Source organism: Amphiprion ocellaris, chromosome 19 (genome assembly GCF_022539595.1).
Source record: "Amphiprion ocellaris isolate individual 3 ecotype Okinawa chromosome 19, ASM2253959v1, whole genome shotgun sequence".
Classification (NCBI taxonomy): domain Eukaryota; kingdom Metazoa; phylum Chordata; class Actinopteri; family Pomacentridae; genus Amphiprion; species Amphiprion ocellaris.
Genome location: NC_072784.1, coordinates 18,720,301 through 18,864,479, shown reverse-complemented (window position 1 = coordinate 18,864,479; position 144,179 = coordinate 18,720,301). Strand labels below are relative to the sequence as shown.

Here is a 144,179-nt window from a genome sequence, read left to right as displayed (position 1 = left end):
CAAAATAACAAATAAAGGTTGAAAAATTGGGAAATGTATTGTTTCTTTTTTTTTCTTCTGTTGGCCGGCATCCATGTCGTGAGGATGGGAGAATAAATTTTGTGCTACTCTTGTTTAATGGCATCATTTGTCACTGCTTACTTTGTTTTCTGTCACTGCTGTCAATTCACTTTTGTTTACACTGTAGAAGTATCTGGTGAATTTTAGGCCCTAAAGCTTCTTTTGATTTAATAATATGTGCAAGATTTTGCTTTAATACATCCATTCAAATGCTTTTTAGTTTCTATTTATTTTTAGTTTTTGTTCCCGGTTTCTCAGACTATTTGCTTATATTTCCACTACAAAAAAAAAAAACTTTAAGTTTAGGCATTTCATTTACGTGGTTAGGTTTAGGAAAAGATCCCACTGGATTAAATACACCCATGCAAATGCTAAATGCAAAGCTCCAGTTGTTTTCTATGCTGTTACAGCCGGGTAGCCCCTATAAAACGAGAATTTACAATTTTACACCCTTTTTGTGTCAATAATTCATTTTGCTCTGTTGGCCAGTGTTGCCTTTACACATTTTGAATGACGCTGGGCTGCTGATTGGCCAGTCTCAACACATACTGGATGAACTGAAATGACACTCCCATGCAGTCATGCTTCCCAGTGGATGACTTCTAATGACTTGGTCTCATTGCACTCCAGGAAAAAAAAAAAAAAGCTTTCATTTTATCTCAGGTATTTCATCTCAAGTTGCACCATATAAGTTTAACTGTGGTACAAAATGAAACACAGCTTGGAAACTATTCCCTTGTTGAACTGCATTCAGGATACAAATATGTGTCTTTAGCCCCGGGTGCTTCATGTCACGAACAATGAAAGTCGTTTGGAAAAAAGTAGAAAACCCTGACAGGTACAACACACCAATACACCTGAGACAATCTGGCCACAAACCAGACACCGTTATTCATTTCTACTTTCCAGAGTCTTCCTGCATTACGCAATCATTGGGGATTTAACTGGCACATTGTCTTAATCTACAACTGTGTCATGTCTGCATGTTGGCCCCATAATCACATTAAGACAACAACAGAGGGAAGAATCTGCTTTAATAAATCAAAACATGCTACAGAGGCAGAGTGATAAAATAAGCAATTATCACTGTCATGTTGCTCGTTGAGCTTTACTGTCGCCTCTCAGTGTGAACGCTCAATATTGATATCTCTATCTACCTTGATCCTAATTATGCTCAGAATAATGGCTTGCTGACACATGAAAAGGATGGCCTTGTGGGAGCAGGAGACTAAACATAGTCTTCAGGAGCTTTCATTATGATCTATTGGGGGCCTATAATTTACCACTAAAGTTTGTGGGCTATTGTTGTTCAAGGAGACAGAAGTGCGTAGTTATTTACAGACCCTAGGCTTTTTTTTTTTTTTTCCTAAACGTGCTCCACTGGCATTCATTTGCTTTGTAATATCTTTTTTTATTATTTGCTCTGTGCTTTGGCAACAAATCCCAAATGGGAAAATATGTGTGGTGAAAGTGAAAGGAACACAGTTTCTCGCTGTTAGTAAGTACTATCAAGGTGCCTTTGAGCAACACATACATAGATCTGAAGCTGCTGACAGAAGGTGAGCACTGTGGCAGAACTGGCACAAGAAAGTAGATAAACTAACATGAAATCCAACTAAATCACAGCGGAAAATTTGGGTTATGTCAAGAAATATTTGGACTCTGCTACATTATTTGTCACTGCCCTGAAATGACTGTTCATGTACTTTTAAACTGAGAACTTTATGTTCCCTTCATTCACGCTTTCAGTTTGATTAATTCACTAACAGATCACTAAATAATCCTGTCACTGTCCATCTGCCAAAATCCAGATGGGAGGAACTCTAATGAGTTGATCAACATGTTGACACACTCATAATTCAGTATAAGGGCTGTTAGCAGCTCATGAAGAAGACTGAAGACACTACTGAAGAGTGAAAATAAAGAGTTTTCAGATAAAAAATAATAAGACAAATTCTTAAAAATGACTCATGAACTCATCATCAAATGCAGTTAAAACATCCTTTCTGTTGAAAAGATTGACAGAATACTATTTATTGACTTTATAAGTTCACTGCTGACACTAAAAATTGTAATTCAGAGTCTTTGTAATATTACAGTTCCAGAAATTTATCATAAAGCATCAGATTTCTATCAATAAAACACAACAGATTAAATAATGTATTATCAGTAACTGCAGCACAAGGAAGCAATTTATGTTGCCTTTTTTTAACCTTTAAGTCATAGCATCGTGTATATATATATGTAGTGAGCAGCATTTATGTTTACTTCTCTGCTCCCCTCACTGCTGAAATCAAACCCTTGTCACCATGATGCATTTGTCAGCTCCCACCTATTCCAGCTTCAAACATCTGAGTCACTGAGTGAATCCAAATAACATCACTTCACTCAGCGACATGCAGAGCTTTAAATGTAAAAAAAAAAAAAAAAAAAAAAAACAAGTCACAGCATCTATTCCCACATTGCTGAACCTGCTAAAGCCAGATATGTACAGCGTCTGGATCCACATTTTTAATTATTTCTGACAGCTACCTATAACTTTCTGTTCCTCTTTACCGTTGCTGATTGTCTAAATATAGTTTCATTAGGTTTTTTTTCTTCCTCTGCATATTAAACTATGTAGCAGAATATTAATAGATGTATCTGCAATTGACACAAAGGATTTGGTCTCTTTGAAGCACGGTTAGTCAGCTCATCACGCTTTGAAGACTCATATCAAAGTGATAATCGCCAGACTTTGCAGTCTTTGTCCTGAGTTGCCTTTCAGCATTTAAATGCTCGTGTTTGTTGAAGTATTTGTAATTGAGATAACTGGTTACTTTTAAACCTGGGTGTCTTTGTTATTTTGTGGACCAGTTTATGTCTCCAGGGCATGCATGAAGCTAAATAATTACAATGGCATGGTCATAGACCCATTGGAGAAAGACCTGTAAAATGCATGGTGGAAATGGTGGATTTCTACACACAGTTTACATCAGACTAAACATCTGGAAGCACCTAAATCTGAAACTTTTCCTGTTATATTTACAGCTACCTCTCTTGCAGTTCCTAGAACATTAACTTTACTTCGAAAAACTCCAAATTCCTTTCATAAAAATGTTAAAAAATGCAAAAAAGTCCCCATTTGTCAGCTGAGATAAGCTTCAGACCCCATGTGAGCCTCCACAGGATAAGGCTGGTGTATAGTTAATGGATGTGAGGACGGACTTGAACGTCGGTTTCATTCCGATGACACCCCCTTCAAACTTTTCGTCTGTCCTTATTATTGGTTAATTGCTACCATCTGTCAATGTAGAGAAAGCTGTGACTGAAGCCAAAATTTAAAGAAAAAACAGCTGAAAACTAACAAAAATGCGGAAAGCTATGAAGTGGCTCGTTGCACTCACTTAGCCCTAATTTTAACTCTCATCAGTGACTGGGGTGCAGAAGGTATATTTATTGTCACAGGTGCATTATTCTGTCATTCCACATTTTCATGACTTTGTCAATCATTTATATCTTGTTGATGATAAATGATTGCTTTCTGTTTCAGTTTTAATTGCTGCTTTTGAAAAAACACCAACGTGCTGAGGTTCAGAGGGGACACAGTTGAAAGCATCCAATTTTGCTTTTAATAGATGAAACCATTTACTGAATTCATGTTAGCTGCACAGTGGTTGGTGGTTAGCAGTTTAGCCTTGCAGCTAGAAGATACCTGGTTCGAGTCCCCGCCTTCCTGAGATCTTTCTGCATGGAGTTTGCATATCCTTCCTGTGTATGTGTGGGTTTTCTCCGGGATCTCCAGCTTCCTCCCACAGTCCAAAATCAGGCTGAGGTTAATTGGTAAGTCTAAATTGTTTGTAGATGTGAATGCGAGTGTGCTTGTTTGTCTGTATATGTAGGACTGTGATAGATTGGTGACCTGTCCAGTGTGTCCCCTGCCTTCACCCTAAGTCAGCTGGGATAGACTCCAGCCCCCCCACAACCCTAATGAGGACTGAACGGTGTATAGATGATGATGGATGGATGTTTGTAGTGGGACCTAATTTAAAGTACCACACACATCATGGTCATTTTAAAGTAGATGACCCTTAAATACTGCTCTACCTGAAGTAACATGAGCTTCAAAGTCAGAAACACAACACTCAATCTCACTTAACCTGTAAATTAAACGTTTATATTCGATTACACAACGTAAGACTAAAATGGTGTCTTGCATAAGACTGACATGTAGTCAGAGCATGAGGACATGGTGTGAGTGTAGGAAAAAAAAAGCACAAATGTAGTCATTTTTATAGCTGCAGAAGGAGGGAGTGAGAAGAAGGGTTATACGAGGAGAAAGACTGTTTCTCAGAGCTTCAAGATGTGTCAAATCCAGAATCTATCTGAAAAAAAATCGCTTTGCATGACATCAGTGTTGCTGCTTTTATGCAACAATGGCAAATGGATCAACACTGGCCATAACTGGCATTCCTGAAATTTTGAGACATAAACATATAACACAAATAATGTTTAATTAAAATGACTGAAATGATATCAGATTCAAAGGACAGTAAATCAAAGGAGGTAGAAAGGCTTTTAAATATTAATGCAGATTCTGCTTGGGATAAAAGCTGCAATTTGTACTGAAGGAAAGCACCTATTTTCTTGTTACATAATATGCAAATTAACTGGAACTTTCCAAAAATAACTATCATCCTTTTTTTTCAGATGGCATTAATTACATAAGTAGTAAGACTTGGAGAATAAAGTGGTTGACATTTGCAATGTTTGCTTATTATAGGATCTCCAAGAACTCTATTGTCAGTAGTCTGTAAAGGCTTGAATGAATTGCAGTTTGAAACACAACAAAAAAACTACCTGAAGCATTTGTAGACTTTATTACGTTCTTTCATTAAAAACAGCCAAAATCTGTAAAAATCACATTGTAAACAACAGAAGTAAGGAAAATATTTTTAGTTCAATTTTACTTTTAAGACTCCAGCTCCAAGTCAATACAATGACAGGATTGTTCCAATGCTCCTTATAGATTCTGCATGTTCTACTTGATCAATTCTGTTCCCGCAGGACTCTATTTCAGAGGTCTCGAGCTGAATACTTTGGGTTACAATCACACTTTCGATTCAGTTCCTAGGAGCCACACTTGACTGGAAACGGCGTGTTGGGCTTCAGATTTGCAGCTGTCTGATAAGCAGTTTGCAGAACTAATAAGAGCAGAACAGCTTTGTTAACAGTTGTCTGGGGAGGAGCAACATTCACCTCTTATTTCATCAGACCTCTGATTGCAGGGATTAATTAACTCTGCAGTCCTGACATGTGTCTCAGAAGAGCGTTTCCACTTTGACGTGGGAATTCTCTGATACAGATTTACTGTAGCCTAATTGGTTTTGGCAAGATTACATTTTTAACTGGCATCAAGCAACACATTTTTTTGAAAGGCTAAAAATGCTGAAACGGCACGCTGCGACGTTGCTCTGCATGGGTTATGAACCTGCCACTCAAAGTGTGCATTCCACTAATGCATGGGCAGGAAACTTTACAGGATGTGTACCTACAACTTTACAAGAAGTTTTAAATGCTACTCTGCTTACTTCACCTCAGCTTGGATGGTGGCTGGACCTGAAGTTGGACGGACTGGCAACAGTTTCCCGGCAAAAAAGAAAAATGCATGTCACAGTTAATAATAAATTATTTAAACCAGCATGTTTATGGTATAGCTTTACTGTCAAGAGCTGATAATTACTACTGGACAATGCTATACCTATTGTCTGCCTATGTTATGTAATTTCTCAACTGCAAAACAGGCTATTTCAACCTACAAAGGTAAGCCATCCCTCCGGTTTATGTCGCTGACACTGATTTTAAGCTTTAGATATATTTGCTGCTATACAGGTTAATTCTGAACTTTAAGATTGCACACTCCTGTAAATACTGTACCCTGTAAACCCACCAAACATCCAAAGTAAGAACAAAGGTGGCACAATTAAATGCTGAGACTCCTGGAAGCTTTTGGGTCCCATGTCTGTGAAGCAGCCCCAACTTTACAACCCTAATGAAACACTTCGCCTCCTCAGGCCTCTGCCCTACTTTTAGAGCACTTAAGACAGTCGCATCTCGGTCCCATGTACTATTTTTACCTGGTAGTGGAGCAGTTCAATCAGCTAGAGTAACATTAATGAAATGCATGACATAGCTGAAATGTACAGCTTCAACTGTCCAGGGCAGCGGCACAAAATCCAAGACATGAGGGAGGCAAATCTTTGACATATAGGTGGGACTGGTCTGGAACTGGTCCAGTATCAGCTTATTGCAGACATACTGCATTGGTGTATAGGTCAAGATGAGTAATAAGAAACTGCACTACGGAAATGTCAAGTGGTTTAAGGTAATTTGGAAAGAGCATCAATATTACATGACTTACGTTGTGTCTCAGTGTGTACCTTGGTCATGATTCTTGATGAACAAACAAATAGGTCTGTATCAAGGCTGCATATAAAATGTTTCAGATAATATAACAAGAAAAGCACTCAGAGAGCACAGTACTCCACCAAGAATGTTCATTCCCTGACCTTGCGCTGAACACAGGCATGTATTATACATGTGTAAGTTTTGTACGGATATCGACTCGCGTATGTAGCGAGCAGCGGGAATTGATGGGACTCGGAAACACCCCCACAATTTAATTAATTGTTCCTTGTATCATTTCCAATAAGTCAGCAGCAGTTGATTTGTAGGCAGCTGACGTAGCGTTCATTTGTTGTCATAGTTACATTGACGCCATGCCCCTATCTCAATGGCAAATGTTGAATAAATTTGTGGATCCAGACTATAAGCCACATCATTGCCAAAATCGAATCACTTGGTCCTTGTGTCATTTCTGACCTTTCCTAAAAATTTCATCCAAATCTGTTAGTCGGTTTTTGAGTAATGTTGTGAATAGAAGGAAGGAAGGAAGGAAGGAAGGAAAGAAGGCTTCACGTATGTCGATCGTCACATAACTCTGCCGCGTTCCTTGGCGGAGTAAATATATAGCTATCAGATTCTTCAGTATCAAATCCAGGACTGGTGGGGTTATGGTTTGGAGAGCTAGTTCCATTTTCAATGAAGTTGGTAAATTCCCACTTTGTTCCGCTTTCATACCACTGCCTCTATCTGTGCAATTTCTGGACACTAAACATGGTAAACAGGTTTGAATAAGTGCATTAGATACCAGACCCAAAGCCCCAATCACAGCCAAACAATTTAAAGTCACCAGATAAGGATGAAACAAGGCACAGAGCTCATTTAGACCAACAGTAAAACATTAATAACACTACACTGAATCCAGTATCAAATCCCATTTTCAAATTCAAAACTAATCCACATACGTTTAATGTTTATTTACAAGTAACTGAAGTCATAAATACCTTCAACTCAAAGATTCCTTTTAAATCTGCAATCAAAGAACACTACTACTACTTTTCAGTTGCTAACTTAATCAACATGCATTATTTAATGTAGTCAAATGAATTCTTAGAACCTGCAGACTGAAAACAAAATGAGCAGCAGAGGGTTTGATTGCTGACTGTTGATTGATGCTGATTGTGCTGATAGACAGAAACAAACATAATTTTTACAGGTGATTTTTTTTTAAACTTGATTGGTTCAGAACCATGAGGTGAATGAGCTCAAAATATTGAATTCATAATCATTAAAAAAAAGCATCTGGGATTCTCAAGGATTTCACACGCAGCGAATCATAGTGATGTTACGGAGTGATGTGTCTTTTATCTCAGAAACATGTGGCAAAGTATACTACCGTTTGAAAGTTTGGGATCACTTAGAAATGTTCTTATTTTTGAAAGAAAAGCATTTTTTTCAATGAAGATGACATTAAATTAATCAGAAATACAGTCTAGACATTGTTAATGTGGGAAATGACTATTCTAGCTAGAAACTACTAATTTTTAATGGAATATCTCCATAGAGGTACAGAGGAACATTTCCAGCAACCATCACTCCTGTGTTCTAATGCTACATTGTGTTAGCTAATTGTGCTGAAAGGCTAATTGATGATTAGAAAACCTTTGTGGAATTATGTTAGCACATGTATAAAAGTGCGAGTTTTCATGGAAAACATGAAATTGTCTGGGTGACCCCAAACTTTTAAACAGTGGTGTATATTTTAGAGAAAGCATTCCTCTTTCCTATTAAAATGAGAAGAGATTAGAGATGCATCATCATTACATAAAAATAAATGCGGCAGGTTTTACAAGCAAGTTGAATTAGTTTTCCTATTTGACTGAAAGAATGTGTGGATTTTGAAAAGCTTTTATTTTTATGTCTGCTCTTGCCATCATAATAGCAGTAGGCATAATAACATGTTAATTCCACTACAGGGGAGACTTGATGTTCTTTGCATTTAGATTGAAAGAATATGTGCATTTATCAGTATGAGCATCAGCCAAAATGAGTTGGAAAGTACCTGCATTTTAGGAAAAATCCAATATAGTGCATCCCTAGGAGAGATACATTGGTCAATAAGAGGTTCATTAGAAGCATAGCTTAGCAAATATGGATATTTCGTATCTGAAATTGACTCTCACTCCAGCAGAATGTCAAAAAATAAATACACACAGAAAAAAGCAGAACTGTCTCGACTGAAATCTCAGTACATACGATTACTCCATACAATATTTTGGTGTCTTAGAAGCCTTAAAACTCATGCATAAATAGTTAAAACTATCCTTTCTAGACGGATACTCATCCTGTCAGCAGTACCTGTGGCAACACACCCACACCACAGTGCTATCTTTGGTTCGAATGCCCACTACAGGATGTTTCTGCATTTGCCAAGACAGGACATCGTCACACCTTTTTATCCTGGCCTCAAATCAACCTTTGTGACAGTTTCACGCTTTCTCTGTCCGAGGATGACCCCGAGGGTGCAGGAATGGTAAAAAAAAGAAAAAATGAATTCAAAACCTGCCACAAAATCTACAGAGATAAGGGGTAAAGAGGTCATGTAGTTTCATGTAACCACAAAAGTTTGGCTACCCAGTGGAAGGACATATCTGACAGTACATGTCTGTGCTGTGGCTGGTGAGCAGACAGGATCGAGTGGATCTCCCTCGGGGCTGCCACTCTCTGCTGTCTGCCGAGAGGATGAGGCACAGGATGAAGCCTCTCTGCACGGCACCCCTGGGAACCGGGCTTGTGAATGGCATGTCACAAGCAGTGAGCACCCAGCATCAGGCTTGGTTTGCTCCGTTATATATATATTCCAGCTGAGGCTTTAATGAGCCCATTTCAGTTCCATCAGGCAAAAGGAAAACACATTTTGCTTTTGTTTTCTTACATTTCCCCATCTGCCAAGAACAAATCCTCTGGACCAGTTTGAACACCTTTCAAGCCAGAATGTTTAGCATATTAGTGCAATTATCCACAATTTCTGCAGTTTTAAACAAATTAAAGTTTTCAGGATAAGGATATCAAGTACATGCAGTTGTTGATATTTATATAATATCTTCAAGCAATAATTCCTTCCAATACAATTATTCAATTATGGTGACCTGGGCTTGAATAAACAGCAGAAAATGGATGCATTAACCAATAAAAAAATGTAGATTTTTGCCAAAATTGACACTTGCCCATTATGACTAAGTGAACTTCCGAGCTACTCAGACTGGCAGGTCTGATGGTGTTGAATCAAATAAGGATATCAAGGGACAACATACAAAAAAATGACAATATTGAAATTAAATCTAAGATTTCTACTCCCTTTAAAGGTCTTTTTTAGAGAAAGAGAACAGAAATGAACCCCTATAATCCTGCAAATGCGGCAAAACAAACTGCAATCCCTACTACTACTCATTAGAGAGCAAAGACATTAAAATCTACAACTCAATTGCTTTATAAGAATAGATCTGAAAAATAAAGCCAGTCAGTCCCTAAAGCCCAATCCAGTCTTCACCTATGGCCCAATTAGAGGAGTTGTAGTGACAAGTCAAGCATTACCGGCCAACGAGATCTGGACTCTTGTTTATCTCTTATTTCAATTGTAGAAACCGCATTAGAATTCCTTCGTCGGCATGCTATTAATAAGTGCCAAAACAGCGTAAGCCGCATTGCCAATATATGTTCAATTAGGATTACCCAGAGACACAATTGATTGGGAGTGTGGAGTTCAAGTCTTCATGAAGCTTGTCAAACTGCACAAACTTCCACGCAGCTTTAAAAGGGCTCGGATTTGCAATTAACTAAAGCAACAGCGAGGAGCACAATGCACCTACCCCAGCCACCCCCGCCCCAAAGCCTTCCCATTATTTTAACAAGCACAACAACATATTGTATGTTAATAGATTTCCTCCCAGGCCTCTAGAGCTCGCCCTGCCTGTTGTCAGTCTCCTTGATTAACAGGAACACAATTAGAATATCCTGGCTCTGTTTAACATTAGTATTCCTGGTGTACAGTGTAATTCACCTACATGGTCTTATAGGTGTCACGCAGATCTGCTACCCGGCTGTTTCATCTTCAGGGAGCATCTCCATCTGACCTCCAATGACCATCATACTTAAACCTTTTGTTGTGTTAATTTGAGATGTGATTACATCTCAAGTTTCGCCCTTAGCCTTTTCAAATGCAGGTAGAATTGTAAATAAGTCGCACCGTTGGTGCAGAAATCAAAGAAAAAGATGCTCCCTATATTTAATTTTGACTCAGAAGGATCACAAAAGGTAGAGACATGTAACATCTCATCATGAAAAGCTTTTATACAAAGTTTGCATCCTAATTTAAAATTTAAAAATGGGGTAAACTCATTATGTTTCCTTGCAACATAGAAGTCTGCAGATTTGTACAGAGAAAATGCCACACTGGTCTAACAATGTGTGTTGGCTGATAAGCACAAATGCTGAAGGTGCACTGTAAAAAAATAAAAATTTAAAAAATATTTTAAAAATATTCTAACATTCAAAAACTGGGAAAATACTGCAAAAATATTTGTTAAATATTTTCCATATTAATTTTAGCTCTTTCAAATAGGTAAAACAGTGTACTTTGACAGAATTACTGTTTGTGAAAATACACATTTTCGATGTGGACATTATTTACAGTTTTGGCCTGGTTTTCTCTGTTGTTGTTGTTTTGTTTTTTCAACAATTTGCAAGTAAATTAATATTTTGTTTGTGATTTAAAATGTAAATAAAAAATGAAAAAAAAATGTTTACAATCTAGACTGAAGAATGTTAACAACCACAGCAGCAACAGACAACACTTTTTCCAGCAGCTAACATCGCCATGACGACGACGACAGAGAAATGAGCCATGTTAAACCACACTCGTCTGAGGCCAGGATCACAGAAGAATCTTTACAGTCACTAACCATTTATTGATCTGTAGAAAATTTTCAAGTCAGTTTCTTGTTTTCACAACACAAAGTACAGGCTTCATCCAGACTGACTTGCTGCTCAGGATCCGAAGATCCAGACTCTTGGGAGCCCTGCCTTAAACATATAATAACACAAACAATAATAATAACATACCAATATTGTAACGTGTCATTATAATACTGTTAGCATGTTCATGTAGTATTTAGCTGACATCTCCCTTGTGGGAAAGAGCAGTTTTCTGTCTTTTTTTAAAACTAAAATGCTCCTCTCAGTACACATAGTTAAAAAGATAAAAGAATATTAAACAACATAGCAGAAGCTTCCTACTACAAACAAATGGGCTACCGATAAACTGTATATTATGCATTTTAATGTGGCCCAGGGGTAGCGTTTTAGTGTGAGTTAATGTGCTTATCTCATATGAATCTCTCTGTCTTAGCTTTTCATCATAGGAATTCCAAACGTTTCCAGCATAATGCACATTCTTACTTTTATGTTACAGAAGCAGAGCCATCAAATCTGTCCCTGTTGCTGCCATCAAAGAGACAGGCTTGCCATCAGATTTAAATAAACCCAAAGATCAATACTGGTACCAACGTGAAAAATCCACTCGGGTTCTAATCAAAAGCGTTTTCAAGTCGTTAATCAAGCAAAGCTGTGAAAATTCATTAGTTCCAGCTTCTCAAACATGAGGTATTATCGGTATTATTCTGCATTTTATACCACTAAAAAGTGAATTTCTTTGAGTTTTGAACAGGCTAATGTCACTCGTGTTTGATATTTCATAAATTCAACGATTAATCAGCTGATCAGAACCTGGAAAATGAAAATAATCATTCCCTGCAGGTGTAGGTATGTTTTTCTTTTTACAGTACCGACCTGTATGGATTTGCTGACAGTGATTCAGATCACTTCATTTAACCCACTTCACCTTGAGAATGGTGAAGGCACTTTCATTATTTCACCTCTTTTTTTAATTTTTTTTCCTGTTAAACTAATGTTGTTGTAAAATCTGAAGTTACTGCATGAATTGTTCAAATAAAGGCCCGTTGTAAAATGTGATGAAGACACGAACTGCTGTTGGTCGTAATTCAGCCGATCCTGCTTCTATCCCCACTCCTCCGCAGACATCCCACACAGTTATCAGGCACTATGAATAATCTATTCAGAGCACTCTACCAGTGTGATAATATGTTGGAGGGACCTGCCTGTTAATGATACACTTGTGATGCTGTGTATAGAAGGTTTACAGACGCTGAAAAGAACACTGTTTGGTCGTCTGAAATTCTGCTTTCCAGTTCAGGTGTCCCTGACCAGAGCCTCTTGCATTTCTTTAGAAATGACATATTGCATTGTTAATGTTTAACACTGAGGGACTAAATACAAAAGCCCACCATTAACTAGGTTTAGATACAGGAGATACAATTTTCTCCACTTTATTTTTTCCCCCATGAGAATGAAGTCCTCCTACACATCTATGGAACTGAGATGGGCGCAAATATGACTGCAGATTTGTGCGAGAGCTGATTATAATGTACTTTTTTTCATGGAAAACACATTTCATGCCTCACACAGTTGATAGAGCTGTGTATAATATTTCAGGCACCTTTATTTCATTTTTCAATGGTCATGTCAGTGCAATTTAAATGTGCAATAAATGAATTGAGCTGAGCTACATAACTGAATCAAACTGCAGACAAAATATTGACATAACATCCACATTTTGAGCTGATGTGACAAACTTGTTAGCAAACAGCAATCAGTATTTTTACAAGAATAATGGGTGTGATGATTACGCATAATTGTGAGAACAGGTCACAGAGAATTATCACTTCAGTCTGCAGTTACAGTACAGAGCATTCTAACAAGGTCGACAACTGTATTGTTTTGGTTCCCCCTCAACACTTCAATCAATGTAATTCCCAGTAGCAACAGGCAACTGTTTTCTCCAGGAAGAGCTCGAACCAATCTATTGTTTTCAATAGCCTGCCCCCCTTGAAAATCAATGCTCTGATGCATCATTTGATCCCTGATTTGACTGATGAGAGAAGCTGAGTTTACTGGCTTAGTTTTCCTCTTAAAGTGAATGTACTGACGAATACCATATTTTTCTATAATGGTAAAAGCCTGCACTTCTGCAAGGCGACAGGATTGGTTCTTTAGGTTTGTCATGTATGAAATGCCTGAAGTCTGAATCTGAGTTTTTGAAACTGTGAAAAAGTGGCGATGCTCCACTGCTTCTTTTTGCCCACAATATGTCTTCTAGCATGTAACACCATGTAAACATGCTAACAATGTGATTTCTTTTACATTTTAGTGTTGTAATCAGTCAGTCAGCCTATTTATAGGGTTACAGTAGTCACTGTGCTGTTTGGTGACATGGTGTGTACCACACTAAACATGGACCAGAGGAAGCCAAGGAGAGAGTTGTCTCAGGAGATTAGAAAGAAAATTATAGACAAGCATGTTAAAGGTAAAGGCTATAAGACCATCTCCAAGCAGCTTGATGTTCCTGTGACTACAGTTGCACATATTATTCAGAAATTTAAGATCCATGGGACTGTAGCCAACCTCCCTGGACGTGGCCACAGGAGGAAAATTGATGACAAATGGAAGAGACGGATAATACGAATGGTAACAAAAGAGCCCAGAACAACCTCTAAAGACATTAAAGGTGAACTCCAAGGTCAAGGTACATCAGAGTCAGATCACACCATCCGTCGTTGTTTGAACCAAAGTGGACTTAATGGGAGACGACCAAGGAGGACACCATTGTTGAAAACAAATCATAAAAAAGCCAGACTGGAATTTGCCAAACTGCATGTTGACAAGCCACAAAGCTTCTGGGAGAATGTCCTATGGACAGATGAGATAAAACTGGAACTTTTTGGCAAGACACATCAGCTCTATGTTCTTGCCGTGTTCATTGCCATAAAATAAAGGAAATAAAGGCCAAGTTCATGCAAGATTACTGCCTCCCTCAAGACAAGTTGGAATAAAGACACTTAACCTAAAACCAGAGATCTACAGCAAAGGTGACAAAGGTGAAACTGCTAACTCTGAGCAAGTGCAACTTTCACCACATATTTCACAGCAGGCAATGTGTTTATGCCTAATCAATAAGATGATGATAAAAATGAGGCTGTAACGGTTAGTTTATACAGAAACACATGTGTGCTGCCTGGCTCATTACTCCAACAAATCTATCTGGCAGCCAGACATGAAAAAAGGAACAAATTTCAAATTCACACAGCAAACAGCTAAACCTGATTCTACCAACAAAATTGTGATTCTGAGGCAGTTCTAGTACACAACCTGCATCAAAAACAAAGTTAGCAACTACCTGATGAACATACTGGAGCGTTAAGAAAGTAGAGCACTATTTCTTTTCCTCAGAAGTCAATAGAGACCAAAACAGAGTAAATATTCGACTCAAATTTATCAGACAAACAGAATCACGACCGATAATAATGTTGCTGAGTTCATAATTAACTCTATGTGATATGTTGGATTGATGTTTTCAGTTGGTCGTGCTGCCCCCTAGTAGCCAATAAATGAATAAAAGAATGATTTTTAATGCAGGTTTCAGATTGTCTTGTTATTAAAAAGTTGCTTTGCAGGTAGCAGGACTGTTTTGTTTAAACAGACTAATAATGTATGAAATTCATTCAGTGATCCAACCTTTATTTAAACTCAGTAAGCTACGGAGATCTGTTGACACACAAATAAGAAGCTTGTTATGTTGCCAAAAAAAATAAAATGAGTAAAGAAACAAAGAATAATTAGGGCAATTTAAAGTTAAGATAACTAAAACAAGAGCAGCTAGATGCAAAATAAGATGAAATTAAAAGTTAAAAACCCCATGGATAAAAATGAGTCACGCTTTAGATTGTTCTACATGTTTTACAGATGCACAGTGACTAAGAAAAAGTCAGTACCAGCAAACTGCATTTGACTCTTTTGTAGGACACAATTAGGGCTTTATAAGTAAGCAACAACATTAACCGTAAAGCTAAATGTCATCACTTAAGACATACACAGTTTTCATTTATGGTTTATCAAAGTATCGCTGAAATGTTGCTCTAAAAATTTTGCCTTTGAGTGATTCCGGAGAGACTGCAGATCTCTAATGGCTCTCAGTTTCACCTTGATCATCTCGTCTCTGTCAGTCTACAGCTCCAGACTGCTGTGATTTCAACCTTGTAAATTTCCCTGCTTTTGATTTACCAAGCCGAGTACCACTTTGTCATCAAGCTTAAAGCGACTGCTTATGACTTTAATGAGCCGAGTTCATTCCAATTATGTAAACATCAGAAGCAGCTAACAAAGCAGCAGGCTCCATTCAGATTAAAGGAAATAATACGACCTCGACAGGCTTCTATTTCAGTGTTTATCCCATTACACTTTAAAGTGTCTTAATAATCTGATGGCTTTCTGAAGTGAAAAGGTGAAGGTGTTTATTTGCTTCTTTTTCCCCCTCTCTCACAGTGTCAGCAGCTTCTTATTTCCTCTGCTAGAATTACTGTTGAATTGGAAACCTACAGGTTTTAGGAATATTATGCACCCCTGAGAGACAGCACATTTTGAATTGTAAGGATCTAACTACCGAACAATGAGGAGATAATGCAGTTTGTGTACCGCCTCAATCCTCAAAAAAAAAAAAAAAAATCAGTTTGTTCTCACTCGAAGCACAACCTGCTCCAAAGTATCAACATGCTCTTCTTTTATTTGACAAATTGCAAAATGTGCAGTATGTCAATTTTGCAAAAAAGGAGCTCCATTCTTTCACTTTACCAAAATAGAGAGTTGGGGGGGATTTCTGAATAGTTTACATTGTATGTTTCTCTCTGCCAGTAATCCTCTGGAGGACACCTAACATCCCTGCATGCAATCCAATCAATACTTTCCATTTAGACGATGAATGGATTTAGTTAAATGAGCCTTCGGGGTTTCTCAGTACAACTCAATCATTTATCTAAATGGTTAAACAGCTTACTGATACCTGTTGTCATTTTGCTGCAGTAAGCTGAAAACATTAGGACAAAGAAAGAAAAAGAAGCATCTGTTTCTTACTGTAATCCTCCCTGCATGAATATAAATGCTAATTTTTTTTAGATTATTAAATAATGTCAAACATCTGTGGACGTTACATTGTGCACAAACATTCCACAACCAGCTGAGGGGATTTTCTCTGATGTTCGAATCCTTTGACAAGATTTACAAGACTGTCAAAGACCCATCATCTCTGACGAATCGTACGCAGTTTCAGCCACAATGTGCCGTAGTTGTTTTTCTGATTTGAATTGAAAAGCATGAAGGTTTAACAGGAGACACTGCGCTAGATAGAACACAGATTTAATTCGGTTTTACGTTTTTTTTCCCCTCACAAAAGCAAACAGACGTCACACTTTTCACTGCACCTGCAGCTGATGCGTTGCCTCCAATTGCTCTCCTCTTTTCAACCACTCTGGGTGTCTAAATGCAGCAATTAGCCAAAGTCATTTACATCCCAGGGCTCTTATATCAGGCTTTTCTCATCTGATCACTTTTGTATTTCTGAATTGCACTCTTAAGGTAACATAGGAAGTGCATTTAAGCACAATTTCTTCTGTTAAACATCCTCCGAGTATTTAATGTGTTTGTTCTCCTCACTAAGTCATCAACAATCGGTTGAGAAAGAAAAAAAAAAGTGACACAGGCCCGTTTTGTTCAGTTCACAGAAAAAACGTTTAACATCTCAGAGGGATGGAACAAGCCCCGTAATTCCGATGTGTTGGAGCTGCAGCAACCAGACGTTTAGCTTTGAGCTTGCAATTTTTGCCGAACTGTGCAGGAATCCCATCAAGAATTACAGAAATATGACAGGCAGCAACCTCGAGAGATTATAGTCGATTCTCTGCCAGGATGCTTGAAGGATTTTTTTTCCCCCCACTGAGAGAACTTGCTCAGCTTTGTGGTAAATTAAAAGGAAACTTGAAATTAAACATTTCTCCAACAAAACAAGCTAAAATGCAAATTAACAGTTAAATGTCACACAACAGGTGGTTCCTTTTTTTCCATCACCTCCACCCGTGTTTGTCATTGATCCAGCAGGGGAACAATGATGTTGCGTAATTATGACATTTTATTCAAAAAAGACCCTGGACTGTGAACGCACCACACCACAGCCGTTGGATGAAACAAAAAACGTACAGAACTCCATCTAAACCAACATTTGTTCACACCGTTTCCTCGGATAAGACACTTTTCTTCTTTTATTACTTCTGTACCATGTTTTCTATTTGATTCTTTTTCAATTTCTTATCATGCAGAATGCAGAATGTGGACATATTATCCTTTCAATAACCGACATTTACTGGTTGTGGTTTTGTGTAATATATTTGCTGCTTCTCAGTGTTAAAACTCCTAACTTTTGGGTTCTGGGTCAAAACCCTCAATCAAATATCTAACAAATAACAACAATATTATCCATTAACAAACCTACTATGGTCACAGAAAACCAGGGATGCTTATATTTCCTTCTTTCCATCTTCATCACAGAAGACACAAGCAATCATGCATCACTTTCTGCTAGAAATTTCACAAATCCTGCATGTATCTCTGTCCAGGTTGTCCCCTGCCTTCACCCTAAGTCAGCTGGGATTGACTCCAGCCCTCCCGTGACTCTAATGAGGATTAAGCAGTATATAGATGATGGATGGATGGATGGAAGTTTGAACCACATGTGTGATATTAAACAAAAACAATCTGCTCGACCGCAGTGAAACAGTTGGTCACCCTGTAAATTACAATTCAGTAAATGCAGCTAATGCACAGTTAATGAGGAGGCCATAATAAATAATGTAACAATCCCAAGATATTATCATATCTGCAGGAAACCACTACATCTTTAATGCCATCGGAAATCGAGCAAAACTAGCATATTTGCATGTTCATGTGAAAGTGTGTCAACATTTATTATGACACAAAAACACAAAGAAACTGACGAATTGTGCTTAAACTTCAATAAAATACTTTGGAAAAACATCAACCACTTGTGAAAATGTTACACTTTCAGATTCAAATCAGCAGCCCTGATGTCACTTTTACAACTTTTACTGTGGAGCTTCAATGAATATGAAAGAGGAAGTTATAAACCTTTTTGTAAAGCAGCAAATGCTTTGTTATAAAGGACTTTTGCATGTTTTGCATTTGAAAAAAATGAATGTTTTTTGTCTGATAGGAATGAGTAATGCACAATGCTTGTTTCACACTACAACAAACAGGAGTTACAGGGGCAAACTAATAAAAGGACTGTTTATCTTCCAACGGACATGTGTTATTTGAATTTAGGCAATTAATATGGCTCAAATTTCCAGACAAAGCATAGAAAACTGCTGCAGGACACACTGTTTTACTTTGCTTATTGCTTATTGTGTGGCAATTATGGAAATAAATCCTTCAGGCTGTTGTGTTTTCTGAAGCTCGACTGTATATTCCTGCTGGATCTATGAGTGATAGTTCCTTTAGTCCGATGTAACAGCAAATTAAAAGATGCTTTATGCCTGAAAGAAATGTCTTTAGATCACATAAAAATTTAGTTCATTAATAATGTTTGGATGCGTGCCTTTTCTTTGTTTTTTTTTAATATTTCTTCAGTGTCAACACATTTACATAATAAGACGATTTCCAGCAGCAAAAAAAGAATTCAACAATTATGTGTCAGACAGATAATGTGGTTGTTTTCGCAGTTTGTTTTTCCAGTAAATTCTCAAATATCTCACTGAAATTCCCCGACAAATCAACTTAAAGATGAAAGCAAAACACTGTCTGCTACTTCGACATTATCCAAACTTCTGATACTCTCCTTGGGTTATTCTCACTGTATGCTGATAACAATGTTCAAAGCTACAAATGGAGCAATTTCTCCCACTCCTCCAATCCTACGCCGATGATGAAAGCACAAAGATGGCTTCATTCAAGAGAACTCTGCATAAATCGGTATTTACATTTACAGTACCCTGTGCTCTGCGCTGTTATTAGCTTGTCAAACTTGGTCGGAATGGAAAAGATCCATGTGCAAATTGGATGTTTAATGAGTGTGGAGGATGTGCAATATAAGAGATGGAGAATTTATTGCATACATAAGACTTCCAGTTGTACATTGTGCACTATTCATGGATAGAAACAGGGTCAAATAAATGTGTCAAGAGCCTCGAACAAAATAGTCATTACAGAAAATTCCAAGACGAAGAATGACTGAATGCTTCTGCTCATCCCAGCCTCTCTTTTAATTATTTAGTCCTCCATAAACACGATATATCTGCCCCCATTCACTCAGCAGTGTCTCTGTATTGTACTTACCAAATGACATAATACGTAGCTGAAATGATTGGTGGTTAATCGATTGTCAACGGAGAGAAGATGAATTAATAAGCAACGATGTTGATAATTGTCTCAGGACGACTTGACTAATTGCATTAGTTGCGTTAGTGTTTGTGTCTACCTACCCAGAGACTGCAGATAGGAATTAGCTAGTAATTAAATCTGGAGCCACGCATCTCTTCTGCTCGTCTGAGATTAATGGTTTTGTACAAATGAATGTCATGACTAATCAGATATATGTTCAGCAATTTTTCATCACAAATGCAGTAAATGGACTGTCTCCAGCCTCCCAAATGTAAAGATGTTGTTGGATGTCTTAATATTTTGTGACAGCAAACTGAGTGTCTAAATCAAAAGTTAGACAAATTAATTCCTACAAGTCAACAGAGGCCATGGAAAGTTATGATGGGGATTTTTCACTGTTCTCTGACCAAACAGTGACCCAATATATGGAGAAAATAATCAGCGAATGTAAGAAGAATGACAGAAACAACAAGAAAGTTACTCAGAAAGTGCAGTACTCCGCAAGGCTGCTCAGTCGTTGCGTCATTTCCGACAGGTGCAATCTTGAAAAAATTTGTGGCAGAAATCACGGCACTATAGAATGTGGCCATTTAATATAGATGTACCCACAAACAAAATGATTTGCAGTGAGCACAAGGTGTCTGTTATGCATGTGTACGTTATGTATGGATACCGAATCACACGACCTAAATATGCAGCGGCGGGAATTGATGGAACTCGGAAACACCCCCACGATTTAATCAATTGTTTCTTGTATCATTTCCAATGGATAAGTCCCAATAAGTCCACAGCAGTCAATTTGTAGTAGTAGTATTGTCAACAGGCAGCTGACGTAGTGTTCACTTGTAGTCATGGTCACAGTGACGCCGTACCGCTATCTCGCAATGATACAGAAATGTTTAACAAATCTGTGGATCCAGACTAAAAGCTGCATCACTGCCAAAATCTAATCAGTTGGTCCTTGTGCCATTTCTGACCTTCCCTGAAAATTTCATCCAAATCCGTTGGTCCGTTTTTGAGTTGTTTTAATGTTGCTAACAGACAGACAAACAGATGGACAGACAAACAGACAAACGTATGCCGATCGTCACATAACTCAGTTTTTCCTTGGTGGAGTAACAAGTAACAATTATTAGATGCAGATTTATACTGAACCCTTCAAAGGTTTAAAGAGATAGAGAAGATGAAAGAATGAATTTACATAACTATAGTGCATATAGGGAAATATTAGCTCTTAACAGTAGTTCTATTAGACAATTTACACAAGATGGATTAATTAGGTGAATTCAGAGTACTGTGTTGACATTTGGCAGGCAGTAAAAGCAAATCTTTCCCCAGTAGTGCATTAAATATGGAGCTCCACACCAAGCTACCGAACATCACAACACTATGAATAATTGTTAATTTATGTCAAGATCATAGCCTTAAAGCAGAAATTTCCCCTTATGAAATGCTAATTAGCAGAGATAGTCAGCAGAATCCTGTCAGTACATGACTGAAAAGGAGTTTAACAGTGTAGCTGCAATGGAAGACAGTTATCACACAGCTATTTCTATAAATCCAGGTTATTCGGTCTCAGACGCTAGCAAAAAATGCAGGAAATGTGAGATTTTTCTACTTTTAAACTTGACATAGTGTTTAAAAGTTGTGAAGGAGTATGCAGTGTCTCATAACATGGGCTGCAGCAACTGGAGCAAAGGAAAACACTTAGTTTTGTGTGGAAAGGGGATGTGAAGCTTCACAGTTCACTTCATTACCTGTTTATTTACATATGATGTTTTAAGATGACTGCAGCGTTACCAGCTACTGTGCCACATTCTAGTATAATCTGTGCATGAACTCTAAATCGTGTTTTTAACAGCACTTGCACCTGCTAGTGAACTTAACCATTTTTGCTTTTGGATTTGTCAAATGTAAATTATGATTGTTGTATTCAAATTTAATTGATAAGCAGTGACAGTCCACATGGAGTTTTTTTTTTTTTTTTTTACCCAGATAGCTGAGATAATGTTACAAAGACCTCCATATGGCCCAGACAAGTAAAGCAACTGTCACATAAACCAGTTGAATGTTTCTCTAATTCTTGATAGTATTTGAAGTCTCTGGGGGGGACAAAATAAATCTCAGTGCCTAATTTGTAAACACAGGTAATGCTGAGTTAACCAGGAAGGCAAACAATAGGATGATTACAAGACAACTACGACTCTTAAAGCCAAAGTCCTCACTCAGGAAGCCCGTGAACAACAACAGCAACAACAAACACTGAACACGTGTTTTTGAATAATGTTGCTAACAGACAGACAAACTGACAGACAAACTCATGGACAAATGCACGCCAATCGTCACATAAGTCCACCAAGGCTCCGCCTCCTTGGCAGAGAAATACATCCATGAAAGCATCATCATGCTCATATTAAACAACAGAACTTAGCAGCAAGCAGACAAACACACTGCGGCAAACACTTCGACACACAACACAGGTGTAAATACAACCAACAGCTAATGGTAAACTCTTAACATCACTTTTTAAATGACACTCAAAACCTCAATTTCATTCTTGTAGAGCACCAAAAACTGTTTATGCAAACACAAGTTTGTTTGCATAAACAGGAAGCACATACTAACCTTAACTTTGCTGAGGTGAAGCAGAAACAGTGCGGTGAGGTTCAAAGTTTTCCGGGTTTTTTTTTTCCATGAAATGAAAGTTTGAGGCCCACAGTTAATCCAAAAAACAGCATGGAGTTTGATATTTAGTCTCCTTTAGAAGCTGGCTGTGTGCAGGTTAGCCTGAAATGCCACATGTGCAGCAGCAGGGAAGGCCTTGGCATCTTAAACATCCTGACTTCCAGGAACAAGGGTGAGTTGGGTGAGTGTTAACCTGGGCAAGGAGCAGGTCACATGTGTGCACCAACAGGTACCTGTCTGAACTGCAGGCTTCACATTGACACCAGGATTAGCACAAAGTGATGCTAAAAGTCAAGTGTTTGGTTCACAAAAGAAAAACAACACATGTATTGAACAGAAAAAGCTTGCAATAATGGTGAACTTCGTTTTTTGGGGCGTTAAATATATGCAGTATAAAATTAGAAGCATGTATAATAAGAATTACAGAGTAGGAATTTTACATGTCATCTCTTTAATTACTTTTAATCCATTTAAGAGTTAATCTGCAGTTTGCTTTAAGGCTTACAACTTCTTTTTAGAGAGAATATTAAAATTGTAGAACATACTACGTTTTTGGGGGCTTATTTTCAGGAGCAGGTCAGTTTTAAAGGGGTGTGTGAAGTGGTAGAAACCTGGTTAATTATTTTAGACTTTAACGTTTTCCTAAAACGCTTGATGTCCCTCTTTCTGGGGAATTTCTCTTTTCACCTCATTTTACAGTGAATTAATGGATTTAAAGCTATTATCACTAAATATTAGCATGTGTTTTTTGTGAAATTTAAAAAGTGGTGCTCTTCTTACATTAACTTCTCCTGACACAGTCTAATCATCCCTAAAAGACTATTATTTACTGCATATCGAGCGAATCACCGTTTCATTTCACACCTCTTTAATTGTGGCGCAAATTAGCCAATAACTAAATGTCTCACAATGGAGGCCCAGATGCTTTGTGAGGCACTTTGTGAACTTCTTGTTATGGTGCAAATAAATCTCTGGGATTATTGGATTTAGTGTAAAAGCTAAAACTCTGAATAAAAAGGAGCTGCGGCCTGCATGAGACAGCAAGAACTGGAACAGCAGACCCAGAGCATAACATGCCCATTACATTTACTGTAATGACTGTACATGGCAGTTATTTAAATCTATCTCTGTAATATGAGAATCAATGCCTCATCCAGTCATAAACCTCAGCAGAAACCATATAAAGGAGGAGAATTACTTTGCGTAGTATAATGAGATTATTGCGCAGCGGATGAGTTACAGGTTTCATAACTTTATTGAACAAGCTGCGAATCCGCAATCCGAAAATAGCTGATAATGAACCTAGGAGTGTGTTTTTCATGCTGTCTGTTGCTGCTGTGACTCTTTAAACCAACACCACCTGAAAACTCTGAAAATTTAGACAGTCAAGATAATGTATGGGTCATTCCAGAATTGGAGGACATTTTATGTCCCACCCAACAAATTTCAAATAATCCATGTACAAAATACTAAAACATGCAGTTGTTGTGTGAATGTACTTGTCCTGAGAACAAATCTAAAAAAAAGAGAGAGAAAAGAATGTTTGGAAATATTTTTTAAAATACCAAATAAGTCTGGAGTTCCCCCTAAAATGCAATTTTTCTCTTGTCCCACCCCTCTGATGACCAAATTGAATCTCAAATAAAAGAGTTAAAATGAAATTTAAATCTTCTTTTTTTTTGGTAGCCTGTCTCTTGCAATCATGGGGGAAAATGTTTTAATCAACATGGAACATGTATGGAACATGTGTCCCACAACAACCCTGTTAGCATCAGCTTTTAAGCTGGCAGAAGAAGAAGAAAACAATGAATCACATGATACACTGGAATGAACATCGTCAAACAGTTTTCCAAAAGAATGGGTCGAGTAAAGACATGTCCTCTCTTTTATTTTTCATATTTCCATACCATTGTCAGCCTTGATTGAATGTCTCACTCATACAACCCTGTTATGCATATTATCAGGATGAGACAAATTAGTTTTACTTTTTTCTTAAGTTTTTTTTACATCAGTAAGTTTGTCCTCTTGGTCAGCAGTAACAGCTAGCTAAGTATGTAGCTTCTACTGCTGAGAAAAATGTTAACATTAGCATGGATTAGCAACCCTGTTACTGTGATTAGAGTAAGGTTAGCAAACAACAAATAAAACCAAACTTTTACCATTGATGTGTAAGCTGAGTCAGGCCAATCAAGCCTTTAATAGTTTATTGTCTATTATTGTTGAATATGTAGCAGAAAATTGTAAAAAAGAAGGTTTATTTGTCTAAAATTTGAAACCCAAATGTCCTCCAATTCCAGAATGACCCATATAGTGAGGCCATAATATTATTGTTGATATGCAGCATAGATTTCATTTGTTATTTGCAATGTGCATTGTAAAAATGCCTGCACCAAAATCTAAACTTGCATTAACTGATGTTTTTTGGTCACTTGGGGATGTGTGAATGCAGCTTTGATAGACTATCACTCCACAGAGACAAAATTATGAGCAAACAGCAGCTCATTTACACATATCCACATGGGTTTCTATATGATCTATATAGGCCTGATTTAAGTCTCCATCAACTCCTGAGGGAAATATCTGCCTCCACTGTGCTCACCAGCTAGTTTCTATCGTGTCCTGTCTGCTGTTTGCTGGTGGGCAGGTGGGCAGTAAGCTACAGAACTTTTATTTTCTTACAGTGTCTTTGTTTAACAGCTGCAACATCTAACATCTGGTGCCAAAAGCAGTAAAGTTGGGGGATGTGCAATCAAATCAGTGTTAAAAGATGCTAAAATTGCAGTCAGGTCACAAACAGCTGTGATTCTAACACTACATGCATCCTTTTACCTTGCATATTTTGTCCTTTGCTCATGTAAAAACATTAGTTTTCCAATTTGAATATGAGATAAATGGATAGCAATTTTAAGCATATGCATGGTGGAATCTACCTGTACTATTTTACAGTCGGTGCGGCAGATACATGGGACAGGTGTTGTCAGACTGCTGATCTGACTTACATGTTTCATGCCCGTGGCTGTGCCCAAGGACAGTTTGTACTTTGAAGCGTAGCTGTCAATCAGCTAGTTCCAGTCCTGCTTCAGATCTAACACTTGTAAAGCCTGTAAAGCCATGTCTCGCAAAAATTACACACCCATGCAGTTAAACTGGATTCTCAATGACCTCTTCAGGAAACATGTTTTCTGGCAGAATGTGTGTGTTTTGGATATATCAAATACATGCATGATTTGATGTTGTTTATTTATTGCCTTATTGTCTTTCCTTTTCAGCCAACCCATCATATAGAGTATTTCTCATCACCCTGGTAACCCAGAAGCCAAGCTGTGCTTTTTTTTTTTAAACGTAACCACATAGTTTGTTACCTAAACCTAGAGCAGCGAATAAAAACACAACCTATGTCTAAAAATTAATGGTCTGACACAGGATGAAAGTCTTGCAGCTGACTAATTCCTCCATCTACCGTCCTGATGCGGCCTTCGTGGTTCTTTCAAAATAAGAGCCTTTCCTACCACATCACACCTACATCTTACCTTTTGGTGAGCAAATGTCTCTTTTAAAACAAAATAACATTTCAAAACTTAGATGAGAATACAGTTCAGTTATGGGACCCTTTAAAGGCTGAAACAAGCTGAAGTATCAAAATGCATGAATGCAGGTGACAGGTGAAACTTAAATGTTACAGCTGATAGAAATCCATCTACCCCATTACTGCTTCCATAGTGGGCAACTGCTGCTCACATTACTATTTCCATGTGAGCTGTCAAAAACGTGATTCAGCACTTGTAAAATTGGAAAAAACTGAGTAATATACAAATCAATCATACAAAAATGTATTACCAATTATATAGACATATCAGGGAAAACTGCTGGGTTTCTATTGCTTTATTCTTTCCTACACAAAAACTGATTTTCTGAGCTTAGATAATAATAGCTGTCTTCAATAAAAGATTAGCAGAAATGTCTCGGGGGCAGACTTCAGCTTTCTCGCAAGAAATGCAATTAAAGAGATGCACAAAATTGTTCAACCAGAGTAGATTTGTTTATGTCTCCCCCCTGGTTTAAAGCCGACCTGCCGATGATGGGCTACTCATCCGTTGTCGCTGTGATTGTGCATCCGGTTTTGATGATGGAGAATAAGCTCATTTCAATTTTGTCATGGGTAATGTCACCTGAGTTTGCGCCGCTGAATCTCAACAAAACGTCCGTCATAGTTTCCGCATAAATCATCCCTGACAGGGTATTTAAAAACAGATGCACATTAACATCTTAAATGCAAAGTCACACGCCTCCTTGGCGGTGCACTGACTTGAGTTTGGCACCGGCAGACCCTGCGTTTGGCACCAGATGATCACTTCTATCTCTTTCTTCTACTTCTATCAGTGTCCACAATTACAATGATTAATAGTGACATCTCATTCCATTTTTTTTTTTTCATAACTTGCAATTGCTTTCTGAGCAACAATGTAAACAGTAAACATCACAAAACAAGATGGACAGCAGTGTTTTGTGTGTGTGTCTGTGTGTTCATAACATCCCAGGTGGTCTCATTGCTGATGAGAAACAACTTTCTACATGCGACATGACTCACTCATTTGGCTGAACACACTGAATCGGGATATCATTGAACGCCGATGCATCACTGGCACCGAGACAGATTTGCCTGCTTCATGAAAGGACGAGAAACTGTGTCCAAGAATAATCAATTAGCTCGCTCTGCTGCTTCTACCTCTAAATCATGTTGAGTGGCTTGGAGACTTACTGGTGTCCTGCAAGGAAAAGAAGAAACAGTTCTTGTGATATTCTCATTTCATATCACCGCTTCTGATGGATAACCAATATCATTTGCTTCTTCTCCCGTTGAGAAGATGCAGCTATTTCCAGTCCAGCTGACGGTTTTATTGGAATCTGCCACTGAAGACAGCGAGAGGAAGCTGAATGGAGAGTTTGATGAGAAGAACAATCAGGCTCGATCTCCCTATAAATGACTCATATTGGGGTTTCAGCTGTACACAGATTACATCAAAAGTGTTGTAATATACAGTATATGGGTCATTCATGAACTGGAGGACATTTGGGTTTCAAAATTTTAGAAAAATGAACCTTTTTTTATAGTCTTCTGCTACATATTCATCAATAATAGGTAATAATCTGTCAAAGGCTTGATTGGCTCAGCTTGCACATAAAGGGTACCATTTTTATTCCATGTTTTATTTGTTGTTTGCTAACTCTAATCACAGTAACAGGGTTGCTAATCCATGCTAATGTTAGATTTTTCTCAGCAGTAGAAGCTAGATATTTAGCTGTCTGTTACTGCTGACCAAGAGGACAAACTTATTGATGTAAAAAAAAAAAAGTCAAGAAAAAAGTAAAAAGAATGTGTCTTATCCTGATAATATGCATAATATGGTTGCATGGGGTAGAGTGAGACATTCAATCAAGGCTGACAATGTTATGAAAATATGAAAAATAAAAGAGAGGACATAGGTTTGCTTTATCCATTCTTTTGGAAAACTGTTAGATGATGTTAATTCCAGCATTTCATGTGATTCAATGTTTTTTTCCCATGGTAAAAAGGTTATGCTAACAATGTTGTGTGCGTGTTGTGGGACATACATTCCATGCATGATAATTATTTGTTGAAATGTTATGTTAATTTAAAATAATGTTCCCACTATTACCAGAGACATCAATGAAAAAAATAATACCAAAAAAGGAGATTTGAATTTCATTTTAACTGTTGCCCCCTGGTCATCAGGGGGCATTTGGCATTTTAAGGGGCACTCCAGACTGATTTGGTATTTTAAAAAATATTTTGAAACATTCTTTTCTCCTATTTTTTTTTTTTTTTTTTTTTTTTTTTTTTTTTTTTTAGTTTTGGTGTCAGGTCAAGTACATTCACACAACAACTGCATATTTTGTTATTTTGTACATGGATTGTTTGAATTTTGATTGGTGGGACCTAAAATGTCCTCCAATTCTGAAATGGTCCTTATGCATCAGGGTCATTTGATGTTAATACCAAGAGACCAGGATCTGTGTCCTGCTTGGCATCAATAATGAACAAAAAGGGACAGAGCTGCACAGTTCTTTTAAACCACAATGGCATCCACTTTGTTCCAGTTTGAAATACAGCCACAACATCTAAACCACCTGCCTGCTTTTTCTTGTCGCTGCCATCAAATTAGCACTAGCCCACCGGAGCATAAACATGGAGCCTCTGGGGGTATTCTGTGGTGTCTGACATCGGGATGTTGGCTTTGGGTCCGGTGGTTTGTGGGGTGGGGCCTCTACGGATTAGGCTTGTTCCAGGACACGACTTGTACACTGTTCTGCTGCCATCATGGTGTGGACACGTCAAAGTAACATCTGCATGAGTATTGAAGGTTTCCCAGCCAAATATTGCATTATAATAAGATGATCAGTGCTACTCCCTTCACCTGTCAGTGCTTTTTAATGAATAATTGAATGGATTATCATGATCATATTCATGGAGCAATGCAAAAGGCTCCAGAAAAATCATCACCCAGAAAAAAAAGGTGAACCAGGTTCAATCTATTACCCTCCCGATTGTTATCACCAAAGACAAAATAGAAAAGACAAACAGTGATAACTGTTTTAACACAGTTAATGGTAAAATCCTGCCTGTGAGTATCGTTGTGCAGCGTCTGATAACACATTAATCTGTTGTAAGTCTGTTTTCATTGTCGCACCGGTAACTTAAACATCACATCCCCAACACACGAGGTTGCATTTATTTATTTTTTGGCTTTATTTGAGAGGTTAGTGAAGAGGCAGACAGGAAAGTAGGGAGAATGGGGGAACCAGAGCCACACTTTTCCTTTGGTGATTGTTCTTAAATAGTTAGCCACAATGATAATCATAACTATAACCAAATGTTTTTGTTGTTTTCACCGAGTCATTCCAACTCAAATCATCACATTTTTAGAACAATGTCTGCGCAAGCAATTTCTGATTTGCCTAGGTTTTTATAGCACAAATATGTGCAATAGATAATATTTATAAAGATATGGAAGATTGATCAAACACTTTCTGAGATTTAAAAAAAATGAAATGAAAAATTTCCCGTCGACTCTGTTTGAGCTCGTTTTATAGGCTGTTTGAACAACAATATCTCAGGAACTATTATTTCTCATCATGTCATTGATTCAGAATCTGCAATTTTGGACAAATAATATCTGATTTTGGGTGAGATATGCCGAAATATGACCAAAAAATGGAAAGTCCCATCTTTGAGTAGATAATAATAAAAAAAATATAATGCTGAAGTCAATTAGGGATATTTTCTAAACCATATGTAGTTGCATGTCACAGTATATACAATAAAATACATTTCAAAAAAAACACATACAGAATACTTTTAATTATGAAATATCTGATCAAGGGCTGCACGGTGGCCTTGCAGCTAGAAAATCCCCGGTTCCTGTCCCAGCCTTCTCAGGATCTTTTTTGCGTGGGTTTTCTCTGGGTTGTACGGCTTTGGACTGTGGGATCACAGTCCAAAAATATGCTGAGATTAGGTGATCATTCTAAATTGCCCATAGGTGTGAATGTGAGTGTGATTGTCTACCTCTATATGTAGCCCTGTGACAGACTGGTGGCCTGTCCAGGGTGTCCCCTGCCTTCACCTTAAGTCAGCTGGGATAGACTCCAGTCCTCCTGCAACCCTAATGAGGATTGAATATTTGATCACAAAAATGAAAAAAGCAAGTTATTTTAAGTGAACTTTCGTAACTGATTCTGCAGGTATGACAAGTTGTATCACAAAAATGAAAATATATAGCCTGATCCAAGCATATTATATTTCAAAAGTATTCTATTTGTTTTTCTTTATATTTTTGTGACAAGTGGTTCAGGAAAAATCACTAGCTGACATGTGCATTATCAGCTTTTTTGTTAATATCGGCTCAAAGATGGTACTCTTTTTTCATATTTCAACTCATTCATAATCCAAGACTGTTTGATCTACTCGTCAAGGATTTCAAATTCTGAATTAATGGCATGATGAGACATAACAGAAAAAAAGTCAGACTTTTATCTTCCTGAGATATTGCCATTCAAACATAACCTCGAATTTCAATGTGATAGAAAAATGTGTTGGAAGTGGGTCAACGGGCAATTTTTTTCTAGAAACTACCTCAGAAAGTGCTTGATACATCAATCTCAAATTTTATGGATGCCATTTTAAATATTTATAGTTCATGATCAAAAAAAAAGTCAAAGATGCTCTTGCAGAAAGCCCCTTAACCTTAAACTTTCAGTTAAAATCGACATGTTTTTTTTTAGCACCTCGCCACTTCCAACCAATCAAATTAATTTGACAATCAAGCTCATTGTTACACTAATTTACTGTTGGAAGGTCAAACAGTTCACAGATGCTGAAGTGGCCTTTATATAAAGCTGTTTACTGCAATACTGCAATGGCCTTTAAAAACCCCGATGTAAAAACACCCTGTAGTGGTTTGTTGTTTCGTCCTACTGAGCTATGACTCATGCTGGCAGCTGGCCTGTAAGAACAGGAGCAGCACAGCTGTGAATGCTCATATACTTGTATGTGGCTGGTTTAATGAAGGCAGAGATACAGTTAATGTGTGTGCAAGTGAAAACACTGAGAAAAGGGTGAAGATGAACATTTTAGTTTCACTTTTTACCCAGCACTTCCACTTTTGTTTCTCTTCGGTATTTTTTTCGCCTGCTGCTATTAGCGTTGTTTTCCTGAATTAAATGAGAGGCAAATGTGGCATTATTGACTGAAAAGTCCCATTTCAACACAACGGCGGTGGAACAATTGTGTTATCACCATGACTGCAAGCTGTATAAAGTTTCACTCCTGAGTAATAAAGCTTCAAATTAATCAGGCAAATCGTGTTGTTGTGTTTTGCTATCAGTGGCCCGGGCTGCAATGTTTCATCAACACACGGCGAGCCAATACTTTGCCGCTTTCCAGGAATGAGCAGCCACTGTTTGGAAACAGTTTCTTCACATCCTGAATGAGGGATTGAATAGGGCTTTAGCAGAGTTCTCCACAATGTAACATAAATTGAAGCTGCAGGTTCCAGGGGATTCTCGCTTCCTCATTCCTGCCTCAATTGGTCACATCTGATGAAAACACGAGCAGAGACAATTCTTTAGGCAGGCTGAGGATGCATCATCGTCCTCAACCCTGTTAACAATACATGACTGAAATACACAAATGTGTGAAGCTGACAAATAGTACTGTTGTTTCTTTGTTGCAGCATAAAGAATAGAAAGGATTGTTAATATAATATAGTATGTATTAACATTTGAAACAGGTCGGGGTATGTTTTTTAATGCAAATATAACATTAAAGGACTGCAGACTCTTATCAGTAATAGCGTTCTAGTCTGGAGAAGCTCCTTCATCAACAAATGGATTGAAGTATTACAGTTTCATATATAGTTGAGATGATAAAATTTGATGTACCATTTCAAACAAGCCAACGGAAAAAGAGTTTCCATGCTATAAATAAGCTGTCACTCTACTACTATACTGGACGAATTCTGCCTTTCTCTCTATTGCAATAGATTAAAATTTCTATGACAAGGCCCCCTGGACCAGAACATCTTCTGAAAGGGACTGCTAACATTTCTTTCAGAAAGTCAATCAAACTTTGATGAAAAGACATTGCTGAATGCAAACGGATGCAAAATGACTACAAAGAGCTGCCAAACAACGAGAAAGAGAGGCAGAATGACAGCAAGGAGATGCAAAATGACCTTAAAGAGATGCCAAACAATGAGAAAAAGATGTAAAATGACCTTAAAGAGATGCCAAACAATGAGAAAGAGATGTAAAATGACCTTAAAGAGATGCCAAACAATGAGATAGAGATGCAAAAGGGCTACAAAGAGATGCTAAACAACGAGAAAGAGATGCAGAATGACCTAAGAGATGCCAAACAACGACAAAGCGATGCAAAACAACTACACGAGGATGCAAAATGACTACAAAGAGATGCCAAACAATGAGAATGAGATGCGTAATGACAGCAAGGAGATGCCAAATGACCTAAAAGAGATGCCAAGCAATGAGAAAGAAATGCAAAATGACCTTAAAGGCATTCCAAACTATGAGAATGAGATGTAAAATGGCTACAAAGAGATGCCAAACAATGAGAAAGAGATGCAAAATTACTACAAAGATATGCAAAATGACTACAAGAAGATGCAAAATCATGTCAGATACCACACAACAAGAAAAAGGTGCCAGTGAATACAAAGACATGTTGAACAACTAGAAAGAGATGCAAAATGACCTAAAAGAGATACCTAACAAAGAGAAACAGATGCAGAATGACTGCAAGGAGATCCAAAATGACCTAAAAGAAGTTGGAAAATGACTTGAGAGATATACCAAACAACAAGAAAGACATGTAAATGGATACAAAGAGATGTCAAACAACCAGAAAAAGATGCAAAATGACCTAAAAGAGACACCAAACAATGAGAAAGAGATGCAGAATGACTACAAGAGGCAAACTGATCACAAAGAGATGCCAAACAACCCCACACAGATGCCAAATGTCCAAAAAAGAGACGCAAAGTTAATACACAAGATACAACTGCGAGCTTTGCTCTAGTATCTGAAGGGTGGTGAGTCTTTTACGTATTTTCCCATATCAAGTTCTGCCACAGCTACCCATCTAAACTTCTGGAGAGCCACGTCATAAATGAAATGCATCAGTAAGTAGCAGCAGCTTTATATTTTGGCCAGCTGTAATAATGTTCTGATGTGAAACGGCTCAGTAACTAGGAAGCCTGTCAAAAGGTAAAATCAATGCTTCTTATTTATGGAACATCAATAGTATGGATGATCTGTCTACAACTTGCTCCTTTGATTAACTCACTTCATTCGGATCTACTCTCATGGGCTTGTTTCAGTCCCCACTTCAATCAATGCTCCCTCAGTTTGTTAAACAGTCACATGATCCCATGTTGTATTTTTAGCAGCTGCAACATAATCATTTATTGCATTGCTGTGCTCATTCTAGATTATGCGGTAAAGTCCTTGTGTCTGCTATAAAATGTAAAAACAGAAGTGTCAGGGATTAGTATACATCATAACATGGATTGTGTTTTTTCTGCTGTCAGACTTCATATTACTTCGTGATTTTCTTTCATGTATCAGTATCTTTTAATTTATTTCAAAGCTTTAACACTGTATTCCTGCTCCCACGTCTTAGCACATGATTCTGTTTGGTCTTTGTAGTCGGCCGACGAGCTCCACGCCGAAAAGACGAGAAATAAAGCAAGACAATTACTTTGACAAGCTCTCTTCATTAAAAAGAAAGTCCACCCTCATTCAGAATTGAGACATGTTATTCCCACGACTTTCAGACTGACCTCGCTTCATAATGATCCAGTTCCTCTGTGCGAACGTAGACTCGCTCTTCTGTCTGATAGCCGAAACAACAGAGCCACAAATCTCACGAGGACTGTTAAGCTGCTGCATTGACAGTGATTGTCAGTAACAGTTAATGTGATAGATGGATGCAGCCTGAGAGGCTGCTAGGAAAGGCTTGCGGTTAATAATTTCCATCCAACAATAACTTCCACACTTTTTACTCCCAGATCTGTAGCCATATTTTAACAAAATCGGCTTTTATATATATATATATAAAGTTGAAATAAACTAGCTCACACATGACATAAAAGTCTGATTTACCAGCAGTGCAAATGGATTAAACTTTTTTAGCTCAACATCAGTGTTGTGGTCTCCAGCAGCGAGCCATCAAGCTCGTTGGAAAAAGCTGACAATAAACCGGCACTGATCATTTATCCAGCCAGACAAACACATGGCCTTTCTCAGCAGAGGTCAAAATTTTTTGCTTCATTAGTCATTTTTTGTTTTCATTAATTCACACTCACATCGCTCCTGTTGAGAAAAACAGCCAATTGTTCCACATGAACACCGGCAAAAGGCAGCGAATACTGTTTTTCTTTCTCTTTTCTTTTCTTTGTCCTGACACAGGCGATTTAACACAAACATGATTCAAAAGAAAAGCAGATGAAGTGCTGCGCTGCGTTCAACGACTGATAAACAGCTTTTGGTGGATGTTAACACAACAAAGTGGCCAAAGATACTGAAGATACTGCTGTTGTTATTTGGGGTTACATTTTGACTGACTCTGTGGGTTAAACTGCAACTTGTTCCAAAAAATTTCAATTGAAGTGTTTAAATATTGGCATAATTTGGCTACTGTTAATAAAAGACGATGTGAAGCCATGTTTTGAGGCTGTACTAACAACATTAAGCAAACATATTGATTCTTGAATCAAAATTCTTCTCAAACTGATGGAAATGTAATTTTGTACATATTTAATGATGAACCAGATATTGGAGAAATTAGGATTCTGACCTAATTTTGATGATTTAGAAACTTAAGAGATGACTAAATTTATTGCAATTGCTCTGAAAAGGAACATAAGTATATTTGCCAAACTGATTCCACTCAAAACCACTCAAACTCATGTTGTCGTGGAAACAAACAAAAGCAGCATTCATCATCTGGGAACCATGAATATCTGCGCGATTCTCTCAAATGCAAAGTTATTTCTCTAAATATGTGAACACGCATATTTTAGACATGAAAACGTGTTAAAAGTGTGTGAACTGTCCATTAAACTGAACCTTCTCCTTCTTAAAAAGAGTCCCAGGTTTCAGCTGGAATGAAGATTTCTGTAACTACGAGGCTTTAAAAACAAACACAAAAATAGTCACATTTTGCAGTGATACAGTATGAAACCCTTCAAATCAAATTAAGTTCAATATTCAGCTGAAACAGACAGGAAACTAAGTTGCCCTCTTGAGTCGTCTGTTCCTCACAAAGCTTTAAACTCTCCATTGTGAAGTCAGAGATCTAGTGTGAATGTATCTAATATATTTTATCAATTACTAGTACATTATTTAGTGTAAAACGCCAGTTGGAAGTTTTCAGGATTCAAAGTGACCCTCAAACTCATTTCCAGGTCTGATTATCAGTTTAAAACTAAAAGATGAACCTGAGAAATACAGCAAATTATCACATCTGATGAAGTAAAATGAGATCAAATCTGGCAAATTGCTTGATAAATTACTTAAACTATCTAAAGTGTCTGATCAGAAGTCTCTCTAAATGTTTCTGGGTCTAATTTGGAGCAGACAGTGTTGTTCTAACTGATCGAAAACCTAATAATACCCCATCTATAATAAACTGTATCATCCTTAATGGGTGCTTCCAGGTTGAATGTTTGACAGGAAAACATGTTTCCGTGTCTAAAATATGAAGCTATAAAATGCCTAATTTCCATCCAGCTTCCATTCTTGCAGTGATTCCACAAAGCTAAAACCAAAAAGCAGTATCTGCCCTTTGTCTATGTAGTTACTGCACTCTGGCTTTGTGTTGCTGCCAGGCTACAGTTACTGCAGTCTGGCTTTGTAATCTGTGTGCTGTAGAGCTCGTCACCTCTCTGATTGCACTCTCTGCCAAAAGGAAGACAGCTAAAGTCAGAGTTCTACTCCAATTGAAAACTAGGTGGGAGATAGATGAGGCGAGTCTCACCTTAAACTGCAGCTAGTTATTGAGTTTCCTTTACCTCGAAATGAAGAAATTCGGTTTTGAGATTTTGATCATTTAGCTTGCGATTCCATTTAATTCAAAAAGGTGCAAGTAAATCAATTCCAAAGGATTTTTAAAAATTGCTAAAGTCATACTAAATAGTAGCTATGAACACTGAATGGCAATTAAAACAAAGTTATGCTTCATAAACAAATGAGTGAAGAAAGCTGAGAAGAGATTATTTGTTAGTTGATAATCCAGAGTCTGCAAGTTTTCAGTATTTTGGCTTCAAGTGAAAGGAATTTTGGGGTAAAATACCAGCCAAAAAATACATAACCTAAAATGAACGCATTCAAATCTGAGCTGACTGACAGACAGACATCCAGAGCTGTGCCATTTCCACAGAAGAAGAAAAAGCAATTTTCATTCAGCAGCAACAGTGTTATGTTTAATTTATACAGGTGTGATTAATATTCATTGTGTCATATCTATACGGCAGAGCAGCTGGACTAAGAAATCAGTATTAATTATGAATAAAATGCAGGTATTCTGATGCATCACATGGAATGGCCACAATGTCACAGCCGACCACTCCTATGAATAATTAATCCTCTTAAAAAGCAGACTGTACACTAAACCTTGAGCACCTACACCTGCTGCACAGAGCCGCCAAATGAGAGAGCAGGAAATTGTATCACAGAGTTGTTCGTCAAGTCCGAATATTTTCTCCAGGAGATCAACCAGCTCCTGCCGCCTTCGAGTCAAAGTGGGAATAATCATTTGTGGTCACACTGCAAGTTAGAAGCAATGATTATACAGTGATCTGACTTTAGGAGGGAATATTATGAGCATCCTGCACCTAATGCTGTAAACACAAGTCCAACTTATGAAAGCTGCAAGAGATTTCAAACTTTTTTACATATGTTTAAGGAAGCAGATTTTTTTATATATATATATAATTTGAGCTTTAAGCAAGGTTATTATGAATCCTGGCAAATGAACATTGCAGCACAATTACATTAAATCCAGCAAAGAAATCAACATAACCGGAAGGAATGAGGAGAATACCAGCATCAAAGCCAGAAATTTAAAGGAACCAAATCCCTGGAAAACTATATATTTTATCATTTGCATGTGCTGATTTCAGGCACAATGATTCATAGTGGATACAGTGTTATTTACATGGCAGCAAATAAAACGTGACTCATCTCAGGGCGCTTTACATAATAAGGTCGAGACAATATTAAAAGGGAGAAGCCCAGCAGTTCCCCCATGAGCAAGCACTTGGCGGCTGTTGGGAGGAAAAACTCCCTTTTAACAGGAAGAAACCTCCAGCAGAACCAGACTCAGGGTGTGAAGCCATCTGCCTCGATCGGTTGGAGCGAAGAGGAGGAGGGAAAGGGGGAGGAGAGGGGAAAAGATGAGTAATGAGGGGACTGGTGTAACTGTAAATCTGAAATATGCAGCCCAAGACTCGGAGATACCTGCAGGAAAGCAGAGGGAGGGACGATACGAAGCTAATAACATGCAATAAAGGCATACAAATGAAAGGAGAGTGTAAAGACAGAAGAGGATAGGAGATGTGCTCGGTGCATCACGGGAAGTTTGCATCAGCTTGGCCCTATAGCAGCATGATTAACTGATGTTTCGTGGTCACCTTAGCCACCCCCAACAATGCTCTTTATCAAAAACGGAAAGTTTAAAGTCAAATCTTGAGAATAGAGAGTGCATCTGCCTCCTAAATTCAAACAGGAAGCTGGTTCCGTTCACACAAACATGAGCCGAGACAAGGACGGAGCGACCCGTAGAGTTATTGTGGTGATAAGAGATCATATAATTTTGGCTGCCTTGACAATGGTGATTTTTCACTATTAAGTTCCATTAGTTGTAGTTTGAGACTTTATCAAGGAAAATTATCCTGCATAATTTTTCCATCACAGCGTGTGAAAAATGGTGGTGAGGTGGGCTGTTGCAGGTTTTAAAGTTGGAGGAGCGGAGAAAGTCGCATAAAGGGTGGAAAGCCTTTTGTAGGACTATAATATAGTGTGGAAATGAAATCTGCTGTAGAGATTAACAGCATACAAGCTCATTCAAGTATCCTACTGTCAAGCATATTTGCACTATTTGGACTGTTGTTCCTCATTTGCACTGTTTTGAATATTCTGCACTATATCTGCCACTTTATCTCATGGTCACATTCACATTTCACTCACTTCTGCTTTTCTTGGTACTAAGTTGTTGCTTAATTACTCCGCCAAGGAATGCGATAGAGTTATATGACGACTAGCGTACGTCTGTCTGTCTGTGTGCAACATTACTTTAAACTGGAACAACAGATTTGGATGAAATTTTCAGGGAAGGTCAGAAATGACACAAGGACCACCTCATTAGATTTTGGCAGTGATGCGGCTTATAGTCTGGATCCACGGATGTGTTAAGTATTTTCATATCATTGTGAGATAGCGGCACGGCGTCACTGTAACTATGACAACAAGTGACCACTACGTCAGCTGCCTGCTGACGCTCACATGATTGCAATCCTACTGTAAATCCATTGTTGCAGACTTGTCGGGACTTATCTATTGGAAATGATACAAGGAACAACTGATTAAATTGTGGGGGTGTTTCCGAGTTCCATCAGTTCCGCTACATAATTAGGTCTTGCGATTCAGTACCCGTACATAACATACACATGCAGAACACACACCTGCACTCAACCCAAGGTAATTTTTTATTAAAGATTTCATCCGTTGGAAATGATACAATGACTGAGCAGCCCTGGCGGAGTACGGCGCTCTCTCAGTGCTTTTCTTATTCTAGTTTTGCTCCCTTTATTCTTAGTTTACCTGATTTTTGCTTTCTAGTTTTTAATTCCCTTAGTTTTTGCCTCTTTAAATCTTTTTTAATTTTGTCTATTATATTTCTAAATTCACATTATATTTTTTATCTCAGAACCTGTTTTGTGTACAGTGTTTATTTAATGTCGACTGTTCCACGAAGAGAGAGTAAGGTAATTTCAGTCCTTGGTATGTCATGTACATATTGAAGAGTTGACAATAAAGCTGACTTTGACTTGACTTCTACTTTGATTAAAGTATGCTTTTAATGGCAGTACAAATCTTGATTTTTCAAAATCTCTTCCTCAACTTCAACGAAAAAGACTGACTTTCTTGCTCTTTCCTGCATCAGTCCTACAGCATTATGTTACCACCTACATGCATACATACTGTACATGCAATAATTGCTTTTCACAAAGTGGAAATAGTCTTACAGTCTCATTGAAGCACCTCCATGTAGGACTGGTTCAGCAGAGGGGCTAAACTAACAATGGCTCATCAATAATTAACATTCAAGGCCATTCATAACCTCGCCCCCCATGTCTGTCTGACCTCCTTCATGTTCCTACACCCTCCTGCTCCATCAGATCCTCCTCTTCTATTCACCTGTCCATCCCCTCTACCCATCTCACCACCATGGGGAGCAGAGCATTCAGTCGCTCTGCTCCCCGTCTCTGGAATTCACTGCCACCCCAACTGAGAAACATGGACTCATTCCTCCATTTCAAATCACAACTCAAAACACATCTGTTCAAACCTGCATATTCCATCTGATGCAAACTGCCCTGTCTCTATTGTTTTTGCTGTTTTTAATGTGCATTGTGTTTATATGGAAATGCTTGTTTGTATGGTATCCTTGAGTGCCAAGAAAAGCACTTTCAAATAAAATATATTCTTATTATTAATAGTGTGTTTTGAATAGTTCAACCACATTTTGTTGATTCCCTTCATTCCCGTGAGTTACATGACACTGTGCCATTCTCCGTGTCAAGAGGCTGGAACTGGAAATCCATTAGCCTGAGTGAACCCGTGTTTAAATGACCTGTGAACATCATCAGGATGCTGTATAATTAGAGAGGTGGTCACATGAGAGTTAAAAACACTGTGCATCACCTTGTGTAACAGAGTCAATTATATAGTGGCAATGTGTATAAAAAGGTATATAAGTGATAAGTAGTGTTTTAATTACACAAACTTCATGGTAACAGTTATAGCCTAACATGCTACATGTCCACATTTGACACACGGTATGTTTGAGATTGAGTTTCTGTCCTCCTTCATCCACTTCTGTTGGTGTTGCCACTATAAAAAACTGGGTCATTCCACGTCAATTCACCAAACAAATAAAAATAATATATTATTGATCTGTTTTTTTTTTGTTAGTAAGTAAAATGTGTATAAAATCTGTGGTCACAAGTAACATTAGTTTTTGAGTTAAACATTATTTAAAAGGGGTGGGGTAATGTTCATTTTGCGCCATTTTCTTCAGTCTGTGGAGAAGTGTTTGAAGTGCGATGGCTTGAGAAATATTGTAGCACCGGACTCCACATTTTTAAAACTCCGATTGGTGCCAATCACAGGGGGAAAAATCAGCCTGTTTGGGTAAAAAATAAAGGTTTTATGATTTGGTGGAATATTGGAATAGAAAAAAAAACTAATTTACACCATGATATAACTGGTTTGTATTATACTACCAAAGCAAGGTTGCACCATTGAATATCATACGTAGATATCAATGAGCCTCCAGCTACATTATTTCTCAAGTTATGGCACATCAAACTTTCTTTAAGGATTTTAAACTCAAAAACTGTTGCTACCTACACAAAAAAAAATTTGTCAAATTGAAGAGGGTCAGGCGTGGGACGTTTGGTGAATTGAGGCGGAATGACCCAGCTGTCTCTGGCCTTCACCTCACCCCTTTTTACTGATATATTCCATTTGAGAGGTGAGCAATACCGTGGAAAGAGAAATGTTTAACCTTGCAGATAAATCCAATTAGGAAATGCATTGGTTAACTTTAACTCACTGTGTAGCATGCTAACATATTTCTGTTTAATTTTATTTGTGCGGGGGTCAAGTTTGTGACCATAATTAACCGGATGATTCTCTGGCAGAATAAACAGAGACCTTGTGTTCACAACACAACACAAACAACTCAAACAGCCAGTTACACAGGCATCCCTTAAATTGGGTTGAAATTTTACATTAAATGCTGGCTGATGTTTGCTTGCTTTTCTGATATTTCAGTAATATAAAGCACCAAATCGATACATCTCAGACACTGATGTGATTACTATTTAAATCTGTAAACAGGATAACTCTATTATGACATGAGTGCAGCATCAGCACAACGGCTGAAAGAAAGCAGAAGGAAACATCAGGGCTTGTTTTCTCTGAAGTTAAAAATGCACCTCAACACCTCGAAATGAACATCTTGTATCTTGTTTGAATGTGACAGTTTTTGGTTTGTGGGGATTTCGTGTGCTATAGCAACACTTTGTGCAACTGCTCCACAGGTTAAAAAGTGTAAAGGGTTAAAACATGTCGATACAAGACAGCTACACCGGTCAGCCAGAGCATTATGACTACTGACAGGTGAAGGGAATAACATTGATCATCTTGTTATAATGCAATGTTCTGCTGGGAAACCTTCAGTCCTGACATTCATGTGGATGTTTGACATGTACCTCCCACCTAAACATTGCAAGTCAACAGAAGTGGCAACAGCAGTCCTTGATGCCAGTTGCCACCCTCAGCAGGACAATTGCACCCTGACACACCGCAAAAACTGCTCAGGAGTGGTCCGAGGAACACGACAGAGCTGAGGTGTTCACCCGGGTTCTACACTCCCCACATCCAAATCTAATTGAGCATCTGTGGGATGTGCCCAGAAAAGCCTGATCTAGGTACGTTCCACCCTGGAACCCACAGGACCCATAGAATTCACTGCCACCATCCTGGTGCCACAAAACATATGAAGAACATATGTCCGTCTACCAAGCTCAATGCGGTACATACATACACACACATATATATGTATATATAAATAAATGTAGATGGTTTTAAAAAGATTTCAAAGGATAAATATTCATAGTTTGTAATATAGTACATGTACAGGCATTAAAAACATCATAAAAAAATATGCTTTATAACTCTGATGGCAAAACTCCAGAATGTCATTTTGTCTGCATCAAGAAATAATCTCATCACATAAATACCCCCCAAACCATAAAGTTTCTAATGATAATATACTTCTTTTACTGTGTGGGCCTTCAGGTATTCCAGGTGAGCAACACATTCAGCAAAGCACCATAATACAGAAAGTTGCACAAATCAATTCTGCAGAACAATTCTGCACAAAAGTAAGTAACAAATACTCCAAACAGACATCATGCCTCTTAAAAAAGGTAGATCTTTGTGTGCAGTGCAGTTGATGGATACGATTCTCCCACACAAAGGAAGTGGAGGAGCCGCTCACAGCTGTAGACAATGTGAAACAGACTGTGGGTGGCAGTGAAACACCTCAACAAAGCTGGAATATTACATTTTAGAGATAACATTTTGAAGTTTCTAAGTTTTTTTTTTTCTCCAAAGTTGCAGTTTGAGTCATGCAGAACATCATTTTGTGTCAGCATAAAATGGGTGTTTATGCTAATGTTTTTGTGCATGAGCTGCAAAAACAGTATATTTTGGAGGAAGTACACGCTTTATAACATTAACATAGATTTGCGATAAAGTTTCAGGGGGAAAAAAGAGGAGTTTTTCTAAATCACAAGTCAACGGCTTTGCCTCTTCGCTATCAAAAATAACAGATGTAGTTATGTCCAAAACAATATTCACCTGTGGCTTTCCTCTTCTCTCACTCCTATCTCAGCAACCTTGGCCCAGTAAGACTACAGTGTGATGCAGCAACAAGCTCAAAATCCCAGGAGGTTCTCTTTCAGATTCTCTATTCTATTATTTTCCTGGACTTTTGCTCTTTCATTCCTCCTTCATTTCCCTGAAACCAAAGGACCATAGCAAGAGTTGTTCATTCATTTATTCATTTACCAGTGGGCTGAGGAAAAATGGATGATAGAGCAATTCTGACACAAAATCAGAACAATAAAATGGGAAACAAAGGGACTTTCGTCCTGCAGGGGAAGGCGAGTGTTGTCACAAAGGAGAAGGTTTTTCTCCTTTTTTTGAAAACGGCTCCTGCTGAGGCTCTCCTGCACCTGAGAAGAAATGAAAAAGGAGAAGAAGGCAGTGGCGAAAAGATTATTTTCGTAAAAATAAAGCCCATGCAGCAAGAAAAGATGAAGCCACCATATGGCGAGGCAGTGGGGAGAGGCTGTGCAGAAGGACGGGGACGGATATAGAGAGTTAATGGGACTCAGCTGCTGCACGTCGTCTCATCAGGCCGCCCCTCACCTCTCTACGCCTCCTGACCGGCAACCTGGCTCGGCCTTGGTCGCCACATGCATCCATCTTTTAGTCGACCTGTTTCTTTGCTCATTTCCATACCTTTTGTGTTGCTGTGTTTGATTATGGGCGCCTCCTGTTTATTACAAAGCTGTAAAATAAAGACATAAAATAGTCCGTAGCATCCGTATAAGTGAATAATTGTGATGAGATTCTTCTATAGTTCACTTCAAAGCCTTTTTCCTGTGGCAATAAGGCAAAACAAGAAACATCTCAGAGCAACCGCTGTGCACATGCAGAATATCTTCTTAAATCCCAGTTGACTATTTTCCATGGAGACTTTAATTTTTGCACTGCTGCAGAGAATAATACGAATAAAATGGTTAAAAATTAATGAAAAATATCTAAATAATGAGCTGGATTGTCAAGTTTTTTTTTTTTTTATCAGTATAAGAATGATCTGAATGTGCAATAGGAAATGTCCTGTATGTGTGGTACGTCGTGTTTTTCTTTCCTTTCCTTTTTAGACTTTGCTTGTCTTTTTCAAATAATATTTTTATAGTTAGTTTTAGAAGCATTTTTCTTATTTATTCATTTGTATAAACCTCACATTGATGCACTTTGATGCACACAAAAGGGTGTACATAGAATTCCATTGTACATGTACAATGACAAGAAAGATATTCTATTCTATTCATGTTTGTATTTATAGTTTGCAGTATTTCAACAGTGACACTGATGATCCACAGCATCCTAAAACTGAACAGTCCTTCAATTTAACACAAGATCGTTGCAAATTATATGAATATTTCAAATCGCAGCGTGATTCATCCGAACGTCGCACCTATAACAACTGTAATTCAGCCCTCTTGCATAACAATGAGGGCATGTTTTTGACATTCACTCTACATTCATCAACCTCCTGCTGCTCTCCACTCACAGAGAATGCTAGATGCCTTGCCAAAAGTGTTGTCTTCCTCTCCTGCTGGTAGAATGACAACTCCCCCAATAGGTGAAGTTTTGCACCTTCCAGGAATGAGACAAGTCAACCAGAACAACCAGTAGAACACCGCGGGAAACCCACAGACAGCTCGTCCGATCTGTTTTGTTTTGGGGGTTTTTTCAGTGCGCTGAAGAAAAACAAAACCCAACACAGCGCCTCCGGTTGTACAAAGCAGCTCTCAGTACAGTGCTGACATGAACCCAAGGGGCAGCTACTGTACAACCATGTCAACTCCTGCCTTCAGCATCTTTAGAAAGATTAATGAGCGAGCCCACTCCAAAAGACTCCCTTGCTTCATCTCTCATTTTCTAAGTAATCCGGTGGGGTTTTTGTCATTACCTGAGATACTAAGTGGGTGAATTTTTACTTCAAAGTCTTGGATCTGATAAACATACTAAATTTATATAATAACAGCTTAGCAGACTTACATAAGCCGCAGCACAAGGATAATTTTCCGCATCAAATTAAGAGATATCGACTTGCTGAAGGAGAGAATGTGTATTTATAAATAATAAAATTTGGTTTATTTATCACAGTTATTTTTTTTTATTGCATTTCTTTCATCTTCATGCAAATCAGCCATTTTAACATTTCCTACATTTAAAAAACAGATAAATTTTACTTCCTCTGTCTGGTATATGAAGAGTTATATGAAGTAAGATGTCATACAATTAGCCATCCCACCATCTGTCTTCTGCCCAGCCTTCAATCCCAGTAGCATTTTTTCATTTGTCTATCCACCAGCAAGCAGATTGGCCTTGGGATCCCCAGAAGATAGCTCCCTCCACCTGTCCCATGACAAGGTAATTAAATGGAAAACAAAATTAAAACTTAGATTCGAATACTTAAAGTGGGGAAATATTGCCCTGCATGTACAGTTTCCTCCCCTGAAACGATGATTCACCAAAAGCCTTGCATAAGCTTTCTTTGCTTTTGTTGTTGACTGTGAATAGACACAAAAATAATTTAGTTCTTACACGGCAAGGTGGGAAAAAAATGCCCCCTGAAGCACACGGAGGAACAACAGAAGTAGAATGAAGATAAAATTCTTGCAGCTCTGTCAAACCAAGGAAAGTTTATTTGTACGGACGAAAATCACAAACTATGCCTCAAAGAAACGGCATTGGGGAGTAACTGTGGCCCATAGGGATTTGAAGACACTGAGGATGTAGATCTTTGTTGCATGACAATCCTGCTAACTCTCCATCACGTCTCTACTATTCACCATAAGAATAAATAGAAAATTACTTTGAAGTCCAGTCATTGAATAAACCCCTTGAAAGTCAGCTGCATCTATCAAAATTACATATTTACAAGTTTTTGTTCCATTAAAATAACACCCTCCTGCCTAAAAATGAGCTCACAATGGAAAATTGTAATATTTTTTGAACTGAAAAGAAGAATATTGATGCTAATGATGAAATAGATGGGTTTGGCTGCTTAGGTTTGTCTGAATCTGTGTTTTTGACATCGAGACACTGCAGATTCAAGAGGGAAACACTCAGATATGGTATTGACTTCTTATTTCATGCATATAAAAACACCATATACACATGGAAAATTGTACTTTTGTTCAAAATAAAAGAAAGAATAACTTTTATATGATGTAGTAGATGGGTCTGGCTGCTTAGGACTGTGACATATGAAATCCTTATCATCTGAATCTGTGTTTTTGACGTCAAGACACTGCAGTTTCGAGGTGGAAACACTCAGATATGGCATTGACTTATTTCATGCATATAAAAACACCATATGCATTTGGTAAAAAGGTAAAAACTTGATTCTTCACCAGAGGAAATCTTTAAAAATATCGTATGACTAGATTATTATTTTTTTAATAAAAGAAAAGACTCTTACCTATGTAAACCGCCTAAGAACCAACATTTCATACAGATTTGTTTGAGAGAAGATTTAAAGAAGAGAAACGTGGAATGTCATCAGTGCTGCTTGGAATCTCAACGTGAGGCTGCATTTTCCTGCTGAATAAAGAGATGGAAAGGCTACGGCGGCAGCACTCAGATCAGTGAGCAGCACTGTGGGGTTTCAGGTTAAGATTTCTTCAAAGGTCAACCATAACTAACCCGTGTATGAAAGGGATCATCTGATGTCATGTTATTTCTAGTTTGAAAAGAAAAGCTTGTGGTCCTTTTTAATGTCCGACATCTTGTCCACATTTGCCTGAAAAAGTTGAAGCATCATACTGACTTAAGATGAGCTGGATTATCAGTCCGACATATGGGTTTTCTTTTGTTTTTAGTGTAAATTAAGCAAAATTGGATTTAAAAAACAGTAATTTATGATGCAACAGATATTGTTTGGATTCTAGGCATGGAGGTTTGCACAGCTTGTCCTCTTTCATCTGTGTAAAATACAACTGTGAGAGAATAAAGACAGAATCCGGCGTTTTTACCTCCTTGACCCTGAGTCGATAATCGCCTTAGATCTTTTCACTGGCTCCTCCATCATTTGTCCCTGTACCAAAGGCCAGCTTATTCTGTGATGACGACTGTTACAGACTTAGACCTTCACAGCAAAGCATACATTACTGGTAACTCGGCACAGTCCTTGTTCAGATGAGCCTCTTGCTTAAAGCCAACTTTTTAAAGTCTACAGTCGACCCTGAACCGTCATCGCCTTCCTTTTTTATTGCCCAACTGTGAAAGCTTGTAAATGATGTAAAGCGATTAGATGTGGAGAGTGACTTCACAGGGGAAAAGAGCGGGGAAATCAAATTTATACATACTCATTAGCTGCTTCATGGCAAACTCGTGATATTAAGATCTAACCGTTTCAGATGCTTGAAGTGTTTGCGAAGACCGATAAGTGGTCGTCGGTCTTCAAAGGATAGCTGACGGTAATAATGAAACATTATTATTCATGAGCTCCAGTGGGTTTAAAGCTAGACTTGTGTCTAAGGGCTTAGTTTTTTGCTGTTTTTTTTTTACTTTAAAAGCTGCCACTATTGGGCATAATGCTTCATCAACTCAGACCCTTCAGAGTTTAAGTGTTGCAGTTATCAATGAGGAGAAAAAGCAGTGTGGGGACGAGTATGCGAAAGCGAATAAGACATAGATACTTTTGTCCAGCCTCCTCTATCTCATTTTGTACCACACATTAGTTTAAGCCTTAGACACGCAAGTGATTCGACCCCACACTCTGCCATAAGTGTCAAAAATGACCCGTGTAAGAATCAATCTGGGTTTTGTTTGGGGTTTTTTGTCATTTTGGTTAAGAATAATCATTTGTATTATTGTTTGTATGATATTTTTGTTCACACAAAAATGATTTCATGTTTGCAATATGTTTATTTTTCTCTTTATAACAGATTTTGAACATTTTGATAACTGAAAAAGAAGATTACACAGAACAGCATAGAAAAATGCCTGCATTTTGTTGACATTTTTTCAGTCGTTCCCTCCAGCTGTTGCTGCTTTCCATCCCTCCAACTTTGTCAACTCTTGTATGATATTGTCAGTGATAAAGCGCTTGGGATAGTAATACAAATATTATAATTTCTTAAAAAGACAAAAAGTAACTTAAAAATTTTAATGGAATGATACAAAAAACATGTTTTGAGGAATAGTTGAAATATGAAATGATAAAAACTTTCCATTACAAAGATATTGCAAGAAAATGACCTCACCGGGTCATTTTTCACCCACTTATGCATCTAAGGGCTAAAAAAAAAGGTTGAAGAGCTTTTTTTCTGCAGCCATTTCTGTTTCTACCCAGTAAATGTCACTAGAAATGACGATGCAAAATGTTGCACCTGAAAGCAACCTATACTTTTTTTTAAATCCCCGCATCATAACCAACTTTCACCTTTTTTGCAATAACATTCCTGCATTTGTTTTGTTTCAAAGATGCAACTGAGGCAACATGGCTGCAATATCATGTCAGAATATTTCAACTCTCACATTTTCCTAGAAACCCAGTTGTTTACCAGGAAATGACCATTATGTTAAATGGCTTGCCAAAACACTGGCATAATAAACTGAAAGTGGTACCAATAAAAAGACTTCCAGTCGTCATACAGTCCTGATATTTGAGAATTTTTTTTTTCTTCTGTGAAGATGGTATGAAATTATCATCATAATAGTAGTCATTACTTTGTGTCAGTGAATGCCTGCTTGGCTCAGACTGCTAACATTCAGGGACAGGCTGGGGAAATGATGAATGTTGTCAGACGAGCAATTCATTTTGGTAACTCAGGTCAGCCAAGGGAATGAATGGCACGATGGTTAGAAATGATATTACCATTTCTTTAATTTCCTGTCAATTTGAGACTTCCACTGCGTTAATATGAGAGACAATGTTTGTTTTTATTAGCAAGAGGGAGTGAAAAATTCAAAAAGGAAATGTTCCTCCTTTTACAAAATGTACCAAGTTTGACTACATCTTATCAGCATCATTTGCTAGTTTGCATCTGAATAGTGACATTTTCCCCAAATTACTCCAAAAAGTCCAGCAGACATGCACCTTTTTATAAAAACATGCACGAGGTGGAACAAATCAATTCAGGTTTCAGACCATTCGAGGACTTTCCTAATTTGATGTCTTCTGCAGGCCTCTGACACCATAGCAAATAATATCAGAGCAGGCAGCTATTAAGAACTCAGTCATGTCAACGCAATTTTAGCCATAATAACATGTAAGAGAGAAAAGAAAAATGTTGCTCCAAGACTGTGTTAATGCACAGAAATGATCAAGTATCACTTGATTAGGGTGAGACTAAGTGGCAGCTAATTATACTCAGTTTGACCATACACACTATATCTTACACACAATATGACAAAAATGGCTGGGATTTGAGTTTCTTGGCCATCTTTAGTTTAAATATGTTGATATTTACATACATAAGCTGTCATACAAAGAGATACACCGCCCGTCCAAAAAAAAGGCACACACCCTAATATTTTTTTGGACCACCTTTAGCTCTGAGAACGGCACACATTCGCCATGGCATCATTTCGATAAGCTTCTGCAAAATCACAGCTTTTATTTTTTGTCAAGAGTTACATTAATTTTCTACCAAGATCTTGTATTGATGATGGGAGAGTCGAACCGCTGCGCAAAGTCATCTCCAGCACATCTCAAAGATTTTCAATGGGGCTGAGGTCTGGACTCTGTAGAGGCCAATCCATGTGTGAAAATGATGTCTCAAGCTCCCTGATCCACTCATTCTCAATGTGAGCCCCATGAATCCTGTCATCGTCAACTTGGAACGTGAACATGCCATCAGAGAAGAAAAACTCCACTGATGGAAAGGCCTGGTCATTCAGTATATTCAGGTAGTCAGCTGACCTCATTCTTTGGGAACATAATGTTGCTGAACCTGACCAACCCCAGATCATAACTCTAACCCCCACAGACTTGTAGGTTCCTAGACACGATGAGTGCATCACTTCATCCTCCTCTCTTCTTACCCTGATGCTCCCATCACTTTGGAACAGGGTAAATCTGGACTCATCAGACCACATGACCTTCTTTCATTGCTCCAGAGTCCGATCTTTATGCTACCAAGCAAACTGAAGCCTTTTTTTCTGATTAGCCTCACTGATCAGTGGTTTTCTTAGAGCTACACAGCGGTTTAGTCCCAATTTCTTGAGTTCCCTTCGCATTGTGCGTGTAGAAATGCTCTTACTTTCACCATTAAACACAGCCGAGAGTTCGACTGTTGATTTTCTACAATTATCTAAGAGTTTGTTCCGACCACATTTGTTCCTCAAAGACGATGGTTCACCACTATCTCAGCAGGCTTTAATAACGTGTTGCACGGTTCTTAACCCGATTTTAGTAGTATCAGAAATCTCCTTAGTTGTTTTCTTTGCTTGATGCAGTCCAATAATTTCACCCGTTTGAAACAGATGAGCATGCTTTCCATGACCACAGGATACGTCTTCCAACATGGTTGTTTAAGAAATGAGAAGCTTCTCACTGCATCAGCTAGGGTTAAATATGTTGTTGCAGCTGAAACATATTAATCACTGCAGGAATTATACCATGGAAGGCTCTTTCCTATTTGCTTAGTTAAATCCAAGTGGCGACTTTTTTTTTGGACAGGCAGTGTATATGCATGTGTTAATTCTGATTTTTGATTCAAATCCATGCAAATTTATTCAGGTTAGATTACATCAGACCTGAATTCAAAATTTGTTGTTTTTTTCTCTCTCTCTTAATTTACTAATATTTACATTTGAACCTGCAGCTGGCCGGAGGAAAATGAATTAACCTGTGAATGAATCATCATTCATCCCGAGTCCCGGTGCTCAGCTCCAATGGAATTTACATAAATCCCACAGTAATTTTGGAATAATTTAAATCTAAATAGCAAAGGGCTGAATAATCAACAAGTAATGAGAAGTAAAATTGGTCATCTGTTCACATCTTTCACTATCAGCTTCATCAACAGGCATGGCTGCTCCCTTTCATTCCAAACAATCATCTTTAGAGGTCAGTCCCCTTTCAGTGCAGTTAATTTCACCAAGAGGCATGAATGTTTCAGTTTGTACTGTATTACTCATCACTCTTGAGACAGAGAGGCCAAATAGCAGCCTTATTAATTTATTCATGTGAGCCGTCTCCTCCTTTTTCTGCATAAATGCAAATTTCGGCTTGATTAGCCTTTTAATTTTCATTTCATGCAATGATCAGACATTAAAAATTAATTTAGCAATGATCTGATTTCAATAACAATGACAATTTATCAGTTAATTAAAAGAGTGCATTTTCAAACTGAATTAAAAACCTCCAATTATGGTGTAAGAAACGTGCATTCAGCTGGAAAAGGTAAAATTAAAGAAGGAAATATTTGTGCTGCACGTGGAACCCTGGAATTTGTCAGCATTTGACATCCTGAAAGTTTTTTTAAATTGTACAGCATCAATAAGTTAAGCCACCCTGTCCATTATGTAGTAAGCTGTGACCTTATTGGTGAATTATTAGCAATTATTAAACTAGTTTTACAGAATGTTCTTTGCATCCAAAACAATATTGGAGCATCTCAGGAGTTCTTTACCTACTAAGAACTGCAAGTGGTTTACATTGGCTAAACTATTGATCATTGATTAAAGCCTCTGTCAATCAAAATGGCATATTTAGAAGCTGTTTTCCCAGAACGATGATGCCTTCCTCCCTTAAAATGGCGTAGACACAACTCTACACTGTTGGTTCCTCCTGAATATGCAAATCGATGAGATCCTTGCCTCTATTTAATCCACTCCCTGCTGCAGCTCAGGCACCCCAGCTCACTTACAAATGGAAAACTACTCTGCACTTCACAACAGCAAGTTACAATATTGGAGTGAGTCACAATGAATTTTCAAACCAGAAACTGATTCTGAAGAAGAAGAATGATACACAAAGTTCCATCATGGAAGCTGACAGGATTGGTTCTCAGGTTTGTGATGTATGAAACCCAGGAAGTGGGAATGAGTGTTTTTAAGACCGTCATTGGTCCTCTGCAGTTACAGGGTAGTGTTGCATTCTGGCATATAAAAACATCATATTAACATGGTAATAAGGTACCAGAGTGTCTTAAGGACACTAATGGCATTTTTTTTTAAATGCTGTCATTCCAATTCAGAATTTAAAAAAAAAAAAAAAAAAAAAAAAAATATATATATATATATATATATATATATATATATATATATATATAAAAAAAAAAAAAAATATATATATATATATATATATATATATATATACATATAAAAGCCTATAGTTGCAAAAATCACCCACAACTGAACCACAATTGTAAAGGAAAATGATTTTCTGATGATTGAAAGATGAATTCTATGCTCTAACTTGATGTTTCGAACTAGAAGCTGTACTTAACATCCACCTCTAGGTTTTTACTCTAAGTCTAGGTCTTTTAATCACATAACCAGATATTTGTCCCCATAGTTGTTAATGTTCTCCACTGATAATTCAACCGTCAACATTCTCATCCAGGCTGCAGAAGTGGCCGAGCTGTGCCTGTTTTGAAAAAGAAAGAGGAACATTTTCCTTCAGAAACAAGGACGACTGGATTAAACCCTTCCCACTTAGAAACCCTGTGCACGGTTGCATTTTGTTTGTTATTCAGTTATTTGTACATGGCAGAGCTCTAGTGGCCTGAGGGTAAAGATGCCAACCTTGAACAGCAGCATCCCTGGTGCATGTCCAGCTGGAGATCGTTGCTGTAAGTCATTCCCCTTCTCCTGCTGTCATTATAATGGAAGGATGAAGTGTCCAAACTGAAAAAGTTAGTTTTACAAAAAATATAGTAAGAGGGAAAATCCTGATATGCATGTCGCTAAAATTTTTGCACAACGCTCTGGGTGGATGAAGTCATTGAACTACAAGTCAAAGAAGACCAGTATGTACATAGTAGATCATGTTTGCAATGTCTGTACTGAAAATGAGATGTCTGTGACACTATATGTATGCTTATAAAATGTCTTTTTATTCTTAATCAGCAGTGGTGCAACATCAAAAATCACAGGTTCAAATGCAATAAATAGAATTTTCTTCATTTAAAAAATATTTGCCCAGGAAACGGACATGTTTCTACTGTCAGACAGCAGAGCCCAACAACACTTGTGAGCGTGCCAAGCCTCAGTATCATCCCACTTCCCATTAGTCATACTGTATGTGACTCTTATGTATTAGTTTTTTTTCCCTTCGTAAGCTCTCAATGAGAGAATGATTACATATTTCTACATGGCTGGCAGTGCAAATTATTAGCACAAGCACCAGTGGTAAATTACTTTTTGGAACAAAGCAAATACCAAACCGAGTGTGTAGAACAAACACTTGGGGCAAACAATAACTTCAGAGAAAACACAGCATCGGGCTCTTGAGGAATATCACACTGATGCTCGCATAGGTCTACATATTACTGATTCGCTGCTGCTACTGTGTTAAGTTTGCAGGGATAAAAATCAGCATCACAGTGTTTAATGTGTGTGTGCCTGGAGCAGTGGGGTTCACCGATGCCTCAACAGTGCCACCTTTTGATCAAAGGCATTCAGTGAAGCTCTTCATCAGAAAGCCAGCAGATATTAGAGAAATTAAAGGCATCACTTCATTGGCTTTCTGTACATCGTAGCGAGGAAGTATCTCTCAGCTGAGTCCTTCCTGCTTGCTTGCGGCTTTAAAGTCCGAACGCCGCCGAACACGCTCGAGAGTTTCTCCTGGAGTCTCCGAGTCAGGATCCCGTCCCAGTATTTACAAAGCAGAGAACCCTGAGGCTGTAAAACCTTCTCGGCCAAGTCTATCAAAGACAGACACATTGTGATGAGTTTCTCGTGGTCCATGTCTCGGAAACCGCTGGCGTTGGGAGCCATGTCGCTCAGCATGACGTGAGCCTGGCGGTTGGGGAGCAGCTCCAGCAGCTTGGCGTGCGTGGACGGGTCTGTGACATCCTGGCTGGACAGGAAGTGGGCGCCGTCCAGTGGCGGGATGTACAGCAGATCAATGCCGACAACAGTACCACGTGGTAACGCCGGATCTGGGATAATGAGGAAGATGACCACACTGATTACAAGCTGTTTGAAGGTATTTCTGTTACTTTTAGGCTTCACATGACCGACCAATGTGGCTACAATCAGTGGAGGAACAGTTGCAGACAAAGAAAATCTGTCTTTTGAAGCAAGTCTGTCCCCTTCCTATACCCCAGAGTGTGTCCTATTCTGTTCACACATCCTACATATTTAATGTGATTAATGATAAAGTGGGAGATGTTAATTTTAGAGATATCTCCAAAAGGAAGGTGGTTTAAATAAGTTTGACTAAATTCAGGTGGCCAATAGAGCAAACAGCCAAACTCTGAAGCTGCATATTACCTGAATTAATTACTGGATTCACGGATTGCCCTCTTAAATATGCTTTCAGTGTTAAATTGAAGTTAATATTTACATCGTCTACAAGTATTTGCCCATTTTTTAGCCAAAACTATTCATATTTTAGCCAGCCAAAGTGTTTCAAGTTTTCTTTAGTGAATTTTCTCTTTCTAAGCAGTATCAGAATGAAGTAGGACTGAACAACTAATCGATTCTAAATTAAAATCGCAATTTCAAACAATGCAATTACCAAATGCACTGTGTCTGACCCAAACTGCTGTGTTAATGTTTTCAGATTCCTGTCATCCTCTGTTTGATAGTCAAACATTTAATGGTATCTCACATATTCGTGCTCCATCACAGGTTTGAAATCCTTGACACAGTCGATATTCATTTATCAAAATGCAATATCTGTCACAAGAATCACAATTTGATATTTTTTTCCCTGAAATCATTCATCCCCTGGCATGCAGTGCCATCCTGTGTAGACTTTAAAGGTTCTTCAGCTTTGTAATCCATCACAATCAATAGCACATCTGCTTCTATTTTTGTCAAACTTACGTATTTGCTGTGTGATAATGCAGAGCAGATTTTTCCTGTCAATGCACATTTACAACTGCATCACTAAGCTATGACAATCTAACTTTGACAAGTAGAAAAACTGACATGATGGATGTTCAGATAAATTAAAACTTTTGTATTATACAGTGTGCAAAAAAAATGAATAAAAATACACACACATTTTTTTAAAAAAATCTGACACAGTAGGCTTTTAAAATCCAGGTATTAAAAAATAGTATTTGAATTACTACTGTAAGACTACAGTATAAAAAACATGTGGCATGAAGTGTAATAGCTACTGCATACACAGACTTTACACAATATTTATTATAAGGCTTCCTGAGTTGTTCCCTGTGTTTTCTATGCTGAGGGATAATCAGAAGACTGAACAGCAAACGCGTTTCATAATTACAGAAACTCGTAAAAATGAATTACCTGCTAATTACCTGCTAGTTATCATGTTTTTACTATAGAAACTATTAGTCATCCAATATTATAACGTGATAATAAAAAATGTCAATACATTTACTACTTGGGCTAGCAAGGATAGCCATAGACAAACAAAAGTCATGGCAATTAAAAATAAATCATATATTTCAACTGTAGAAATGAGTAAAAGTTGTCAATAATGTTAACATTGTCTATAACAGTTGTGTAGATGCCACTGGTTTATTTATAAACGGAACGTTACACAATTTCTCCCATTAATCAACCACTTATTTCAGCATCATTTACCCTTTTCCTCAAGGGATGAGTGTAAACGTGCAGAATATTCTGGAATAAAACTAAAAAGTCCCTCTCTGGTCATTGATAACTCCCAAAACTCATCTTCATGTATCAAAGTTATATATTTCGAAGGGTTTTTTTTCATGACAATAATAATCCCCTCCCCTAGATGCAATGCTTGCTCCCTCTAAAATGTGCAGATCTGAAAAGTTCCAGTCTGTATTATCACCCACCTCTGCACACTTGTTGCAGCTCGAGCACACCAGCTCACCTACAACTCTGCCCCAATGTTACAAAGCTACTCTGCAGCACAGAATGGAAAACTACTATTCAACCATACATGTTCAAAACCAATTCTGAAGAAGAAGAATGATACAGAAAGCTCCATCCTGCAAGCTGACAGGATTGATTCCTCAGGTTTGTTACACATAAAACCCCAGAAATCTGAATCCGTGTTTGTGAGATTGTCATCAGTGCACTGCAGTTTTAACATGGAAATGCTCAGCCATGGCATTGCCTGCTTATTTCACTCATTATGTCTCCTGGTATATAAAAAAAAACACATATGGGCACATTAACAAGGTGGAAAACTTGATTTTTGCTGAAAGCAATCATTAAAATGCAACAGCTGCAATGTGGCATTTACTAAGATTAACAAAAAAAAGCAAATTTTCCTCTCAAATGAACTAATTGATTGAACTTTTTGGTAAACTAGTAGCCTGATATTCTAATCATGGAAACACAGTAGCCTAGTTTATGCCTGGAATTAAGAAAGTGGACAAAATAAAAGAAAAATATAACATCTGATATAACATCAAAACCTGAATCATGCCCTCCCTGACTCACAGTTTTAATATAATCACAAACTTTAGCTTTAGTATATACATTATGTACATAATTATGCCTTTATATTCTTTATATAACTATATCCCCTGTGTGCTCTGCCCTCATCTCTTCTTTCTGTATATTCTGTATGTTTAATATGCTTTTGGTTTCTTGGATTTCCCTCGGGATCAATGCATTTGTTTACTTCTAATTTCCTTTCTGTTTATCTATCTGTTTCTTGTTATTTAGTTTACAGTTTACATTTTGTACTTATTTTATTTTTATTTATGATTTTTTGACACTATTTCTTGGCATCCACTTAGACACAAACAGTTACCTCCGGGATGAATAAAGTTGATCTTATCTATAACGTACTTCCCTACCACCTTTACACTTAAACTGGCTCTGCCTAGTGTTAAACAGTCTGTCTGGTGCTGGTATTTTGTGCAGCCACCTGTTCTCTCACCTGTCCCGGCTGAGTTGACCCTCTGGACGGCCACCTGGCTCCAGGCTCCGGGTGCAGCCCCACAGTCCACCACACTGAATCCGGGCTGCAGCAGTCTGAACTTGTCATCTATCTCCAGCAGCTTGAAGGCGCTTCTGCACCGGAAGTTCTGTGCGTGAGAGGCTTTGACGTACGGGTCTCTGAGCTGCCGAAGCACCCAGCGCTGCTCTGCCGCAGTTTTACGCTTCTTCAGCAAACACGCGGCTGAGTGGAAACATCTCCTCTGAACACAGGACAGCGACATTGTTTTCACTGCGCAGGGTCACGTGTGCAGCAGCGGTAACTGCGCTTGCGTGAAAATACAACTTCCTATTGGTCAAACCGTGTAACACCTATATGGATTCCCTTTACTGCAAAACACTGACACAAAGTAGTTCCTACATAGCACTGTCATGTGTCCTGTAGCTCAATATCAATAAGCTCAGAACATTTTAAACACGGTATTTGTTTTTATGCATTTATCACATCCCATCGAGACAACAGCAATGGAATCATTTTCTATTAAGAGCATGGGATTTTGGAAAAACGGAGGCAAAAAATTACGTCTGATTTGCTTTAAATCACTTAAGAATTAAAGTTCTGTACTTTCTGCTGCTCCCTTAAAAACCCACATTTCTTCGGGTAATATTTGTCTTATTCTGTTATTCTTAATAAAGAAATTTTATTAATTTATGTATTTGCATAACTGCTAACTATAAGTTTTTTTTAAGCAGTTTTCTACCAACAATATTTAGAGTCATATTATGTTTTCCTCTCTGGAAATAATTAATTTTCTGTTTTTGAATCCTATCTTGTCTTTTTTTTAAATTTGTTTCCTGTATTTTCTAATTATTCCTGTCTAATAACATGAATCTTGCAAGTAATTTGGAACGGTTCTTGTTCTTCTTCGTCTTATTATTATTATTATTCCTAGTATTAGTAGTAGTAGTAATAGTAGTAGTAGTAGTTGTTGTTGTATCATTCTTTCTTCCTAGGTATTTATTCTTACACTCAAAGAAAAAAACAAGACTAACATCTCAAGAGTCTCGCATAGAATTATCTGACTGCAACTCATTATTCTACTCTTGAGAGGGGAAATGCTCTGGAGGGGGTTTGCATTTCTTCAAACCAATCACATTTGTGTTTGGCGGGGATAGGAACAGGATGCATCAAAGGTGATTATTCACAGTATTGATGAGGGAATTGTTTGATAGAATATTTGCATGCAGGGAGGCAAGCACTGCCAGTAAAATGGACGGCTTACTGCTTCATTGCACAGTCTAAACCTGAAGAAAACTTGAAACCTTCAGTATGCCTGAAGGTTGCTGTCAACATAAAAATCAATGCGGATCTCTCAACGTTGATTCAATCTGACTTTGCTGTCTGATGCATTTGGGATTACCATGACCTGGATGACTGAGAATCTACAAAGACATATTATTGTCATTGTTATTATTATCCATCCATCTATCCATCCATTATCTATACACCCCTTAATCCTCAGGTCGTGGGGGGATTGGAGTCTATCTCAGCTGACTTAAGATGAAGGCAGGGGACACCCTGGACAGTCAGCAGCTTATCGCAGGGCTACACATAGAGACAAACAAACACATTCACATTCCCACTTATGGAAAATTTAGAATCACCAGTTACCTGAGCATGGTTTTGGACTGTGGGAGGAAGCCGGAGTACCTGGAAAAAAGCCACGCTGCATAGGAAAACTCCACACAGAAATATCCCAGGCCAGGACACGAACCAGGGATCTTCTTGCTGTGAGAGCAACTGTGCCACCATTATTATTATTATTATTATTATTATTATTATTATTGTTGTTGTTGTTGTTGTTATCATTATTATTATTATTATTATTATTATTATTATTATTATTATTATTATTATTATTATTATTATTATTATTATTATTATCAGTAGTAGTAGTAGTAGTAGTAGTACAGAAAAATGTCACAATATAATTCATATATTTGGCACGGGTTTGCCACATGACGCATTATATAATAAAATATTTACAAATAATAAAAAAAATCTTATTATACACTGATATAAAACTACGTTTGCTTTTTTTAATTTACGCTGTAGATTATCTTGAATGAACACGTGTTGCAGTTTCTACTCGGACATATTTTAAGGTAACATCCGATCTAACATCTAAATGATGGCGCTCCTGAACTGTACGCGACGTTAATCTGACTCATCCAATCTGTTACGTATCAGCGCATCATGTGACGCCATCTGCAGAGGTTCACGCGGGAATCGTCCACTGTGAAGTGACAACAGCGCCTTTCTTCTTCGCCCATTATTTGCACTTTAATTTCCCTTTTTTTCTCCACAAGTCGCAGCTGCGGTGAGGCAGGTAATGATGTCCACGCACAGATGACTGTCAGCTGATCGTGCAGCTGGTGTTGTTGAAGCCGTACACGTGTTTGCATTGTGTTGATATTAGGTGCTGCCAGGGTGAGATGCTGAGCTCCAAGCTGCTGACTCTGGTGCTGGTGGTGCAGCCGAGCAGGGTGCTGCTGGGCATGAAGAAGAGGGGCTTTGGGGTTGGGAGGTGGAACGGCTTTGGGGGCAAAGTTCAGCCTGGAGAAACCATTGAGGATGCTGCCAGGAGGTAAACACAGTTGCTTTATTGTATTGTTAAGTTAAAGTGGGTTTCTGAGCCATATGATGGGATAAGATGACTGTAAATCAGGGGCTACATTTAGCCCAGTTTGATCTCTAGTGAGCTGGACCAGTAAAACTGTTTTAAGTTCAGCGAGGTCAAGAGAGTAAGAGGAGACAGACACAGAAAGACACACTATAGACTCACATGACTTAGGTTGCGTGTCAGGTTTACTGACGTCAGGAGAAGTGACACCAACAGAGCAGCAGCACTTGCAAGCAACACCAGCATCAGTTCTGAGGATTCTCTCTGCCCTTCAGGTACATATTTTAGTTGGGAGAGGGGTCAGATTTAGATTACAGACCAGTATGGAGACAACTTGTCTGCTTAGCCACATCAGAACACACAATATCTAATCTTGACCCGAGCAGAGAGTCCTGCTGGCATATCTTCCTCCTACAGTGTCCGCCTGTCAGAAGATAATTTGGGATGACGTCAGCTAACAGCTGGAAGGAAATACCTTACAAAAGGGAAAGAGTAATTTTTCCTTCACAAAAATCAGAGCATAATAACCTCTAAATAACGACAACTCCAAAAGCCAAAAGTTCCCCTTTGTTTTAGTGTAAAAAAAAAAAAAAAAAAAAGCACATTCTGAAAATGTTCACACTTAATGAACTACCTTTTTGTGAAACATTATGAAAAACCTCTTAAGAAAAATAAGTGCAATTTCAACAATATTATTCCTCAGTTTATCATTAACTGTTACAAATTACAGATCTTAGTGTATTTACAAAGGCACAAAATCTTTAGTCACAGGTATCTGGAACTGAGCAATATAGTATTTTACTTTATGATCAAAACAAGTTGTCAAGATCGAGAAATTAGTTTAAATTTACATTCATTTCCACATGTGTATAGTAATCTTGACCACCTGAAGTCACACATTGTACAAACTAAAGTGGGAACTATTAAGGAACAAAGTTAAGTTATCCCCCTACTTTGTAAATTGATACAATTTATACATAGAAAATACATTAAAATTTTGACAATATAGTGGAGAAATTTAAAATAGAAGTTATGTTTATTGAAAATTGCAGTTAATAGCATCTCTGTCATTTTTACAATTTGCCAAATCATCCCACGGGCCGCATTGGGCCCTCTGGCGGGCCGATTTTGGCCAGTGGGTCGTATGTTTGACACCCCTGGTTTAAACTCTGCTAAAGTGCTTTATCATTGTGAACAAGGACGAAACCAAAAGCCTCGTTTAAGGTTCCCATGATGCCTTCAAGTGACACTTTGATGTCATGCAATGGTGATGCTAGGTCACAGTTTAATACCCAAACTGTTGCAATGAACCCTTTGTTTCCCAATATTACAACTGAAGCCATGTAATTCCGCCGCCACCTTTGGTAACCCGTACTTGTTCAGCGTGCAGAAGCCAGAAAACATCCACAGCCATGCAAAAATGTGTAATGCTTTATCCAGGGCTGCAAATGAATCAATTCAAAACCAGAAAAAACTACGCCAATAGCACTACACAGCTTGAAATGCCTAATAACTAACAGCACAGAAAACCTCGAAGGAAAGCTAAAAACTGTAGGTGAATGAAAACCATTTGTATTTCTAAGGGGCATGGGGTTTCCCTGTAATTAAGCAGTATAACTAAAAAAGAGAGCATTGCTGAGGCAATATTATCAGCTGAGCATCCTAATTTACTCCTGACAGTGCAGCAGCATGGAGCGGTATACCACCACACAGTTTAACTAACAGAACCACAGGCCAGAGTAGTTTTTTTCCCAAATCTGAATGAAAACAAACCACAAAAGCAATACAGATTCCTTATATACAGCATTTGCGTAAAAAAAACCCACAACAAACATTCTTAGCTTTCAGATGTGTTTCTAAAAGATTTTAAAATAACTTGTAGAAAGTAAAGTTGAGAGAAGATTTAACTGATCTCACAGTCTATTTATCAGCTCCTCTTATCACATAAAAGCACTGCATGACATTATTTCATGACGTTATTAAATGTCCACACACCACAGACTGTTACAGGCAGTGATAAGATATTTTGGAAAAGCTCAGGGCAGGAGAGAAAAAGTATTTCAATAAATGAAATTAGTGTTGAGATTGGACAATGTGATCAGTCATCAGCAGGAAATTTGTTCCAAAGCTAAAGGAAGGAAGTGCTGGAGGCAATCAGGAACATTCCCAAGCTGTTTTCTCTCAAACATGAAGAGGGACCGACTTTGTGTGCAGGATGTTGGAATGCTAAATAAATCAGTGAGAGCTCAAGATTGCTAGTTACACTCGGTTCTTTCTGCCGTCCATGTTTTTCTGCAAATACAGATACTGATATTTGGCATAAGCCACCTTCCAGTCCTCATCTGGATACATTCAAATGACATTTATTGCTCCTAATTCATTTGTACATTTATAATTCCGTGAATATGCAAATGTTTCGTGATTTCTCCAACATTAGTGAAGTATATTGTCAATGTATGTGCAATGGCAGCTACAAATAACAAGACACCTTATGAGCAAAAGGCAAATAACAGAGCATAAAATAAAGTCTGATGCTGATGCAGAAACGATAAAACCTGCAGCCCCAGTGCATCGTTTCTGCTCTAAAAGGTCTACAAATGTGTTTTCTACTTAAAAATCCCTGTTTTTCTGGAATCTCAGAGTATTTTTGATCATCTTGAGTAAATTATGTTTCTTGCATTTTGAGAACACTTTTAATAAAGATAAAAACTGTTTAAATTCTGTGATTGCAGCTCCCTAAATGTGAATATTTTCTGTTTTCTTTCCTCCTCTGTGACATCAAACTGAAGATCTTTGGACTAAACAAGACATTTTAAAAAAACTAAATTTAACTAAATGAAAAAAACTAACAGCAGATTGCAGGTCTAATAAGTTTAATAGCTGAAAGCTGATTAAAGTGAGCAATTAAATCAATTTTTGCAATAATAGATAATCAAAATAACGCACCTGGAGTCAATGAATCTGCAGTAAAAAGGATTATACAATTAGTTGTTAACTTTTTAAATTAATCGCTTAATCAGTTTGAGAATAAAATGTTTAGATCCTGTGTCTGTGATGATAATAAAAGAGTAAAAGTTTAAGAAAAGTTGGTCCGGATCACCTTATTTAGATGAAATATGAAGGAAACAGAAGAAGTTGTGATTTGCAGTAATAATAATCAAAATTATGCACCTGGAGTCAATGAATCTGCAGCAGAGTTGCAATGATTAATCCATTTTCCATATCACACTTGTTGCCTTGTGGACCATTTTCACCTAAAGACCTGGAATGAAATGAAATATTTTGTGCATTTATTGCTCTGTACAGCGATGCCCAAGCATTGATCATTCAACATCAGAACACTGGAGTGAATGGAAATGATCTGTGAGTTGTGATTCCATTGGTTTGTTAGATTGATGATGAAGCTAAAGCCAAGACTCATCAGATAAACTTGCTATACTGGTGAGCAAAACCTAAAATAAGACTTTGAAGTGTGTTTTGAATGGGATTTTTTTTAGCACAAATTAGAAAATAAAGTACTCCAGCAGTGTTTTACTTGTAACTGATTTGCTTCTGTTCCTTGAGGATGACAGTAAATAAGGATAGAAGACAGCAAACCTTTTTCACAGCAGCTGCTTTGACATTAAATAGTAGATAAACACAGGTGTTTAGGTACAGATCCTTCATTAAAGTGATTCAGAACAGCTGTGTTTACCTTCTGTTTCAATGCCAAATGGCTGATGTGAAAAAGTCTGTAACAAAGGAACCAGGCATTAACATTATTGATTTAACAGTAGGACTTAAAACATGAAGCACATCACAGTGGAAGGAAGAGATATTGGCGATTAGCTGGCAATCACGTTGAATCATCATGTATTTCCTGTTCTGATATTCCTACCTAAATGCAGCTTTCCACAGCACTTAAACCAACAGCTGGGCACACTAGCTTTTATCCAGAGCTTTCACTTGCATCCTACTGCCCTCCTCACCTTCATAAAAATGCTTTTTGCATAAGGGTCAATCAGTTTTGTTGTAAAACCCAAAATGGACAGTGTGTCCTCGAAACAGATATCATTACTTTACCATTTTTAGTTCCTTTTAGTGTCTGCGTGAAGTGCGCTGTGAGCTTATTTTTACAGTACACAACATCAAAGATTCATTTGCCGTTTCTTTTTTCCTTTTAGAGAGCTTCTGGAGGAAAGTGGCCTCACGGTGGATGTGCTCGAGAAGATTGGAAATATCAAATTTGAGTTTGTCGGAGAAACTGAACTACTCGATGTCCATGTTTTCAGAGCTGATGCCTACAACGGAGAACCGACAGAATCAGAAGGTATGGATGGTGGTGTGCAATACTGAAGAGTGTGAAAGTGAGAGAAGCAGCTATGTACCAGCAGATATCCAGCATAAAGCTAAAACACAGTAGAAGCCTTTAACTATAGTCTGCAAAATCTTATAAATTTAGATTTTACACAACTGCAGCTAGAGAGCAACACTGTCATCTTTTACTGGTAATCACTTTTAATATCACAAATGACTAGTTTTAGGACAGTTACTTTCATAAGAGAAGTGTCACTTGTTGCCAGGATAGAAACATTCTTGCACTCTGGCTTCAAGAGGAACTTGATATTTTTGTTGTACATAATTCCAAGTAACTGGCTTATAATACTATTCCATGTAATCTTCCAGATTATTTTTTTCACTTTTGGTTCCTCCACTAACCTTGACTTCCTTTTATATTATCTCAGTGCCAGGCTAGCAGACTCTGCCTGTTTTATGGTTATCATCCTCCAAGTTTAGATAATATGGCCCTCTGAGATGAGACTTTGGTTCACAGTCCGTCTAGTTTATGTTTATAAACAGTAAAATAAAATAAAATGTTCATTCTAAGCGGCAGCTGAAGTATATTAAGCCTTTACCTAAGTAAAAGTAGTCTTGCGAGACTATTAAGATAATTCATCATAATAATTCAGCAAAATGGACTTAAAAATATCAAACGTTGAAGTAGTGATTATGCAGGACAATGGTTTGATGCTGGTTTTTATTACTCCACCAAGGAATGGTGGAGTTATGTGACGATCGGCGTCCATTTGTACATCTGTCTGTTTGTCTGTCTGTCTATCTGTCTGTGCGCAACAATATTCAAAAATGGGAAAGCGGATTTGGATGACATTTTCAAGGAAGGTCAGAAATGACACAAGGACCAACTGAACTCAACTAATTGAGCCCAAAATGCCTTTTTTTATTCACATAAAGAAAATCACTTGAAGGATTCAGTTCAATGAAGTAAATGTAAAGCAGGGAAAGAATGACGTAATAAAGGAATAAAATTGTTACTGTTATCTAATAATTCTACAGTGATATAGTATATTTACTTAGTTAAAGTGCCATAAAAAAGCATTGGATACCTTCCTGATTTCTTTGTGTTAGATCTTCAGTTTAACAATAAAAGGCAATTTAAACACGGAAAACTAATTTTGAATAATAACTTCATGTATTGAAGCAAAAAGATTATACAATATCTAAAGCACCAATATGAAAAAGTAACGTAGAAGCTGATTGTGCCACCTTCTGCAGCCACCAAACAGCTGAGATAACTGGAGATCAGCTTCTGAAATCGCTGTGGTGGGATTCTGACATAACTCTTCTTTGCAACTACTTTCTTGCAGTCGTATTGGAGAGTTTGGAAGCATGAACAGCTCCTTTCAGGTCCTAAGAATCCCAATGGGGTTAAGGTCTGGACATTGACTAGGCCAGTCCATTTTATTCCTCTTAATCCATTCAGAAGTGGACTTATGCTTGGCATCATGGTCTTGCTGCATAACCCAGCTGCACCAGAGCTTCAGCTCACAGACTGATATCCTGACGTTCCCCTGCAGGATTTTCTGTCGGAGAGCAGAAATCGCGTTTGCCTCAGTTATGTGAAGATGCCCCGAGGCAGCAAAACATCCCCACAACATTACACTGCCAGCTCCATGCTTGACCGTGGGGATAATGTTCTTTTGGTGGAGTTCTGTCCTCTAAACAGTTCAGCTTTCGACTCGTAAGCCCATAAAACTTTCTCCCAAAAGTTTTGAGGGTGATTGAGGACTGTTAACGAGCCTTAATGTTTGTCTTGGTTAGCAGTGGTTTTCACCTCGTCACACTCCCGTGACTGCCATTTCTACCCGGTGTCTTTCAGACTGGAGTCTGCCTTTAATGAGTTCAGAGCAGCCTGCAGGGCTTTACGTGTTTTCCTTGGATCTTTATTGACCTCCTGGATGAGTCATTGCCGTGATTTTGGAGGAATTTTGGAAGGTCTGAAACTTCTGCTGAACATTCACTATTGTTTCACGTAATAATAATAAACTTTATTTGTTTTGCATCTTTTGGACAATCAACATTAGGATCATCAGCATGGTTATAGAATGAACATGAAAAATAATGAAATGCAGTTATTAATGTAACCTAAAACCATATATAAAACTCACTTTGATAATAACAACAAGATTTAAAAAAAAGGTAAAATGTGAATAGATAGGATGCATAACAAATATAGTCTCCTCCATTTGTAGATAATGTGTTTCACTGTGAAGCAGTGGAGTCCCAGAGCCTTAGAAGTACCTTGCCTACATAATGTAATTTGACTTTTTTTGACAAGGATTTACCAAAAAAAACTGAGTGCTACAAAGTCATTTCAGTTAATTGAAAATATAAATAGTAAAAAAAATAAAAAGTGATTGTGTAAGTAGTCATCCCCTTCAAGTCAGTAGTAGATTTACCTCTGGCTGCAATTACAGCATTGCAGCTGTGTGGACAGGTCTCAACCAGCCTTGCACGTCTGGACACTGCAATTTTACCCCATTATCCTTTGCAAAACTCCTCCAGCTGCATTGGGATCCTGAGTGAACAACCACAAATTCTCATTTGGATTGAGGTCTGGGCTCTGATTTGATCACTCCGCTTCATTAATTTTACTCTACTTTTCCAAGTCTTCCATGGTCTGCTACCATGAAGCATCCCCAATTCCTGATGCTGCCACCACCATGCTTCAAACTGAGGATGGTGTGTTTGCGGTGATGTGCAGTGTTTTGTGTCTGGCACACACCATGTCTAGTGTGACGGCCAAAAACCTCAACTCTTGATCTCATCAGACTCAAGAACCTTCTGTTTGGCGTCAGAGTCTCTCACATGCTTTCTGGTGAACTCTAGTCGAAATTTAATAGAAGCCTTTTTCAACAGCTGCCTTCTCTTTGCCACTCTCACACAAAGCTTTGACTGGAGAAGAACAAGGTAGCGATTGTTGTATGGACAGATGACTTTATATTACAATGCCTTTAGACACATTCACTGCACTCAGATGATTCTTATTTGACTAATTGTGTGACTTCTAGCACCAATTGACTGCATCTGTGTTCATTTAGGTGATTCACTTAAACAATTACTCATTTTATAATTAATATATTAAATTTTTTTTTCCTTCCTTTTTGTAGATTCTTTTCAAAAATCCCCAAATAAAGTAATCATGATATATTGTTGAAAAGCAATAAGAGGGGAAAAACTTCAAGGGAAGTGAAAACGTTTTAGAGGTACTACAGCTTTGTATACTGATGTATTTCAGTCACCCTCTTCCTCTTCTGGAATTTCTTTTGATTATTTACATATTTTGGCTTAGTCTGCTACTAGTGAAACCTTTCAGCCAAATTCATGCTTCTGTTTCCTCATTTTGCCTTTGTTTTGTGTTTGATTTTACGTGATCTGACATAGTTCAGTCACAGATACACACATAAACAGACAAAATCAAGATGTTATTGAATACTTATCCTCAACACTGTGCTTTCCACCATTGCTTCCAAGTACAGTGACTAAAACACAGACATGTCTGTGGGCAAGAAGAGTGTATTAGCGAAAGGCAAGAATCTATAGGTGTGCTCTCGGTGGTACAGTTTAAAAGACTATAAATAAGCAAAGGGGACCAGAGGCCCTCAGCAGGAAGAATCTGATCTGTGTTTCCTTAGAATTTAGCGAAGGTCAAGTGGGTGAAGTCCAGAGATGCACATCAAACCACTGCCCTTGGCACAGTCTGACATCAGCAGTGAACTTAAGAGTCTGGAGGGTAAAAGAAGTCCAACAGACAAGAGGTTACGAGATAAGTGGAAGAAATAAACTTAAGTGAAATGTGGTAAAGTTAGAGAAAACTGCATGATTTCACAATAAAAGCACCTCATGACTAAAAGTCATCTGAATGAATCAGGGGTTTAATGAAGTATAAGGTTTGTTCATTTAGAAGCAATCTGGAAAAGTGATCAAATCTGAAAACTACTTTAATACTCCACCAAGGAACCGCAGAGTTATGTGACGATCGGTATACGTTTGTCCGTCTGTTAGCAAGATTACTCAAAAATGGAATAATGGATTTGGATGACATTTTCAAGAAAGGTCAGAAATGTCACAAGGACCACCTGATTAGATTTTGGCAGTGATGCAGCTTGTCGTCTGGATCCACGGATTTGTTAAAGATTTCTGTGTCATTGTGAGATAGCAGCACGGCATCACTGTAATTATGACACAAAGTGAAAACTACCCCAGCTGCTTCCTGACAATCATATGATTGCGATCCTACTACAAATTGACCGCTGTGGATGTATTAGGACTTATCCGTCAGAAATAATACAAGAAACAATTGATTTAAATTAGAGGGGGGTTTCTGAGTCCCATCAATTCCCACCGCCCGCTACATATTTAGGTCACGCGATTCGGTATCTGTACATAACATACACATGCATAACACGCCTGTGCTCAGTGCAAAGTCATTTTGTTTGTGAGTACATCTATATTAAATGGCCACATTGTATGGTGCCGTGATTTCTGACATGAATTTTTTCAAGATTTCAGCCGTCGGAAATGATACGGCTGAGCAGCCTTGGCGGAGTACTGCACTCTGAGTGCTTTTCTTGTTTCTCATTTTACGCATAGCACAGGATTGTCAAAGTTACAGAATTTGAGACACAGTTTTCATTAAAGTCACAAGTGTTATTCGTCACTATAATGATTCCTCCTCCACATACATAAATCCTGTCAACTCAACCATCCTCTGTCTGTATTCTAATTTTCAGCCAACTTCTTCGATCTGAGTTGGGCGAATCAAATAGAGAACTTAATAGGAAAATACAAAAAGTTGTTTTTGTAAGAAAATTATGTACGGATTTCATCACAGAATTTTTAGTGACAATAACTTCCAATGTACAGATGGAGTGTTACTTTAAGACAGACTTCACCAACTCAAACCTGGGGGTGTTCTTTAAAACATCCATTTAAAATAACCTTATTTTTCTTTGCAGACAACAGATAAGATAAAGCAGAAAAGGCAGTTGAAGGAGTTTTATCTGTAATAATAATAATGTCTGCCACCTACATACCAGTGTGTAAAGCAGCATATGCTGATTTAAAAATATTTCCTGCCATGCACCGGACATTGATTTGGACAGCTCAAAAGTGGCACAGAAACAACATCGATAGGACAGATGATATCTCAAGGCAGACGATAAAAAAAGCTCTTTCATTCTCCGGAGGTCGACTAATTATTTTTTCTTTTGTTTTCTAGAAATGCGGCCTCAGTGGTTTGAATGTGACAAAATTCCCTTCAGTCAGATGTGGCCTGATGATATCATGTGGTTCCCTCTGCTGCTTCAGAAGAAGAAATTTGTTGGATACTTCAAGTTTCAGGGTCACGATGTGATTCTCAGCCACAAACTGGAGGAGGTGGAGGGGTTCTGATGAGAAATAATCTGGCTGTTACTGATGGCAATTATGTCTGGGACCAAAACAAAAATGTTCAGCCTGCTAAGATTTGATGGTAATTACTGGAGAAAACAAGCCACTGTTAGTGCTCTTTGTGGGAGTTGAATGAGAACCTGTTTGGTTGGAGCATTTACATGTTATATGACTAATTCTTCTTTTAATGGTTTTCAAGCCAATCAAAGCAGCAATATACTGAAAGGAATGTCAATTTTGTCATTTTATTTTTAGAATAACTGATTTAAGACAATTCAGCAGACTTCTTCCATGGAATATGTACAGTATTTACATTTCTGATTTCATTGGGTTTCGTATTCTGTGCACCTTAAACTTCATCCCCAAATCAAGATGTTTGCCAAATGTGTTGCATACTGTATGTACAGTATTAAAGTTTTTTTTTTTCATAAAATACATGTGCACATATCCTGATTTGTTTATTGACATCATTCATGTCAGCACAGACATTTCAGTGTTTTTGAGATGAAACCTATTGGTGACAATTCATGAGCCTGAGTGTCCCTTTTATTTATTTTTAATCAGAAAGTATAATGTTCCTTAAATTGTATGTCTGTTGTGTACAAATGTACATAAATATCTAACTGTATATGGAAAAGGAATTCAACAATATCCAGATTGTGTATGTCCTGAAGATGAATTCCTTTTTCTGTGGAGTGATACGGCCTAGATTCCTTTATACAAGTTAAAACATGATGAATAATTCATTTCTAAATTGGAGCCATGTAGGAATCCTGTTGAGTTTACAGGAGTGCATGTAGGGGAATTTCTATTTTTTATCTTTGGCAATAATCAATAGCTTATGGTGTTACAGTGCCACAGTTTATAATATTGTCAATAAATCCCAAATCTCTGCCTTTTGTACTATTGTACAGTTTGTAGCTTATAAAATTATACAGGGAGTCTTGCAAAACAATTGAAGCAGAGATATTGCTTCGCATGAAAGTAAACAGAAGTAGCACAAGTGTCGATAACAAATATAAAGTATGCTGCTACACGTCTTCATAAACTAGAATCTGTATAAAAAATACATTGGTCTAAAGTTATTCAGTACGTAAAACCGTGATAAATGGAGATTCAAAATAATCCCCTCCTTTAATAAAGTCAAACTTTTTTTTACCTCAGTTTGTTTCAACTATATTAGTGTGTAAAACTTTTTTTTTTTTACAAGTTATGAACAGGTGCTTTAGCAAATGAGTTGGAATGTATAAATATACAATCACCCCTGTATCCCTTGTAAAACAGCACATTAGAGGGTTTTCCAGCCTTTTGCAAAAGTAGATTCTGAAATGGACACCGCTTACCCATCAAGCAGAGCGGAAAATGACAGATTTACAAACCCTGTGTCCCTCGCAGGTGATATTGTTGATGATCGAACCCAAAACTTGATAAGCAACATATTAAAAATTCTCTTACTGAACCGAATGAACACTGTGTAATAGAAGGGAAAGTTGTTCATTGTGCAATTTTTTTTTTTTTTTTTTTTTTTTTTGCTTTAGCTCACAGAGCTTTTTATTTTTCAGTTTGTGATCTTCATCAGTGGCAGTGATTCTCTTCATCTCATAGGCATTTAGGCTTCAGATGGGGGGCTTCAATCCGTTATTTCCACCAAAGAGACACCCGAGCTTTGGCTGCAGTTCATTCCACACGTCTCCCATCTGGAAACAACGAAAGAAAGTCATGTATCTTCTGTTTATATAGACAGAGGTTCCATAAACAAATCCTGAAATACAGAAAATAGAAAATATATTCTCCCTCATTGGAAGTTTCCCCCTTTTATTGCTTTTTAACATTGAATTATATCCAATTTGATTTGGCTTTTGTGACAAGAATTCATAGAAAACTACTGCTACTGTCAAGTCAAAGTCAAAACCGATTAAAAATATAAATGGCTGCATAAGTATTCACCCCCTTCAAAGTGACTCATCTAATTCAACACAGGTGCAGTCAACTGGTACTACGAATCACGCAATTAGTGAAATGGAGATCATCTGAGTGCAGTGAATGTGTCTCAAGTAGGGGTTTTATGAAGACACCTGCATCTGGGAGGTCCAGTCACTATTTAATCAGTACTCCTGGATATAACTACACCATGAGGACTAAAAAAAAAAAACACTCCAAGCTAGTCCATGAAAAGGTTCTTGAAATGTACAAGTCAGGGGATGGATACAAAAGGATGTCTGAGTCACTGAGTAGTGTTTGGAGAACAGTTAAATCCATCATTAAGAAACTGAAGCAAAAAGCATGCATAAATCTGCCTAGAGCAGACCGTTCTTAAAAACTGAGCATCCATGCAAGAAAGAGACTAATGAGGGAGGCCACCAAGACACCAAGATTATTGCCTGGTTTCTTCATGAGTGAAAGCTTTCAGGTAGAGTGGCAAAGAGAACGCCCACAGTTTTGAAAGGCTCATATTAAGTCTTGACTAGAGTTCACCAGACGGCATTCTAACATCAACTGGAAGAAGATTCTTTAGTAAGACTAAAATTTTGCTTTTTAGTCAGTAGACTAGATGCTGTGTTTGGCAGATCAAACACTACATCACAAACACACCATCAGTACCCTGAAGCATGGTGGTGGCAGCATCATGATGTGGGGATGCTTCTCAGCAGCAGGCCCTAGAGAGCGTGTAAAGCTAGAGGGTAAAATCCACCCATCCATTACCTATACATCGCTTAATCCTCATTAGGGTCATGGGGGAGCTGCAGTCTATCCCAGCTGACGTAGGGTGAAGGCAGGGGACACCCTGGACAGGTCACCAGTCTATCACAAAAACAATCACATTCGCATTGACACCTACCATCAATTTAGAGTTATCAATTAACCTCAGCATGTTTTTTTGGACTGTGGGAGGAATCCAGAGTACCCAGAGAAAACGAACGCATGCACATGGAGAACATGCAAACTCCATGCAGAAAGATCCTGGGAAGGCTGGGATGCGAACCGAGGATCTTCTAGCTGTGAGGCAAACTGTGCAGCCCAGAGGGTAAAATGAATGCTGTAAAGGACGGGGAAGTCCTGGAGGATAACCTGATGTAGTCTGCAAGAGAGCTGCGACTTGGGAGAAGATTTGTTTTCCAGCAAGACAGTGACTTAAAGCAAACAGCCAAAGCTCCACAGAAATGGTTTATAGAAAACAAGGTGAATGTTCTGGAGAGGCCAAGTTAGAGCCCAGACCTAAATACCTAAGAATTTGTGGCTGGACTTGAAAATGGCTGTTTATTCATGGTCCCTGTGCAACCTGACAGTTTTGCAAAGAAAAACAGAGGAAAATGGCGTGGTTCAGATGTGCAAGGCTGACTGAGACATATCCACACAGTCTCAATGTTGTAATTATGGCGCTTCTGCTAAATAACAACTTGAAGTGGGTGAATACTTATGAAGTCACTTATTTTAGAATTTTAATTATTTGACATCATTTTGTAGCAATCTTTTATCACTTTGACTTTTCTTTTTAGTAAATTATTGTTGAAAAAGACATTAAATTGACTGATTTAATATTTAAAAGCAATAAAAGAGGAAAACTTTAGCTCATAACACAAATATAATAACCAAGACACTGATTTCTAGCTTCATAATCCCCCGAAAAGAGAAACATATCAGCAAAAAGTTGGCAAGTACTTCGAGAGCCACAGAAACCTTGTCAAAATGTTGGTATGTTGGGATTTCAGGGGAAAAGAATTCAATCAGAAAAAGGTATGTAACCAAAGAACTATACCCTGGACTGTGTGCTGTACTTCATTTTAAAATAGAAAAAAAGTATATGAGATATTCACTTTCTCATGTGATGTGAAATGTAAGCCGGCTCAAATCCTGGATGAAAAGATTATCCGTTCAGTGATACCATCCATCATTATCGGTTGTTTTGTTGGAGTTTAAAAGCCAATTTAAAACCGATTTGACCCTCCAGGAGAGGTGCTGTGTCGATGGAGAGGCGGGTCTGTAGAGAAATTATTTCCAGACAAGCGGTCTCACCTCTTTGTGTCCTTGGACCTGGGAGTTAACGAAAGCCCCGAGAATGTGTGAAGTGATTGGAAGGTAGGTGAAGATGAGCTGTGTCTCTTGATGAAGGCAGAACAGGGAGAAGTAGTTACGCAGCTCCATGGTCTGGATGGCATTTTCTTGCTATTATCGGAATACAAAAAATAAAAAAAATACAACATGACATTCTAAAAAAGAAACACTTTATATGGCAAATGCCTCTTCAAATCTTATTCTTGAAAATAATTACGAAACAGTGCTAAAATAACAACAACAGAGATTCGATGAAGCTGATGAAGCTCAGCTTGCATTGCCAAAACAAGAAGCCTATAAATCAGTAAACTACGTTTTAATTGGCCGAACATATGATTTAAAATGGAACTATTGTTTAATGCTGTTTACTTCGCTCTCATATCAACACTGGTGTCTTTTCCCTAAAATTAAAACACAAAGCATCTTCTGTCATGCAAATAAATGGCAGTTACAAGATTCTGCAGACAGTAAAAAACAAGTTAGAGAACATTAAAGTCACATGTATACTGTTTCCACCATCTTGTTTTTAGCCACACTACTGGTCAAGTCATTGAGTTCACCACTTCAGTCCTCACTGAAATCTGACAGATGGATCGTGTTCCCCAGAGGATGAACCTTACTGACATTGGAGATCCCCTAGGTTTCCCTCCAGCAATGCTATGAAATCTGTGTTTTTTTAATGAAATGTCTAAATAACTATTTAAGGGACTGATAAGACAGTTGACACACATTTTCATGTCGATCCACAGGATAAATGACAATTTATGTGATAATCTTTGCATTTTTCATCTAGCGTCATCAACAGTTCAAAATTCCAGTGATCCAATCATTTTGTTTTTGACCTAAATTCCTGAATAATAAAGTTAAACTAATATATAGCGTGGTTATGATCATGATCCCACTCATGATCCCACTGCTGCTGAAAAATATCTTATTTTGCACATCTGTGGCGACATTTTGTTGTCCCTATATCCATAAGTTACTCTGCACATCTCCTCAAATCAGTCATTTTTTGTCTGACAGTTAATATTTTGCAAAAAAAACCCAAAAATGCTGCTCACCTTTGACACAAAATTAATAATGTTCCTCACAGAAACAGACAGTGGATTTACAAAACTCCAAACAACAGGCTAAAAACCGTCTGAGCCGAAACTGCAGGTCAATTGGTCAAAAAAACAAGTGAACTATTAAATATTAAGGGAAATGGTTTTAACACAGACAAACCACACAGACTAAGAGGAACTGCAGTCATAAGATTGAAAATTTTTTTAAAAAAAAACCCACCTGGGATGTGAGAGTGTATAGTGGGTTGAGAAATGTTACTGATTGGGAGGCAATTAAAAATGACTCAGCTTTGTACCAGCAGTTGAAATGATGATTTAGCTCCTTCAATATCACGGTTGTTATTCATTAAACTGCATTCTTCTGTTTGCAACGTTAAACTGAAAATTCAATAGACCTAAAATCACTGGTTACACTCCATCAGATACAGTAAACACTGCAACAGGAAACGATGTGAGGATTTTTGATCTGCCCTGCGCAAAAATTAGGTGATTTCCAACTTCTCACAACATCCCATGACACGTTACTCTTCGTAAATTGGGTGTCACTTCCTATGTGTCACTTGTGAGCATGTTATGTGCGAGGGTGGATTAGTTTAATGACGAATGGAGGGTTATAGGTTATTGTGACAGTGCAATTGCTATGCTACCCCACAAAATATCACCAGACTGTGTTTCAAGAGGGGTGGATTAGTAATAGATAAACTCAGGCCAATGCAGCATTTTATTTATGAAGTGATAAATGGGTTAGAACAGTCTGCACTCAGGAAGGAATGGATTTGAAAGCTTAAAATTGTCGGGGGGGGGGAATACAAGAGAGTGATCACCTGAACAATCCGTGATTCCAGCTGCTCCACTGATCCCTGCTCTTTGGGCTGCACAGTGGCGCTCATCATCTGCCTCTTCATCATGCCATACTTGTGCAGAGCTCTCTGGTGCTCGTGGAGGACGCCCTTCTCATGTCGCTCACAGAGATCCTAGAGAAAAACACAATTTTTTTATTCGACTCAGAATGGCAGAACAACACAGAAATGCATCAAAGCTGAGAATGACAGGGAAAAGTTTTGAGCAAATAATAAAATTTCCATATACACTGCCTGTCCAAAAAAAAAGTCATCACTTGGATTTAACTAAGCAAATAGGTAAGAGAGTTCCATTGGATAATTACTGCAGTGATGAATAGGTTTCAGCTGCAACAACTTATTTAACCGGAGCTGATGCAGTGAGAAGCTTCTCATTTCTTAAACAACCATGTCAGAAGACATGTCCTGAGGTCAAGGAATGGATGTTAATGTGTTTCAGAAGGGTGAAATTATTGGCCTGCATCAAGCAAAGAAAATAACTAAGGAGATGTCTGAAACTACTATAATCAGGTTAAGAACCATCCAATACATTATTAAAACCTGAAGGATAGTGGTGAACCATCATCTCTGAGGAACAAATGTGGTCGGAACAAACTCTTAGATGATCGTAGGAAATCAACAGTAGAACTCATGACTATGGGACTAAACAGCTGTGTAGCCACTGAAACCACTGATCAGCTGGGCTAATCAGAAAAAAAGGCTTCAGTTTGCTATGGAGCATACAGATTGGACTCTGGAGCAATGGATGAAGGGTCATGTGGTCTGATGAGTCCAGATTTACCCTGTTCCAAAGTGATGGGAGCATCAGGGTAAGAGGAGAGGTGGATGAAGTGATGCACTCATCATGGTTAGTGCCTACCAGCCTGTGGGGGTTAGGGTTATGATCTGGGGTTGGTCAGGTTCAGCAACATTATGTTCCCAAAGAATGAGGTCAGCTGACTACCTGAAGATACTGAATGACCAGGTCTTTCCATCAATGGAGTTTTTCTTTCCTGATGTCACGGACATGTTTCAAGATGATGATGCCAGGATTCATGAGCTCAGATTGAGAATGAGTGGATCAGGGAGCATGAGACGTCATTTTCACCATGGATTGTCCTCCACAGAGTCCAGACCTCAGCCCCACTGAGAATCTTTGGGATGTGCTGGAGAAGATTTTGGTCCAACTTTCCCACTCTCCAGAGTGTGTGACTTTTTATTTTTTTTGACAGGCAGTGGATATTACTGAAGCTATGGAAAATACGGCTTTATCTGTCCACCAGTTGCCTTGTTAAATCTGAAAACTACTGCCAACTTAAAATTGCATTTTCAAATCAAACACTTTTTAGGTTAAAATTTGCCTTTACATAATATCCCAATTTTAGTTCCAAAACCAGCCTCTGTTGACTGTAAATACACAGCTCCTCACTGTGTTTCTTTCAGACAACAGCAGACAAAACAACATCACCTGTCATAAAAGGTTGGGAAACCCTGGAGGTGGACTCAGACTAAATGAGCAAAAAAAAAAAAAAGAAAGCCACTCACTCTGTATGACTGCAGCAAATCCAAGAAAAGATTCAGTTTTTCCACAACATCATCCTCTTCCCGTCTGCCCTGAGGATGTGAACAAAACAACATTTATTACCCAGCGAGAGTTTTGGGACCAACAAGATGGTGAGAGCAGGTGGTGAGGAAGAAACACTGAGGGCTATACCTGCTGAGCGGCTTTGTCTGATAGCACAGCAAACTCCACAGACAGGCTCTTCAGAGACTGACGCAGGGTCCCCCAGGTGCTTTGTGAAGAGGCCAGGGAGGGAAGAGTCGAAGCATCTGAGCCCAACGTACTGCTCAAAACAGCGTTATTACAGCGAGAGAATGCAATATTGTGGTGCTCTGGCTGCCAAACTCATTTCAAGTTAACAACCATGAAGGGTCACAACAGAATTTGAGGATTTGAATCTTATTATGAAGAACCTCTGGATACAACAGAAACGTTATACCCGCAATAATAATAAAATACCTGAGCTCTCTGCCAAACATAAGGAGATCAGTTGCATTCTCCTTGGAGCGCTCTGCCATTTTCTCAGCTCTGTCCCGCAGCTTTTGGAAGCTGTTGTAGATATTTCTAATCAGTTCTCTGCTTGTCGAGAACTGAGCTTGAATATCAGCCGGCAGATATTCCTACAAAAAACAAAAAAGTCCAATAAACGTTATCTGTGATGTTTGAGTTCTGTAAAGGATTTCTCAGAGAAAGTGCGTCTGGATTCGTCATACACATGTGACCAACCTTTGCCTGTGTGGCGATCCTGTTAGTCATGAACTCATCGCCCGTTTTCTTGTAAGTGTCACGCAGCTTAGACTGAACATCCTGTTTGGGAAGAAGGGTGAGGAGTGGGTGAGTAGAAAAAGACACAGAGGAGCTAAAACAGGACGCATTTGGCTGTCAGTCATCGTGACGATAGTGCTGGTTGTGCAACGGCCAGACAGCCACAGAAACAGGGAGGACATTGAAGAAAAAAAGTACGTACGGAGCCGCTGAAGGTGAGGAAGGTCTTGACCAGCTCGTCCTCTGAGAAGAAGGGATGTCGAGCCACCAAGTTAAGAAATCTGCAAAGAGCACGTCTCCTCCCTTCAATGAAGTCCCGCTCGGAGACTGAGGTCAGGACTGCGAACAGATACAAGAGAAAACTCGAATTATTTAATGGGAACAAAGTATGTGACGATAACACATTGAGCAGCTTCACCAGAAGTGTCAGAACTGGCAGAGTTGGGATTATTTAACTGTAAAAAGGGAAGATAGTTGGCATAAAGCAACCTTAAACCCATGTTACATTACTTAATAAACTATTATTTTGATTAAAATAAAATATCAAAGGACAAATCCATCAATTTTATACATTTGCAATGAGATAAGAAGAGCACAGATGGTAGGTTTACACATCCAATGATACCTTTTTAACGTATTCTATCCTTGATTGAGCCCTAACTGAGCAATTTTCCAACTAAGTGTTTTTGTGAAGATTCATCAGTGTGTGTGAACCGACATAATTATCACTCTGCAGCTACAATAAGTCATTGTGAACTGAAACCGGCTCATTTTATGCATCACTGGTTTCTTTGTTTTTCTCTGGCAGTAACCTTGATGAATCGCACAGCCTGTGTATGAAACAATACAACCTGCCTGGAGAAAGAAAAACAAATGAACATTTATTCTTTATCAGCTCAAAAAAAATAAATAAAAATGTAAAAAAAAAGAAAAGATCAGCTATTGTAGCCGCTGGATATTTACGTGTTTCCCGACCTTTCAGTAAAGAATAGAAATCCCAACGCAGATTTGAAGACAAAGATGGAAATAATGAGAGTTCACAGGAAGTAACGTACCTCCCTTTAACATCCTTTTAGGTGGCAATGCTGGCACCACTCTGTAGGCGAATTTCTGAAGCAAAACCTCGTGGAAGACGTCAAAATCGCTGTAACGCCTGTAAACTGATATTTTATAATGCTAAAAAACACAAAGCAAAGATAGAAAGTACTCAGAAAATGGGCAAAAGAATGTGTCACAGAGGACTTTTCTTTATGTACACTATAAATGTTTCCTTGACAAAAGCCCTAGAGTTAATTCAGTGTGTCATGTACACTTTTGATATCTACAACAACACGTACAAACACAGTTAAATGCAACTCAGAAATGATGAGGTAACGCCTACAGTTTTTCCACATAAAGGCTGAAATAAGTATGAAAAGTCAGAGTTTCTTGCTTCTGATGTCATTCTAACATAACAATTTAGGCTGGATTGGGACGCCTTGCCTGGCTGGTGACCTGGTACTCCACATGTTTCAGGAACAGACCCTTCTTCTCAGGTATAAGCTCCACTTGAACCGTGTCTCGAGCCAGAAGTCTGTCCAGCGTCAGCGACAACGTCAGGACGTCTTCCTGAGCCGGCTGCATCCTCAGTGAGTTCAAATCCCTCGGTTCTCCAAGCAGAGGTTTGGGTAACTCTGTCAAGCACACGGCAAGAACCAACTTCTAATATTTGTCTTCTGTGATTAGAATAATACATCCAGAATGATGTGGATTTCCAAACTCTAAGGAATGCTGGTGCTAAAACCACTTTTCAACAGTGTACTGTATTTGTCTCACAGCATTGTGCATAGCATGTGACCTGGTATTCATTCCTTCCAGGACATTCCAAGAAGGTCATGAATTGAATGTAATGTACTGTGATAAAAAAAAAAAATAAAAAAGGCAGAGAACTTGTTCTGGTGCAGACGAGGAAGTGACATGCAACAAGCTGCCATACTGGCCACACCTGAAATAACAGAGAGCGCCTTAAATAATCACAGAAGGTTGGGGATGGAGCTAACTCAAACCAGCATAATGGCTACCTCTATGAAAACCATAAAAACTCCCCCCTATCATCTTCCCGCTGTGGGACTGGTGCAAGAATGCAAGCCTTAAACATAGCTAAGGCTTCTCTACCAAAATAAAAGCTAACTAAATTAAACAAAATGTGGCTGAATTCAATCAAAACCAAAAATTATGGTGTTACTTTTAGCCAAATATTCCCAAACGTCCCTCTGTGACTAATTGTAATGATGTGTATTATACCTCACTGAAAGCTGTGTGGGTTTATTCAAGTGATAAACTGAGGGAGAAAACTTCTACCTCGCATATGTGCAACCCAATAAAAGAGCGACATTTGCCCTGCACAAATGAAATATCTTAACAGCAGAAGGACAGCTGCGGTCGCCCTTGGACACACGGAGGAGTTACCAAGCTACTCATTAAGCAAAACCTTCGCCACACTGCTGTCACTGCAGCCTGTCACCGACCTTGTATGCAGTTCTCTAAGAGTTTGGGGCTCGGCTGCTTCCCTTGCTGAGCGAGAGCGATCAGGGCGAGCGCTTTATAGAGGGCCAACTTGCTCAGGAATCCATCTGCGGAGTCAACATGCTCAGCAATCTGGGAAGGACAAAGACAACATGACCTGAAGGTCGCCGTTTCTTCAGTCTGAGATCTAAATGCAAGTGTGGTTTTGCATTCCTCTACGCGAAAAAGTGCTCAGTAGACACAAAGGCGATGATATGAGGAAAGGTCAGGAAAAGGGAAACTCTACTCAACCAAGAGTTGGCTCTGAAATATTCCACGGACAGGAAACCTTGAAAGGAATTTCGGTAAATAACGCTGATCCGTTGTACTTTAATTACTGGACAGATCAGCATTCTTTAAAAAAAATGTCAATTTCCTGATAAGACTTTACACTTGTATCTGCTCTATCTGCATTCCCTAATTGTAACACGCAACAATGTCTTTTCAGAGTAAAACTGATATTTAAGCTTAGTAATATATCCATTTGATTTAAGACTTTCAAATTCACCATTTAGTATGTTTTTTAAGATAGTCCATCCTCATATCACTCTTAAACATGAAATCAAACAATGAGTATATGTGAGACAATGTATGTGGGAATAATCACTATAATTATGGAAACATGGATGAGATACACTCTGTAAATTTAAGGTAGAAACATAATAAGCTGTTTCACCGGTTAAAAGTTAAGAAGTACGAGGTGATTCTAATTTGAATCATTTATTTATAGTCATAGATGACATGGACTGTCTCTACATCACTACAAATTATAGTTGTTTTTATGTTTTTATAGCATCTTGATTACATAAATGAAACCCCACTCACCTGGTTCAGAACCACCTTGGAGAGATCAGTCCTCTGGAGCAGCCGGTGAAAAACTTCAACCTGCACTCTCTCATCTGTCCTGCAGCAGATGGCCTCGTACACTTCCCTGTAATAGGCAGGAACTGAGCCTAAAAGAGGAACAACACCTACATAGCATCACAACTGGCCAAATATGCCAAACATCTCACCGGCAGCGCACCATGAATCAGAGATCCTTTCTCTATAGGATCACACTTACATTAGTCATGTCCGGTGCTGACTTTATGGCAGCCTTATCAGCATTTATAGGTGTACTCACTGCATTTCATGTCACATGACTTTATATTATCCCAACACTGATTGCACTGGTTGCACTCTATCTTTTAAGGTGTTCAAAAGCTGCATATTTTCAGGAGACAGGATACAACTTAGAAATTCAGAATACCATCAAACCTTGTCAGAAATGTATACATTAGTGCTGTATTTAAGAAAAATATGGGAGAAGTCAGGTGATATAAGTACAGGCTTGGTAAAGTACTGCAATGCACAAGTGATAGTTTTTTTCCAATTTAGGGAAACCAGCATCCAAACTTTCATCAATCATTTCCACCTTAAATAGTAATAGAAATTGTTGCTACAGCTCATCGGACATCAATTAATCATTAACAGGTGGATAAAAATCCGATAAACTGCTCATCAGAGGGGTTTAAGATGGAGCAACTTCTTTCCGATCACAATGTACCCAAAAGTTCCCACTGGTCAGTCCACGCCGCGATTCCATCCAGCACAAACATCCACATCTTTTACAAGATTTTTAGTAACGCCAAGCACGAAAAACAAAGCAAAAAGGAAATAATTGGGCGACATTGTCTTAACAGGACTGGAAGAAGTTTGCGCACTGTACCTTCATTGATCTCTCCTGCCATGGTTCAGTCTGTCATGTGAGCGCAAGAGCACCTCCATGTGATTTCCTGCAGAAAAGAAAAAACAAGTAATTTATTTCTTAAAGTTGTACAGAGCGCTGGGTAAAGTCCATGTCCGGAGAGGAGCGATTCGACAACTTACATGCACTGACACCTAACGAGCAGGACGCGACACTGTTTGTTGGAATCTGAAAGTTTGGACGCTACTGCTGGTGTGTTTGAGTCCCAGCAGCTGCCGTCTGTCTGTCCGTCCGTCTGTCAGTCTGCAGTCTATCTAATAATGAGGTTCTACATTTCACCAAATAATCTGTGAAATATTGACTCATTTAGACCTGTTCGTTTCCTGGTTTCACTTTTGAAAGTTAATTTGGTGTATTCTCTGTTCCTCATTCTTCCATCTGGCACGTATAAATGATGCTGCCTTCAGGGACTCCTCGTACATTTCAGATATTCTCTATCTGAAGTAGCAAATGCTTCTTGAATCATATTTAAATGGTATCATTATACCGCCAAGGAATGGCGGAGTTATGTGACGATCGGCGTACGTTTGTCTGTCTGTCTGTCTGTCTGTTAGCAACATTACTCAAAAACGGACTAAAAGATTTGGATGAAATTTTCAAGGAAGGTCAGAAATGGCACAAGGGTCAAGTGATTAGATTTTGACAGTGATGTGGCTTACAGTCTGGATCCACAGATTTGTTAAATATTTCTGTATCATTGTGAGATAGTGGCACAGCATCACTGTAACTATGACTACAAGTGAACGGCTACCTGCTGATGATCACATGATTGAGATCCTACGAAAAATCGACCATTGCGGACTTACTGGGACTCATCAGTCAGAAATGATACCAGAAACAATTGATTAAACTATGGGGGTGTTTCTGAGTCCCATCAATTCCTGCAGCCGCTACATATTTTGGTCATGTGATTCTGTATCCGTACATAACGTACACATGCATAACACACACCTGTGCTCACTGCAAGGTCATTTTGTTTGTGAGTGCATCTACTGTAAATAGTCACATTCTATGTTGCTGTGATTTCTGATCATCAATAACTAATAAACAAATGCTGCATTTCTGACAATGCCATATGGATGAATGAACAGCCTTGGCGGATTACTGCGCTCTCAGAGTGCGTTTCTTGTTAGAGTATGTGGTTGTCACATTTTCAAAATCAAGTTACACAGCTGCAGGATGAGTTTAAAAAAATGTGGATTGTGGTTGCTATACAGATCATGTTTATTGCTCTTTGTTGAGATCCAGTCATGTTTTAATCCCAAGTTAAATCTCAAAAAAAACACCACATTCTTAATTGTTTTTCAATATTATATGTCTGCAGCAGAGAGGGTTTATTCCACCCAAAATACAATTTATGGTTTTAAAGGTTTGTTCCACACAAAAAGTGCTTGCTAACTAAAGACATAAAATTCCTATATTGTGTCATTTTTCTGCAAATTAATCTAAGTGTCACGTTTTCCCACAGTGCATCTTTCAATTTTTCACTTCAAAATCCTGCAAAGATGGGTCTTTTTTTACCATGACTGTATAACCCCAGTTTTGAGAACTGTTTTAAGTGGGCTACTTTGCTCTGAAAATCAAAAAGCTGCTGATGTTCCTGCCCCCTTCAGGAAGAACACATTCTCTGCATCTGTGGTCAACAACTGGAGGCTAACTAATTGTGGAAGGGCTTGAGGACTGACAGAAATATTTATCTTCATATATTAGCAGCTGTTATTTTACACCTCCAGGTTAATAACAATCACAAAACACAATAAAAAATGGAGTGTCACCATATGGGACCTTTATTGTTTGAAAGGTTTATTCCACACAAAATACTGCTTTTGACAACGTTGTGCTTTAACACGTATGCCACCAAATCAATATGTTCTGCCCTGCAGTTTACCTTGGCTGCAAAGAGTTGCATGTTGGACAAACTGTGGAATTAGAGGTCTATTGCCTCTGTAGTCACTGGATCTCAAACAGATATTTGAAAAGGTGGAGATAATTGTGCTAATTATGCAATTTTCCCAACATGCAACTGGCAGCAACCAAGGTAAAAATGCCGGACAGAAAGCCATTATCAGCATCAGTGTTAGTGCCAAATAGATTTTCACATACAGGAAATATGACAGGGTAATTTGGTGCAAGACAGTAAACACTGACAAGTAGAGAAAACTGAAAGAAGGACAAGTTTTAAAAAAGAAAGTAATGGATGCAAGTTGACAGGCAATAAGTGTTACAAGACAAATAATTCCTTGCGTTCCAATAGGGTCTTCGCACCATTCGGTGCTCGGACCCTAATAAGAAGAAACTGGTACAAATGAATTAAACAGCAAGAGGAGCAAATTCAAAGAATTTGAACTAAAAGAGGACAAAGTAGTAGAAATATTCACAATGTGCAGGAATATGTGAATTAATTGCTTGAGAACATGCAAATCTACACAGAATGTGATATATATATATATATATATATATATATATATATATATATATATATATTCTATCTGCAAAATGCCAGAATAATAATAGAGATCATTTTTTATTACTTTCTTCAAAGTGAGAAATTTACATTCACTACTATTACTATGCCTTCAAACTATTTGGGAAAGCCCAGATGATGATGTCATGGCTTGGACAGCTTTTAATAGGTTAACTGACAGCATTTGAGTTAATTGGAGACACACCTGTGGATGTATTTTAAGGCATGGGGAAATCTAAATAAATCAGCCAATATGTCAGGAAGACAATTGTGGACCTCCAGATACCTGAAGGTTCCACGTTCATTTGTTCACACAATTACAAGTATTAACACCATGGGAATGTCCAGCAATCACACCACTCAGGAAGGAGACGGGTTCTGTGTTCCAGAGATGAACGTGTTTTGGTGTGAAACATGCATATCAACCCCAGAACAAAAGACTGTGAAAATGCCGGCTGAAGCTGATAAAAGAGTTTCATAATCCATAGTGAAACAAGTCCTGTATCAACATGAGCTGAAAGGCAAGCAAGAAGCCATTACTCCAAAAAGCAACATAAAAAAAGTTAGATTACAGTTTGCAAATGCACGCAAGGACCTTAACTTTTGGAGTCTTGTCCTGTGGTCTGATGAAACTAAAATTGAACTGTTTGGCTGTAAGGACCATTGTTATGTTTGGAGGAAAAAGGGGGAATGTATTACTATATATACTATATAAATTTACACTTTAGCGAGCCAGTAATTTGCAGATTCCTGCACTGCACTGTAAATATTTTTGTTATTTTTTTTGCTGCTTATTTAATCAGCAGAATTTTCTTCTTATTTGTCTTGCAACTCTATTGACTTATAGCTCCTACTGTCTTCATAAACCTTTTTATGCTTCTTTGCAAATTCTCTGCTTGTCATCATTCACTGTATTGCACCAAATCACCATGTCATTTCCCATGCAAGCAGTTAGAAAATTTTCACTTCACTTCTTGAGTTAAGACTCAATAATGTGCAATAAGAACAATAACTTATCTGTGCAGTAACACCAACTCCATTACTAATTATTACACTGCATACTTATATTTTTATTTTTATTCAAACAATGCACATTTTGCTTTTTCTACTTATGTTCATATCTTTAGTACATAGTTTTCTACTTATGTTTGTTTATATTTTTTGTACTGCTTAAATTTCTGAGACTTTGAATGGGAATATAAGCAATTTCCCCTCAGGGGACAATTCCTCTTATGTCAAGACCCATGAAACTGTTTCTGGTTCTGATTTTGACATTCCATCCTGCAGGTTAACTTGGTTGTAAACAGCTGCATGTATATAAACAAGGGTCCCAGAACTGCAGTCCTGCAAATGCATCCTCCTGTAGTCACATTTAGATGCATACATAGGTGAAAAATTACCTGGTGAGGTTGTCTTCTTGCAATATGTTTGTAATGAAAAGTTTTTAGCATTTCATTTTCTAGCTATTCCTCAAAAGACATGTTTTTGATACCATTTTATTTATTATCTTTAAGTTACTCTTTGTATTTTTAAAGAAATTATAATGTTTGTATTACTACCCCAAGCTCTATAATCACTGATAAAATCATTCAAGATGATGGAGGGATGAGAGCAGCAACAGCTGGAGGAAAAGAGTGGAAAAATGTCAACAAAATGGATGTTGACATTCTTCTATTGCTGTTCTGTGGAATATTCTTATTTTTTCTGTGGAAAATAAACATATTTCAAACATTAAATCATTCTTAAAATCGCATAAAAACACAGATTCTTATACGGGGAATTTTTGACCCACTTATGGAAGAGTGTAGAGTCCAGTCACTTGTGCATCCAAGGGTTAAAGGCAGATGTTAATCCATGTTTCACTAATGCAAACAGTGTTATATATTTCCGATACTACTTGAACTTCTCATTAGCTCCACGCTGTTCGCCCTCTGGGTGGCGCTACTGGGTCATTTTTCCCCCGATAAGGAGGGCTGAGTGCGGGCCGGGTTGACTGCCAGCCAGCTGGGTGAATGTCGTGAACAGTCGCCGTGTTGGCTTCAGTCTCCTGCTCCCCTATAATAACTGGATGGGTGTCTCACTCCGTGCGGCTGCTTGAAGCTGTTGCGGCGGAATAAAACTGCAAATGCTGAAGTGAGGAATCACCAAAACAACAGACGGGGATGTGAGAAACCGCAGAGCAGAATGTCAAGTGGAACAAAAGAGACTTCTTCTTGTTTTTCGTCTTCGAGCCCGAGTCTCAGCGGACCGAACTAACTAGCAGCTACACCGGCTAACGTTAGCAGACTAGCTAACCTACATTACGGGTATAACTACCGTTAAACAACGGACTGTTTTAAAACTAAATTTAAACGGACCTCTTGTTTTTGTGAGTTTATTGCTAACATTACAGCAGCAGAGTCACAGCTAGCAACACAACATTAGTTAACTTGTCAGGTTAACAAGGTAACTAGCTCGGCTAAGATTAGGGTCATAGCTACTAGTTAAGATTAGCAAGCTACTAGTAGCTGCATCAGTGTTTGCCAAGTTAGCAAGCTGTTGTTGTTGTCGTGCTAGTACTTACTGACGCGAAATAAGAGAAACATAGCTTCAGCAGCTTTTAAATGACAAAACGGTTGTTGTTTGGGGGAATAATTAAATGTTTTGATTGCCAAAGTGTAACATTTAACTTTACTAGGTAGTAGTGTGTCTAAATCAAGCTAGCTTCTCATGCTAGATCAATGTTGCTTTTGTTTTTGTCTCATCCCGGACACAGACAGACTGTATGAGGTGGATTCCCCAGGCTGTTTACAGATAAAGCATCCTTGTCTGCCTGTCTGCTGAGTGGATCTCATCGGTTTTACTCGCCATGGCAGCGGTGGTTAGCTACACTCCACCATGGTGGGTGAACCTGCTGCACAGACTTCCCCATTTCAACTTGAAGTTCGAGCAAACAAGCAGTGATTTCCGACCAGAGGACTGGACCTATCAACAGGTAAAGTTAAATCTCACAAGCCGGGATTCCCAGACGTTCTACACACACCCAGGGGTGTGACTACAATAAATGATTGTTTCAGAATGATTTTGGTTTCAGTCTAAAACTACAGGAGCAGTATAATGCCTATTGATATGGTTCTACGAATACTTTTCATACGATTTTTTTTCGTGAATGTTATTGGTGACAGATGACCTCTTTGCACCTGTTCCTTCCCTTCACCTTCTGATCCATGCCACCATCTGTGTGTAGCTGTTATATCCATGTCTTGACCCTTTTCAGACACTAGCCAGCTGGCACTGTATACTGCGATTCTTGTCACCCCAGCTGACTTACTCAGCCATTCCTTAAAGCATTATTTTCCTTAAGATCTAATCGAATCAGTATTTGTTACACCACATAAAGGGCATTAGGGCTCTGAAGTGCCTTAGCCAAATTAGACTTACTTAAATGATATGCTCAGATTAAGGATGTTAAACTGATATCAAAGGTCGAGAAGGAGTCTGGACTCCCTGATGAGCAGCTAAGAGCCAAGAGCAGTCTGGCGTTTGTTCACTTTATTAACGTTAAATAGAGTCTTCCAAAATTAGGTCAAGTGAGGCTTCGTTTTCTAATAGCAGTGGTAGTTTTGGCTGTAGCCTTTGCTTTTTCATCATTAATGAGCTTTCAGTTGCTGTTGTTTTCTAGCCCTTTATTGGAGTGTAGGTTATTACCTTCAATAGAGTGATTCTGACAAAGGCACCTGTTATCTTGCAGCTCTGACAACAAACAAAATCTGAAAAACTGAAATGTCTTCTCTACCAGATGGGTGAATGTTAACTTTAGTTTACAGTCCCTTCTTTGTGGTTTTATGTTTAACAAAAAAATCTTTAAGCATCTGTGACAGTCATGTCTGCGTAAGTTGGATAATCCTAAAAAAAAAGGCTCAGAGGTTCTTTATTGTCATTGTTATAAAAACAATGAGAAGCACAGCCATCTTAAATTCTGTGGAGCAGAGCAGCTGATTCAACTGTTCAGTTCATCTGTTGTCTTGTAAGAAGGGAAGTTTTTCTTTATTTTGTCATAGGTACAATAAAGAAGTCAATGTAACAAAATCAGTTGATGCTGAAAGAATAACAGTAGCTTTTAAGTAACTTAACATAGAAGATGTAGACATGGGTGAATTGTTATAGTCAAAGTCACAAGATAACTGAGTTTCCCTGGTAAGAGTGATTCGGAAAATCAAGAAGTGAATCATGGTTCCAGAGAATTGGGAAGACATGGTCCAGACATGTGTCAGCATTTTATGGTGACGTGCTAGAGCCTGTGCTAGCATTTAGGTTTGAAAATGGAAGTAATCTGAGAACTGAAAGTGTACACATCATCGTTTTGCTTGGGCTGACGTGTGGGTGTCCGATATTTACTGTTGGGTTTCTTTACTTAATTCATCACTTAATTGAAAGAATGGCCTCTAGTTCAGACAAAATGGACATTTTAAGGAGTATATTGCTTGCTTGCTTGTGGCATTTGACTCCATTTGCTGAAAAAAGGCCACCATTGTACCACCTCGTGGTTGTTATAGTCCATTTCCCCTTTTAGGATACAGGAAGGGTTCATTGGCTGAATAATGGCTGCAGCTGTGTGTTTGGCACCCAGTGTGTACATCTAGGGGTTCAATAAGAACAACATCACTTTTTAAGTGCTAAATATATGTGGCAGAAATTAGAGTAATGCACATTTTTATTCAAATGCGTCGGTCATCCAGCTGTCTGAGCACATTATCTCTCTTCTTTTAGATGTATCATGACACATAAAGGAAGTCATCAGGAGGCTGGCTTACAAACCATAATTATTAACCTCCTGTGATGACAGGCTGCTAATTATTGTAAATTCAGTGTTCCCATTCAGGCTTCAGGGGAAGTCTTGACTTGCCCAGATGGCTGAGCTGTTACTGCTTACTATACTACTACGTCATAATGATGCAACCTGGAGTGCCTTTGGATTTGTCATTCTTTCCTCTTTCACAGATGTTATGGAGGTGGTGCAGCAAAATTAACATGCATGAGGACTATAGTTTTTGCTCCTGGCTCAAATAAGCAGAGCGGCACGCAAGAGCCAAGTCATTAAGTTGTATTTGTGTCTGATTTGCCTGTCATTCATGTGTAACCTCAGTCAAAGCAGGGATAGTCTCTCGACATACTGTGTTGCCAAGGCTATGTTTTAGGGCTTGTTCATTTGTTCAGTGAGTCCACTCGCGGCAGTGAATAGGTCATCAGGGTGTGTCATTCACTGCCATGCAGCGTGGAAAAACCTGAACAAATAGAACAACACTGGTTTTTAACAAAACAGAGATGGTTGGATGATGTGCCCCAGCCATGAATTCTCAGGAGTATACAGTGAGCACAGAGGCCCTCTGTCTGACCTACATATGAAGTGCTGCTGATCGCTGAGAGGGTTAACTGTCAGCACTGTATATCGCTCTAGTGCTAGCTTTGATATACCGCCAGTGTAGTCTAATGATGACAGTAGTATAACCAGGATTGTGTTTTCTTTGAGCATTCTTCAGTGATGTTATCCCCCATTTTTCAAGCAGCATTTTATAAAGCTGTCTCACTGAAAATACACATTTTATTGCTGTTGTCTCTAGAGGTCCACGATTAACTCTATTTATTCTGGTTAAATTAACAGGCTGTTAGATATTTCATCATCTATAAAGCACACTTTCTTCTCTTTTTAAATACTGTGGAAAGATTTCACAGCTTAGTTCAGAGCATTCTCCCAGTTGTGGTGCTTGCTCCAGGGCTGTCTCGCCTGTGCTAAAAATTTGCTTTCAGGTTCATTTTAGTACAGACGTTAAGACCATTTCTTTGTGCAAAGAGTATAAAAGTTTATGATGTTCACAAATCAACAAAAGTGGTTACAGCGAAGAGCCAAATTGTAAAAATGGTCGTAGTACAAGATACAGATAAGAAGGGAACATATTTAGAGCTCAGTACTTCTGGCATACTGTGTGGTTTTCCTCTGAGGGACACTGTGGAAGCCCATTATCTCCATTGTTATTGACGTGAACACGATAACAGCTATGCAGTTTCCTTAACTCTACTCTTCTGTCCATCAGTCCATCCTGTTGCTGGGAGGTGTGGCGCTTGCCTGTCTGGCTCTGGACCTTCTGTTCCTGCTCATATATTCCATTTGCCTGTGCTGCCGGCGGAACAAAAATGAGGACCAGCCGAATGCCGACTGCTGCTGCACAGCCTGGTGTGTCATAATTGCAACGCTAGTCTGTAGGTGAGTAACAACACCTGATTATGGTGGAGATAATCCAGTCCAGGATATAAGGTCTGCAAGCATAGTAACATGTTCGTCTCACTTAACACATCAACACGTTTCAATTTGTCCTCATAAATAAGTTCATAATATCAATATGTATGTATTTGAGCACTTATTGACGTTTTCAGTGTTCAAAGACACTCAACCAACCAATATTCTGACACAACTTAGTAATTAGACAGTACAAATTCAACACGTCTCCACAGTTGCAGAGTTGAACAGATTCATTCCTGCTCACTGTTTTGACATGAAATTGCAAAATCAAAAGAATGTGTTTGCAAAAAATGCCCAGACCTTACCATGCAACATGATCCCATTTGAAGGTAAATCTTAAATATTCACAGAAACCAGTGGAAATGACTAAGACAGGACTAACACCCATACTGATTGCCCCCACATTTTTTGCATTCATTTCCAAATACTTTTACCCAAATCACGGTCTTTAAAGAAAACAGCTGCATACTCACTTATTTTGGAGCAATCCCTCCTGCTTGTACCTGCTCCTACCTTGTCACAGGCAAAACACATCACTTGCTGAACATTTTCTTATTGATAGACACTACAATTTGCCAATGTTCCCTAAAAGCCCCATATTGCAGGCTGCTGTAGCTGCTGCTTGGTAGCTGCAGGTGTGCAACCAAAAATGACTTTGAAAATAGTTAAACTACGGCGTTCTAATGCAAGATTTGTCCCAGATGAAACCGAGTGATTTTTTTTCTACATGCGGTCATTTCTATGAGTGGAAAAAGCAGTGCATGTAGATGCACTCCACATTTCACGAGAAGACCCCATTTTTAAGTGTAAATACCGCAGTATACCAAAATCATAAAAGTACTACTTTTCACAGCTATGCTGCTTAATGCAGTAGCTGCCTGTGCCGGTTAGAGCGACACCATTGCGGCTTAATGATCATCATGCCCTCACACAACGAGACCATTTGAAATTTTAACTAACAAACTCTCAGAAAAAGGTCACAAATCCGACCATTTTGGTTGCAATATGGAGCCTGCTATACGAGTCCTATGCAGATTGGTTTAAGTTATATGTTATTCTTATTTTTTTAAGTAGATAGTGAGAGAATTTACCATCTGGACATGCTTTCTGTCCTTGAATAAGCATTTGTTTCCTGTTTTCCTCCTCCTGTTGATGGGCCACTGGAGAGCCATCACAGTTGATTCAGAGTAGCACAAAGAGCTCGGGGACCTGATGAGTACAAGAACTGCATTGCAATCACTGTATCTGTGTGTGTTCGTAGCCACGCACAAAATGGTTTTGTGAAAGCGGGAAAGACCAAGTTGGACAGATCAGACATTTCTGTGCTTTGTTTTGTTTTGCTTTGTTCTTTGACGGTGTGTCCGTGCTCGGCATCATTGCACAAACCACTGCACCACTTTAGGAATAATGGTTGATTGATTTTGTGTGTGTGTCTTGTTTTCTCAGCTATTTTTAAAATGTTGTTTTCCCAATTAAAGAGCTGTGTAGAATTTCCACAGGTTCCCTTCACAGCAGGAAGTATGGTTTGTTTGTGCTGTGAAACTGCTCCTGTTCACCTTTTTCACACAGCCAAGTGTGAGAGGAAGAGATTAGCAGCACTCCAGGAAGGAGGGGAAACCCAGTGGTCCACTGACTGCTGTTTGCTGAACACTGTTGGTCTGAACTCTAAGCGATTCACTTATCATCATTCCACTTGATAAAATCCACTCATAGGATGAGTGGCGGAGGATAGGGGTTACTAAAAAGACTTATAGCTGCAACGCTGGAAGAGATATCAACACTGAGTCTTTATTGGAGTGCAGAAAGGGATTTTATTTTTGATACAGAAAGAACACAAAGCAGTATTTCTGTGAATGAATGAATTGCAATGAAGTTGCAATGAATTGCAAAATAAAAAATGGGAAAATATTTATTTTGTGGATGTACCTTTAGAAACTGTTGCCCGTGATGCTGCCAGAGCTGTTTTTTTGCAACTTGAAGCCTGTCTGCGCAAATGAGAGCCGATCTCCTGCCTCAGTACAGCCTTTGTCAGCCGTAGTGTGGGGTTTAGGGCATAGCTGGTCCATTCCTGTGTGTTTCCATGGTTCTGTATGGAGTCTTTCTGCCGGAGCTGAAAGGAGGCTGTTGACTGGGGTCTGAACCGACAGGGTTAATATAGAGTTCACACGCCTCTCTCCCTGCCTAGCTGTCCCCCTCGTTCGCTCTCTTCTCTGTCTCCTCTCTGTGTCTTTTTTAGCTAATCCCTCCTCCTCACCACCCTGTCTCCCCTCCCTTCCTTTTGTCTCCCCTCAGCGCTGGCATTGCTGTCGGTTTCTATGGGAACGGCGAGACTTGTGATGGAGTGAACCGCCTGACGTATTCCCTCCGCCATGCTAACCGCACAATCACTGGTGTGCAGAAGTTGGTAAGACCAAGAGCACAAATTATGCCAACCCGTTTAATAATTCATCACCCTTCTGCCATGAGAGTCCCTGGTTTCATTAGAGCTCTGTAGTGAATCTCTTTTTCCCTCTCTGAAGTCTGTCTTGACATTGTTTGACCCTGTGTTGACTCTAGGTATATGACAGTACAACCTCATTGAACCAGACAGTAGATGACGATCTGCAACAGCTTGAGGTCCAGTATGCGCAGCATGCCGACTACCTGTCCATCATCCAAAAGCTGCAGGGCCAGCTGGAGGAGTTGGTCAAACAGATGGTGGAGATTCCCTTCTGGGACAACAACAGCATCTCCCTGGAAGAACTGGCCGTCAAGATAGAGCTGTATGACTGGTATAGGTAAGACTGTAATTGTAGAGTCCAAGTGCTAATCATGGAAATGAATGACAGCAGCAGCAGCAGTGCTAAAAAGCATGTGAGTGTTGTAGACAAGCTTTCTTAATCTCATCCTGCATTTCTTTAGTAAACTTTTTATGCAGACACACATTGTAAAGACTTCTTTCATGTCTGAGTTCATATACTGTTCAAAGCTTTAAAAGTTACTTCCCTATTGACACAGTTTTGGCCGGTGCTGCTCTGTTGAATGTGTTCCTGATTTACAATTTCTCGGTGAATCTAAAGTACGAAGTGGAGGCGAGTACAGACAAGAAGGAATGACTTACTTATTCAGTACATCATTAGCTAGCTGACTTGCTGAGAATTTTAAAAGCTGCATTCAGTTTCCCGGTTTGTTTGAAAATCCTGGTGATGGTCTGGTGCAACTCCCTGCAGACTGCGATGTTTGCCTGAAATCATAAATATGTTGGAAATGGATGTTTTTTTTTCATTGAGAGTCTCAGGCTGACATTAATTTGAAACAAAACTGCCACAAATTTAGCGTTTGCAGTGTTGAAGTTAACTGTATGTCAAAGGACAAGTTCATAACCGGCCACTGAATAATGCTCAAGTCTCCTATTACAGTAGCTTCAAATAAACTGCTATTATTTTGCCTCACATCACTTACACTGGGTGGACATTAAGAAGAGATCTGTTAATGGGATCCTTATGATTGCTTTTAAGCTGAACCTTTTTTTTCATCAATATGTGGTTTTGTTTTAAATGACATTTCCCTTTGCAGGTGGCTGGGCTACTTATCCCTGCTACTGTTTGACGTTCTCATCTGCCTTCTGGTGCTGTTTGGCCTCATTCGCAACTCCAAAGGAACGCTTATTGGGTGAGTCTCACTGCGAGATCATGGTTACCAGAGCACTTAAGGGAAAATCATTCTGCCCTCAGAAATCATTTTAGCTGAGTGGCAATTACCATACTCGAGGCCCCCATCTCATCGGGGCCACCTTGTCATTACAGTTTAGTCAGGCTCTATAAAGCTGCAGTCCAGTCCATTTAACATAAGCGTTGCATAATGGTCAGATCAGTATTTAGGTAATTACTAAAGACATTTGCATGCTAAAAGACTATACCAGGGCTATTCAATTAAAAATTGACTCGGGCCGGATTTTCAGACTAAGAACATGAGCTGGGCCGGATGTTTTTAGCAGACAGTGAGCAAAGTTAACCATTTAAAATAAACACAAACAGATAAGATAACAAACACACTGGATGTTTATTAACGTACTGCCACATCCAAAAGGACATAAACACAATAGAAGAGCAGTACTTAAACTAAACCTGTGCTGAAATACTGCTTCTTTAAATTTTACATTTCAAACACACAACTTCAACACATTTTGATAGGTAAATATAAGCACAGGTTAAGGTTCATATGAACATAAAAACTAAGTGCAGATTAGAAACACCATCTTTTGTTTTGGTCACATCTCAAAGTGAATTAAAAAGTAACTTGCTTAACAGTAACTTTTCAGAACTTGAGACATTATTCTTCTTTTGAAATAATAAAAAACAGAGTTTGTCCCTGTCCATATTTGGTCTCATCTGAGACAGTCGCATCTTCAGTGCATATAATCAAAAAAATAAACAGTAGGCACAGTGATAGTTACTATCCCTTTGAAACGAAATAAAGCTGACATCAAAGTGCAATAATAAAGTGCAACTAAGTGAAATAACTGTCAAAACAAAATGTCTTTCTTAAATATTAAACTTATAATCAGTGAACAGAAAATAGTCACATAAATACACAAAACTACCTTTAGTGTCTGCTACAGCACGCTGCTTTGTTGCACTTACCATGTCTCGAAGACATCTGTGGCGAGAATGTTTGACGTGTCAGACCTGTTTGATAGCAGATGCCACACTCGTCTTAACTTTATCGTCCGTTAAAACTTCATCCATGACAACCAACATGCAGTCCTTCACAGTTTCTGACTCTGTGAACGTCCTCTTTTTCTTTGCCATGAAGCTGCTGTGGCCCTTTCCTGAGCTGTGCAGGTCCGCTTCATTGTAGTACAGCTCCGGTTGTAAGATGCAGTCAAACTCTGAATTATAGCCGCTCTCTCATGACATCCCTCGGGAAAGTTTGTCCGAAACGCGGCATGTTTTTCCAATGTGGTGTCTTCGGACATGATAATCTTTCAGCGCTGCAAAGCACTCGTTGCAGAGTAAACGCATTGGTTTGGCGTTCGGACTTGGTGGTAAATAAATAAATACTTGTCAGTCCACGCAGGATTAAACCGACGGTTTTCCTCGCCGATTTGTCGTTTCAGGATAGAAAAAGACATGCTGCTATTTTCGCCTGTATAGAACTGCTAATGTTAACTTTTCAAACGCGTCGCCTCAACACAATGCATTGTGGGTTAGTTGCTAGGTTACGGTAAGTGTTGCATTCAATGTTTGCAATAATGTTGGAATTTTTGTACGAACTTGTCAGTGTTACTGAAAGATGTTTTTCTGTTTTTCTCGGACCCAAGTCCCAATCACTCGGCAGTTGCTTTAGGGCCACTCGACGGTTGCTTTCGGGCCGCATGTGGCCCGCGGGCCGCTAATTGAATAGGGCTGGACTATACAGTGATTTTAGTCAAATCTGTCAAAGAAAATGACACTAACATTAAGCCTTGGTATTCTTTAGTTTTGGGCATTTTTAAGCAGCTTATCCCACACTGACAGACACAGACAAATAAATCATCTCTATTCCAGATATGTAAATGCTCAAGTTAAGCTGCACACAGTAAGCTTTATTTGTAGTAATGATGTGTTTTATTCATCTGTTGTAATTGAATCAATAGGTAAAGGTTGTTTTGTTTATATGTTTTCAAGATAGTTTCCAACAAGTTAATATTTAGCTGACCTTGAATAATTTGTCATCTTTTGTGTTAGTTTGTTGATGTTGAGCTGCTCCTTTTTTTTGCTCCTGTTCTTTCTTAAGACCAAGGCTGATTTGTTTTTTTTATTTTTTTTTTTTTTTGAGATTATTGATTTATTTTCTGATGGCATTGTTATCAGAAAACTCCCCACATCCTCCCTAAGGTGAAGTCTCAACTTCAAAACCCAGTCATATTTAGTTTACAAATGTAGACTTAAGACAACAGAAAATCTTTGCATACACTTTGGAAAAGCTGGAACCAGAGGAGTATTTGGTCATTTTTGTCTTTAAAAGGTACTGAAGACCTTAAAATACAATAGTTATTTTACAGAGTAGTTTCCTATTATGTGGCTGCAGCTCTACTTTATAGCAGTAGCGCTGAAAACTGGTCCAATTTGATGCATGACTAGGCTTTACACCCACTAAATTATCGACTTCATCCCCTCAAACATCTCTCTTTCTCCACTGTATGAAATCGTAGTTGCATATATGCATGTTACTGCTCAACCCTGCTGGTTAAGGGTTCTTCTCATCTCCACTTGCTCTCCCCCAGGGTGTGCTTGTTTGGTGTAGTGGCTCTGGTAATCAGCTGGGTCTCCCTCGGGCTGGAGTTGGCGGTCTCTGCGGTAAGTGTGTGCATCAGGGTACCATCCTGTTTTCTAGATGTAACTACACAATTCATTACACGGAATTGGATATTACAGTTTTTGTATGCCCAGGCAATGATTGAAGAATTTGGCTATGGTGCATCACTTCATTTAATCAGTGCATTTAAAAGTCCAGATGAAATGTAAAGTGAAATGCACTGATTGATTACAAAAATAGGAACACATTTATGATGCAATGCAATTCAGCACAGTAAATAGGATATTTAGTATAGTTGATACTACTATTACTAGATATAAGTGCATGTTTCAGAGATGTTACCTGCATGCTGTTACAGGTTGTGTTCCAGTGTACAGTTGTGTTTATTTTTTTGGTCACTCACTTTTTCCAGAAATTCTCAAGACTAATAATGGTGATTAAAACCTGTGACCCCTAGCAAAATACCTAGGATTAGTATTATATGTCAGAGAAGGAGAAAGCAGTAAATTCGGCTTCCCTATAGAGGATAAAAGCTACTTAAACCCAGAATACAGCTCCATAAATCCAGAAATTTGATATATTGTTTTTTTTATTTGTCTTATTACTTAATTGAAACCGGCATCTTTAAGTATATTCATATGTTGATGAATGCTAATCTTTATTTATGCAAATTAAATATCCATGTTGAGGATTTCCTCCTCTGCAGATGAATCAGACTGTTCACACCTAAATGTGCTTAATTTGTGTGTGTGTGTGTGTGTGATTGCTCTCAGCTGAGATTGAAGCAGCCTGTCACATTGTTAAAGTGCTTTTAAAGCTGCAGTCAATTACTTGCATGTTACATCAAAGATGACAGTGCGTTTACTGCTGTGTTTGTAAACTTGTTTGACTTGAGAAAGCAATGGAAATGTCAGGACAGCAGGGCTTTCTTCATTTCTAAGTCTTAGTTTTCTTGTTTTTTTCTAGACCTCCAGTGACTTTTGCGTAGCTCCTGATACATATGTCACCAAGGTGACAGACCAGTACAAAGTCATCAATCAAGGTATGGTCCCTTCCAATATTCATATGCATGTAGTAAAGATTCAGCAACCTCTTTTAAATGGGGAATATTAGTCTTCTTAAATTATAAAAGACACGCTAGCTGGAATTGTTTAATTCCCACCCCCATCCTGGCCTCAATAGTCTGATTATTGTGCAACAGTGAGACGGCATTGTTCTGATGGGTTGGGCTTATCCACGGCCCATAAAAAGCCTCTAAAAATTACTGTCACATCTGCAGCAGGGTCAAGAGGGCAATGGGCTGCCTTTTTAAGCAGTACAGAAGCCTCTCCAACATTTCTCATTTTAGTAATTGCCCAATCTGTCCCATGATGGGATGAACGTAAGAGAAAATTTAGTGTCTCTGGTTTGTGTCTGTGAAGCAGAGTGTATGAGGGAGATAAGAGCAGAGGATCAGAGACACAATATATTTCCTGCAAGCCTCTTCAGTCCTTGGAAAAAAATATGAGAAGATGGTGCTTAGCAATAAAAACAGCACAGAGGACTCTGCCCACTTGACGTCCTTTTTCAATATCAATTGGACAAAATTTGTCTTTTTCTACTCTGTTCTCTGAAAGATGGCGATTGCTGAATACACGAAAGCCAAGCTACTAAGCAGAAATAAGGACATCAGCTGTGAATGCTGTGTTGTATAGTTAATCTGAACAATGAGGGCTGACTTACTGTATGCACTGAGCTGTATTATGCTGCAGCTTTATTGCTATGTTTTGCCCCGAGGCTGATTCATGCAGCATGGGGGTTGTCGGTTCTGTTTCCTTCCCTTAAACACATGTTAACTATTCAGCAGTTCAAAGATTTTTAAATTTATTTTGATGTATGCATTCAGTTTCTTGCAGTTATGGTAATAATGCAAATTCATATAGAATATAGCACATGGTAAAGAACTGCAAGACATTATTTTCTTTTTCGTTTAGGTTCGTGGTACTTCTCCCTACATCAGTCTTTGAAATTCAGTTTTAGTTTATTTTTCTTTTACAGCGAAATCTGTGGATAGCATAAAGTGTGTTATTACGACACTGGATTTATTGCTTTCCTCCCCTGGATTGCTTATATTTGCTTGAACGTGCATCATTTCAACAACCCTCACTGTTATTTTTCTTCTCCTTTCTCCTCACTGTGCTTTCATGTCAGACTTTTGGGTCTTTGCCTAAAAATTTAATCTGTGTAGTTTGTGCTGCGGCAGCCAGCACTTTGATGATTTTGTTTCAAGACAAATGATGGCACCAATGGCAAACGTCGAGTTTTCCAAGCCAAGGGCTTTAAATCAAAATTTGTGAACTTGAATAACTGTCAGTACTTAAAACAAGTACGTCTAAAAATTTGTTTAGTCTCCTTTGGGAGCATTTGCTTGTTCACTTTGGTTGATGTCTGAGTGTTGTACTGTGAAGTAAAACTCATGCATTAACGACGTATGTTGAGCCTGAAGCCAGAGTTTTCAGTGTCATAAAGGCTATAAGAAGCGCAATCCTTTTACCAGTTGCTTTCCTTGTGATATTCTCTATAAGTGTTACAAATTCTCAGCTAATGTAATACCGTGAATAATACCTGCAAACCTGTTGAGCTGTACGTTTATAATGCTACTGCACAAAGCTGTACAGATACTGCAGGCAAACTATGCCTCTCATTGCCATGGGAACCTACATGCATTTAGTTGGTGATGCTGAAAATACACAAGTACATTTTTGCATTTGGTCCTGATTTTCTGCCAAGTTCGTTGCTGCCAAATTTGAAGACTTAAGAGTGTAATTGGTATTTGTCATATCAGAATATTCAATCAGTGCCATTAATATCACTGTGATTTAGCCAAAAACCCGATTGATTTCCACATATTCCTTTATTATGGGACAGTGTTGTACCAGAGTGCACATGTCATTTTGAAAGTTTAAGGGCTCTAATGTGCAGCTTTCATATTCGAAGTAAGCGGCTGCAGTATGTTGTGGAATAAATATATCAACTTACATGATTAACTTTTCACTACCAACAGTCCTCTCTTGCATAATTTGCAGTAACTGGCTTTTACCTAGATAGATAGATAGATAGATAGATACATAGATAGATACATAGATAGATACATAGATAGATACATAGATACATAGATGCATAGATAGATAGATACTTTATTAATCCCGAGGAAAATTCAAGTGTTCAGCAGCTTACTTACATAAATCACAAAAAGGCAAGTTAGTAACATTAACATTAAAGGTTAGTATATACTCTGAAAATCTTGCTGTACATTACTATAAAAAACACTTCTAATTTTAAAACCTATAGAATACTAAATGTAACTAAAATTCAATATACAGTATTTACATATTTCAAGACACGGTGATTTAAAGGTTGTTATCTTCTTCATAGCTCTCCATTATTTTAACGTTTCCCTTGACTGATGTGGGCGGCACCCCATCACTCCATTCTGTGTGAAAGAAGAGCCAAATAACGTATCAAACGCCACCTTTTTTTAGAGCGTGCACTGACACTGATGAAGAAAGACTGAGTTAATAAATAAAGTTGTCTCTGCTTGAGGTTTTAAGTTTTGTCAAGCCAGCTAACACAAAGAAGGCCCAGCTATGTCAAACTAGCTTTGTATCACACCCCTTGGTTTGCCAGCAGTTTCCCAACTATGATAACAAAATACTCACAGAGCAACTTGACTGAAGGTCCAGGGACTGAAATCGCATTAGTCCTGACTGCCTTATTCTGCCAAAATCTAATCTGATGCAAAGACTGGATGCCAATTCTGTCCACTGAACAAGTTGGGTCAGTCAGTCTGATCATAATACAACACAATACCTCTGTTTTGTCTTTAATACTGAGGTTTCATTACTGAGCTGACAGCAGAACAAATTCTTAATTTTCTGCTACATGGAATAGTGGCAAGAAATCCTCGAAATGTGTATGACTGCTTCCTGTATTCTTCTTTTGGGTTACTGTGCATTGGCAGCAATTTTAGTTTATCCGGAATGTCAGCGTTGGTGATACGAAATGACGGAAAAACTGATCCTAGCCCCATGATGAGACATCAGCGGTTCCATCCACAGGACTTCAGGAAGTCTGCTTTTCCTGATATTAAAGTGTGGGTGTATCTGTGGGGGCTGAAGCTTGCTTGATATGTGCTTTTCATTGCCGGATATGCTCCTCTCACGCTCAGCTGTGTGGGAAACAAGCTCCTGACACAGCAGTGAGTTTGGACGTCAGCAACAGCATGTGTTAAGTCGGTGGTGGTGTTCTCACAGTTTGTGTCTGAGGACGTTGCTGTGTTGCATTGCACCTATGATGATTTCTCATTCACTTAAATTGCTGGTAATAGCATGTGAAAGTCCAAAACCTTGATTATAATCTTCATAGTTCTTAGTGTGCTGTGAGCAGCGTACAGGTTTGGTCATGCTGTAATTTAACAATAACTGTGGAGATGTAATCGCCTTTGTGTTGTTTTCCAGGACGCCGTGTGCATTAAGAAGGGTTATGCCTAAGCCTTTCATTGGCTGTATGCTCTGTTGTTGTTAAAGAGCTGCTGTGCTCAAAGAAAAACACATTCATTCTTACTATTACAGCATGTGTGAACTTTATTCTTTTGGAACATTTCACTCAGAGCTCAGGATTAGCTCAACGGGTGCACAGTTCCAGTGGACCTCTAACAGGACAGCAGGAAACACGATCAGACACATCTAGAAAATGTAACTTCTCTTGACCTCTTCCCTAGAAAAAAGCAGAAGTGACTAGATAAGACAGGCAAAGCACAAAGATGCATGAAATAAGGGATACCAGAATTAAAAGATGTAGCTAAGTTTCCCTAAACTGATTATAAACAACAATTTCTAAAATAATACATCAAATTACCAGCTTTTCAGAATTTTGTAGAGCTGCTTCAGCTCATCATTTAGCTGACTGGCACTTACCACTTAAGTATCATTTCTATTAGCCACAGCAGGAAACAGTTTTTAGCAAAATAAAAGATCTAAAACCCCAGCATGCACTACCAGCATTGCACCAAGCAGCAGACCTGCACAGTTAGTAATTAGCGAGTAAACACAGCAGGGCTCCAGACTAACTTTTTCACTGGTAGCACTGGTGCGATCAACTTTCTCATTTGGATGCACCGCCCGTCCTTGTCACAGGCAAAACACGTCACTTGATGATCCTCTTCTTATCGATAGACACTACAGTTTACCAGTGTTCCCTTAACGCCCCACATTGCTGCTGCTTGGTGGCTGCAGCACTCAGACAGGTGTGTGACCAAAAAGTACTTTGAAAATAGTTAAACTAGGGCGTTCTAGTGTCAGATTTGTGCCAGATGAAACTGAGTGATTTTTTTTCTACATGCACTCTTTTCTATGAGTTGTGCGTGTAGCTGCACTCCTCATTTCACAAAAAGACCACATTTTTAAGTGTAAATACCTCAGTATACTAAAGTTATAAAAGTACTTTTTGCCACCGCTATAGTTAATGCAGTAGCTGTCTGTGCCGGTTAGAGCGACACCAATGCAGCTTAATGATCATCATGCCCTCACACAACGAGACCCCTTGAAATTTTAACTAACACACTCTCAGAAAAAGGTCACAAATGCGACCATTTTAGTCGCAGTATGGAGCCTTGCACAGTGGAGCTTCATCTGGTCTATAAGCACTGTGTGCACCTCTCTGACCAGCCACAGGCTTAGTTCTTTTTTAGCAATCAAGTGTTGCATTCAGGAGATGTCTTTGAAGTGTCATAGCATTTAGATTTCATAAGAATGCATCACAAACAATGCAAGATTTACATTTGCTGGGATTCACATTTTTTTCATGTGAATAAAGCCGAAGTGATTAGTCAGTTAATAACTCAATTCATCAACAGAAAATAAATGATCAACTTTATTGTTGCACTAATTGACTAATCATATAAGTAATGTTTTCAACCGATTAGCAAAGGATTTGTTTTAGTAAGAATTTAATGTTTTTCTTTGTATTAAGGTTGAATTTTTTGGTGTTCTGGACCATTATTTAGATACTGAAACCGCTTTGAAGACACAATTGCAACAGTTTACAGGCTAAATAATTAATTGAATAAGAAAAGTAATCATCTGATTATTTCACAGCAAAATAACTGTTTGAGTTCCAACTCTATATGGGAATGTTTGTGGCTCTACTAATATATTTTGTTCTCTTCTTCCTGTCTTACAGAAATCTTGCAGTACTACCTTAGTTGCAGTGTGGAACAAACAAACCCCTTCCAGCAGGTTTGTTGCATATATTATTAAATGTGTTTTTGCAAGTATTTTAGCATGTTAAATAAAATAATTGAATGGTCATAATACTCAAATCCCTGCAGACACAATATTATGGACATATTTTCTGCATGATGTATGACCTTGTAATTAGTAAGGGGGCACTATGAGTCACACCCATTGCCTCAAAGAAAGCCTTTTTTCCATGCAGTAGCACAATGCCTCCCATTCTGCCTGCAGGAAAACTGACGCAGAGCAGCTTTTCATGTGTGCATGCAGATAGCATGCACAAACTTCAAAGAGTGCGTTTCAGTCACGAGAGATGTTGCACAGAAGTAGAATGTCGCTTTAATTGTGAAACTATGGTTTCTCTTTAATGGACTGCGTACATTTTGTCTTTCAAGCCACATGAATAAATGAAAACTTGTGAGTGCTGCTGAAGTTCAGGCGTCTATTATTAGTACAATTGTAAAGGAAAGGCAGCTATATATACAGTATATAAGCCTTTCAGCTCACATCTATAAACTGTCAGCGTGATTTCACAAGACATCCACTCGGCTACAAAAGGAGACTGCAGCCGAGGCTTCTGGTAATGATTCTAAAAAATGGAAATGCTTTTGAGATGTGCTGGGCTGCTACAGTATTCATCCTTTTTTCAGAAGCTTTCTGGGAGCCACAAAGCATTAGTGGAGATGCAGGACGACGTGTCTGAACTTCTGCGCTCTGCCACCAGAGAGTATAAGCAGACCAAGGTATGTTTCCAGCCCCGTCGGTATGCTCATTACTAGAAGTGCCACATTACAGAGTAGCTGTAACTGTTTGGCAGCAGAATATCCCAGTGAATGGGGCCTGACTGACCTGCAGAGAAGTGAAGTGCACCTGTCCACATAAAGATCTGCTGACAGCCCACCTGGGACGTGTATTATGTCCATTTAGCTGCATTAGGCTTTCACTGGCTCTTGTCAATACAACACTGTGGTATTGTCCAGCGCTGGTCCTTGCTCTGTGTTGACAGAAGCATAAATGAAAGCTGACATTGGGAACAGAGAGAGGCATATTTCACTTCACATACCCGCACAGAGAAATTTGCTGAGGTTGTGGAAACTTTTTTATCACTCAATCAGATGTATTTTCTGCCAGAGCTAAAATGGGAACCAGAGGGGGAAAAAAGGCAAACGGTCCATTAAAATGTATCATACATTAAAATCTGCTCTTTCAGCTCTAGTTACTGTGTACTCCTGTATATTGATGAAAGACACAACCTTGATAAGTGTGCATTGAATGAATAATCAGTGAATAAATCACCATTTTAAAAACTGGTTTACTTTTGCTTCCTTTAAGTAATTATTCACATCCTCAGCTCCCTTCTTTCTTTGGCAGGCAAGAGTGGGAAACTGTCACTTACTGTATTGCTGTTTTTTGTCATGTAGACAATATAAATTGTATTTATTTATTTTGTTTTCCCATTCCTTTGTCATAGTTTATCATGACATCATGCATACAAAGGTTCCAAAGAATTTCAAGTTAACAGTCAACACTGCAAATTGATTTTTTTCCTTCCGTGATTTCCAGGGAAACTTGGAAGAGATCCAGGGGATACTAAACACCACAGAGATCAGCCTACATCAGCTCACTGCACTGGTGGACTGTCGCAGCCTGCACATGGTGAGCACGGACGAGGAGACTTACAAGCTAAGACACCGTTACTGTAGGCTTGCTCAGTGTGTGATGAAAAAGGGCCTGGGCGCTGATTTGTTATGACATCTTTGTAGTGCAGCTTAGTTGTGTAAAGCAACCCATCTTTCATGCTTGTGCAGCTGACTACACCTGTCAGCATAAATAACATCTGCCTTCCTGTATACAAGGTCTTGTCCTACTGGTTCTGGCCGTGTACCGTTTATGAAGCTGGCTGAGTGACAAGTACTTGGCTATTGCTGTGCTTTGGAGGATTGTCCCTGAGTGGCTTCCAAATTCCAAGTGCACATGTGCAAATGTAGCACTTTCTTGTTGCTTTCTGCTCTGCCATCCCTCTTAAATATCCACCCTGTTACCCCCACAGTTATTTTATGAAAATGTGGGTAACTTGCGCTGAATATATTTCTGCTGCATGCAGAATGGAGATTCTCCTGATAATGTGCTGCTTCTGTTCAAATGGAGGTAAAAATCCACTGCCTTCCCTCTGGTTTGCCAACTGTGAACTCATTGGTTTGACCTATTTTAAATGAGAATCACAGTGGATGCATTTTGAAGACTCCTTTTCAACATGTGCATTTTTATTTTGCTCTTTCCTCAAGAAATGCTTTAGATGTGTGAATGTAGGCTGAAATTGGTACCTCTTCTTGCTGCAGGACTACGTCCAAGCCATGACAGGACTGTGTTATGACGGACTGGAAGGCCTTATCTACCTCGTGCTCTTCTCCTTCGTCACTGCCCTCATGTTCAGCTCGATTGTTTGCAGTGTGCCTCACACCTGGCGGGGAAAACGGTAAGACATCCTCTGTACTCATGAAGCATACACCCCCCACCTCTCAACCACACAAGAACCAGTGCAAGAGCTTTTCAGCAGAATTTATATGCAGGACCGTGTATACGGTGAGAAATAATTTAAGAGGAAAAGCCCATTAATTAGTTATGGTTTCATAGCGTTTCTTTTAACCTTCGTGTTCTTACACGGCACAGGAATGAAGAAAAGTGATTGAGAAAAAATGTACACCGACAGGGAAACATGTTTTTTTTTCTTCTGTAGGACTCAGTTGTTTGCTATTCAAAGACCGGCTGTGTTTACCAGCGGGACAAGTCCAGAAGGCTCCAGCTGCTTCCTCAAATAGATTACTTCCCGTTATCCCCCTAATTGTGCAGAGTTGGCCTAAATCTATCATATCCACTGCCTGAGCTGGTGTCATTTTTGCAGCAGAAGGGTGAAATCATTCTGATTTCTTTGTCCTATTAGCAGCAGATAAGGTTTGCTGGATGGATACGAAGGAAGTGGTTTCCCAGGCACAGCCGTCAGCTCAGCTGCTCCACATAATTAACTGATCCCTCCTTATCATTGGGGGGCATGTTCATCAGTTTGATCTCTGCTTGAGCTTCCTGTTGTAAAGCAAAGGCTTACACGCTACCAGTCTGTTTTTCTCAGTGGTCCTCACTAAGCTTGTTCTGCTATACTGTAGTAATGATGCGTTCCAGCTAATTATTTTACCCCATGTGGAATTGCAGCTCGAAATGGCAGTCATTATCAAGATTTATATTTTGTATTTTTGGTGTTGTAGACAAACAATGCCATTTTTTTCTGACATGCATTTTAAAATAGAAGTATTATAAAGTTCAGTGAATGTGATTCATATGATTTTATGACCTCATACTTTTGATATGAAGGAAAACAGCCTGTGGTTGCCATGAACACTAGAGGGAGACAGGCTCCACGGTGTGTCATGAGGTGTCATTGTTGCACTGTTTTCATACATCATGTTCAGAGCACTATTGTCTTACATATGCTGATGCAGTTTGGGGGGTTTTTTGAAAAGAAGCAGATTCTTTCTGCAAAAGAAGACTGTTGCTTTTATTTCACAGTTAAAAATGTTCATTATGATCTTGAAAAATTAAGGCTCTTTTCTAGAAAGTGAACTAAATACTCAAGTCTATTTTTTTACAGTTTTGGTTCAGTTCCATTAAAGTCAGTAGAAAGAACAGTGGGGTTTTTTTTGTTTTTGTTGCATCAAACAGCTCAGATACATTTTTCCCCTCCCCGAGGCAGTGATGAAATCGAAACAAAACGTGACTGAGAATAAATGAAAAATGTGACCACGTGGCGTTTTTTATGCTTCTTTGTCATCAGTGGGATGGGACAGGGGGTCCCCCTGGTGGTGGTTATACGGTGTTGTGTGGTCTTTGCAGGAGCGAGGAGGACAGCGAGGACGAGTCTCTGAGCCACGGAGGAAGGCAAAACCACGATAACTTGTACCGGGTCCACATGCCCAGCCTGTACAGCTGTGGCAGCAGCTACGGTAGCGAGACCTCCATCCCTGCTGCAGCCCACACTGTCAGCAATGCACCTGTCACGGAGTACATGTAAGACACCACTGGTACAAACTTGTGAATTAAAACAGACCAACGCCCTGAATGAAATGCAGGAGTGGTGGATAATGTATTTTCACAGTGCGACCCAGATTCTGCTCAGTGGGGCTGAAATGAGATATGTCATGTACTCAGGAGTAAGTTTATATGTCCCCAGAGAGAAGCTTAGCTCTTCTATGGACCTTCATGTTGTGTGCAGCAGATGCAGCTGTTGCTCTCCAGCTGTGAGGCCTGTGAAACCCAAATCTCTCTGCCCTGTGATTGAAGCTTAGTGTTTGGGAAACTGGGGGAAGGGGATCCCTCAGTTTCTGCCTCTGGATTGTAAAGCCTCAGTAATTGACTTGGAGAGTATAATGTTTACAATATATTGTTTCAAAACAGTATGTAAAGACCGACACTGTGCCTCTGTGCTTGTTATGTTTGACGTCTGTGTGTTTTATTCAACAGGGCTCAGAACGCCAACTTCCAGAACTCTCGCTGTGAAAACACACCTCTGATAGGACGGGAGTCTCCTCCCCCCTCGGTAAGTGTTGCATTCCCTGTTAAAAAAATAAATAAATTCTAGGAACACCTCTGGGTCATTTGACAGCCTCTTGTTGAGGGACTGACTTCTTTTAGGCCTTTCTGACCCAAAGATATTATGTTATTAAGTATTAAACCAGAGGAACTAAACTCAGGAACTAATCTGTTTGAGTTTCTACCAAATGTGAACAAATCTGTACATCAGGCAGAATGGTGGATTAAAATGAACAATGTCATCATGTTACGCTGTGTATTTACTATTGTATGACTTTAATGCTTGGTGGATGTTAAGAAAGAATGAAAAGGAGACATAAAAATATAGAAAGGAAGACTGAAAACTGCAGGTCATCTGTCTCCACAGTTTGATAGTTGTGTATTTCTGTTTTAGAGCACAACAAATCCTGAAACTATCTGTTGTTTCATTTTTGTTTCCTCCTCGCCACTCCTTAGCTTGGTTAACTATTGCTCCCTCTCACTTGTCCACTCATGCTCTCAACTTGTTCACACTCTTACTCTCTCTCTTGTTCTCTGAACATTTGTTTAAAATGCGTTTCAACAGAGAACTATGTCTGACATTTAGACATTTTTCACTGCAGGATCTTGCAGCCTTTTTTAGGGCAACCTAAGCTTTTGTCCATGTTCTAACCACAATAACTGACCCTGTAGAACTGCTTTTAGGGCCTAGATACGTCTTAGCAACCCTTAAAAAACAGCTGAGCTATGCTTGTGATGAGTTGGTTAAATTCAGAGAGGACAGCAAGCGCCATTTTTCCCTCTTCTTGATGTCTTCATCGAGACGCAGTAAAGTAAAATTCGCAATATATTCTTACATCGCAACCCTCCATTTTTCTCCGTTCTTACTACTAATATATAACAGGAGTTTCATCCAGTAGCTTCTATTTTTCGTTGATATAGTCGAAGCTGTTGGATCCTACACTGCGTTGCATCATCCCTTTCTCTGAAAGCAGCAGTACACAAGCTGAAGCAGCTGTGGTGTCAGTGTTTCACAATCACCACTGTTTGTCCCCAGCAGAACCACCAGAAACCTACAGGTTTAGTTCCTGAGTTCCTCTAAAGGTTTTTGGTTCCCTGGTAAAGCTCCTACTGCAAAAGTCCCCTAATCACCTACTCTGAACTCTGGTCTTTATTTTTTCAGTGTCTCTCATAATAAGAGCTTAAACATTAACTTACAAGCCACTGAAGAATACATGTAAAAACATGGACAAATCATTTTGATGTAGTGCATTTTTGAACAGTATACAATACTATGATAGCATGACTCAGTCCCTAGTTTTAGAATTGAGAGGTCTGAGAACCAGTATTTGGAGAGATTGTGGTTCATCTAGAACTATTATTATTCCTCTGGGCATCTTCTCTGGTAGCACTCTGCTTGACCTTGTTATATGGAAATGGAGACAAAAAAACCTTACATGTAGTGCTCCAGTTTTCTCCAAAAATGTGAAAGATAAGTTAGCTGGCAACTCTGATGTTTCCTGCAGGTGTGGATGTGAGTGTGAAAGGTTTTATGTCGCTGTGTGTCAGCCCTGTGATTGACTTTTGACCTGTCCAAGGTGTAGCCCACCCCTCACTGATATCAGCTTGGATAGGCTCTGACCCCTCTCACAATGCTCTAAGGACAAGCGGGTGTAGATGATGGATAGATGACAGGATGAACAGTCACCTGACGTAATATGTATCTCACATGACAGCATTTTCTGTCCTTTACTTGATGTCAGCTGGAAACTAAATAAAAAATCCTGCACTCTGCCTGTCATCTGTGCACCATGCAAATAGTACTAAAGATTTATGTGGTTCTGTTTGCCCAGATGAACACCTACCGCTGTTCAGGTGATGGATTGTGTGTCGGATTCTTTGTTTTCTTTCCTAATAAAGAGTCATTTAAGCAATATTAGTTTGTATTAGGAGCCAGCCCTGGCTATTCCTTTCTGCCCCCACCTGGCCTGAACCTCCACCAGAGCTCCTGCTCCCCTGGTGTCTGTGTGTCTGCCTGGACCTCGCCACTGCTTTGTGTATCTTCTCTATACTCTCTTCTTGTCGTTTTTTTTTTGTTTGTTTCTGCGAATCCATACAGTTGTATTTGACTGCCGCGGACAGTAACAGCGGTCACTGCTGGCAGTTAAAGCCATCGGAGAGTTCAAGATCGTTTTGGTAACTTCATCTGCTAAGCTAACAGGTACAAAACATGCCCGCCTCCTCCACCTGCTGGCCTGTTCCTCCCTTGTACCACCTCCCAAACTCCCAGCGCTACTTACCCTTTATTCAGATCCCACTGGGGCGGATGAACCCCACACCCCCCACTCCCTCTCTGTCCTGACTCTTGCTACTGTAAATGTCCCACCTGGTGTCTCACCTGATGTTTGTTTCCTGTGGCCCTGGGCTGCATGTCTGCCTTCCCCCCTGCACCACAGATGTATTGGGAGGAACATGTGAAACTGTGACTGCCCTGAGGCTCACTGTGACCTATGAGGCAATGACAAGTCAGCATCATATTATGAAGCCATTGGACTGTTTTCCTGAACATTTAGGTCTGTTTTGTCTTGTTTCTTGGGATTTAGGATCTAGTTTTTGAGTTTGTATGACAGAGGAAATACTACTTGACGGTAGCACCTTTTGTCAGATTTTATTTTTAGCTGATGCCTTTTCATTTTCTGGTATTTTCTCTACTGTCGCTATATTCGATAGCATCCATCAGCTGATTTCTGTCTTATGAAAACAAATAGCATCAACATATTTCTTCTGTCCAGTCGCCACAGTCTGGACGTGTAAGTACTGTGTGGAGTAGCGAACTGAACCTTATAGAAAACGTCTTTAATAAAACACAACACACTGTCATACTGTTTCTGCCAGGAACTGTAGTAACAACCTAGCAAGAGGATATATAAGGTGGCAACTCACCATCTGTAGGGCTTTAGCGCTGGTCAGAGTGTGATTGAAACATGGAAGATTTTAAATGTTGTGAAGTCTGAGCTGAAACTAATAAGTATTACCTCTGTAGATTATAACCTTTATTTTTCATAACTATGTTTTAACATTCTGAACCCCAACACTGACAAAATGTTTCCATTTATCAGACTCATGAAAAGAGCTGACAGATTTGTAACTAGTTAATGTCGTCACCGAATCTGAGCATGAAATCATAATTTAAACAAAGTCACTTCATTCAATGTGTCTCCTTTAAAAAATTGCCCAAAATAAGTTGTTTGCTACAATTAGATTCGGCATAAAACTAAATACTCTGCGCTTCTTGGCACAACAGTAAAAACAACAGTCATGTGACAAGAATTCGGAGATTTTTGCCGTCAGTGAGAAAGAAAATAATGTGACAGAAGCAAAAAAAAAAAAAAATACCAGAAGCTGTTTGGAGTTCAGACTGTTGAACATATAATCAGTTTTCCCACACCTCGTAGAGTTAACTTTGAAAGCAACTCAACAGTATCCTTAACATACACTACCAGTCAAAAGTTTAGACACACCTTCTCATTCAATCATTTTTATTTATTTCTGTAATTATCTACATTGTAGATTAATACTGAAGATTAACACTTGTATTCTTTTATAGTTTTGATGTCTTCAGTATTAATCTACAATGTAGAAAGAAATTAAATAAAAATCATTGAATGAGAAGGCGTGTCCAAACTTTTGACTGGTAGTGTAAAGTAGATGAAGATTAAATATGAAGTGCTGCATTACTGTAAAATTTTCTATAAAACTGTACAAATAGTTTTCCCAGTGTCAATAGAATTTGTACACAATAGCACAATTGTCTCCCATTAGCCTGGTTATATGCTTCTCAAAATGAGTAAACTCCCACCAGTGTGATATTGTTCTACACTGTACAAAAAGACATACAATGATTGAACTGAAGTATCTATCTTTGGGTGTTGGCCTCCTGACAAAACAAGACTTTGCCTTTGGTTTTAAGAAATCACAACCAGCACTTTGTACTTTTTTGTGACTTTGTATACGCAAGAAGTTAATCCATAGTTTAATCGAGAATGAAAATAATCAGTTGTTTTAGCCGTAGTCATGAGAAATGTTCTTTTCTGTGCAAATTCAGTCATGGTGTTTTCAGTCTGTATCGGTGCAGATATTCCACCTTCACATCCTCAACAGGCTGTCCAAATGGCTCTGAAGGGTAATATTTTCCAACTGAAAGGCAACAAAGTCAACGTTGTGTTTCCGCAGGACAGGAGTGTGAAATGCAGCCTTTCTGTGCTTGCAAATGCATGAGTGCATCCTAAATGTATATGACTGTCTGGCCCTGCCGGTGTGCACGAAGGGTGATGATAAGAAGCCATATAGTTTAAACTCCAACTGGTTTACATCTATGCAGCTCCTTGTACTCTGATGTGTCTGTCTTCTGTAGCTGTTTTCTGTGGTGTCACCTCTGTATTTGAATCATTTAATATCCCACTAGCTTCCAGCGCTCTTGGAGTTACTCGTCAGAAAGGTAATCTGTGTAGGATTTTTCTTTGTGCATGTCCAACCTGTAATATTTTCACACTACTCTGCTGCTGCTTTTCATGTTTTATTTACCAGAACGGGGTTTCTTCTTTACTCAACAAAACACTTTAAATGTGTTTACTACCTTGATGGATGCTTTTTTTGTGTGTGTGTGCGTTTCCATTTTGGCCAGATAAAAAAAAAAAAGAGGGAAAATCCTACATGGAATTTGTGTTTTGTAAACGACATTTTCCTTCATGTGTACTACTTGTAAGTAATTCTGTGGGAAGCCACGTTGCACATTTTTCTTCTGTGTATCATTTTCTCTTTTTCTTCACAGTACACCTCCAGCATGCGGGCAAAGTACCTGGCCAACAGCCGACCAGATCCCAACAACCCCGCGGCGCACTAGACGCCACCGGACTCCTCCCATCTGCAGCACTAACCTTCCTGAAGTCACTCAGCCATCCAGTCGTCAGTCCTTTCTTCACACATGCTTTTGTTCACCCAGTCTTCTGCTTCTCTCCACCATTAACTGTCTTAAAATAGAAAAACCAAATGTGCTTTCGCTGGTTGGTTGAAGCAAAAACTCGAGGACACCCATCAAATCTCATCTCATGCGTCGGGAGCGCAGGTAGTTCGCCATTTTCCACGCTCCTTTCCTGATGTTTACTATCCCAAGAATCATCATCGGTGCTGGGAATTTACTTGCAGCTCAGATGTGAAGGAGACTGGACTGACTTTTTTCTTTTCCCTTCTTCACACATGAATGCACCATGGCATGTACTGTGTCGCATCTAACAAGGCATTGCAGTGTTGAGGACTCTGGAAGTGCTCATAGACTAACACTGATTACTACTGGTTGTTTAGTTTTAGTACTGTACCACACTGTGTCATTTACTGTGGGAGAGAAATGCCTTACACACACACACACACACACACACACACACACATATACAGGAGGAATCCACTGTTTTCTTCTCACTTGAAGGGAAATTTCTCACATAACACACCCAACATAAGTCAGAACTATGTGTCGTAGAATAGATCAATTTACAGAATCTCAGTTCCTCAGGACTCCTTTCTGCTTGTGGAGCTTGAAATGCAAATGTTGACTTATAGGACACAAACACAACACACTCAGTTTACTGTGACATTGGCTTGTTGTTGCATTTCGTCTTAAATCTAATGTCTGGGACCAGTTTACTGCACGTCTTACAGTCGTCTGAAGTAGAAATTGTGTTTTTTTTCTTCTGTGGACACTGTTATTTCCTGTGGCATTTTTTTAAAAAGTAGTGCGATGAGCCCCTTTTCCACAGCAGTGACTGTAACTTGTGAATTTGATTTGGATGAAAGTGAGCTACAGGATGGAAAAGCAGCAGGATGATGATGCTTCATCGTAAGAAATCCACAAAAAAACGTGAGTTTGACAAAAAAGGTGATTTTTTTTTTACATACTACTGGCAGCAGAAACTTTTTTTTATGGACGACGGTGAAGCAAAGGAGGACAGCGTGTGAATTTGGTCCTCCACAACATTATTGCTCACATTTTAAGATGGTTTGCGGTGCTCCTATCTTCACCTAACTGCTTGTTATGCTCTTCATGTTCCTGTTAGTGAAGCCTCATCTCCCTGAACAGAACTGAGGATTGTCCACACACATCCTTGACTCTCTTTCAGTGATCCTCTCTAGAGAATGCAGCCGTTTAAAGAGCATCCTGGAGGGAAGTTTGTCGGAAAATATGCAGATGTGAAGAGAATTTCCAGGAGAAGCTTAATGCATTGGAAATACTGTGTCTCACAAATGTGTTTTAGCATTTATAAAGGAAAGCAGAAACGGGTGAGTGGATGCAGTGAAGGGATTGCGACAACTCTGCTCTCTGTAAAATGTGGAAATTCTCTCAAAGCATGAAAAACCTTCAAATGTGGAGTGATGTTTGTACTTCTGCTGCCTCTTCCTGCTTCTCTTAGATGTGCTTTGTGACCAGTACAAGAGGTGACGTGGAGACTGTGCCAACAAGTTAAGCACAACTCTTCTTCTTTATTATCTCAATATCTTTTTAAACGTCTCTATTTTGGGCCTGTTTGTACAGTGGACAGCTCCTGGTTGCCTGTGCAATCAAAGGAGAAAAATGAGCCTGACTTTTTTTTTCAACCCATTTCTGCTCTGTTCAGCATTATTACACTCATGCAGTCTTTCTCTTTTTGGGTAGTAGTCATATTCTCTTTGTTGTTTGTTAGTGCAATGCTGTTGTACAGATTATAAGCAAAATGAAGAAAAAAACATGGTGAAATTGACTTTTTTTAAAATTCTTAATTTTTAAGCATTTTTGGATTTGATTTGCTTATAGATATTTTTTTCAGTTTAGAATCGTAGCAAGCACCGTGTGTTGCTTCATTAATGTGAATATGGTAAATAGATTTTAAATTTTCATTGATTTCCTTTTTTTTTGGATGGGAAAAAATCACTGTAGATGTAATCACATTTTTTTTATACGTCATTTTTGCAATTTCTAAAATGTGTACATGTAAAAGCTGTGGTTATATTGAGCTTGAATGCCGTGTTTTAAAATTAAAGAAACCTTAACTGTGGTACACAAGATCATTGGATTTCTTTATGGTTCCACTGGAGATTGATCCTGACCAGTATCAGACACTAGGTAGCAGCAAAACTTCACTGTTGTTACCCCAGTTTACCACAGGGATGATGCTCATTTTTTCCTCCGTTTTAGCACCATTTTCTCCACTTTTAGCAAACCGATCAGAGATAACACACAGATTTACAAGTGAATTGGTAGAAAATAAATAAATAAATAAATATATGTGTGTGTGTGTGTATATATATATATATATATATATATATATATATATGTGTGTATATATATATATATATGTGTATATATGTATATATGTATATATATACAGTATCTCACAAAAGTGAGTCCACCCCTTGCATTTCTCCAAATATTTAATGATATCTATTCATGGGACAACACTGACGAAATGAAACTTTCATACAATGTAAAGTAGTCACCATACAGCTTGGATAACAGTGTACATTTTATCTTCCCATCAAAATAACTAAAACACAGCCATTAATGTCTAAACTGCTGGCAACAAAAGTGAGTACACCCTGAACTGAAAATGTCCAAATTGGGCCCAAGTGTCAATATTTTGTGTGGCCACCATTATTTTCCAGCACTGCCTTCACCCTCCTGGGCATGGAGTTCACCAGAGCTTCACAGGTTGCCACTGGAATCATCTCCCACTCCTCCATGATGACATCACGGAGCTGGTGGATGTTAGAGACCTTACGCTCCTCCACCTTCCGTTTAAGGATGCCCCACAGATGCTCAATTGGGTTTAGGTCTGGAGACATGCTTGGCCAGTCCATCACCTTTACTCTCAGCTTCTCTAGCAAGGCAGTGGTCATCTTGGAGGTGTGTTTGGGGTCATTATCATGTTGGAATAATGCCCTGCGGCCCAGCTTCTTAAGGGAGGGGATCATGCTCTGCTTCAGTATGTCACAGTACATTTTGGCATTCATGCTTCCCTCAATAAACTGTAATTTTCCAGTGCCGGCAGCACTCATACAGCCCCAGACCATGACACTCCCACCACCATGCTTGACTGTAGGCAAGACACACTTGTCTTTGTACTCCTCACCTGGCTGCCGCCACACACGCTTGACACCATCTGAACCAAATAAGTTTATCTTGGTCTCATCAGACCACAGGACATGGTTCCAGTAATCCATATCCTTAGTCTGCTTGTCTTCAGCAAACTGTTTGCGGGCTTCCTTGTGCATCATCTTTAGAAGAGGCTTTCTTCTGGGACGACAGCCATAGAGGCCAATTTGATGCAGTGTGTGGCGTATGGTCTGAGCACTGACAGGCTGACCCCCCACCCCTCCAACCTCTGCAGCAATGCTGGCAGCACTCCTACGCCTATTTCCCAAAGACAACCTGTGGATTCGACGCCGAGCACGTGCACTCAACTTCTTTGGTCGACCATGGCGAGGCCTGTTCTGAGTGGAACCGGTCCTCTTAAACCGCTGGATGCTCTTGGCCACCGTGCTGCAGCTCAATTTCAGGGTGATGGCAATCTTCTTATAGCCTAAGCCATCGTTATGTAGAGCAACAATCCTTTTTCTCAGATCCTCAGAGAGTTCTTTGCCATGAGGTGCCATGTTGAACTTCCAGTGACCAATGTGAGATGTGTGAGAGTGATATTACCAAATTAAACACACCTGCTCACCTTTCACACCTGAGACCTTTTAACGCTAACAAGTCACATGAAACTGGGGATGGAAAATGTGCACTTGGGCCCAATTTGGACATTTTCAGTTCAGGGTGTACTCACTTTTGTTGCCAGCAGTTTAGACATTAATGGCTGTGTTTTAGTTATTTTGATGGGAAGATAAAATGTACACTGTTATCCAAGCTGTACGGTGACTACTTTACATTGTATGAAAGTTTCATTTCGTCAGTGTTGTCCCATGAATAGATATCATTAAATATTTGGAGAAATGCAAGGGGTGGACTCACTTTTGTGAGATACTGTATATATATATATATATATATATATATATATATATATATATATATGTGTGTGTGTGTGTGTGTGTGTGTGTGTGTGTGTGTGTGTGTGTGTGTGTGTGTGTGTGTGTGTGTGTGTGTGTGTGTGTGTGTGTGTGTGTGTGTGTGTGTGTGTGTATGTATAGTTCAAAAGTTTGGTGTCACCAAGACAATTTCATGTTTTCCATGAAAACACACTTTTATTAATGTGCTAACATAACTGCACAAGTGTTTTCTAATCACCAATTAGCCTTTCAACACCATTAGCTAACACAATGTAGCATTAGAACACAGGAGTGATGGTTGCTGGAAATGTTCCTCTGTATCTCTATGTAGATATTCCATTAAAAAAAACTGCTGTTTCCAGCTAGAATAGTCATTTACCACATTAACAATGTCTAGACTGTTTTTCTGATTAATGTTATCCTCATTGAAAAAAAATGCTTTTCTTTCAGAAATAAGGACATTTTAAGTGACCCCAAACTTTTGAACGGTAGTGTATCTTTAAAAAGGCTCCAACAAACGGTCTTCTATAGGTTCATACAAGAGAATTTTAATGCTGGCTGGTGGCTTTTAATGTTTTTTTTTTCTAGTGTTTTTATTTCATCTGGGTTTTCTGAGGTGCTTTATTTTAGTTGTAAGATCACAAATTAATGTACAACAGTCACAAACAGCACAGACATGAGCAATAATACTCGAAGGTGATGCTAAAATAACTAACATGAAGGCAACATTTTCCAGATGAATTTCTAAAGTCCAGGGATAACTGCAAGAAAATGCATTTTTTCTGTGTTCTAAGCAAAGCAGTTAAACAAAAGATGCCAAGATTGCCATTTAAAGCAGCTACAGTCATAGTTTTTATACAATAACAACAAGGCAAATGCAATGTGAAAAAGTGGCAATGTGAAGGGAGCTCTTCATTGTCACAAACTTTTAGAAAGTTTTCACCTAAACCTGCTGCTCTATTTAGCTTTATAGAGCTCCATAGGAAGTCTCAGCTCATTGTTTAATATGTTTGCTCACTGTAACCGCTTTCAATGAGTCATTTCCAGTAACTACAGGCACCTGTTCTCAGAGAAAAAGCTCTCTAAACCTGCTGGTGAATATAGTGCAGCTAACAGCCAACATTCAGAATAAAATGCAGAAATTGGTGATACATAGTAAAGCATACAACATAAGTAAACTTTCTTACTGAAGACAAAGAAAAACAAAGTTGAAAATTCACATCTGAACTACTATTATGGTTAAAAATAAAGTATCTGTTCTGGTTAGCGCTTTATGTGCAACTCAAAATTCTCAATATTCATGTGGATTGGAGAAAATTACACCAAATGTTCAGATGTGAATGGTTGGCTTTTATACAAGATTATTGATGCTGCTATGGAAAGATGATTTGTCCTGCAGGCATATTCCAAGATATTTAATTCAATTCCTCCCTATAGTTTCATACAGGATGTGCATGATTTCTGGGTATGCTGGTATTTATTTCTGTCTCAGAGCGCTGTCAGACGACAGACTGGATGCAGATCTCTGTGAGCGGAGGAGAAAGGCAGCCTTGTGTTGGTGACCTCTGTGAGCCGACGGCAGGCCAGAGGTCAGAGTCAGCACCGGGCCACCAGTCTGGTTTTGTCAACTTCCTTCGTTCGCCAGCTGCCGTCACCCAGAGCATTGACTTCTATCATGTGGAAGTGTTGGGGGCCGAAACTGATGATGGAAGAAACACTTTTTGTCTCCTATATCTTTGCATACTTGAAAATAACTTTATTTTTTTAATTTGAACTTTTGTGATTCATTCAAAGTTATTCTTTTAGTCAGCTAAAATGTGCATCATTTCCTTGCTAGCAAGTGAGGTTTTTATGTCATGTTTCGACATATATATAAACAGTCCTAAGGCTGGACATAGAGATGACATCATCTCCTGAGCTTCCTGCTGTTTACTGTAGGGGCTGAGCTAAACAAAGCAGTAAACAAACAAAGCATGACGGAGGCTGGGAGGTTTTTACAGGCCGTCCACAGCACAGAGACCCAGAGATGCAAATGAAATTTCACACGGTCTCACTGTCGAGGAAATTCAATTACCCTGCTTGTTGCCGGCCTGGAGGAATGCATTACTAATGCTTTGAGGTGAGGAGCTGAATGGAGAAGGGGGAAAGAGGGGAGGGGAGGAGGTGGAGAGGCTGCTCCCCCGTCCTCACCCCACCCCTCCCGCGGACACTTCCTGAATCTGGTCAGGCTTTCTGCCAGGTGCTCGGACCACGGCTCGCCTTCTTCTCAGTGCCAAGCAGCTGCACGACGGCCAGGAGACACACGAGAGAGTTAAAACCCCCCAACCTCACAATTAGGATCTCCATTTAAAGATGCACACATTTAAGAAATCAGAGGGCAGAAAGTGCTCATCCGACTGAGATGTCCTTGGTTCATACAAGCGTAGCACTGGTGATGTGAAACAGTGTAGTTAATGTGTGGGTTTTTGCAGAAATGCAAAAAAGTCTGCATTTCTGACTGGCATCTTCCAAAGCATGCCATAAATATTTAGATGGTTGTCCCGCCTTTCTGGCTGCATGCAGTTTCCATTTGTGTCGGAGCAGCTGGAAAACTGAACTGCAGCGACTCACTGCAGTAACTGATTTTAGGGGGCAAACAATATGTGAAGGTGATTATGGTGACAAACTGGACAGCAAATTGTAGTTCATCTACACTTCCAGCAGTTGTGAAGCGGTCTCTTTTAACTTTTCATGTAGTTCCTTTCTTTTATCCAGCAGCTTCCATCCTCAGATCTGGGACTCTCTAAAGTGTCACCTGATGAATTTGAATGTCTGTGAAAAGATTATTGGGACAGCAAATAATTTTTAAACCTTTCTAGCGTATTTGTCATCTGTTTGTGAAAAATTATAATTTTACCTCTTTTGTCATCAAGCAGTCAGTTAAACATAATGGAGGTTAAAGGGGGACAAGACAAGACAAGGAAGCTCAACTAGTTCATGCTTTTGTGGTCAGAAGCTCGAAAGATTAGGATTCCAGTGTTGTATTTCATGAGAATATTGTGCATTATTGCATGCAGAAATCTCAATCTGATAGATAAATGTAACAAGTAAACACAAAAATCTTGCTCAAATGTAACAGAGTAGAAGTATAAATTAAAAGTGCTGCTCCTAATGTTCACTTTGTCCTTTGGATGGGAGCACCTCTGTGTCCTGTTTCTGCTTTGTCGGAGTTGAAACAGGGCGCCTCCTTTGTGTCGGAGCTCAGAGGGAGGCAGCTGCATCGCGGGAGTCCCGATATTCACACCTCACCTCCTCCTTTGTGCTCATCACCCCGACCAGTCAGAGGGAGCACGAAGCCGCTGAAGGATTTATGGAGCCGTCCGGTTATCCTGTCCTCCCCGTTTCACTGCTGCTCACTGAGATGCTGCTTGACCTCCTCAAAGCACCTCTCTCTTCCCTTCCTGTTCTTTTAAAGTCATCTTCTGTATGAAGATTTCGTCATGATCCAGCGGTTCACCACCAGCTCCAGCAAGAACCACATAAGAGGTTTAACCACATTATCTCAGCTCACAGCCAGGATACTTAAAACTGTCCTTATTACCACGGTAACAGCAAACAGTCCAAAACACCATTTATATGAGGAGAGAGTTTTGATCAAATACTATGAGGATAATCTTAAACTGTTGGCTGCTTGTTGAGAGCATTTTCACTCTTATACAGCAGATATCCTCCACATGTTGCACAGAAACGTCTCTAACAGAAGGTAACCTTAAAGCTGAGGAGTTGTGAGCGGCTGAGGTCGTGTGCCTTCATTTGCATTCTGATTTGCATTTGTGCAAATCACCATTACTCACATATTCTACTTTGATGCAAATTACCCTCATAAAATACATTTATGTGGCAGTGTAAAATGATTTTTTAAAAATCTCTGACAGTTTTTTGGCAGTTACAGCATCATCCTTAATGCAGCGATGGTGATGAGTAATCAACCGCCAGTCCTTGAGACTGTTTAACTTTTCTTTTCTTTGTCAGGATGTTGACAAAGTCTTTACTGAAGGCCTTTATGGAAACATGACAGCTCCTTTTTTGCCTTTCCAGTCAAATGTGAGTCAGTTTTCACAATGTCAGATAAAGCTTTTCTCCAAACAGCTACACAGATTGATGACTGGGAGGAATATTGTATAGTGGATTATTTCAGTTTAAACACAGAATGTCCAATGTGAATCAGGCTATTTACATCATAAACACTTTATTCAAATACAAAAATAATGTCAAAATGTAGACTCATAATGTATTGATCAGTATATTAATAAGCACTATGACTAGAATACTACAGTGCAGTGAAAAAGTATTTGCCCCCTTCACAAATTCTTAATCTTTTGCATATTTTCCCCACTTTAATGTTTAAGATCATCAAACAAATGGAAATATCAGACAAAGATAACCCAAGTAAACACAAAAAGCAGTTTAAAGGGAAAAAACTATTCAAAGCTACCTGGCCCTGTGTGAAAAAGTAATTGCCCCCTAAACCTAACAACTGGTTGGGCCACCCTCAGTCGCAACAACTGAAATCAAGTGTTTACTATAACTGGCAATGAGTCTTTCACATCTCTGTGGAGATATTTTGACCCACTCTTCTTTGCAGAATTGTTTTAATTCAACACTGGAGGGTTTTCGAGTAGGAACAGCCTTTTTAAGGTCATGCCACATCATTCCAATCGGATTCAAGTCTGGACTTTGACTAGGCCTCTCCAAAACCTTCATTTTGTTTTTTTTAAGCCATTCAGAAGTCGTCTTGCTGGTGTGTTTTGGATCGTTGTCCCGCTGCAGAACCCAAGTTCGCTTCAGCTTGAGGTCACGGACTGATGGCCGAACATTCTCCTTCAGGATTTTCTGGTAGAGAGCAGAATTCATGGTTCCATCAATCACAGCAAGTCGTCCAGGTCCTGAAGCAGCAAAGCAGCCCCAGATCATCACACTACCACCACCATGTTTGACTGTTAGTATGATCTTCTTTTTCTGAAATGCTCTGTTACTGTTACGCCGGAAGTATTGAGACACAAACCTTCCAAAAAGTTCAACTTTCATCTCGTCAGTCCATAGAATATTCTCCCAAAAGTCTTGGCCATCATTCAGATGTTTGTTTGCAAAAGTAAGACGAGCCTTTATGTTCTTTTCGGTCAGCAGTGGTTTTGGCCTTGGAACTCTGCCATGGATGCCATTTCTGCCCAGTCTCTTCCTTATTGTTGAGTCATGAACACTGACCTTAACTAAGGCAAGGGAGGCCTGCAGTTCTTTAGATGTTGTCCTGGGTTCCTTTGTGATCTCCTGGATGAGTCGTCACTGTGCTCTTGGGATAATGGCTCTCACCGTGGTTCGCTGGAGTCCTAAAGTCTGAGAAATGGCTTTGTAACCCTTTCCAGACTGATAGATGCTATTTACTTTATTTCTCATGGCATTTTGTCGCAGCTTTTTGACATCTTTCGGCTGACTTCATTTGTCAGACAGGTTTTATGTAAGTGATTTCTTGATTGAGCAGGTCTGGAGGTAATCAGGCTCAGGTGTGGTCAGTGAAATTCCAAAAAATGTGATCAGCCACAGTCAATTCATGATGTAACAAGAGGGGCAGTTATTTTTTCCCATAGGGCAAGGTAGGTGTGGATAGCTTTTTTCCCTTAAAACATCATTTAAAAACTGCATTTTGTGTTTGCTTTGGTTATCTCTGCCTAATATTTAAATTTGTTTGATGGTCTTAAACACTGAAGTGGGGCAAATATTCAAAAAAATAAGAATTCGAGAAGGGGGCAAGTACTTTTTCATGGCACTACATATACCTTCACCTGCATAACATTTAATACCAGTATATGTAACACACTATAATTGGAAAGTGGAAATAACTGTGTTACAGTTAATGTAAACGATCAGTAACTCAGTGCTGGTACAACTTCAAAATGCAAACTTATATCTTTGTATAAATATTTAAAACAGTTTAATGTGTGTTTATTTGGTGCTTGTAAATGGTATTTATTAAATCTTACATCAAAGTTCTGACACTGAGATCAATGTTGTAAATGAAGCAAAGAAATATAAAGAAATAAAATGAAAGTCCTGTTAAAGTGTAAATGCTTAAATGTTTAAATCAAAGAAACTCAAAGATTTCTGTATACCGCTGAATTGTATTTGGCTTTTTAGAAAGAAAAAACACTGGTAAAATCAACCCGCCCTGCAATGCATTTCTCAGCTGACTCAAACAAAAAAAAAAAAAAAAAACAAAGCCTCTTGTCAGCTTGGTCCTCGTCCACATTCCTCAAGTCCTCCACTCGAGTGCTGCTCGCTGAGTTCAAGTCCTTCCACTGCAGCGATACGTGATACCTGGATTATCGTAAACTCCCACTTGCTTGGCCTTTGGAGCACATGTTGAGCGGGATTAAGGCCTGTGCCAGTTGTTGTGAGATCTCTGCGGGCCGGCAGGGCTTCCTCCCGCCACTCCTAATCCTGCAGACAAAGCAGCCTGTTAATTGGAGAGTGACTGATATAGCGAAGGAGAGTCACGAAGACAATGTGTGAGTGGCCAGCGTCCCCGTAATCCCCTGCACTCTGAGGAATGTCCCTGTGTGGCAGCCGTCCACGCTTCAACCAGACCAGCAGCACCTCCCACACTGGGGTTTTCCATTTTTACCGACAGTTAGAGCCGCCGCTTTGTCTCCGAGTCAAACAAACACGAGAAGTGTGACTTTACACAGTCGTGAAATTTCACATTTTCCGCTCAGAGCGCTGATGGAAGGTGCGAGAAAGCACACCCAGGTGTTTGTGTTTCAAACTGTTAACAGACTCACTCAAGGGTTTCCTGTCATTCCACCTTAAATAATGTCCCTGTTAAGACCTGTGAAGTCCTCATCTCAGCCGTTTCGATGTTTCTAAAATCTACATAAGTATATCAGTCTAAATCTGTTTTTGTAAAGATCAGTTAAAACTGCAGAACTCACCCACTGCTCGAGAAAAGAGTTTTGGTCACTTTGTGTTTCTTTGTGGTCATTGTGTGTCTGTTATATGGATTTATTGTCTCTATTTAGTTCTTTTGCATCATTATGTAGTTGTTTTGCAAGTCTTTGTGGTCCTTTTGTGTCACTTTGTGGCCATGCTGTTTCTTTGTCTCTTAAGTCATTTACATTGAATTTGCAGTTCATGTTGTATCTATTTGTGTTTGTTTTGTATGTCTTTGTTGTCATTTTGCTTGTTTAACAGCTCTTTTTAGTTGTTTTGTGTTACTTGATTGACGTAAATGCATTTATTTAGCTGCTTTATGTTTAGTTTTGTATCATTTTACAGCTGTTTTGCAAGTCTTTGTGGCCATTTTGTATCACTTTTTGTTTGTCTTGCGTCTGTTTTTGGTTGTTTAGTGTCTCTTTAGCCATTTATATTGAATTTTGCAGTTCATGTTGCATCTACTTGTGCTTATGTTTATGTTTTTGTGGTCATTTTTAACCTTGGTGTGTTTGCTCTGCATGTCTTTGTGACTGTTTTGTGTCACTTTACTCATTTAAACACCTTTGTTTAGGTGTTTTGTGTGTCTCTTTTGAGTCATTTTACTTTCTTTGCGGTATTTTTGCTTCTTTTTATGTTTGTTTTAGGTCTCTTTTTGGTTGTTTTTGTCTCTTAAGCCCTTTATAGTGAGTCTGCAGTTCATGTTGCATCTGTTTGTGTCTGTTTTTTTCATGTCCCTTTTGTCATTCAATGTCTCTATTTAGTTGCTTTTGATGATTTTTTTAGTTTGTGTTTGTTTTACATCTATTTGTGGTTGTTTTGCATCTTGTGTGTTTATTCTGTATCTCTTTGTTTTGTGTCACTTTAGTCATTTATTGTCAATATATTTCTTTGTGCCTTCATTTGCATATTTTTGCAATTTGTCTAGCAATTATTTTAAGCTGTCTTGTGTTTGTTTTACACCTCTTTTTGGGATGTTTTGCAGTTCAGTTTGTGCTCTTCTTTTCTTTGTATGTCTTTGTGGTCATTTTGCATCCTAGATTGTCTGTTCTGCATGTCTTTGTGGTTGTTTGGTGTTTTTTTTTTAGTCATTAAATGTCTGCATTTAGTTGCATTTTTGTGGTCGTTCAGCATCACTTTCTGGTTGTACTTTGTTTAGTTGGTTTTTGTGTTTGTTTCATTTTGCAGTAACACTTTAGAAATGTCTTTATTTCTGCTTAGATATGCCCTCAAACATAGCAGATTTCCATACACGTCTTAAAAACAGATAGGTTTAACAAAAGAGACAAACATTTCTTTATTATTCAATAGTTATTGAGGAAAATGATCCAATATTATGCATCTTTTAGTGGAAAGAGTGTCAGGATGTCTGGGGTTAGCAGGTGATTTGGAGGTGAAATTAGATTCAGTTGTTGTCTATTAAGCTGTGACTGGGTGCAATTTTAAAGAGCTGCAATCTACGATCTCAGTGAAAGTGTTTCATAGTACAAACAAAGGAGATTTCTGAGTTGTTGATGCTCATCAGGCTGGAAATGGTTACAAACCATCTTAAAAGAGTTTGGACTCCACTAATCCACAGGCAGACAGACTGTGTACACATCCAAGACCACTGTTACTCAACCCAGCAGTGGTGGAGCAGCAAGCATCACTCCAAGAGGAAAGTGTGTAGCAGTCAGCAAGGTCACAAAGTAACCCAGGATAACTTCAAAGCAGCTAAAGGCCGCTCTCACATTAGGTGTGCATGGCAGGATTACAAGAACAAAACCGCTGCTCTCCTAAAAGAACGTTGCTGTCATTCATGTGCACTTTTCTAAAATCATATGGACAAACCAGACGGCTATTGGAAAATGTTTTGTGGATAGATGAGACCGAAATAGCAACATCTGGGGTTAAATGAGAATCATTGTTTGGAGAAAGGAAAACACTGCATTCCTGCATAAGAACTGCATCCCATCTGTGGAACGTGGTGGTGGTGGGATGATGGTTTGGGCCTGTTTTTGCTTCATCTGGACCAGAATAGCTCACCGTGAGTGATGGAACAATGGATTTAGGGTCATACCAGCGAATTGTTAAGGAAAATGTGTGCCTTTTGAAGCGAATCTCAAGAGAAAATGAGCCATGCAGCAACACAGCAACTGGAAGTGTACAATTCATTCTAACAAAAACCAGCTAAAGAAGAATAAAGTTAATGTTTTGGAGTGGTCAAAGTCAAAGTCCTGACTTAGGTAGAAGTGCTGTGGAAGGAGATGAAGTGAACAGTTAATGTGAGAACACTTGATAACATCACAGAGTTCAAGCTGTTCTATTCAAAGAAATTAGCTAAAATTTCCTTCAAACTGATGCTCAGAACTGATAAACAGCTCCTGGAAACATCAGCCCTATTACTGAAAGCAAATATTCACACATTTGCCACCCACAGATATTTCACATCGGTAGAATTTTCCTCAATAAATAGATGACAGCAGATAAGATTTGAGTTTCATTTGTTTACTTGAGTCTTCTGATGATATTTTAGGTCATATTTCTGCAGAAATATTGTAAAGTACATATATTTCAAACATTTTAAAGCACCACTGAACATCTTGTTTTGGATTTTGGTGTAGTTTTTTAATCTGTTTTTCATAGTTTTGTGTGTTTTTTTGTGGTTGTTTTTGCATCTTGTGGGGTTTTTTTCATCTTTGTGTCTGTTTTTGTTTATTTTGCATATTTTTGTGGTTGTTTCACATATTTTTTCGGTCATTCTGCCTGTCATTTAGGTTAATTAACTTACCAACTGTTTTTAACATTTCAACTCCTGCTAGCATTAATACAGGGTCCCTGTAGCTGGTAGACCTGTTCAGTAATCCATGCATGATGCAAACACGCCAACTTCATAGGACCTACGCTGTAAAAAGAATTTTGTTTTTTATTTAATGTGAAAATCTGGCAGCAAAATCAAAGGAAAAAATATGTTAAAAGCAATGATTTCACAAGTTATCTGTAATATAACAAAGCAGGAAAATTCTGTGAAATGAAGAAGAAGAAATTGTCATTAGTTTTTGATGCATAAACACATTTTGTTTCAATGATGGTGTGATACGTAGTGGGATTAATAATTAAAAGTTCTACTCCCTCTCATTCAGTTATGAGTGATCAGCACCTACAGCAGTCATAAAACTCTTCACAGCTTTTAGCTCAGGCTGTCGGGTCGTCACATGGATGACAAACAAGACTCTCCCTCAGTTTGTTTTCTCCCTGAGGTGAAAATAAAATGTAGGTGGTCAGAGATGCGTTTCTCCTGAAGCATGACTCAAACTGAGACAGACGCAAGTCATGCGGGCCTTTTCCTGTTTAGTAAACAGAACATGATAGACATTCGGGATAGTGGATCTTTTATCAGCAAATGAGCCACAGCAACAGCCTCCAGTCATATTTCACCACAGTTGACAGGCAGGCGGTCGGTCGGCCAGCGGCTCACGTCTGCAGTTGGATGTTTGTGTTCTTGGAGTTTCTCACCTGTTGCCACATCACACTTATGCAAAGTCGCCTTACTGAGTCACTCAACGGCTTTCAGTCATTCTGTCTCTGCTTCCCGTCATGATACTGATTTCCGATTTATGTTTCGTTTGCAACTAAAGTGGTTTTCAGTTGCAGGTTGCTTCAGTAAAAATAGTAATACTTCATTGTAGACATGTATAATTCAGGTTTCTACTTCATGCAGTGGTGGAACAAAGTTTTCAGACACGCTTAAGATTTTACACAATCTCAAATATTCTCATGAAATATTTGTTGAAATATCTTTTTTGTGTTTCAAAAAGTGTGGCTACATTAGATGGACACAAATAAATACAAATTATATTTTTTTGTTTATTGTTTACAAGAAAAACTAGCAAAACTAAATTCTTCACAGTTTCAATATGTCAGTTCTCAACATTGTCGGTGTCAAAGTCAACAAATAACAGAGAATGTGTTCAAAACTGAACAGAAAATAAACCATCACATCATCAAATTAACATGTAGTAGTCCTGCCATTAGCAATCAGTAGAGCTCTAATCCTGGCTGCCATGTTCCCCACAAGCCTTTCACACTGTTGAGGGGAAATCTTATCCCATTCTTCTTGAATTAATGCTTTACATTTTTCTAAATTATTTGGTATATGCTTTGAAACAGACCTTTTGATAATCCACCACAGATTTTCAGTAGGGCTCATGTTAGGATTGAGATGGTCACTCTAAGACCTGGATACTGTGCTCCTGCAGCCAAGTTCTACTGGTTCTGGATGTGTTCAAGAGGCATTATCTGTTGAAACATCCAGTTTGACCTCAACAGAACAGAGCACGTGCAGAAGGGAGCATGTGGGTTTAGAGAATGACACAATACTTGGCAGAGTTCAGTGTGCATCAGAGACACTTAGATGACCAGCACCAGCACCACTTATGCATCCATAAACCATGATACTGCCTCCACCATGCTTAACAGTAGGTACTGTACATGCTGGAGATAATGCTTCACCTGGCCTTCTGCATCCCCTCACATTAGCAGGAGGAAGATAAAGCTGGAAACTGGACTCATCTGACCACAGAATCTTCTTCCAGTTCCTGCCTGTCCAGTTCTTCTGTGCTTGGGTCCAACGACGTCAAGCTAATCTCTGCCTCTCATTGATCAGGGGCTTCTTGACAGAAGCATAGGACCTTAAGCCATGATCTAAAAATCGATCACGTACAGTGCAGGTGGAACACTGGACACCATTTTGGTTTGACCACTGCTGCTGAAGCTCCCGTGATGTCATTCAGTGGATTTTCTTGCACATACGGATCAGGATGCGGTCATTTCTTGCTGGAGAAACCCTTGGACGCCCAGATCTTGGTTTATCTTCCAAGCTGTTGGTTCGTCTGTATTTCTACAGAGTGTATCTAACTGCTGAATGGCTGCATCTGCACTTCCTGGCTATCTGGTGGCAGCTGTACTGTGGCTATCCTGGCTAAGAATCTGTATCTTCAGGTGTGTTTTCTGCTTTGGGTTCCTTGTTTTAGCCATTTATGTCTCTGAAAAACTTTCAAATGTGCTGGTTTTATGTAGACATGAAACACGGCAACAAAAATTGTGTCTTCTAACAAAAAGCACAACCTTCATTAGTGGACCACTGGTACCAAAATGACCCAAAACTCAAACTTTCCTATGTATTTTTATGGAACCAATCAATTTTAAGTTTTTAATGGCTTTTTAAGGATTTGTTTAGTATTCTTGCTGTGACTGCACTGAAAGAAATTGCACATGTGGACTAAGAGTGATTCTTAATGCAATATTTCACATATGCATGGGGTGTCCGAAAACTTTTTTTTCCATCACTGTAGAATAATTAGACAAGTTGAAATGTGTTTGAATGATTTCTGGTAGAGTTCAAACAGAAAATACCACTCACATGCAATGTTCCCTGTAATTTTTCATGAGTCTGAGCAAACACACAAACTCCCTGAGCGTCCCTTGGACCACTGTGAGCAACATCAGACGTGTGCACTGTGGTCACACCAGCATCACATCCATTCAAGTTACATGGTTCATTAAAAGAATCAAATTACAGCATTTACATTTCTGTTAAAACACTTTGTCAACAGGAGCCAGTTGAAGGCTGCAGTGATTTTAGTGACACTACAATGTATAAGAGTGAAGTTATTGAATATTTGTCTCTCTTTACTGTTGCAGCGGTTTTGCAAATTGCAGACGGACCCTGTTCACTCCATAGACAACAATGTTATTCCTGTAGCTTGAAAGACAGCTACTTTTGATAAAACTGGGCTTGTAGCACATTGTCTGCCTTGCAACAATGGGAAAGAGGCACCGTTTATGTTTTGACAACCTATATCTAATGAGTTATTGATGCTGGAAGTCCGAATCTGTGAATATCTTTCCAACTTTACTGAACTTGGGGCCACTACCACCTAAGGAGTGATATATTTAATTTTGAAAAAAGCATTTAGCCATACTTAAAGCTTTAAGTGCTTTATTAACACGGAACTAAAAATTTTGTATTGTTTTATTATCACAGGTTCTGTCTGAAAAGAGGTGGCATCATTTTAAACAGTGAAATCAAACTAACAAAATGTAATGACCAACCAGTGAGCAATACTGGATTCTGCAAAAACATAAACAACTTTTTTAAAATCTAAATCTTATCTTAACACAGTTAATGTATTAACTTATTTTTGTGTGTATGCATGTATTATATTGATTTATTTAGTACTGTTAACATATCAGAGTTCTGAGTGAATTTTTCTTAAGATAGGCAAAGGCCATTTATTGATTACATATAGGCTGTTAAATGTTTATTAAAAACTAAAAAGCATTTAAAAAAACAACTTAGGCATTTATTGAGTCACTAAAATACTGTAGAGTACAGACCACATCAGCATGATTATAAGCATCCTCTGGTAAATTAACAACCAGATACTGATGTCTCTCACCATATGGACTTCAGGAGATGACTGGGGGATGATAAACTGTGACCTACTGGTTGGGTTCTCTCTGTTCTCATGTTTCTTACATGTTTGTCCCCTGACAGCCGGGTCCTAATGTTTTTTGAGCAACACACCATACTATGACGTTTTTACAATGATGGTTCTACTATGGAACCAGTTTGACATGTTCAGGTGTTCTTTGTGTGAAAACTCAGAGATTTCAGGTATCAGAAGGTGGTTTTCAACTTTCTTTGTTAACTTTCTGCTTCAACTTTAAACTAAATTTCCTTCACTAACCCAGCCCTCTGGACTTCCAGTAAGCTGTGTTCCTATTGGCTGTCCAGGTGGCTGCTTGGTGTTATCAGGAACACCTGAGCAGCTCAGTGTCTTCCTGCTTTATTTAGCTGCAGACAAACATTTCCTCTGCTTCTCTTCACCAGAACTGGGTTTGGCTCCATTGCTTTAGTTTGTTTTTAGGCGTTGGCTTGCAGCTTCCAGCAGTAAAATCGTCTTTAATGTGTTTCTTGGTGTGTTTTAGGGCTTTGTACTGGATAGTTGTCTTGGTAAATGTGGTTCTTTAGCCACAGTTAGCACATGGTGCTAATGTGTGCAGTGATTAGTGGATTTGGTGCAGCTGAGTTGTGTCTTTATCTTGGCTGTAGTGAGTCTTCAGAGGTTTTTGGTCAGACACATTCTGTATTCTTGTTTGTGAACCAACGTTGGTTGTCCAGAAGGTAAGAGTTCCTGTCCTGATTCTCTGTTCTCAGAGGTTCTCTGGTAGGCTGCAGGAGACTTTAGCGTTTGGGTTGTGCTAGTTTGGTTTTTGTATGGTTTCATTTGGACGACTATCTTGAGGCCCCTCCATGTGGTTTAGTGAGGTTTTCTGGAACAGTTCTACAAAGCAACCTGCAGCAGAAGAGACTTTGAGAGTTTTTAGGAAGTTCTGGAGACCAGACTTTAGAGCAGCAGAAACATTTGTCAGCAGTTTGAGCAGGAGAAGGTGAGCTTCAGAGTAGAAATGAGATGGAAACCTTCTTGACCCGTGTGGTGAGGTCCTGTACCAAGAGTTGGAGCAGGTTGTGAAGAGTCTGTAGTTCTTTAGTCTGGAAGCACAAGAAGAGTCGACTCATTAAAGGAGAAAACAGGAGATATTGTTGGTTCTTCTGTCACTCTGCAGTTTCCTTAGACTGAATATCAAGTTTATATTTTAAATGATTTCCCATGTGAGCCCAAGAAGACTTCAATAAACTCCCTCCATCCCTTGGACACAACACATTTTATTACCATATTAAATTTTTTTTTTAAAAATATGTTTTTGAGTTTTAATCATAGTTTTAGCATAGTTTTTTTGTCTTTCCTTGTTTAGTTTTGTCATCTGTGTAAAAGGTGCTAAACAAATAAAGTTGAATTGATAAACTGAATAATTGACTAACTCATGATTGTGATAACAGAAGTATTTTCATTGTGGTTTAAGGGTTTATTTCATTTTTAAGGTTGGGGTTAAAATCTTGACAGAAAAAGAAGATTAAAGAAATAAACTACATAAAAAAAAGCAATTAAATCAAAGGAAAAAAAACTAATACAATAAAACTTTTAAAAAGTTTTATTATTAAAAAGAATTTTTTGATTATGTTTTGTCTTTTTAAAGGTTTAATAATCTAATTAAATGTTTTGCATTTTTTAAAATGTTTAATATTCTTCTTGTTTAATTGCATTTTTTAAATGTTTAATTATGGAAAATATTTTATCTGTAATTTTTAATATTGTCATTTTAAAAATTTTGTTTAATTTCATAATGACATGTTTTGTATTTTGTCTAATTATCTAATTCAATATTTTGTCTGTTTAATATAGTTTAATTGTATTTAATGTTTCTTTATATTAAACAGACAAAATATTGAATTAGATAATTAGACAAGATACAAAACATGTCATGAAATTAAGCAAAATTTTTAAAATGACAATATTAAAAATTACAGAGAAAATATTTTCGCAAATTACACATTTAAAAAATACTATTAAACAAGAAGAATATTAAACATTTAAGAAAATACAAAACATTTAGATTATTTAACCTTTAAAAAGACAAAACATTTAATTAAAAAATTAAATGTTTAATTAGAAAATTAAATCTTAAAGACAATAAAAGTTTAACTAGGAATTAAACAGAAAATACAATGAAGCATTTAAAAAGACAAACATTAAAAGGTGGTAAAACATTTAAAAAGAAAAACCTTTAACATTTAATTGAAAAATTAAATATTGGGAAAGAAAAACAAAAATTGAAACAAGCTGATAAAACATTTGAAAAAACAAACATTAAAAAGACAAAACATTTCTAAATCAAATCAGACATTAGAAAAGAATAAAAGGTGAGAAAATAGCAAAACTAAACATTTAAGAAGAATCAAACTAAAGACAAAACATTTGAAAAGACACCAGTTAGACTTTAGAAGATCAAATTAAACAGAAGAGACAATAAAACGATCAAAAAGAGCAAAAACAGATAAAGGTCTTGAAGTGTTTTCTAGTCTGAAACAAAAACATCAAGTTGTTTCTTCAAACATTTCCTCTTTCTATGTTCTTGGTTTGATTGTGGACAGATTTACTAAGAACTCATTTCAGAAAACTGCTTTCCAGGTAAAGTCTACTAGTAGTTGAAGGCATTTATCAAACTAATGTTACCTTCTGATCTCCACAAACTTTACTGTTCAGTGAAGAGAATCAAAGTTTGTTCAGGATTTCTAAAAAACCCACAGGTGAAGGTCTGAGAAGAACTCAGATGGATGGTCTAAATGTGAAATCAAGACTCATGGTCACAAGTTTTATGGCTTCTGTTAACCAGAAAGTTCAAACTAACAGAGAAGTACTGAGAAACTTTTAAAATTTCAGTCCTCAGACTGTCTGAAGGTTCAAACTAACAGAGAACTACTCAAGAACTTCTAAGATTTCAGTCCTCAGACTGTCGAAAGGTTCAAACTAACAGAGAAGTACTGAGAAACCTTTAAAACTTCAGCCCTCAGACTGTCGAAAGGTTCAATCTAACAGAGAACTACTCAGGAACTTAGAGGATTTCAGTCCTTGGACTGTCTGAAGGTTCAAACTAACAGAGAACTACTGTGGGACTTAGAAAATTTCAGCCCTCAGACTGTGTGAAAGCTCAGGTCCTGAGGACTCGGGAGGTGTGGAGGCTTTGGAAAGTCTTGGAACTGAAGGTTCAACCCACCAGCACAAAGGCTGAAGTCCAACCTCCTGAGAAAAACGGTCGAGTCGAGACTCGAGTTAAAAAAAAAACTCGAAAACGACAAAAAATAGATGATAAATGCGCAAAAAAAAGAAGAATTAGTATCTGAGCGAGTAGCTCAGGAGGATAAGAAGAGGACTACCAAGTGGAAGGTCGCAGGTTCAAGACCCGCCACTGGCACTTTTCTTTGTTCGTCTTTGTCAGAATTTTGATAAAGTTTAAGAAGGGTCTGGTCTTGAACCAGCGACCTGCAGCTCCACAGGCAAATCCTTAACTCACTGAGCTACAGATCAGATAAAAAGAAATAAATTCGTCGTCCCTTTGGCATCGTAGTTTCTGAAGTGACAACATGGGTGGAGCCAAGGCGGAGTCTGGGTGGAGTCAGGGCGGAGAGTAGGTGGGGAGGTGGGTGGCGGCCTCCCCCCTCTACTCCCCCACTTCCCCCCACCACCCACCACACCTTCCCCCGCCCGACGAGTTCTTCGAGTCTCCACGAGTTCTTCGAGTCTCCACTGGTTTTCCCGAGTTTCTGGAGTTTCCATGAGGTCGGAGGCAGAACAAGTTGTCATGAAGAGGTGTTGAAGTCGGCCAGGATGGAGTGACTTTATACAGCGACTAGAAGGAAGACCACTAGAAGAGCAGGTCTTTAACCACCATCCATAAAATCCATGGAGTCGCTCCAGAGAAATGAAAGAAGGTCAACTTTTATCAACCTTCATCCAGATGTTCAACTTGATATCTTTACTTTGACATTTTTAGCACCACAAACCTTTAGTATCACACTTTATTATCATTTATTAGGACTTCAATGGAATCCACCAGCAGATTTAGTTTTTGTTGACAAACTTTATTCTTGTCATCGTGGGACTGCAGTATTTAAAACTGTTCCTTCTATTTGACCTCATGCTTATTAGTTTTAATGGAGAAAGTTATTTTGTCCATTAGTCTCTTAAAAACCATATAATAAACTGGATTAGTCAAGAGGTTTAAATTTCTTACTTTGTCATATTTTTAACATGACAAAAAATATAAAAATAAAGTGTCTTGAGACAATTTGCCCTCTATTTGGCGTTATATAAATAAAATTGAATTAAAATTGTATGTATCTTGTAATGTTGGAGTAATTCAGCCATATATGTTGGAAAACACATTTTCTTTGTCCATTAATCTGTTGATTGTTTTCTCCAGTAATTCATTTCTTGTTTTGGTTTATAAAATGTCAAACCCAAATATATTCAGTTTACTGTCATAAAAACCAAAAAGATTTACATTCATGATGCAGGAATCAGGCAGTTTTTCACTTTTTATCTTAGTTTAGTCAGAAAGATAGTTGATAATGTGTGAATTGTTGCAGCTTGTGAGCCATAAAATGTTTTAAACTTTGGGGCCGAGTGTCAGAAAACATTTAGAAACCAACATCAACAAAACACTCAACAAAGATTTGAACATCATTAAAGGGAAATCCAACTTTTGCATGACAATGTCTAATTAGAGGACATTTATTTCCAACGTAAATGTGTGATATTCATTATCTGGAGCTTTCTCTTCACATCGTCTTCCACCTGGACTGGTTTGGTCGGGAGCATGTGCAACAAACATTTGAAAAACTGCACTTTAACATCAATGAATGACACTGAAGTTTAATCTCTACATAAATAAGACTGAGTCTGGATGTGCTGCTCTGTCATTAACTCCTAAGTTTAGGGAAAGTTCAAACAAAAGAGGACAGTTCAGATAAGACTTGAGAATGAGCGTATTTTGAACAAACAGCTCAGACTTTCTGAGCTTCAGCACCTACAGCAAGATATTTTAACAAGCAACTCAACAGATCCAGAAGTTGGAGAGAGTTAGCTTTAGCTGAGCCAAAGAACATGTGGGACGCTAACCTAGCAAACATTTCAGACTTTTCTCTGTGAATTCTGAGAAATAATTGACTATTTAATGACAGAGCTACACATCTTAACTCAGTCTCATTAAAACAGACTCTAATTCAGTGTCATCCATCCATATTAAAGTGCAGTTACCCAAAATGTTTGTTGCATGAGCTCCAACAAAACCTGTCCAGGTCGAAGGCCACTTTGACAAACAGGAAGTGGAAGATTCCAATCAGATTTATAGAAGGGGGAACCGGACTGTACTAAGTGTGGTCGGGTATAGAGGGGTGTTTAGTGGGTTTTTAAGGCTGATAATGATTATTAGTGAGACATTTGGAGTAGATATTCATTTGCAGTAAATGAAATTATTTAAAATCTTGGAGTTAAACTTAGAAGAACACAAACTCTAACAGAAAACTTTGTTGATACGTTTTTGTTTTGTTTACAGATGTTAAAGGAGTTTTATTCGTGACGTATAACCAATCAAATCACTCCAGAAGACAGAGCGACCACAGGTAGATAAAGGTTCAGAGCCAAAGTAGCGCCATTTTTAAATGTATTTATTACCGTAAATCAGTAAAAAATTAAATACTGATAATCAGTAAATCAGTCAGCCAACAATTACTACAATTCTACAATGTATGTCTCTTTCCTTTGACTTGTTATCTGTACAATATACAATGTATATGATGGCGTTTTTTCATACCAAAGGCTATACTATGATGTTTTCTAACAGACATACTATGTTACTCTGTTCTGGCCCTGGGCTGCTGCACTCCTCCTCTGTTGTTTTCTGGATTGTACTCAGCTGCATGCCTTCGTCCACCCGGCCTCCGTTGACTCGTCCCGCCTGCCGTCTCTGGAGCTGAAGCTGGACTGGAACAGACCAAAGTACAGTCCAATCACGATGCCAGCTGCCTCTCAAAAGGCTCCTTCATCTGGCAGGTGGCAGCACTTCTTCTGAGGGGAAGCTGAGCTGGCCCGGCAGAACTTTGGAGATGTGTTCCAGTGGTTGGTGGATGTCTGGGGAGATAGAGAGGGACCTTTGAATTGTTCAGAAAGGAAAACAGGAAACCCATTGGTAGTTTTAGTTTAGGGTGCTACTGCGATGTGTTTTTGGGCTTGAAGAGGTGAACAGGAAGAGGTTTTTTTTGTATTGATTATCTTTTACTTTGTTCCTGGTTGGAATGCCCATCAATGTCAACATGAAGTTCACTTTTATCTCTGTTTATTTATTTTTATTTTACTAACACCCATTTGTTTTTAACCCCCTCACATGTTGTGTTGTTGTAAACTTACTCTTTCAAATAAATTCTCATCTAACCCTCTGGAAACCAGCGTTTGAACTGTTTTTGTGTTGCTCCTCACCTACTGACAGCTGTGGACTAAAGGCTATACTATGACGTTTTTAGAGTGACATGCTATACTATGATGTTTGTTGGGCAACACGCTATACTATAGGCTTTTTTAATTGGCATATTACTGTGACTTTTTTTTGTTTTAGTTTTGTTTTTTTTAGCAACATATAAGAATTCGAACAGTTTTAAAAGTTACTATACTTTTACTTGTGCAATGAAATTATTATTCTATGGCATTTTTTAGATGACATATTATACTCATGTTTTCTTGAATTACACACTATTTTGACAATATACTGCACTATGACATTTTTTGAACCACATATCATACATGACAATTTTAGGCAACATCCTATCATTTTGCACTTTTTGAACCACATAATAATCTATGTTTTGTTTTTTTTTCTTGCCAACATGCTGTACTATGAACTACAGGCCATACTATGTTATTCTTGAGTAAAGCATACTATACTTTGACATTTTCTGAACTACATCCTATACTATGGCATTATACACAGAGCGCTTTGGTTACATGTTGATTTATAATCTAGATTTTTTTCTGTTTTGTTTTTTGACGGGATTACCACAGACCTGACCATGAACACCGTCGACACCCACCTCAGGGAGACGCTGCCTAAGATCTCAAGGCTGCTTGGTCGTGGTCTTTCTGGCACGTACTCTTCCAAGATGAGCCGGTAAGTTAACACTGATGGAATGACACCAGGTCTAAGCCGACAAACTTCCAATTCCTCCTCAACCCATAGTCTCTGGGAAACCTACATGGAGTGAGAAAAGTAGACAGAGAAGTAATTAAGTCTGTACACAACATATTAAAAAGAAATCATGCTAATAAATTAAGTACAAAGAACCAAATTCGCCAATATACTGGAGACCAGAGCTATTTAATTTGATAAGTATAACCTTGTTTAGTAACATTTCAATTATTTGAGAGCAGTCCTAAAGAACTGCCTGTAATCCCAATCATAAAGTGGGTTTGGAGGAAGAACATAGATGGTAATCTGGATATACATGAGTTAGGCTTTATAACTACTATTGGTAGTATTGGTGGTAGTAATAGCAATGTGACTACTACCAGTAGTAGTGCTAGTACATTAACTGCTGCTGATACTGGCACTGCTACTACAACTTGTAATACTATTACAAATGCTGATACTACTTCTACGACTCTAACAGCTGTTTATACTACTACTGCTGCTTGTACTTTTAGTATTACTACTACTGCTTGTACAACTATACTACAGCTCCTATTAATCGTCTGGTATTTGGTTGTCAAGCTGCTAGCTCGCCTTAGCGTTTTGTTAGTGGCTAACTCGTTAGCTCTCATAGACTGGAAGCTCTCAACAAGATTTCATAATGAAAAAAGAGCCAAAAACTATTCTTCTATGGAAGCAAATCAGACTCATCAGATTCTGAATTTTAGAAGCTGGTGACTTTCTTACTTTGATTTTTTTGTATCAAAATTACGTGTGATTTTTTTTATGCCTGAATTTAGCTCATCAAAATTCTAAAAACCAGTTAAAAATTCAATGTCTTCAAAATTCGCCATCAAAAAAATTCAATGTCTTCAAAATTCGCCATCAAAAAAATTTGATGTTTTCAAAATTCACCATCAAAAAATTCAATGTTTAAAATTCGCCATCAAAAAATTCAATGTTCAAAATTCGCCATCAAAAAATTCAATGTTAAAAAATTCGCTGTCAAAAAATTCGCTGTTCACATCCGGGGGACTCAGGCGTAAACAATCGATCCTGGCCAAAATCGAACCAACGCCCAGCCAATCACGTGGCGCTCCTCCGGTCATGTGACGCAGACGGTTCACCTCACAAGACCGGGGTCAACCACGGCTACCAGCATGAACGACAGTGCTTCAGTGAGTGCATTAATCCTTTTTGTCTTGTATGTGGTTTGTTTTTGTGAGTCAGTAAGCTGTAATTCATGCCGTTATCTGCGCTAATACAACGCTAGCACAGCGCTAGCACAGCGTTAGCCGTGCTAATACAGCGCTAGCTGCGCTAGCACAGTAATAAGGTCATACAGACAGCACATTCTGCAGCTGGGTTGTTGAGTAATAATTTTATAAACGCACAAATGGGTGGAAGTGTGATTTATGCGCCCGAAAATGCAGTTAAGTCACAGAGCAGTGTAAAGAAACTGGTCACCTAGCAAACTGAATTAGTCTAGGTAACACTTTGTTTATTATGTGTGTTTTCTGCTCAAGTTAATGTCCTGGTTTGATTCATTTTAAATTACTCCTGCTCTTGAAAGGTTTTAAACTGTGCAAAGTAGTTACAACTGTGAGCGAATAGCTTGAAATGAACTGCCCTAGACTGCTCTGTTCATAACCGACCATTCTTTCACAGCAGCTATATCAAGAGTTATTGTGCAATGATAGTGATAAATGCGGCCCATTTTTTCAACCGTTTCCTGTTTAGTATGCGTACCCTAGATTGTTTTTGATCATTTGTTGTAGCCATTTATTTAATCAATTTTAATCCACTCCATAGCAACAACGTCTGAACTGACCAGTCTGGTGAAATTCTGGACTGGATGGGAGACTCTACCAAGAACTCTCTTCGCTGAAGTAGTGAATGGCAGATACCTGACAGCCTCCACCTGCTATGAGACCTTACATTCCCAGGACATTACAAGGACCACACATCATTTAAGACTGACATCCTGGTCTGTATTTGCACTTGCCAGTCAAGATATGTTATGTGTTGTTCTCTAGTTAGTTTTACTTGACTGACAAAACTAAGTGCACTTTTGGATTCCCTCCGCTACCTGTTCTCCCAACTCACCTGACAGGTTATCTGACTCAAGTATGTGTGTTTCTGCCATAAATTTAAAGTATCTGAAGTTAAGAATATTTCTGGTGAACAACACATGCAATCAAGGCATTAAAGCAGGAGTTAAAAATGAACTGGACTGTACTGACTTTATTTTGTCACTGGTGAATGGGATGAAAATCCGTTGCAATATTACAAAACAGCAGCCTGCCTACATATATACACACACACACACACACACACACACACACACACACACACACACACACACACACACACACACACACACACACACACACACACACACACACTTTACACTGTATGCCAAATACTGTCAGAGCAAAAAATATTTTTAAATTGGCTGTCACTGTCAACCTACTTCAACAGGCATTTTTTTGCACATTGAAATTTGAGGTTGTTTGAATGACACTATCTCAGAACAATGATGAAGAATCTATAATACTGAACAAGTAGATCAATAATCTCAGATTATGGGTGAGTTGAAATATGAAAAAAATGAAGTGGTCTATGAAAACTCCAGTCTTTGAAACCTGACATGTTGTTTTGTGTAATTTCTTTGTAAATTAGCCCTGCATCCAGTCATTGCCATGACATTGGCATAATGGAACCATGACTACATATATTGTTCTGGAGATAGTGGCATTTTTCCAATGGCAAATTTTCATGCTTTGACAGATACAGTGGTGGGAAAAAGTTTTCAGGCACCTTTAAAATTTTCCACAATCTCAAATATTATCATGAAATATTTGTTGGAAAGTCTTTTGTGTTTCAAATGATGCTTTTGTTTATTGTTTACATGAATAACAAAACTAAATTCTACCAAAATGACCCAATACTCAAAATTTATTTTTAAGGAACCAATCAATTTCAAGTTTTTATTGACATTTTTAGGATCTGTTTTGTATTATGGCTGTGACTGAACTAATAGAAATTGCATTTGAAGACCTCAGAGGGATTCTTAATGCAATATTTCACAAGTGTATGAGATGTCCAAAAACTTTTTTCCACCGCTGTATTTAATAGCAATCTGATATGCTTATGTTAGCAAGACAAATCAATGAAAATTTCAGGCTTTTATCTTGAATTATTCTTGAGATATTATATATATATTATATATTATATATAGCCTCAAATTTCAATGTGAGAAAAAAAAATAGTGAAACTAGGTCTACGGTCCACTTAAAAAAATCTAAAAGTATTTGACATACTCAGCTAATATTTCACAGATACCATTATCTATACATGGGACAGACATATTAAGTTCCAGTAAGTTGTAAAGGTGCTCTGGGGATGTGACCATTCTTTGTCGCCCAGCTGCTCCTCTCTCTGAGTGCACAGTTGCAATGTACTGATTCCTGTTTTCTTTTTCTGAGCTGATAAGATGGTGTAGCTGTGTTAGTGCATTTAAAATAGCTGGGCAAACTTCTACTTGGTTGGATAAATCATTTAAAAACACAAGTTCTTGTGTGCAAGTGAACTATAAGAAGTCCAGATCCAGAGGCATGTGTCCGAGAATATGCTCCAAACAAAAACAAAGTCTCACATAAGGATGATTTAACAATAGTTCTTAGAACAGAGAAAAACAAAGTTATATAATACAAACCACCAATGGGATAAATGACTTAACCTGACTGAAAGACTAGACTGCCTCATTAGACATTTCTTTTAGAACAAATTAATAGGAGGTTACACATACTAAACAGGAAACAGTTGAAAAAATGGGCTACATTTATCTATCATTGCACAATAACTCTTGATATAGCTGTGAAAGAATGGTCGGTTATGAACAGAGCAGTCTAGGGCAGTTCATTTCAAGCTATTCGCTCACAGTTGTAACTACTTTGACTGCACAGTTTAAAACCTTTCAAGATCAGGAGTAATTTAAAATGAATCAAACCAGGACAATAACTTGAGCAGAAAACGCACATAATAAACAAAGTGTTACCTAGACTAATTCAGTTTGCTAGGTGACCAGTTTCTTTACACTGCTCTGTGATTTAACTGCATTTTCGGGCGCATAAATCACACTTCCACCCATTTGTGCGTTTATAAAATTGTTACTCAACTACCCAGCTGCAGAACGTGCTGTCTGTATGACCTTATTACTGTGCTAGCGCAGCTAGCGCTGTATTAGCATGGCTAGCGCTGTATTAGCGCGGCTAACGCTGTGCTAGCGTTGTATTAGCGCAGCTAGCGCTGTATTAGCGCGGCTATCGCTGTGCTAGCGCAGCTAACGGCATGCATTACAGCTTACTGACTCTCACAAAAACAAACCACATACAGGACAAAAAGGATTAATACACTCACTGAAGCGCTGTCGTTCATGCTGGTAGCCGTGGTTGACCCCGGTCTTGTGAGGTGAACCGTCTGCGTCACATGACCGGAGGAGCGCCACGTGATTGGCTGGGCGTTGGTTCGATTTTGGCCAGGATCGATTGTTTACGCCTGAGTCCCCCGGATGTGAACAGCGAATTTTTTGACAGCGAATTTTTTTAACATTGAATTTTTTGATGGCGAATTTTGAACATTGAATTTTTTGATGGCGAATTTTGAAGACATTGAATTTTTAACTGGTTTTTAGAATTTTGATGAGCTAAATTCAGGCATAAAAAATTCACATACGTAATTTTGATGCAAAAAAATTCAAAGTAAGAAATTCAGCAGCTTTTAAAATTCAGAATCTGATGAGTCTGATTTGCTTCCATATTCTTACCTATGAAAAGTCATTCCAAGTTTACTTGTCTCAATCATATGACGCAGTGTGCAATTGCATGCAGCACAGTGAGCTGGCATACTTCTTGTTTCCGTTTTCACGCCGTCGACATCAACGGAATGCACTGAAACTTTTCACCCACTAGCTTAGCCTCGCTGTAGCACGCAGCTCAAAGGGGCGTGTCTTATCTACTTATTCATATCTATGAGAACAACGTTTAGAGGGAACAGTGTTCACGTCTCTCTGTTAACTATGAAGCTACTAGCAACAGCTGGTCTGATTGTAACTAAGTCTCCCACAGCTCACATATTAACAGATCATATCTCACGTAAAAATGACAATTTGTTAATTCACGCTGCATTAAGTGCTGCACAGTTTCCCGGAGTCTCAGCTGGTTCCTCTTCTTCCCTGTCATCTATCCAAACTGTCTGCCTGTCTGAGGCTGAAAGCTGGGCCTCAGCTCCGGGTGCAAATTAAAATGCAAATAGCGTGCACTTAAAAGCTCAGTGTGACTGAGTTATTGTGCAGCTGCTGGTATGGAAACAGCCGTAATTGCAATAGCAAACATTAAGGGAGGATAAACACCAAAGGAGAAACGCACCAAAGGCCAGTAATCATATGTAACAATTCACTCAAAGTTGCTCACAGATGTCGGTACATTTGACAGACGGATTACAAATGGAAATGGCTTCAGGCAATTTTAAATCTCAAGCTTTATTTCCAATCTTTACACAACTGCACACGCAGACTTCTAACCTAATTATAGCTGCCTTTTAATGATTTACAGGTGATAAAACTGTGCAATACTGTGGCAGCTTTTTACAGACTGAGTTTCAAAAGATTAGAGGCAGATTAGAGCAAGACTCTAATGATTTGTTGTTTATGTGAAAGCTTTTCTCTCCTACAGGAAAAGATCAAACTGCCGCTGATCCAATTACTGTTTGCACATTTACAGCTTGCCAATTTCATAACACAAGAGTTTTATACTTAAGCCGCATGCCCTCTTTTCCCATGGGTGCAGTGCCAGAGGAGGGATCTCTTCCTCTTCCTCTTGTTAGCGAAGCCAGTCAACAGTTTGCCACCAAATAAGTGGCTGAAGCTACCAATCAAACCACCGTGATTGTTTTATTTGATACCGACTTGAAATTTCTGTACAGATTTATTGGAAACATTTTATGAGTCAACGGAGGGAGAGAGAAAAAAAAACAGATTGTGCAGGAGACTGATGTTCTGTTTGAACATGAGCTTTAGACACATGAAAGGCTGCAGTTTTTCCCACTATACATCTCTGGAAGCCAAAGCTGTGATTATGGTTCGTGGCGAGGATGTTTGCTGCGAGTAATTTGTCTCCCATGTGAGGCTTTGGTGTTGGATCTTCTGCTCAGTGTCTGCCAGAGTTCAGCCAGCCTGCATGTGCTTCTTTTTGTTCTTCTTGCTCTTTATAAGTTTTTAAAAAGCACATATTCTGTCATTTTGGAGTGAAAAATCCATTCATTCAGCCTTTTAAGATCATGAAAATTCACTAATATTGCAATTTTTTTCCCCTCCACATTTGAAAACCCTTGTTAGAGCACTCTTGATGTGACCATCCATCACAACAAGTGGTGGAAGTATTCAGTAGCATCGCTGCAATCTCAGAACAGTCCATTACAAGTAAAGTGTTTCTGGCGGTGTAACATTAATATACAGCAAGTTGCATATTTGGATTTGATGTAGCAGCATTTTAGCACTGCAGCTGGCTTCAGAAGAGATAATTCCACCTAATTTACACACTGCTGACTCCTTTAATCAACTGTACAATAACAGTGAATCATATTTTATGTCTTTATTACAGAGTTTTAAAACTTCACTTGGCAAAGTGAATAAAATTCAATGGATAATAATGGTCCTTTGTGGTAGCATAAAATTAAATATTCAAGTACATGTACGCACCTTAGTAACTGATTCCCATATGAAAAATGCATTATTCAAACCACACAATTTTTCCATTTTAGAAGGGTGTTCTCTAATTATATTTATTTTTATGGGATGTTGGATAATGACCTGATCATCTCAGAAGTTTATAGAGGAATTAAATCTCTGGTGCAGCTGTTAACAACTCATAAATATACGCTGAAAAGAGTGTTAATCTTAAACTATTTATCATTTGTTT

General features: G+C 38.6%; 4 protein-coding genes across 6 annotated transcripts; 2 read left to right on the top strand and 2 right to left on the bottom strand.

Moving 5' to 3' along the window:
- Positions 1–52,727: 52,727 nt before the first annotated feature.
- mrm2 (mitochondrial rRNA methyltransferase 2) lies at positions 52,728–57,016 on the bottom strand. The gene is made up of 2 exons (XM_023271417.3): positions 56,705–57,016; positions 52,728–53,795 (listed from the first exon to the last, which is right to left on the bottom strand). Exons 1-2 carry the CDS (start codon positions 56,985–56,987, stop codon positions 53,365–53,367), a joined length of 714 nt encoding a protein of 237 aa, XP_023127185.2. The 5' UTR covers positions 56,988–57,016; the 3' UTR covers positions 52,728–53,364.
- A 1,864-nt stretch (positions 57,017–58,880) lies between these two features.
- Positions 58,881–69,563, top strand: nudt1 (nudix (nucleoside diphosphate linked moiety X)-type motif 1). The gene is made up of 4 exons (XM_023271414.3): positions 58,881–59,093; positions 59,184–59,351; positions 63,551–63,696; positions 68,947–69,563. Exons 2-4 carry the CDS (start codon positions 59,200–59,202, stop codon positions 69,117–69,119), a joined length of 471 nt encoding a protein of 156 aa, XP_023127182.1. The 5' UTR covers positions 58,881–59,093; positions 59,184–59,199; the 3' UTR covers positions 69,120–69,563.
- Positions 69,343–82,059, bottom strand: snx8a (sorting nexin 8a). Its single transcript, XM_023271413.3, has 14 exons — positions 81,812–82,059; positions 81,651–81,717; positions 80,768–80,895; positions 79,906–80,035; positions 78,881–79,071; positions 78,454–78,574; positions 77,601–77,737; positions 77,360–77,440; positions 77,093–77,253; positions 76,787–76,916; positions 76,618–76,686; positions 75,058–75,207; positions 73,131–73,280; positions 69,343–70,813 (listed from the first exon to the last, which is right to left on the bottom strand). Exons 2-14 carry the CDS (start codon positions 81,670–81,672, stop codon positions 70,733–70,735), a joined length of 1,551 nt encoding a protein of 516 aa, XP_023127181.2. The 5' UTR covers positions 81,673–81,717; positions 81,812–82,059; the 3' UTR covers positions 69,343–70,732.
- A 4,086-nt stretch (positions 82,060–86,145) lies between these two features.
- Positions 86,146–114,631, top strand: ttyh3a (tweety family member 3a). Of its 3 annotated transcripts, none has more exons than XM_035948714.2 (16): positions 86,146–86,459; positions 86,913–87,127; positions 90,225–90,394; positions 92,723–92,834; positions 92,987–93,207; positions 93,986–94,081; positions 96,678–96,750; positions 97,676–97,751; positions 102,929–102,984; positions 103,632–103,724; positions 104,545–104,637; positions 105,321–105,457; positions 106,867–107,040; positions 107,494–107,569; positions 109,661–109,762; positions 112,373–114,631. In XM_035948714.2, the coding sequence occupies exons 2-15, from the start codon at positions 87,002–87,004 to the stop codon at positions 109,739–109,741; spliced, it is 1,584 nt and encodes a 527-aa protein (XP_035804607.1). In that variant the 5' UTR covers positions 86,146–86,459; positions 86,913–87,001; the 3' UTR covers positions 109,742–109,762; positions 112,373–114,631. The 3 variants fall into 3 exon arrangements, with proteins under 3 accessions (XP_035804607.1, XP_035804606.1, XP_023127186.1); XM_035948713.2 differs by having other exon boundaries at positions 86,909–87,127; XM_023271418.3 differs by lacking the exon at positions 109,661–109,762 and having other exon boundaries at positions 86,148–86,459; positions 86,909–87,127.
- Positions 114,632–144,179: the final 29,548 nt, after the last annotated feature.

Excerpts from the sequence above, each read along its gene's own strand:
- ttyh3a (XM_035948714.2), top strand. The coding sequence starts at position 87,002 with ATGGCAGCGGTGGTTAGCTACACTCCACCATGGTGGGTGAACCTGCTG. Across the intron at positions 103,725-104,544 it reads GAGAGTATAAGCAGACCAAG|GGAAACTTGGAAGAGATCCA; the intron begins GTATGTTTCCAG and ends CGTGATTTCCAG. Across the intron at positions 107,570-109,660 it reads GGGAGTCTCCTCCCCCCTCG|TTGTATTTGACTGCCGCGGA; the intron begins GTAAGTGTTGCA and ends GAATCCATACAG.
- mrm2 (XM_023271417.3), bottom strand. The coding sequence starts at position 56,987 with ATGTCGCTGTCCTGTGTTCAGAGGAGATGTTTCCACTCAGCCGCGTGT. Across the intron at positions 53,796-56,704 it reads GGTCAACTCAGCCGGGACAG|ATCCGGCGTTACCACGTGGT; the intron begins GTGAGAGAACAG and ends TCATTATCCCAG.
- nudt1 (XM_023271414.3), top strand. The coding sequence starts at position 59,200 with ATGCTGAGCTCCAAGCTGCTGACTCTGGTGCTGGTGGTGCAGCCGAGC. Across the intron at positions 59,352-63,550 it reads ATTGAGGATGCTGCCAGGAG|AGAGCTTCTGGAGGAAAGTG; the intron begins GTAAACACAGTT and ends TTTTCCTTTTAG. Across the intron at positions 63,697-68,946 it reads AGAACCGACAGAATCAGAAG|AAATGCGGCCTCAGTGGTTT; the intron begins GTATGGATGGTG and ends TTTGTTTTCTAG.
- snx8a (XM_023271413.3), bottom strand. The coding sequence starts at position 81,672 with ATGGCAGGAGAGATCAATGAAG. Across the intron at positions 77,738-78,453 it reads TAAAAGGATGTTAAAGGGAG|TCCTGACCTCAGTCTCCGAG; the intron begins GTACGTTACTTC and ends ATCTGTTCGCAG. Across the intron at positions 76,687-76,786 it reads CAGACAAAGCCGCTCAGCAG|GGCAGACGGGAAGAGGATGA; the intron begins GTATAGCCCTCA and ends TCACATCCTCAG.